Here is a 140,233-nt window from a genome sequence, read left to right on the forward strand (position 1 = left end):
TGCTAAAACCATATAATTAAAAAACTAATTAAACGAAAAAGACGAATATGGTCATGCGATCTCCCTGTTGCAACTTCAACATGAGGGGCAATTCAGGAAATACGTAAAATTTAGTGTATCTGTGTACGTATATATGGTCCCGTGTGAGTGACAGCCCACATGTTCACGTGTTCCCACCTGCGAGGAGAGCCATTAACATCGACATGCTATCCGTATGACTAATGCACAATTACCGTACGATTTTTTTTCCTATTTTTCTCTAATTCCTTTTCTTTGTGGACCATTTTTCACATTTTAGTTGAATTTTCTTTTTCTAATTTGTACTCTACTAGCTCACGTGGCATCATATGAACCTTGTATAATCAACATAAAATTATAAGTATATTGTTACTAAATTTTCTACTTTGATAATATTAGGGAAGGTTCTAAATTATTCTACCATCCATGTCTAACACCCAACCTAATTTATGCGAGACCATTGATCAAACGTCATTATCAATCCACCAAAAATATTTCCCCATTATCTTTTATTGGCTTTGTTTATGGTTTGAGATTGGAGCACATTATCTAATTTCAACTTGTATCAATTTAATTAATTATTGTTCAAGTAATTATTCATAAAAGATTAAGTTAAATATTAATATTCTCATATATAATTTATTTTTAAAAGAAATAATACTATGTCCTGTCGCGATTCCAAATTTTGATAGTAAAAATCGATTCAAGTTGAAAAGATTTGATAGAATTAGTAAATTGAAAAATTAAGTATAGTACTACAAATATAAAACTCACTCTATACTCGTTTCCTAATGGGATATTCGTTCTCGTCTATCCTCACAACAAATAGTCATTTTTTTTTAATCTTAAAGTTTTGAAAATTTCAGTTTTGGTAAGTTTATCTCTTTAACTAGTCACACATTTTTCATTAATAATCATCTAATTATTTATATATTTTTAATGAATTTAGTTTTATATTAAAATTTGTATAGCCTATTATTAAAATTAGTAGTAATAGTGGACACAGTGAATATATCAAAAAAGCATTATATATAATTTTACAACAATATTTCAATGTACAAGGTGGTCGCATTGTGCAATATCTAAAGTGCATTTATAGAGATCCCAAATTAATATCATTATCCTAAATTAGTTGAATTTTTGAGTATATATTATTGTGGAGGTTGCTCCATGATGGGGGCCAAGAAAAACTCAAATTATTGAATGCTAATAAATCTTTAAATTGGCTTATTACAGCTGGCAAACAAAGTGGGCCCCATTACAGAAGATCGGACTACTATCCGTACATAAATCAAATAGTCATAATATTGTTAATCTTTCAATTCAACCACAGTATAGCTAATAGTACCTCCAGAAGAAAAGTTTAGTTAGAATTTTTCATTAAATCAATCACTCACCAAAAGAATGAAACATAAATTTATGGATTTTAATTAAATTTTAAAGACAAAAGTTGAAAGTAATTTGATGTCAGATAGTAATATTGACGTGGATAGGAGAGTTTTGGTGATCCATGCCTAAATACAGTGGCCCATGCACTCCCCCATCCTATAGTGGGAGATTGTTATTTCAATTTCTCACTTTTTTTACATGAATAATTTTCAATCTTATCTGATGCTGATACTTCATCTAAATCTGCTCATTTATTTGTTGTCTGCTTTTATTGCACCCAATGCTGCTCCAGATAAACATGCCCCCACATCCACACTCTCTCTCTTGCAACTCTTTTCCCAATTCTTCATGTGAAAAATATTATATACCCTTTTTCTAATCAATTTCGTATATGGGTCGTGAATTATAGTGTGAAAGTCATTATAAAATTCATAAATAGTGATTGCTAAGGTGCTCCACCTATGTAAATGCCATTAGGAATCTATGTATGCCACAAAAGTGATTCCATTTTACATTTATAATAATACATCAAATGATCTAGTAATAAACTAGTAGTTTGTACTGCAATAATATATAGCTATATAAACATATTGACACATACAATGATAAAAATGGCGATGATAATGGGAGGATAAGATTTTGCGCAATAAAAAATGTCAATTTGTTATGTATATAGGCATAGAATGGGATGACCATGCTGATAGTCAGCTGGCTCAGGGGGGATGAACTTACTCATACACGGTCCACACTCATGTGAATCCCATCAACCTCTCTGCCCCACAACACACACATACTTTACTACTCCTACTATACATTTTTATATTATTCTCATTAATATAAACTTTTATTTTTCTTTTATAGTCTGTACTTGATTGCATTACATTACAAATACATATACAAGTTACAATTTCGTTTTTCTTGATTAAAATATCAGTTGTAAACATTAATTAAATAGGGTACCCACCTACCCATCATGAATCTTCCTATTCCTTACTATCTTAAGGGTTGACCCACATTACCCACATCTAGCATTTCCTCACCCTTTTTTCTATTTTTAAAAATATTATAATCCACTTTTATCATATGTTACTATTTAATCCAAATTTACAAATACTAGTACAAAATAATTGTATTTGCATCAACCAGTAAACAAAGCTGATTTGACAACACTGCATTGTTTTTGATACATACACAAACTTTATGATCATCACATTTGATGTGTTAATACCAAATCAACATAATTTAATATACTAAAAATGACGATGTAGTGGTATTATTTGAAACATATGCAAGTATACAAAAGATATTGATTTCCACAAACGTAAAACCTTGGGCTACTCCTATATATATACTAGCTACCTATTCCCTCATCTCAATAACTCATTTCATTTCCTTTCCTTTCATAAACCATATTTCACCCTCTCTCTCTCTAGAATTGTTCGAAAAAATGGACGTAAGCAGCATAGATGAAAGCACAACTAGTGAATCCATTTCGATCAGCCCGCCGGCGGCGGAGAAGCTCTGCCGCGTGGGCAGCGGGGCGAGCGTGATCATCGACGCGGCGGAGAGCGGCGTGGAGGCGGAGTCGCGGAAGCTGCCGTCGTCGCGGTTCAAGGGCGTGGTGCCGCAGCCGAACGGGCGGTGGGGCGCCCAAATCTACGAGAAGCACCAGCGCGTGTGGCTCGGCACCTTCAACGAGGAGGAGGAGGCCGCCCGCGCCTACGACACCGCCGCCCAGCGCTTCCGCGGCCGCGACGCCGTCACCAACTTCAAGCCCCTCTCCGAGCGCCACCACGACGAGGCCGCCTTCCTCAGCTCCCACTCCAAAGCCGAGATCGTCGACATGCTCCGCAAGCACACCTACGGCGACGAGCTCGAGCAGAGCCGCCGCCACCTGGGCGACCGGAGGGGCCGCGGCCCCTCCTGCTCGCGCCCGGACAAAGCCCCCGAGCAGCTCTTCGAGAAGGCCGTGACGCCCAGCGACGTCGGGAAGCTGAACCGCCTCGTCATCCCGAAGCAGCACGCGGAGAAGCATTTCCCATTGCAGAGCGGGAACAGCTCCAAAGGAGTTTTGCTCAACTTCGAAGACTCCGGCGGTAGCGTTTGGAGATTTCGGTATTCCTATTGGAATAGCAGCCAGAGCTACGTGCTGACCAAAGGGTGGAGCCGTTTCGTCAAGGAGAAGAATTTGCGGGCCGGCGACATTGTCACTTTCGGGCGATCCACCGCCCCGGATAGGCAGCTTTACATAGATTTTAAGGCCAGGAATAATAGCGGGCCGCCCCCCGCGATAGTGAGGCTGTTTGGTGTGAACATATCGGAGGTCCCGTGCGGTGGGAAGAGGATGATGGAGATGGACATGTTCGGATTGAAAAATGCTAACAAGAAACAAAGGATTATTGATGCTTTGTGACCAAGATTTACTATTTTTTTTACTAGTTAATTTCTAGGTGTATTTTGTTGTGTAATCACTATTGTAGATTGTTAATTATGTTGGTGCAAGTTGCAGGGAAAAAATGTTTGTAAATGTACAGTAGTCAGACACGAGAAAAAAGGACTGGTAGATGAAGAGAACTTAGGTGGATATGAAATTTGAAAACTTAGTAATATTACTATGAAAGAGATATGTTCTTTTCACATTTTTGAATTGTTGTTTTTATTTAGTTTTATTTTTCTTAAAATTCTGATATCTTTTTAGCTGCCATGCTTTAATTTCGGAATATCTTTTTTGCCTTTGTTGGAATATCAATTGGGAGTGGCGTGCTGTACTAATCCTTCTTATCACATTTGTTGCCCATATGCATGCATGATAATGAAATGGTAGCACAATTTCAAATTTTAAATGGACTTTTTCATGATGGGGAACTCAGAGATTATATTATATGATACTAGTATTTTTTAAAATATGAGTTTAGTTTTTAAAGTTGCATTATAACCGCAAATCAATGGGAAATTTAATCATCTACGTGTAATAGTATGTACATATAGATTATAAATGATCTGGTTGTAGATATTATGCGGAAAAAAATTTAAAAAATATAGATGCACACCTGTTTATTTATATATGCATATGCTAATAGTACATTCAATTGATCAAGTCGTACAAATGGATTCAATCATTCATGCCCAAAATACAGACAATAAATACAATTAAAAAAACATGCTTGTTCATTAAAAGTACTCCACTAGTACTAGTATAATTAATTTAGTAGTACCAATTTTTTAATTGTAGATACATTGTGGCAAGTCACGTGTTTCTGGTTGAGGGTTGGGCTTTCCTGAATTTGAAACCCAAAAGTATTTGCTAAATCCAGTAAATTTGGGCCTAATCTATCATCTTATTTAATGTTCAACCAATATCTCTCCTACATTGTCTCTTTGTTTCTTTGCAAAAGGAAACATAAATCTGTATTTTGTAATCAGTTAGTCTTAACATGATCATTTCCAAAGAAAATCAATGTTAGCAATAAACCCATTGGCTTTGGAGGAATCTTCGAAGTTCGAACAACATGTTCTTTTCTTTTCCTACTTGTTCAAGTAGTAGTAATATTTTTTTTTCAGCTGCGGGCTTAAGCATGTGTTCTCTCTCGTTAAAAAATGTTTTAAGCTTATTACTTTATTACAATGAAACTCAACATGTTATAAATACGCTTCAATTAAGCAAAGTAGCTAAATTCAAAGTCAAACCACATAATTATTTGTTTAATATTTTAGCGTTTTTTTACCACATGACTCTATCAAAATTTGCAGCATTAATATTCATGTACTACTAAAATTTCATTTCAAATAACAAAAATAATGGAGTATAAAAGTTGAATTGTACGCGTTCAAACTTATATTCTTTTGAGGCATAAATTAGTGGTTTATTTCTTTTAGTTGTACCCAATGTTAACATCAAAATGGAGCACAAAGTCATTCATCAGAATCAGAAACTCTATTTTAAATCCAATTTAATCAGTACCTATTACACAGAAATAAATCAAGCTATGAGAGATTGATTTCAGACGGCCAACATCTAGACTGATCCAAAATCATGTACACCTGTAGAATTGTATATATTGTTCGATTTAAAAAGGAAATAATAGAAGTTAGTAGATTTTTTTCAGCCATAAAATCTCATATAAAAATGGGATGGCTCAGAAAATTCTGAGAGTTGTCTGGTTGTTCATTCAAGAACCCTCTGAAGACTGACAAACTATAAACTTTGTAACTATAAATTATTCACCCATATAAATTCTATGTATTTATACATATCTTATCCTGCAATATTATATTTCTTGTCTTCATCTTTTATCTCTAATTTTGCAGATTCCCATCACATCTGATGGGACTTTGATTTTTTAATTTGACTTAAAATTTTTAATTTGTTTGGTTTTGTTTTGTCCAAATTTAGGTGGGAGAGAATGAATTCACAGGGAGTCTAAAATCTAGACCTTTTTTCTTGATGAATTATTGAATTGTAATTTAACATGGATGTGTCGTATGTGGGGGTATAGAACTCAAAGAAAATCCTAAAATCTAGGTCTAATCTACTTACAATTAGTATAATCTTGAATTGGAATATTCTTGATCGAAAAGTGTCTTGAATTTCCCATCTCACTAGTTTTCTTTTGAGTATAAACTCCAAAATGAAGACTTTAAAAAAATGGGTGGAAGAACTGTGGTATTTTTGAACTATCAATCCATAGATGTGCATATACATACTATTATAAACTTACAATTTTATCCTTTAATAAAGTAAAACTCATTCTCCATAATCATTCGTCCACTTCGAACTGCATTTAATTATTTCCGACCAATAAACCCACACTAGAAAAATATGTTATGTATCCATCACATTCAGTACATTCAATAGTAATCGACTTCACTTATATTAATCCATCAACAGAAATGTGTGCATTAATATGCGAATAATTATCACAGCATCTGTAAAATCTGTGTTGCAATTAAATTATTCTCATCAATATACGGTTGCATGTACTTCCATTTTGCAAAGAGTTTGAAAAATGGCGACAAATTCTTGACCAAATTCACCATAACTTGCCTCGATTTCTTGTTCATCATCTTTAGTTTCTGTGCAGAGTTTTGTTTCTCTATGTTTTCTTTCATAAAACATTATTTCCATTTTAACTATCATGAAAAATGATGTCTTGTACACATAAATTAGGTACTAAGGATAATAAAATTGTACTCCCTCCGTCCCAAGGAAGATGATAGGCTTTAATTGCCTATCTTGAAGAAAAGGGGTGATTAGCGTAAATTTGAGAGAGATTGAGGGAGATATCGGTTTTCTCCAAGAGGGAGAAACCGTGTTTGAGAGAATGATAAATATTAATTTAATTCATTCTGCTTGATAATAATGAAAGACTCCACGCATATTTATAATATGTGTGGTACAAAAAAATCTTCTACAAACTAGAAAAGCAAATCAAATCCTAACGACTATGGAAAGTAAATAAAATCATAATAACTAAATAATACTAAAACATAAATAAACTAAATAAATATACGGAGAGAATATCAGCTCCCTTCCGGAATAAAATAGAATATCAGGTCCCTATCAACTCCCCCACCGTTGAAAACCACCTTGCCCTCAAGGTGGAAGTCGGAAAAATAATCTTTCATCTTGTTGTCTTTGTTTAGATCTGCAAATAAAATTGTATCGCTTGTGACCTCAACGAATGATGGAGAAACGATCTTCAGACATGAGATCTCTTCAGCGATTTCAGTGACATAACCAATGATGACAACATTGATTTTTGGGCTATGAGATTGTGGAGGACATTTGGTTTCCACCAAAGCCATTGCCTCATCCAACGCTTGAGGCGATTCGTTGTCATCTTTTTCCGTCTCGTCGATGACGGGATCAGACTTGACATTTGTTGTTGACACATAGTCATTTTTTGCAATAGTCTCGACGACAGAATCAGATGTGGCCTCCTTTTTAGCCATGGCCTCCTTTTTTGCTAAATATGCAACTGCCTACGAAATTTTGTTGAGAAGTTTATTATTCTCGGCGAAGTAAATGGCATCCTCATCAAAGTTATGATAAACAGCATCCAGAAATCCTTTCCATGAGCAATTAGGATTCGAGCGTTGATACTCGTGGAGCCATACAGATGCTGGATGGTCAAAAAATAACCTCACAAAAAACAAACGATCAGTATCAGAAAACAAATGATAGTCAAAATACTCCTGAACATCCAAAATCCATCTCACGGGGTTAACACCAGAAAACCGAGGAGGAGAGTCTGGAGGAGAGTTTGACAGCAAGACGGACATGGTGGTAGAAATCAATAGGAGGATGAGAACCTAATGAAAGCACCAATTTCATAGGCTTTAATTGCCTATCTTGAAGAAAAGGGGTGATTAGCGTAAATTTGAGAGAGATTGAGGGAGATATCGGTTTTCTCCAAGAGGGAGAAACCGTGTTTGAGAGAATGATAAATATTAATTTAATTCATTCTGCTTGATAATAATAAAAGACTCCACACATATTTATAATATGTGTGGTACAAAAAGATCTTCTATAAACTAGGAAAGCAAATCAAATCCTAACCACTATGGAAAGTAAATAAAATCATAATAACTAAATAATACTAAAATATAAATAAACTAAATAAATATACGGAGAGAATATCAGCTCCCTTCCGGAATAAAATAGAATATGAGGTCCCTATCAGAAGATGACCCTTTCCTTGGGCGGCATGAGATTTTATGCAATTTTATTTTGTGTGTTAAGTGGTGAGAGTAAAGTAAGAGAGGAAGAATAAAGTAGAGATAAAGGGATTTCCATTTTAAGTAATCAGTCATCTTGATTTGGACAAACCAAAAAGGGAAGTGGGTCATCTTCGATGGGACGGAGTAAAATTTTAGAATGTGAGAAACATTATGTTATAAAATAAAGTAGAGTATAAAACTTAGATGTAAATACGTGAAAATTTGATGGCCGGTAGGGGAATCTAGGTAGGTATAGAGCGTTTAGATAAATGTAGAGGTGCAGTGAAACTATGAGGTCGTTGATTCGTCGGGAGCAATTGACGCTATGCATACGTCATTCATCCGATTAATTACTTAACAAACAGCAATTTCTGATTTGTCAGACTTTATTTTAGAGTAATTGACTGTCATTTTCCATATTTGTTTTTTTAGTAAATTCTAACTATGGTTTACCAACTGACTTAATAGAAAATAAAAAAAACGGCTCTTTTAATTTGAAGGAGGCAAGATAGGGATGGGTAGCCACAGCCTTGGCTTGGCTTGCTCGAGCAACTTTAAATCTCAACATATATCTCAATAAAAAAGGTAGATATCAAAAGATAATCAAAACTTTAACATTTTTGTGGAAGGGAAAATCTAATAAATTTTGTTTACTAAGATACGAGATGAGACAAGCATGGTCATTTGCTTGTTAAAATTTAGAGAGAACTTTATCTATTTCATTTGCTTGTTAGTACAATTTAGAGATAACTTTGTCTATTCCCTTCGTTAAATAAAATAAAACTAATAGTAGTAGTAGTTTCATGCATTTATTTGTTTACAACTTATACATATTGTGGTCTACAACTTTAACAACTTTTTATGGACCACTTTTTTTATTCCTTCTCATTATTTAACAATTGAGCATTAAAATCTATCTCGTCCATTATCATGTCTATTTTTTGTACTCGGATAAAGTATAATTCTTTCAAAATAGTAGGAGTAGTAAATAATTAGAAAAACCTTCCACCCAAAAAAACGAAGCAAATTAAAATGAGTAATTTTCCTAAACATGAAAAGGTTCAAATTAAATATTGATTTGCATAATTCCAAGTTAAACCCTATGATACCAAATCCCACTAAATTCTTCTATTGCTTGTAAAAATAAGCCACCAACATAAGTTACCCAATTGAAGAAATCTGATAGTGCCACAGATTTGGAGATATCTCCCCACCCATATTGGTATCATAAATGAAGAAAGTATGGGAAGCAAGACCATGGGTTGATGTGAGCGATAAATCAAGGAAGAAGGAAATGAAAAAGAGAGTGTTCCAAAAAAAAGAGATGGATGCATGCATGCCCAAATCAATCAATTTGGTGCACAGATATTAGGCAATTTACAAAGAGACATGAGCAAGAAAAAAATGATGACAAAAAAGCAAGCCAAAAGAGGGGCTTGATAGGATGTTGACACTGTAGAATGTGTAAGCCATGCACAATATGTATGTATAATGTTATTGTTGTTATTAAGGTTAAAGATGGTAAGAACAGTGTTTCTGCAACATGTTATGTAGTATCTGTTTGTTGTTGGTCTGAAAAGGTAAAAGGTAATCCTTTGGGTGAAACCCCAAAAACAGAAACTTCCAGTGGTCCATTGTTACCCACTGACATTTAGCCCCATCAAAGTGTTAGTAGTTTCTCTCCTCTCTCCCTCCCTCCCTCCCTGTCTTCTAGTGTGTGTTTTCCAGTGAAAGAAATCTATGGAGCATGTGTTTCAAGGTGATCAACAGTAGATCCTCACAGACCTGTACTCTTTTTACTAGTATATTTCTTTGAACACAATTATGTTTATTAATAAGATATATTCAATTTCATGTAACTGCCACTACCAACATTAATAAGTGAAGAAGCATGGCTTTCACTCTACTATTTGTCTTTTCTTCCTCTCTCTCCATTCTTTCACACTAAATGCCAAAGAGTCACTAATCAGTAATCTGATCAGGATGAATAGGAAATGAAAAAGAAGAAATTGGCACTGGCAGCAGCAAAGATTCACATGTTCCATCGAGTACAATTCACATACTACAATCTAATTAAAAAAATTCAACTAAACCCTAGCTTAATTAAGCTCGTCCTCGTCCTCATCCTCGTCGTCGTCGGGGTGTTCGAAGGCGTAGAGGCTCTCGTTGTGAGGGGCGTGGCCGTGGCCGAAGGCGCGGACGTGGTCCTTGAGGGAGCGCTTGTGCTTGAAGTCGGAGCCGCAGATGCAGAACCAGAGCTTCCCGCAGTTCTTCTCGTGCGTGCGCCAGTCTCCGCGGACGGCGAAGGGCTTCCCGCACTTGCGGCAGCCGAAGGGCTTGCTGCCGTGCTTCCGCTTGTAGTGCGTCTGCAGCGTGCGGAAGTCCTTGAGCGGCTTCGACCGCGGGTGCGAGATGTTGTTCTTGCACCCCTCCGCGCAGCAGTAGCACGGCACCCGCAGGATCGATGACGCCGCCTTCGTCCCCCGCAGCGACTCCGGCCCCTTCCGGTACTCCGATCCGTGCCCCCACATATGCATCTGCCACAAATTCAATTACAATTCAGAAATTGAAGATCATTTGCTATATATGGAATTTTAATTAATAGAAATTGGTGCCTGCATGTTGTTGTATCGGTTGAAGGTTTTGCTGCAGACGGAGCAGGAGAATTGGGTGGGGCCGACGAGGATTTGGGCGGGTGTGGGGATCCAGTACTGCCCTTCAGCAGCTGCCATGTCACTAGGGTTTACTGAGGAGGAAGGAATTGGGGGTGGGCCGATGTGGAGGGCCACGGTGACGCCGCCGTTCTCTGCGGGATTGCTAGGGTTTTGGATGTGCTGGTGCTGCTTGTACGCTGCGAAGCTGGGGTGGTACTTTTGGGGGTTGGGCTGGCCGGGGGGGCCGAGGGAGAGGAGGGTGGAGCAGTCGTCGTCTTCCTCATCGCCGTCCAAATTGTTGTACAAGCAAGACATGTGTGGGAAGAAATGTGTTTGCATGGTTTGCACTAATTTATTTTGGGGATGGGAGAAAAGGTTAGGGTTTTGAAGGAGACAGGGGTACAAACATATGTTCTATGGAGTTTTAATTGGGGAGTTATGGAGTATATATATTGTAGAGTGTTGTGTTGTGTATGTATATTGGGATAGAGAGGGTTTAGAGACAGTGTGTGTGATGTGTGTTTTGGACTGATTTGAAGAGGGGGAGACAAGGGATAGGCAAAGGGGAGAAAAATGCATAGAATGGTGCACCAAACACTAATACTAGATGGCTTGCCTCATAAATCACAATGCTCATTTTCCCAAACTTGGCTTTTCACAGCCCTTGTCATTTCAATTTCTGATCTCTCTCTCTCTGTCTCCCTTCCTCTCCAACCCCATTTATACACTATACATATACATACTCTTTCTCTCTCTCTAGATAAGAAGAAAAAGGTGGATTTGATGAGAAATGTGAACACTGTAGAAGAGAATGCCTTAAAATCTCTAATTTTCCACTTTTGTTCATGAAAAAGCGGTACATGATGGTGATAGCCTGAGGTTAATTATTGCAAACCATGAAGTCATCTCCATCACATGAAAGTTGAAACCCGCTCATTATCTTTTTAATTAGAGCTGCACTATTACCACTAATGTACATTTTTCATGTCACATTTTACACTATATATGTGCACTTATAACAGTATAGTAATACAAATTACAAATCATGAATTCCCATATACGGAGTATGTGTGGATGTGCATAGATTTTAAACTCTATGATTCAAAACCGGTATACAAACTCAATCAACAAATGATAAATTTCATTTTATTCTTCACAATTTAATTACTCAAACTATATTAGACAATGCCTATGTTGGAGTAGTAATATTTATAGTTGGACTTACTTTGTGAGTAATTGTGGATAAATTGGCCCGTAGTTTATTTATATGTATGTGCATTACTTTTAGTCTTTTAATGCATATACATGAATAAGGATCATGATATATACACGAAGCAACACCTTTTCTATGGTGTTAAATATTTGAATACCCTTACATGCACACTTTAATTACACGAATTTAAAATCTAACAAAATAGGAGTATATATAATCGTATAACATTGTAATTACATTAGTACAAATATTGAAATTTTCGCAAAATTCGTGTAAATATAGTAAATGGAGTAAGATTCGTTTATTAATGAAGCAAAAGGACAATTTGGCTAATATTTCTATTTAATATAGTATTTTTCCTTTTTTCTATTTGAGATAAGCTAGTTTGACTCATTAACTATATACTATGTGATTGTACGTTTATTAAATATATATTGTAATTTTCTATCAATTTCGAGTTGCAATGACAAAGAAAGTGACAAATAAGCTTATCCACAAGTCAATGTACAGATTACTGTGGATATATACATATGTCTAGCTCTACTAATTACTATTATAATATGTAAATATGTACTCCAGTACTAGTTATCTTCTTTTTCCTTTGGTAGATAACTAAGATAAGTCTTCCTTTTTTTTGCTTTACTGGTTACCTCCATCTCCATGTCCATAGCAGTTTTATTAATGTCAATCACTCATTACAATTTCCTTTTTTTTGACATTAAGTCATTTTGTTTAATTTTTTCTAGTGCAGTTAATTTCACTACAATAAAGTGATGACTTTATATATATGGTTATAATTAAACTAAAATTAAAAACATATAGCAAGCAAAATTCGACATAAATTATGGAGTAACCAGTAGCCACTGGTTTTAATTTTCTTTAGCTCGTGGGTGAACTAGAGTTATAGTACTACATACAAAGAGTAAAATCTACACAAATTACAAACACTAAAACGTAATTGCAGCAAAAGTTCGAGATAATTAAGGAATTCAAAGCTTCCATTTCAGCAAAAAGGGAATGGTCAGTGGTCACAATATCCCGCTGATTGTGACATAACATTCTTTGCTGATAATTAGTTCTCTGAATATTTGAATTTCTGTTTTTAGTATTTTAAATTATATTATGAATTACACTCCCAAGCAATTCATGCATGTCGATACTCAAATCAGAAAATAATGATGATATTTTGAGACGTAATTTTTATTGGATTAATTATGATATAGTCAAAAAATTGTACTAAAGTGGTTGGATTTTTAAAAAGTAAAAAGTACATATGTTATACATTCAAAATATACATATTTTATACAAACGGTATTGCATAAAGATACCAAAATCAGAAAATTAAAATAAAAGTGTACGGAAGAATGACTGTTTATCATAATTGACAGGGTTTATATTTTGTTGGCTTTGTTGCATATATATGCAGCATATCTTATAATTAAAGCTTAGCTGTTGGACCTTTGAGGCAATTTTCCCCAAATTTACAGTGTATCAAATTCGAATTAAGCTTAGCCTTGATATTCTAATATTCTATTATTGCCCAATATATACATCAAAATTACTATAAAATTACTGAACACGTATAATTTACTAAACTCTAAACTCTAAAAACAAAAAAAAAAATTGCTCCTTAATTCTTTTGGGTGCAAATAATATCAAAGAGGACTGCAAGAAAAGTTGGAAGGTAGTATTTCCCAGTTCCAATTTGTTTGAAGTATATTAAGATTATCTCAAATTTTTCGTATGAGCTAGGTCCAAAATTGATAATATTAAATTAAAGTGCAATTCACTATTTTATCAAATATTAGTATCAAAGCCTAGGTTTAGATTAGACCCGATATGACCTAGGTCAGGGTTAGACTCTCAGGTTCGAGTTGGGCCCAGAATGTCACAAGTTCGGGTGAGACCCAAAATGACCTGAAGTTGACCGAATTGCATGAAAAGTTCTTGATCTGCTCTCGGTTTGGGGGGAATTTCATTGGGCGCAAACTCATACCATACCACATCTGAGAACAATAGAAGTTGAAAATAATACTCCTAGCTAGTGTATAAGCGTTACGGAATCCCAGTTAGTTTGAAGCATTTGGAAAGTTACCCAAGAACAAATTTATCTTAATTTAGCCTAAAACGGATGATATTAAACTAATACGTAATCCATAATCCTAACACCTTCAAAATTTGTTGAACCCAATTAATTCTTTAAGTTCGTTTGGGTTCAATAATTTTCTAGTACATCGGATGCCATGATATAAAAAAAATGGAGAGAACTCATAGAATCACTATAAAAAAGTGCTCATTTGATCGTTTTACTGTATATTTTTATATATAGTCGTACTAGTGAATTGTTGTATAGTACTTTATTTGTCTCATTCAATATTATTCGGGATGTAATACTTAAATTTCTAAAAATAGAAAAATTATTATTTCTTCACTCACCACACTAAACTACATTCAGTACTAAAATATTTGATTGATGAATTATTAATTAATTTCTACTCCGTATCATATTCATATCTATACCTGGCCCATTTATCATTATTTCCAGTAAAAAACTTAGTTATCATAGTTTCATTAACGTCCACATGACATCCAATTTGAACTTACTTTATAAAAAAAATTTGTACAAAAAGCTCACTTTTGCAAAAAGTGGTTACATTCCAAAAATAACTTCCATTAAAGGTAGTTAAATCGCCTGAACAAGTGGTTACTCCATAGAGGAAGGTTTGAATACAAGTTCCTTTTATGTATAGAAATACTATAAAATAATGAATAATTGTCAAGTATTAATGGAGTGTTTGGCTAAGCTTATTTTAGGAACCTTGTAAAATGTTTCAAAGGTTAATAAAGTGTTATGTATATTTGCATAATGACTTTAGAAGGTATGGAGACTAGAGAGTGAATTACTATAAATTATAGAAAAAAATCCTATTTACAGAGAGAAAATAGGGGAGATTTGTGACTGAAAGTGCCTATATTGAAAATAAAATGTCATACAGAGTTATTTTTGTGTAAAGTTTGTTGCTCATAAGATTATAAAAAATTAATTAACTTGTTTTCTAGAAAGCTCATAAGCTGTTATAAAAACATTTTAGGAGTTTATTTTGTCATGCACTCTTCATAAGTTTCCAAACAACTTAAAAGTTTCATATTCGGACTTTGTGTACAATTAATTTTTAAATATCATTCCTAAAAATAAGAAGATTGAGAAATATTGGTTGGAAATTACAATTGTTGGGAATGTGGACTATGTGCGTCCAATGAAATCTCGTACACCCCTAAATTATTGTCTGAACATCTCAGAAATAGAGACCACGATCTTTACTGATTGTGTTTCACTTCATAAATCGAGTTTTAAATATTATTATCAAATAAAAAATGACGTTTTAATTTGATTCAACGAGTACCAGAATCACCTACTCTGTATCGATTTTCAAGACTGGTTATTACATTGTGTACGTTCCTCATTGTAAGAATAGAAGGCCCATCAATTTCAGCCCAGTTCTAGATAAATAATGATTAGCTCGGAAACTAACTTACTTCCCAGTCCATAAATCGATAGAACTAACCAGATTAACTAAGGAGATTCATATTCGAGAAATTAATGAAATCGTTTAACTAAGCTATAAAAAAACAAATTTTCTCAAAACATGTAATTTTCGAATGAATGGTTATATTCAGCCCATTCTAGTTATTACAGCCGCTTATTTATTTTTTAAAGGTAATAAAAAACATTAATTAAATTACTATGTTATCCTAAATTTATAAAGAAAGATATTCTCAAATCAACAGAATAGCCCCCCTCATCCACAGTCAATACTGGTGACCACTTCTGGAGGCTATACTCTCTCTCACACACATACATTTTCAATTTCCTAATTGTATAATATTAGAAATGAGTCATTCACCCCTTAAAAGATTTCATAGGGGGGAGGGTTATCCACACTTATATAGAGAAGCTAGGATGTGGGACAAGGATTTAGAAAATTTAACATATAATATTTGAATTTTCTTTTATAAACAAATAAATAAATAAATAAATTTAAATAATACTATTTGAATTCTCTTTTATAAATAAATAAATAAATATACTAAAGGCCATGTCAGTGACTGAGTTGTCGAACCCAGAATATTTAGTCTCGAGCAATTTCACTTGACGCACTTGAATGATTTATTTTAATTAGGTAGCAAAATTTCCGTACACAAATGGGCTTGCCACTGGATAATAGGAGTAATATATCTAGGATGTAGGCCCAATGAATTGGTACATAATCTATAGAGAAATTATGGTGCAAATTGCAATCGACCGTAGCAGATCCGTTCTGCGAAGCAACTTCAAATACACCGCCACAAAAAGAATATTCTAGTCCTCGACGAATTGTAGATGTCATGTGTAATATCATCATTCGTCCGTGTGACACACGCCAAACCAAGAGCGTGGGGCGTGCCTGCCCTTTCAACACGTCGAAAGGTCAATTTAGCTTTTCGAAAATGTCCATTAATTGCCATATCCCACGCGACATACCACGCGCGTGTTCAACCTCAACCCAAGATTCTTCCAAAGCAATATATGTTTTATTTTTTCAGTTAATTCTTGAGTTACATTTTTAAAAGAATGTAATTGCAAAATAGTAATTAGTAAAATTAAAAGTTTCATTATACTGTAACTTAATTTACTAATTATAATAAAAGATAAATAGAATATGTAATGAAGGGCCAACCGAAACTTATATATGTAACGCATGAATTTCGAATATTTTCAAGTTAATCATCAAATTATAAAAATTACATGCAACATTTGACGATATATTCAGGATAAATTCATGTAAATCTAGCAACATCCTCATCTCAAACTTTTTTGTGTTTTACACACATACATGTATATTTATATGATCTTCCTTTTTACCAATGTAGATTATAGTATTTCACTCTAATCCGTCCAACATTTGGATAAGGTTGGGATCGGAAAGAATTGCTGTACGTCTTATCTGTACATGCTTTTCTACAAAGAGATGTTATTTTGTCAATTAATGTAGATCATATTTAATTTGTATAGAATATTCTAGTATAGTTTCTAATTTCCATATATCTCGTATATGCATATCAGCATATGCCTTGGCTGGTTACAAAGTAAAGGAATGTTATTTTGTCAATTAATAAGAATATTCTAGCATTGTTTCTAATTTGTATAAATGTCGTATATACAGTTGGGTGGCGCTCTACCAAACCAGAAAAAATGAAGTCTTGTTCATGAAAAAGAGATGTTGATCTTATCTACAAAATCTGCAATGCCAATGCCCACACATAAATAAGCAGAATCAAGCTCGAATATTCAAACCTCCCCCACTTTCCCTCTCCACTTTCTCTCTCTAAGATTCGTCCATATGCGACGCCGCGACCTCGACTCTTCCCCTCCCCTCCCCACCCTTAATTATATTTGATGGAATCTCTTTCTTGCTTCTTACTCTAACCTTAATCCTTAAACAAATCTTATCACTTTCGCTTTGCTTATATATACGCCTAATCACTTATCCCTATCTATATCTTAGTATCTGCTAATGTAATAAAATGGTGATTAACGGCCATAATCACAGTGGTTTGTCGGAGAATATGCAGAGGTGCTGTGATTACATCAAGGCGTTGGAGGAAGAGCGCGCCAAGATTCAAGTTTTCCAACGCGAACTCCCTCTCTGTCTCGAGCTCGTCACACAAGGTATGGCATCATGTCTTCTCTCATGTTCAATTTTTGGTGTGATTTTGACAATGGCAAAAATTTTGCAGCGATTGAGACATGCAGACAGCAGCTGTCGGAAACGACGACCGATCACAATTTACATGGCCAATCGGATTGTTCGGAGCATACATCTAGTCATGTTTTTGAGGAGTTTATTCCGATGAAGAGGGCTTCTCCCGATAGCGACGGAGAAGAAGAAGAAGAAGAAGAGGATTCGAAGAATAATGAAAGCGTTAAGAAATCGGATTGGCTTAGATCCGTACAGCTGTGGAATCAAACTCCAGATCCATCTTCTAAAGAGGTCAGTTTTTTTCTTGGAATTAGTCCACTTTGTTACGTGGGATTTTGCGAATTTGGATAAAGATTTGATCTTTGATTGATTTTTTAGGATTCGGGTACTGTGAAACTTACTGGGTCGGAGGTGAAGAGAGATGGCGGCGGCGCATTCCATCCCTTTAAGAAAGTTGTCAGTGATGCATCTACCAGTTCCACGGCGGAGAACGGCGATAAGAAGGAGGCGCAGAGAAAGGCGAGGAGGTGTTGGTCGCCGGAATTGCATAGGAGATTCTTGCAAGCTCTTCAACAACTAGGAGGCTCACATGGTATGTTTAAATTTAAATGCTACGCCTTCGCTCTATTTTAATTGAGTCGTTTGTTTTGATAATAAATTTTTTTAAAATTGTGTTTTGTGATTTATTGTAGATAAATAAAGTCTTAAAAGATCAAAAGAATTAGAAAGTAGTCAAGAAAATAATGTAAGAAAAATTAAATGAGACTCAAAAGTAATTTGAGCAGTTCAATATTCAAGATGAAATATGAATCGAGTAGAATAGGATGAATAGAGATTTTTTTTTATTTAATTCGTGCTCGATGGTTAGTGTTGATTTTAATTTTGGATTTTGCAGTGGCCACACCGAAACAAATTAGGGAATTGATGAAGGTTGATGGACTCACAAATGATGAAGTTAAGAGTCATTTACAGGTTGGTGTTCATATTTTAATTATTGTTCTCTTTATAAGATGTATGTTTAGTCGAGGAGAAGTACAGTAGATACTCTATTGCAATCGGTTAATGGTACAGCAAATAGATACTGTATAAGCCATAGTAGTACTAGTAACATATTGTAATAAGTGCATAATATACCTATGGGCTATGATATTACAGTAGCTTTTAATTTTCTAAATTTCTTTCGCTTTTTTCATGTATAATTGGAATATAACATCTTATGCCTTTTTACAGATGCGCCAACCGAACTTTCCCTCTTGCCTTCCTATTTAAAACTTCAATTCACAACTATTTCAACATTTATTACAAAAAAGAATACTAGTATTAATTTGTCATAATTACATTGCCATCAGCATCAAACTTATATTCAATATTGAGAATATAAACTTTTCTTCGAAATTAAGATTTTTAAAGACCGCCCCACAACAATTACTACTTGATAGGAGGAATAAAGAATAAATCACTTCAAATTAATACTAGTATATTTCATAGGATTCATAATGATAACTGACCCAATTTTATCCTAATCTTTGTAGACCATATAACGCAAGATTTTCATGACCCTGTGACAATTGACAAGATATTAATATCTGCGATGATCATTCTCTAATTTTTGTAACTATTAAGTTTAGCTACTATGAATAGTATATATATGAATTAATTGATTATGTGCTACAGAAATATCGGTTGCACACGAGAAGGCCAAGCTCCTCAAGTCATAGCAACAATGCACAAACACCTCAATTCGTGGTGGTTGGAGGATTATGGATGCCGTCCGAATATACTTCCACCGCATCCGTGAAGGCGCCCAATGGCACCACCTTTGCTTCACCGCCACCACCCTTCCAAGAGCCACTACCGTCTCCTAAAAAAAGGCAACAAGTTAAGGCTTCATCACAGTCTACCGGTGGCGCTCAGTCTTGCTCTGCGGCCACCTCCTCCTCCGGTCACACGACCACCGCGGTCTCACCGGCTTGCTAGCTTTCTCTCGTGTAGAGATAGATACTCACAGTCGCTACTCGCGCATGTTACATTATAGAGTGATATTGAGTTCGGATATTTTGTACATTTTTTTTTGTGAAATTATAAATGTTTTGTAATGTTATGGGTAGAGCATTGCATTTTGACGGTGACAGTTATTTTGGACATTGAAGCCCATTTGTTGAAAATAATAGTGAAAAAAGAATCTTTTTTTCAAACATGAAAAAGTTGGGAAATTCACATATATTTGACTTACCAAACCATTAAAGTAATCAATTAAAAAAAATAATGAAATATGTTAGGTGAAATTCATGGTCAGTAGCCGTTAAGTGTTGATTCTATCGTGTGGAATAATCTATTCCTACGGAAGAAATTTCTTGGAAGCTACATAATATACGTTGTGGAGAAGGAAAAGGAAAATGGACAATTATATATTTCCAAGATAAGGAATTAATATACACATTTCCAACTAAATTTGCATTCTTCATCTATGATTAATAATTTTAAATTGCATGAGGCGGCTATGTTAAGTTCGGAATATCAGATGGAAAATAATTTTAAAAATAAAAAAGTATGTCGTGTGTTATGCAATATGTTGATTCTTGTATTTGAAAAGAAACAATTTAACAAAAAAGATGGAATTTGGTTTATTGCCAACAAAAACTAATGGCGCTTAGGAGTCGACTGTCAATGGCCCCAATGTAAGAATATTCTTGTGCACTATAAGCATATGCATTATTAATTGTACATTAATTGAGGATTAGTGGCATTATTAAGTTAATAACTATTCCTCATTGGAAATAATTAGCAATTACAAGTCGATGTGATTGGTTGGGTATATTCTTTATTTTATATTATCTTCTACACAGGAGATAGGCGCAGGATTTTCGGATCCCACGAGAATCTTGCCTCGTTTAAGATACGTACTAATGTTAACAACTAATTAGTACTACTAGTCCCTCCGTTCCATAGTAATAGAGGCGTTTTTTCATTTCCGTCCGTTCCATAGTAACAGAGTCATTTCCCTTTTTAGTAAAGTCAACACATTTTTCCACACTTACTTTACTCTCTCTTACTTTTTTCTCTCTTCATCTCTCTACCTTTTCATTTTTCACTTTATTCCCTCTTTACTTAACTCACCTAACACAATTTTTCTTAATCTCCGTACCGAAAATTTTTGCCTCCATTACTATGGAACGGAGGGAGTACAAAATAGTCAATTCAATACACATGTCGTTTGCCCCACTTGATGGGTGGTAAAAAATGATAGTCGATTTTGTCCCATTATAAAGTGCTCCACGAGGCATGTATTCACTTCTAAAAAGATAAATGATCAATTTTATCACATTACTTGTGTTTACTCGAAAATATCACATCACATGAATAATTACTAGTAGAATATAAGTATACAAAATATCATGCAATTACTGTCAAACAAAATTCATTTCCCCCTAACTTTAATGTATTATCAGATCCAAAGATTTCTAAGTCAGATTCACACACCTTATCCAATATAATCCCAATATATTAAATTATTACTTGTTTGATTAGAATAAGTATAATGTGGTGGGGTTTTTACCTTAAAACGACCCTTGGGTATAAATTTGGCCAACTGTCTCTTGCATTCCGTAAAGGTACATATAAAATTCCTAAAAGACATTAATAGCAATCAAGATCCAATTTAAGGATGTCTACACAAAGCCATTTTTGGACATTTCTTGTTGAAGTTTGGTTTGACCTAACTTCATGTATTAGTGGCTTATCTCTTCTAAGTCAACATTTTTTATACGCACTTTTCTTCATCATTGCGCTAACCATATCCCTGAGATTCTTCTTACACACACACACTTTTATTTAATTATGTATTCAACCACGCTAATTGGATCCAGCTTCATGGTTGTTGATTCGTAAAATTTTATTAGGATTAATGAATATGTCCTAAAGAATATCCTAGAATAATTATATGCTAAATGTGGGTGTTAATCTTGTTTTCTTCTTCGTTTAAGATAATGCACTTTATGCAATATGCATACACCTAAAGTTGGCTGTCAATGCATATGTCATGACTGAGTCAATTAATATAGTGCATATTATATAATGAAATCTTATGTTTTCTGCATCTTAATTACCCCAATCATTGAAGTAATCGTTATACTCATATTACTTAATAAATTATGCCAAGCATATCCATGGTGTGATTCTTATTCACGTTAATACACATTTAGTGTGCGTATGTGTGTTTTAATTTACCAAGTTTGGCCTTTTGTACCTCCTACAGCCAAATTGATGGTGAACTGTTCGCAAACTATGTGCCAACTCATTTTGGTATGTAACGCATATATATCCTCGTAAATGCTACTCCATATTTGTTATTGGAAGTCACAAGTTTTAATTTAAAATTGGAATAGTACTTATATGTGAAAGGTAGAGAATCAAATTAGTCGAAAGTATTATTCATAAAGAATAATATGACTCATTTAATTAGAAATGGAACAAAAAAGTAAAACGTGAATATTTTTTATGGAAGATTCAAAATTAAAAAATATGACTCTTTATTGTGAACATGATATTATTAATATTCCGTGTCTTTACATTTACAAGACTCCCTTAATATGAAAATTTTAAAACCAATACAAGGCCCAGTCATACATATATGAGATATAAAAGAAACAAATTACAATTGTTTAGTGGAAATAAGAAATAGTATTATTGTCGTTATTATTCAATATATTTTTTGAGTTTTTATATTCAATTTTGAGTACACTGTTGGACATATTGTACGGCAAAAATTAAAAATTTAGTCTCATGTACTAACATTATTTGAAATTTACCCCCAAAAAAACTTATCTTTTATAGACAAAAAAATTGAGATCCAATCACTTGTGTTGAAAAGTTTTAAAAAATAAAAAGAATTTAGAACGCAGAAAAAAGTGTCCCTAAATTAAAGACAAATTAACTTAATTTCTTATTTATTAGGACGTTTCCATTTGCGTCCTCTAATTTTAGTTGGGACCCCAGTAATAAGGACGTTTTTTGCAGGGTTGGTATATTTTAAAATACAAATTAACCTCTTTAATTGTATTAAAAGTGTCCTTAACAGTTTTCTTATTTATTTTAGTGTTATTTCCTTTTTCATTTTTCCTATCTTCTTTTTTGAATTACACCCACAGACACTTAGGAAGTGTTTTTCCCCCTTTTAGAGTTGAAGTTTAGGAATCATTTGCCTCTACTTCACGTAATTATTGTATTACTTATAGTTTGTTCAATTAGTATACAGTGATATGATCATAAAAATAAAAGTAAAGTATTCTGAGAAAAATTGTGCATCACTTACACTCTGTTTTGTAATGCTATCAAGAACAATTGGTAACAGTTTTCTAAGTATTTTAGGGGTGGTGCAATTTGAACTTAGAAGTGTTGTTGGTGGATGCTGATCAAATTTCCAGTGGTACTCCAGGTTTAGGCTCTAGTACCTTGGCATCTGGTAGCTCTTTCATAAGAAGTTCCTGCATTGATATACATGAAAGAGAATAAGATTGCCCCAAGAGAAGAATAAAGATTTTTTTGACAATATATTGACAACCTAGACAGTTCCATTAGTTAGTGTGAAGTGTGAACTACTACAACTTTTGATTCTGAACTAACATGATGCACTAGCAACAGTGTTTATAAAAAAAAAAAAGGAGTATCTATTTTATCTTCTTCATATTGGAGTGCTCAATGACATTTATCTATGTGCATTCATAATTATAGCACTTGTTTCAAAAGAAAAGGATTTTTTGTTTAAAAGGAAGGAGAAGATAACCTTGAATGATTGAATAGTCCCTTCAGCCTTGATGATACTAGCAAGAGCCCCTTTGCTGTCAAGTTCGCCGTTCCTCATTGGGACGATATACCTACAATATAGAGAAAGAGATATCAATATCCACATTATGACATATGCTGTGTATATCAGCACAAAGGTGCATACTTTGCCTGCAGCAGCTTTGCAAGGCGAACTGCGTCTTCCTGGCCAGAAACCAGCAAGAAATATGGCAGAAGCTGCTTTATAACAGGTGTGATGACTATGTCAGCTCTCTCCTTCCCCACTGACTCCTCGTTGTAGACGCAGTGTGGTTCATAATACAATGTCACCTTGCCGCTGGGAGAGGTCACAAGGTAGCTGCACGACGTGTTGTTTGTAAATAAACGTGTGCAATAAAAGAGATTCTAGTGCTAAAAATATACCCATTCTCAGGCCGCTGCCAAGGAGGGCCTAAAACTGGGCCTGCAGTAGCACGGACTTTCACTGATGATCCGTCCTTCCCTTGGATCTCCGAGCCCTCACCGGGCTCTAGATACGTTACCTACCATTTTTACATCCCCAAAAAATCAGCATATGACAGTATATAGTGGACATAGTTGATACCATACACTTCACATAAATAAGACAACATTTCTCCAACAGTGCTGAATATCCTAGAATTGCACCTTCAAGAACACTAAATACACATAATCTCTTCCCTAAAACACCATTTTAATCCACATTCCAACTAAACTCAGACAATTGATATTGAACAAAACTGAACTCACATTAGAGAACAGAGGATCCAAGAGTTCTTTAGCATTAGGAGTTGAAACAACTCTGAGATTTGGCAGCTTCTGAGATAGGGGCTTGAGAGTTTTCATATGGCAGTGATCATCAAGGCTTTGTGTGATTAGTAAGCAATCGATTTCAGGAAGATCGTCGAGCTGCACTGATTAGCAACACCATCATTTATCAACTCACAAGCACAAGAAGCATTACCAAACATAAATCCCAAATGTTAATACCTTGAAGTTCTTGATGAATTTCTTAGCAGCATCATATAACCAAGGGATTCCAAAATCCAAGTTCCCCACCAAGATTGGATCAACCAATATTTTTACACCTCCCACCTCCCATATCCAACTATTCCCCTGATCCAAACCACAAACCTCCATCAGCCAACCAGAGAGATAGAGAGAGCCAATATCAAGAAACTCGAATCTCACCTCCAAATAAGTGAGTTTGAAAACATCAGTCTCTGAATTGTTAGATTCCATCGCTTTTTCTTCTGAAACTACAGCGCAAACCTTCTTATTTAACCTGTAATGTAACCAAATGAGCACAAATTCCACTCAATTTCGAACTTAGAATACACACACACACACACACACAAACCTTGGGTTTGAGATCTTGAGTGAATCAGAGTTGATTAGAAATGGAGTTTCTTGATGGGAGGCGAAGTGGGCTGTTGCAGATGGGTGCAAGGGTTTTCTAAAACATGGTTTGCAGGTGAAATAGTGCAGAGAATTGCACTGAGCAGCCATTTTCGCACTTGGATTCAAAATGGGATCTTTTCTTTCTGACCAATATTCAATTGAGTCTTCCTAGGTTTCTAATTAACAAAGTGAGAGTGAGTTCTTGATTTAAGGTTGTTAATCAAAGTAAGAATGTGAGAGTCCAACGCAGTTAACGGTTTAAAATGCAAATTGATTGGTGGCCCAGATGTTCCCAAGTGGCAGATAATTCAACCCCAAAATCAAACAAAAGTATGGGATTTTTTGTTTTCCAACCAGAGATTTCCAAATCTTTAGGAAAGACAAGACAAGATAGATTCTTGGAAACTCATAACTACCTTGAAAGTTAAAACTGTTTCTGTTACAAAACACTCTCCACATTTCCCCCAGAAATGAGATATGCACTGATTTTGGGACTTATTTACAATTTGAAAACTAGTGCTCTTTCCCATTTCTGGGATTGATAAGGTTTGAGACTTAAAATATTTACACCTATTGGAGAGGGAAATCATTTTTGTGCTCATACTTCCTCAGTGTAGCATCCAAAATCATCCACAGCCTGTCTAACAAGGCTTGACAAACAACTCTGATTGCACTGCCTATTTTATCCTTGTTCATAAGGAACTCCGCGGTGTATTGGCGGGATTTTCACTCGTGCAGCGCCTTTCAGCTCGTACTGTACTCCTTTATAGACAACAAAGATCATCACCTTAGTTAAATAGCCATTATCAACAAGGTCCAGAGAGAGATACTATCAATAGTTTCTCTTCAAGTGTGTGTAGTTTACAATGTGAAATTGAAGCCAGTTAGATGTGGTAATATACCATAAGGCGCGACAAAACATCCTTGGATTCTCTGGTTGTGGCTTGTAGCACTCCTTCAGCTTCAACCAGAAACTCTTTATAAACCCATGGTTCAGTTTAACCTTCCTAGCAGCTACAGCATTTTTTTTTTTTTCAAATACAAGTTGTATCTTAACAAATCATATCTAGCAAAGTAAGAGGCTGACCTTCGCCTCTGCCAAGCAAACGAGGCTCATGACACCAGACACGTGCGGTTGAGCTTCAGGCGGCCTATCTTCAGCCCAGCTCGAAGGAACAAGAACTTCTTGAGTTAAGTAGTCATAAGCCATAACACCTGCGCTTGCTCAAGAATCTGATGTCATGATCAGAAACAATCAGGACTAATATTCAAGTTTATCACTCATCAAGAATTTGAGGTCTGAAATCCAACTTTTGATGATTCTTGAATTTTATATTGCAATGGCCTGTGTGACATTGCTGCTATTCTTCGATTTCTCTACGCTTTGTGCTTGAGCCCTTTCAGCTGTTCAAGTGCACCAGAATGGCTGAATCGTGTGCCAAAAGCACAATCTAGCATTTTCAAGCATGAAGAAATCTGTCATCTGACTACTCTACATAGCATTAGCACAACAACTTAACAAGATTGGTTTTCCTTCTCAGCTTCTCTTCGCATTTTCTGAAAATCATAGTATATAGGTCGCAGATAGAACAGGTTTTGGAAATGATCACCAATATTTGAAGATGAAATTAATATCGTTACTTACACATAACATGTCAAAGCAACTTTGCAGAGCTACAACTCGAGAAAAGAATGAAAAACACAAAACAAAAGCGTGTAAGATACGGTTTGTCTTCAACTTCGTAAGATCAGAAAAGTTATCATCTTTGCCAAATCGCATTCTCAAGATTCCTCAAAAAAAAAAACCAAAAGATCCACTAAAGATATACTCAGATATATCTCACATAAGGAACAATGTTGCTTTTCTCTTTCTCCCTCCCTCCTCTCTCCTCTCTCTCAAGTTTCAATGGCTTTACCTTTACTAGGTGATGACAAAATTTTCTGACAATAAAACCTAAAGTTTCCCTAAATCTACCGTCTATATGATGTTCAAGATTCCAAGCGCTTTTGAAGTAGTCTCGTATCAGTGATATCTTGATTTTGTGTTAACATTGTCATGTCTCAAGTTGGCCTTTTTATTCTCCCGTTTCTAGTCTTTCTAATAAATGATAAATTTAAGGATACGAGTCTCGGTGATTTTTCATAATTTGAGATCAATTTTCAAACCAAGAGTTTCTTAATTTTTTCTCTCTTTCTTATTATTTTTCTAACAAAATATGATTAAATCGAACTACCCAACGTAAGATTTGAAACCCTAATTCTGAAATTTCCACCATCGCAGCCTCCACCCTCCTTTCCCCACCCCTCGTCGTAGAATTTTCAAAATAAGAGTTTTTTTTTTCTCTTTCTTATTATTTCAATTACGAAATATATGGATGGACCAAACTATCCCACATAAGATTTGAAACCCTAATTCTGAAACTTCCACCTTCGCCGCCTCCACCCTCCTTTCCCTATCTCTCGTCACATAATTTTTTCTTTTTGATTTTTTTTCTCTTTTTGTTCTCTCTTTCTTATTTTGAAACCAAACTATATGAATGGACCAAACTACCCCACATAAGATTTGAAACCCTAATTCTGAAACTTCAACCTTCGCCGCCTCCACCCTCCTTTTCCCACCTCTCGTCGCAGAATTTTCAGAATAAGAGTTTTTTTTTAAATTTTTTTCTTTCAGTTTCTTATTATTTCTCTTACAAAATATATGAATGGTCCAAAATACCCCATGTAAAATTTGAAACCCTGATTCTGAAACTTCCACTCGCTGCCTATACCCTCCTTTCTCCACCCCTCGTCGCCTCCTCCCGCCTCTTCCTCTTACTCCACGTCCGTTTCCGCTGGCTCTTCCTCATTGCTCTATTTGTATTATGATTATATCTTTTTGGGTAGGAAACCTCCAATTTGTCATGTTTTAATTAATGTAGATTCAACGTGAAAATTTAAATTTATACTATAACGAACAAAATGCGTGGATTTAATTTCAGAATCAAGAATTGGAGTTTCAAATTTTATGCGGGTTAGTTTGGTCCGTTCATATATTTTATGAGGGAAATAATGAGGGAAAGAGGAGGAAAAATAAGAGAGAAGGCAAAAAAAAAATAAAAATTCTTACTCTCTTTCATCCAAAAAAATCATCAAATTGAGACCCTTAGAAATTTCTCGTAATAAACCGGTTTATCTAACATAGTTTGTTCGATATATAAATCTAGAGAAGAGCATTTGAGTTTCAGTTCGATTTTTAATCCAAATCGAATCGAATCTGAAAAATCGAAAATGGACATCAAAAAATGTAAGTAAAGCAGGGGAAAGAAACTTTCCACTTTTAGAAATGGCCAAATGAGACTATTTTTCGTGGACAGATGAAATATTTTTAAAATTGAACCTAGCCGAACTGAAAAACTGATAATTTGATTTTCTGTAGGTTTAATCAAATCAAAACCAACACTCGGATTAAACAACATTGAATATCAATTTTTAATTAATTGAATTCGTTAAGGATAAACTAGTCATTCACGTATGTAATCACACAAAGTAAGTGAATCACTTCTACTAATTTCATGTAAAAATATTAATTAGTTGTTGCATGATTAAGAGGCAATGCATAATAAAATTAATTTCCTTTCATTAATTAATTCCTTAGGGATTTAGAAATATACACTTGGAAAGGGTTCTTAAAACGGAAAGGGTGTAAAAAGTGTATTTTTCGAATCGCAAAATTGTTACTACTTCAAATTAAACCCTTATTAAAAACTTGAGAAATCTATTGAAGAGCGCCCAAATCAATCAATTTGCTTCTCAGACGAGGGAAGAGGAAACCAAGTATTCAATCTGCTGGAAAAGGCCGGCGATTGATTGGGGAATTCCGTCGAACACATGGTGGTGAAGCAGTTGATCATAGCCGTCGAAGGCACGGCCGCCATTGGGCCCTTCTGGATGACTATCGTGTCCGATTACTTGGACAAGATAATTCGGTAAATTCACGAACTCGAACTGCACTACGTGTTTTCTGTCCCTGTGTGTGTGCGTGCGTCGATTGATTATGATTTTGTGTCTTCGAATTGCTGGCTTGCTTAGTGAAAAGATTAGATTTTTAATAGAGTTATGTGATCCACTACCAGTAGTCTATATGATGGGCGAAATTTGATGTTATGCTTGGGCAACTTGGACCAAAGCAAAAAAAAAATCATAACCTTTTCAATTTTAATTGGGGAGAGAATTATAACTTCAGTCCGGTGTGTGCGAGTGTTTTCCCTCGTTTCTGCGATGCTGATCTAAACATTTCTTGAATGGACTGTTGAGATTGTATTTGCACTGTTATTTTTGTGAAAAAAATGATCTTTTTGCCGTATGTATTAGACTGAGCTTTTGCAGTTTTCCCCTTAAATCCTTTATGTTCTATTGGCTCATCTTCTAAAACTTTGCAGATGTTTCTGTGCGAACGATTCGGTGGGCCAGGTATGCATACACTACACATTTCATATTTTACTGAAGTAAATAAAAATTTGTATTAGGACAGGATTCGGTGTTTGCAGGGTTTTTTTTTTCATGTATGTACTTATATATATGTAGAACTCTTTGAATTTCCATCAGCTTTATTGTTGAATCTTATTGTTTTCAGAAGCCATCAACCCCCCAAGTGGAGCTATCACTGGTTGTGTTCAATGCGCATGGCCCATACAGTGGTGTGTATTTTGTGTTCGAATACCTTCTCCATTTTTTGTTAGACATATTTGAAAAGAAATTCTACTCCAATTCGATGTCTTAGTAAGATTAGCTTCTGGTATATATAGCTTATAGGCACTTCATCTTCTCTTACCATCATTGTTTGTCGTTCAGCTTGCCTCGTACAGCGGAGTGGTTGGACTAGAGACATGGACTTGTTGTTTCACTGGCTCTCGGCCATACCGTTTGCAGGTGGTGGTTTCAATGATGCTGCAATTGCTGAAGGGCTAGCTGAAGCTTTAATGGTATCTGGATGTGTAATTTAGAAGCATATTTTCTTCCAATTTTTTTACTGGGTATCTGCTGATTTTGGTGTTGGTAACACAAAGTATGCAAGTTATGATTGGTCGTGTTGTTTTGGTACAAAAGACCATGTTTGGCCTCATTTTTACCCCGGAATTTCCTCTAAAGTCTAAACTGCAAATCGATCATAATATGTTCCATTACGCTTGTTGATAATTGAGGGTTATATGCCATTACCATTACATTTTACAATAAGCCAAAATCTGACTAGTATGTTGTTAGTGTTACTAAGTTTCTGCATAATGGTCCGAGAATAATGTTTCTAATGTTGCCAAGTGTACTATACGGGAATATCAAAGGATTGCAGTCAACCATGTAGTTTGTATCTCTTAGCATTTGTACAATAACTTCAAGAAAATGGTTACTAAAATAATTAAGGTTATTTGGCTTTTGGAAGAAAAATTGAAGAATGAGTTCCAGACTACTTGAAAATTTTCACTTTTTTCCGTACATGGTAACTACTTTTGCTTCATTGTGTGGTATATTACTATTTTTTGTTGCATTCACCAGATGTTCTCAGCCTCAACTGGAAACCAAAATCAAAATACAGAGTCACAAAGACATTGTATTCTAGTTGCTGCTAGCAACCCTTACCCATTGCCAACACCTGTATATCGGCCACAATCCCAGCATAAAGAGCAGAGTGACAATGAAACACCAGCAGATAATCGTCTATCTGATGCAGAAGCAATAGCAAAATCATTTGCTCAGGTACTACCAAGAATTTCTTCTACCTCAAGAATAAATAACATTCCTTATTGCTAGGCATCTCATCAGCATTTGTCTCCTGCAGTGCGCTATCTCTCTGTCTGTTATCTGTCCAAAGAAGTTACCCAAACTTGGAGATATCTACAACGCGGTACATTTTCCTGCGTCCCTAAAGCTCATATTTTTCATTGTACTGCGTTATTTACAAACTTGTCTGGGCTCAAGTATATCATGCTCTGTGGTCTTACTCTAAATTCATTAGAGTTGCTTTTGCTTTGCTTTTGTAATGATTTAATGGTTGTGCAGTTTACTTGTTCCACCCGACCTTGAGTTGAACTTTGAGGAATCTTTCAGCTTTCATTTGATCTTTCACATTGCTGTTGACTATGCTTATTTCATTATCAATGTGTTAATCAGGGGAAGAGCAATCCACGAGCCACAGATCCACATCCAGATAGTGTTAAAAATCCTCATTTCCTTGTCCTCATCTCAGATAATTTTATGGAGGCCCGTGCTGCTTTAAGTAGATCCGGAATGTTAAATATGCCATCAAATCAAAACCCTGTGAAGATGGATGTGACGCCTGCTGGTCCTGCTCCTCCGATTTCCGGACAACCTCTGGCATCTGCTCCATTAGGTGGCCTTGCATACTGAACTTAGTTCTTTTCCTATTAAATCCATGCTTTGATTTTTAAGATAACATGATGCAAAGCCTTTGAGAAGTAAATATCAGGTCAAAAAAATTCTCTCCCTTGCTAGGTGGATAGGTTAATAATCACACTCTATGATCTATCTATTTATTTGATCTTGATCAACATATTATCTAAGATGCCTAGAGTAAGGTTATTTACTATCCACTTTTTATTTATGTTAGTCGTTAGATGAGTTCTACTGTGATGCTTAGTAAATATAAAATCTTTTTTGCTTATGCTGTACACTTTTGCTTCAGCAAACGGATCTGTCATGAGTCGCCAACCAATATCTACTGGTAAAAATATGCCTCCTGCAACTGTAAAAGTGGTAAGATTTGGGTTATATTTTTTTTTCCTGGAGTTATTGTTGAGATGCCTTATTGCTCCACACCTACCATCTATTTCATAATCTCGCCTCCTAATTTGTTAGGAACCCACCACTGTGCCCTCTGCAACCGGGCCTGCATTTCCACAAATTTCATCTGTCGCTAGGCCTGCTTCTCAAGCTGTTGCAAGCTTACAAACTTCTTCACCAATATCAACGTCACAGGAAATGATTCCGAACAATGAAAATGCTCAAGATATGAAACCTGTTGTGAACAATATGGCGCCCACCTTGCGTCCAGTTGGTGGTGCAGCAGCAAATGTGAGAATTTTGAATGACGTGGCACAAGCACGTCAAGTACTAGCTAGTGGAGCCTCTATTGGACTTTCTTCTATGGGCGGTACACCTATGCTGTCAAATATGATGTCCAGTGGAATGACCACTTCAGTGCCTCCTGCTCAAACTGTAATGTCGTCAGGTTCATCAGTTGTTGCAACAGTTACTGGATCATTGCCAATACCAGCAACTGCCCAGGTTGCTCCAAACTCAGGTTCTGCGCCATTTACTTCAACAGCTGCCACCGTGCCTGGAAATTCTAGCCTTGGCATGTCTCAACCTTTGAGTAATATCCAAGCAAGCGTTAGTATGGGTCAAACACTCCCTAGCATGAGCAGAGGAAATCTCCCCACCACACAAATGGTACAGACAGGAACGGGTATGAATCAGAACATGATGAGTGGTGGCGTTACATCTGGTATGTCTTCTGCAAATGGCAGCATGATGCCTACTCCAGGAATGTCCCAGCCGATGCAACCAGGAATGCAGCCCGTTGGTGTGAACGGTGCTGCGGTAAATATGCCCATGAATCAGCAGACTTCAAGTGCACTGCCGTCAGCACAATCAAAATATATTAAAGTCTGGGAGGTAACTGATTCTGTTCTCACTTTTGTTGGTATGTAGGCTTCAGTAACTAAACACACAAATTTACCAGTTTTTTATCCACATGTTACTCTGACTCGTTACTGAAATTTTCTGGGTTTTTTGCTTGAAATCTATGTATGATTTAGCTTGCGGAAAATAAAGAACAAACGGCATGCAGAATATATAATTGAGCCCCCTATTACAATAGTGTGATCATATTCATCCTCTAAAATTTTTCTTCATGGTTTACAGGGAAACTTATCAGGACAGCGTCAAGGCCAGCCTGTTTTCATTACTAGACTAGAGGTAAGCCCTTACAAGTCAAAATCTGTAGTACTTGATAATTATACTGAAATGTTGAGTCTATAAAACCTTCCATTCTACTATTTATATTATGTCTATTGCATATGGTTCTATTAATCTTTTATGTATTTTCTTCTCCATGCATATCATTTTACTTCTTCATGTTCTTATATTCAGTTTGTTGGTGTCAGGGATACAGGAATGCTTCAGCTTCTGAGACGTAAGACAAATTTCTTCAATGCTCTACTTGCATTTTTATGTTGCAGTTCTGATTGACTTATGAGAATGATTTCTCACTTAATCAGTGGCTATATGTGCTTGTCGTCAACTGATCCACATCTTATGGACTGTATTTATTTATTGGCATTTATTCTCCTTGCAGGCTTGCTTCAAATTGGCCTCCGACAATGCAGATAGTTCGCCTGATATCCCAGGACCATATGAATAACAAGTAATGTCCCCTTAGAAAGCACTCCTTTTGTTCACATGTCTGATGCATGCTATATTTGTAGTTGCTTACTTAAGTGTAAATTTATTGGTATTTATGCTAGGCAATACGTCGGAAAGGCCGATTTTCTTGTTTTTCGTGCAATGGATCAGCATGGATTTCTTGGTCAGCTTCAAGAAAAGAAACTTGTAAGTCATCAGTGTTACTAACCATGGACTTCGTTTAAACTACAGTTACTCATCATTGTCATTGGTCAAACTTTATTTGATCAAACTGCAAATTGCTGTTGTTTTGTTTTGTTTTGAATGCAATTCTCATTTCTCAGTTGCATGGAATTCTTAGTGTGCAGTAATACAGTTACCATCCCAGACACTGTTGCTTTCGGTTTCCGACAAAGCATACCGCCTGATTGGAATGCTTTTCCCTGGGGTAAGAAACATTGCTCTGTTTCCAGTTAATTAGCAGTTTATCCTCATATTTTCTCTCTCGACCTGACCATTATCCTGCCTCGTCTCTCCAGGATATGGTTGTCTTTAAACCTCAAATACCCAATCCTCAGCAACAACAGCAGCACCAGCATCTACAACAGCAGCAACCGCTCCAACAGATGCAGCAGCAGCAGCAGCAACAACCGCTCCAACAAATGCAACAGCAGCAGCAACCGCTCCAACAGATGCAACAGCAGCAGCAACCGCTCCAACAGATGCAACAGCAGCAGCAACCGCTCCAACAGATGCAGCAGCAGCAACCGCTCCAACAGATGCAGCAGCAGCCAGCACTTCAGCAGATGCAGCAGCAGCCAGTCCAGCAAATGCAGCAGCAGCCGGTCCAGCAAATGCAGCAGCAGCAACCACTCCAACAAATGCAGCAGCAACCGGTCCAGCAAATGCAGCAGCAGCAGCAGCAACCGGTCCAGCAAATGCAGCAGCAACAGCAACCAGTTCAGCAAATGCAGCAGCAATCGCTCCAGCAGATGCAGCAGCAGCAACCACAATTGCAGCAACAGCAGCCCCTCGGGCAGATGCAGCAGCAACGACCCCTCATGGCGCATCAGCAACAACAACAGCCTCCTATGCAGCCGCTTCAGCAACAGCAGCAGCCAATGTCCCAGCTGCAACAGCAGCAGATCCCTCAAATGCAACAACAGCCACAGCAACAGATGGTTGGTACTGGTATGAATCAAACGTATATGCAAGGTCCCGGGCGATCCCAGTTACTATCCCAAGGACAGGTTTCGTCACAAGGAGCTCCGAACATGCCTGGAGGAAACTTCATGAGTTGACAACGTTTTCATACTTGCTATTAACTTATGTCAGACTCGTGTCTTGGTAGCTCTTCATTTAGCTTCATCTGTTTATACAGAAATTACATATTTTACTGACTTACTGCAGCTGATGCTTTCAACTGGTAGGCAATCTGGCGTAGATGTTTTGTTTTGCATTTGTCTTCTTGATCTTATAAAATGATATTGGTTTGTGGTCAAGTCAACATTAAAGAATTGCTTTTGTAGTCTGTGGTTGGATGATATCAAACTGACAGAAAGTTCAGGTTTCAAATTGTTTGTTAAAATTAAACCGAGCTGAAATGTGTTCGATATGGTTTGGTGTTTTCTAAAAATAACAATAAGAAAGGACAGGGTATATATTTATTTGTCACCATAAACAACACAGGAACTATCTACATGAAATTTGACCAGCTTACTACATTCTATATCAACATTGCTGTAGTTGATCATATAAATTGGAGGTACAACAAATACATCATACATGCATTAATTTCTCATCTATTTTCCTTAGGAATGTGAGATCTTCAGTTTCAACAGCTGCAAGAGAGTTTACCAGAGAAAGCCTAAGTTGGGAGTAGTGTTATTTTTTTGAGAAAAAGAAGAGTAGAAATGAACCTTACGATGGTTGCAGTGTCACGACTCAACCGTGGAAAGGAAGGATTGCATACCAAAAATTATGAAAACAATACCTCCGGAGAGTGCAACCTGTATAATAAATTAATACAAACTAGGTCTGTCTTTGTCCTCGAAGAAATGGCAAAGGCAAAGGAATACACAGATGGGGAAGCTTACTATTTTCTCCGATATCTGAGTTGCTAGACTCTTCCCTCCGAAGACAGCAGCCATGGTACACAAAGCTTGTCCACTGAGACAAGAGAAAGCAGAAACATGATTTGATATATTGCTAAGTTTTACTTGGTCATGTATGCAATAACTTGCATCTGTAACAAAGGATGTGGAAAGCAGATACATTCGCATCTACTTGAAAATAAATTATCTTACAGGATTCCACCAAGAACTACACCAAGAGGATTCTCTTCAGCAGCCAAGCCAATTGTAGCAAGCTGCAAAATTTTGCTACTTGTTGCTAAATGAAAAAGAAGAAGCACTATAATGCTGACTGACGCAAAAAAGACGTAAATGTATATATATGTGCTTGCCTGACTCTTATCCCCCCATTCCCCAAAGAAAGTAATGGAGAAGGCCTGCATGGAAGGAAATTAAATAATTTGGCGAACAAATACGCGCTAGTTAGTTGCTCGATGAGAGATAGGGAGGGGGCACCTTCAGTAAAATAGGGGAGAAGAACTGAGTAAGGAAAGGCCGATGCTTCTTTTTCAGGCCATCATCATCATCAACCTGGACTAGCAAGAAAACGATGTTAGAAGTTAACTGCCGAATCCATAATTTGCAAGTCGAATTGTATGATGTGAAACTGCAGCAATGCACCATTTCATCAATCATAAAAGATTTCACTTGTTTTAACAGATTTATGGATCATGCAAAAGACTGATATTGAACATCACCTTGATACTCTCTTTGGCTTCTCTACTGTTACATGTTATATCAGCATTCTACACAAACACAAAAGGTGAAACAGCAATTTTTCAAAACAATTCAACACAAAGTCCCAAAACACTGAAAAAAGACAAACCAGTTCTTTTTCAACTGTAGCCAATTCTTCAGCCTCCCTATTTTGGAATGTGAGAGAGTATCAAACAGATTTACACTTACAAAAGAATTAGCCAAAAGAAGTGTTTTATGGCAAACATAAGAAATTAAAGGGATCATAAAAAGGACAACAGATTCACAACCCATCCTTAAAAGCATCCCGCAGCGACCACAGGCCAAAACTGAGAAATAGTATTGTTGTGATGTGATGAGTCCACTTGCGTGAAAGCTGCATATAATGAATGATCACACATGACTGTATGTAGAATGGTTGCGGAATACTCTAAACAAATGAAGAAATGGTTTATCCTTGCTACCGATTATATGCATTTGTGATTACTAATGGTCTGTTTATAACTTTATATACAGTCAGGCTCAGCATCCCTCGAGAGGAGGGTGATCGGAACTTACCAGATTAGGAGCAGCCCAGCCTACAACAGCTGACAGTATTGTCATGACCTGTAAATGACACATATTTGCTGAAGTCAGCTAAAGGGCATGGAAATCTGCAATCGAAGAAGAGACTAGAGATCTTACTATCAAAGCTCCAAGGCAACCTGACAGCACATGCCTTCTCGGATAACGCATTGCCAATATCTGAAATAGGTATATCCATAATGTAAGTGAATCCCCTTTTTTAATAGTACATCACGACTACAATTTAAATAATAACATCATTCAACAAGCAGCAGAAACGCGAAGGATTCAAGCTGGCTTTCATCCTCAGTAATCTTACTTGAAAATGGACTCGAATTATATTCAAAGTTCTCATAAACTTACTTCATATATGAACATGGGATAACATAGTTCCACTTCCATTAGCCATTAATCAACTAGGGAAAAAGAAAAAGTTACTGATACAATTTTTGTAACCAGAATTATTTCCATATCTTTAGTATGTCATCTTACTATACTTGGCTAGAATTTTCAAAGTTGGATAAAAGTTGATAGCTAGGGGATTACAAGAAAAAGAAGTTCAAATATTCAATATATATGTATATAACTCACAGCAGCTGCAAAAAAGGTCTTGTCACCAATTTCTGATAGCACTGTCATTGCCAACGACTTGGTAAAGCCCTGTTAGATGAAATAACACACACAAATCAGTCATAATCAAACTGAAAACACCATGAACAACAACTGATTCTGCGAGGAATATTACTTGAGAAACAGAAGGCCTCATTTCTTAGAGGGTGAAAGGAAACTCAGATATATATTCGGAGAGATCAATGAACTGTTTGTTTACTGCTGTTTTTGTTGCATAGTTATACTAGTATTAGATTACAGATTACACAGTGACAGTGAGAGATTGCATAGTGATTAGTGGATGAGGTATAATATGGTGATAATGCTCGAATATATGCCATTAGAGATGCTTTACTTCCCCACATCATCAATATTATTATTACCAAGGAATATATAACAGTGCTGTCAATTTTTTAAATTTTTTTATTCATGTACTGAAGTTATACATAGAAGTGCTAAGATTACATAGACATATATGTGTGTGTGTGCGTGCATGCAAAATTAAAATAATTCAAAAACACAAAAAATGGATAGTCCGAGATCATGCCCGGTTCATTTTACCGGGTCAAATCGGACTGCAAGGCTTATGGGCCTAAAAATACAAAATTTGATCAATGCTTGTTTTGGGCCTTAAGGAATTATCACCAACCCAATGAGTATTGTTTGCTTGCTAATTAATGTTGATTCATATTTGTTCCAATTTATATTCAATTTATGCGAGCACCATCCGTGTATCTTTCTCGTTTAGCCAGTGTCCGCATTAGTTTTTCATTTTATCTATTTAATTTCACAAATTACTTATAAGTTAAAAATCAAAACTAATTCGTTTGTACTAAACAAAAAACAGCACTCAAAGTTGGCGTTCACGTCAAAACATTTTTCTCATAGATATAACGTATCTAATGTATACATTTAACTCAAATCTCTAGAGAAACATGCGATCTTCTATAAAATCTCACTTTACACTTTTAATTCTTCATATGTGGTTGTACTAACCAAAAAATATTAATTGAATGGAGACAAATTAGTCTCGTGTATACAACAAAAATTTTACGATTGTATACGTCAGATAAGAGACAAAACTCTGTTGTAGATACATAAACGGTCATAAGATAAGATATCGACCTATTCATTTTTTTTCTCTATTCTTTTGTCTTTGATTTATTTATTTTTCATAACAAGCAATACGTGTGTGGGAATTAAATACGTTCCAAAAAAAAAAAAAAAGAATTAAATACGTTCCAACGACTATTGATTATATATTTATTGAACTTAATTGTATATTCCATTTACTTTCATTTGATCGAAATTTCAAAATTTCTTTTTTACGAATATTATAAAAATTTATCTAATCATAATAATTGTGAAAGTCAAATCGTATATAGGAACAGCACGCTTTTAAAGTCTCGTGAGCAAGGCATGTATCATAAATTTTGTCCCACCTAAACTTTTTAATGCTCCCATCAATTCCCTTGTATAATTTTAGAATATTAAATTTGGATAATCATGATTGTACATACCACGAAAATAAATGTAGCACCCCTTGATTTGAGAGTATAATATTGGTTGTGTACTTGTGCGGGTATTTTTTTTACACTAATTTTATACACACCTCAAAACATTGATATGCGAATTTCTCAATCATAAAATAATGTAAATCTTCAACAACGAGATCTACAAGTTTCCAAAGAAATGTGGTAGGTCAATTGTTTGACTAATCAACGATGATCAATTTCCTTGCAACAATGATAAGTGCAAACCCAAAAAGTTGATACAATTATGGGTAGTTCACCTATTTAAACTCATTTGGTCCACCATTTTGCCATCCCACGGCAAACCAAATCAAAGACATTGAAAAAGTGGTAGTGTGATTGAAAAAGTAAATTATGACCCCATATATGTACGGTGTGGACAAATTATTGTGTACTATAAGAAAAAATTAAAAAAATTATTCACTAGCTTTATATGGACTTATAGTCATTAGTCGATGCTTTTCAATTTTATTGAAGAGCAGTTCACGTTACAATGGATAAAACAAGTTTGTTTATGATTCGTAGATCCCAGTAAACGTAAATTAATGTCTATTAATACTAATGCATAAGTAAATATTACTCCGCCGCATCCTTGTAGCAAAAAGGTGATGCGGTCACCCTGGCCGCTCCCACACCCTGGCCCGACAGTTTGTGAGGGGGTTCAATCAGGGTACACAGCGGCCCGTTAGAGAGGAGGCCTTCAACCCACTGTCCTGACAGGAGCCCATCTCCCAGGGCCTCACACTTATTCCTGAGAGATGGAAGCTCCCACACGCCAGTAGTGGGATTCGAACCCAGCTCCTTGTAGCAATATCTGTTCCCCGGAATTAACTGCGCTAAGCCCCTGCGGACACTCCGCCGCATCCTAGTTTATGTGAGAGCGAAGTAGAGAAATTTTGCACATTTTGTATCGACATAAATTAGGTTAGTTGAATTATTTAAAGAAAAAAGGCTATTAAAAAAAGCAGAAAAGAAAAAGATAAAGCAGCCATCTCGTGATAATAAAAAAGAAAATTTATTTATAAAATCCCAATCTTTTGACCCACATGTAGGCCCCACCTCTCCCCCCTTCACCAATCCGCCTTAATGTGCTCATTAATCATAACACCGCTCCCACAATCACTGCTCAAATGCCTCTCTCTCACTCTCATCAAATTATTAAAACCGAATTATGATTTGGTTAATTACAATAATTCATAGTGAGTGTGAGTCTCTTTTCATGACATGACACTAATTAGAAATCAAAGCTCATGCAAAAGTAGTGAAATTTGTTTCTCCCAAAATCTAATTACACCTTATACTACCTAAACCTATTTTATATCCTCACATTCAAAGCTTCTCGCAGCTTTGTCTCCCCCAACAAATCCCGCGTGACTGTCTTTATCACTGTCTGTATAAATACAATTGATTCACATTCCTCCATTATCATCTTCTTCTTCCTCCACCTTCTCTAACAATGGAGAAACTCGCCGTCTTCTTCGCATTCTTCACCGTCCTCGCGGCCTCCAGAACACTCCCGCCCAACTCCGACCCCAATTTCCTCGATGTCTCCGCCTCGATTTCAAAGACCCAGGGCTTGTTCTCACGAAGCGTACTACCCTCAATGCACGAGGTACACCACCGGCGTACTAGGGTTTCTCCCCATTCCCCGCTTAGCTTCGACCTCCACCCGCGCCTGTCGGTCCGTGGAACGACGGAGGAGAGCTATAAGGCGCTCACGGTGGCGCGACTCGGTCGTGACTCGGCCCGAGTCAAGGCGATTCAGACTCGGCTAGATCTGGCGAGTTTGGGGATTTTGAAGGCAGATCTGACGCCTCTGGAGGCGGAGTTGGAGACGGAGAAGCTGGAGGGGCCGGTGATCTCCGGCACGAGCCAGGGGAGCGGCGAGTACTTCAGCCGAGTTGGAGTGGGGAAGCCGGCGACTCAGGCGTACATGGTGCTGGACACGGGGAGTGACGTCAACTGGGTGCAATGCGCACCCTGCGCAGACTGTTACCAGCAGGCCGACCCGATTTTCGACCCGCTTCTGTCCTCCTCCTTCACGCCGCTCACGTGCGATACTCAGCAATGCAGGTCGCTCGACGTCTCCGAGTGCCGCAACGACACCTGCCTCTACGAGGTCTCCTACGGCGACGGCTCCTACACCGTCGGCGATTTCGTCACGGAAACCGTCACATTCGGCGGATCTCAAGCCGTCGACAACATCGCAATCGGCTGCGGCCACAACAACGAAGGTCTATTCGTCGGCGCCGCCGGTTTAATCGGCCTCGGCGGCGGAAAGCTCTCGTTTCCCTCTCAAATCAACGCCACCTCCTTCTCCTACTGCCTCGTCGATCGCGATTCCGACTCCGCCTCCACTCTCGATTTCAATTCCCCGGCGCCCGCGGGAGCCGTGACGGCGCCGCTGGTCCGGAACCCTAAGCTGGACACGTTCTACTACGTGGATCTATCCGGAATCAGCGTGTCCGGCGAGATGCTGGCGATCTCGGCGTCGACGTTCAAGCTGAACGAGGAGAGCGGCAACGGCGGCGTGATAGTGGACTCCGGGACGGCGGTGACGAGGCTGCAGACGGAGGCGTACGAGGCGATGCGCGACGCGTTTAAGAAGGGGACGGGGCAGCTGCCGGCGGCGGAGGGAGTGGCGCTGTTCGACACGTGCTACGATCTGAGCTCGAAAAAGAGCGTGGAGGTGCCGACGGTGTCGTTTCACTTCTCGAACGGTAAAGAGCTGGCGTTGCCGGCGAAGAACTACATGATTCCGGTGGACTCGTCGGGGACGTTCTGCTTCGCCTTCGCGCCGACGTCGTCTGCGCTGGGGATTATAGGGAATGTTCAGCAGCAGGGGACACGTGTCAGTTACGACCTCGCTAATTCTCTGATTGGATTTTCTCCCAATAAATGCTAGGTTTTTATTTTTATTTTAATTATTACTATATCCCTGATCAGTTTTTTTTGCTCGCTTTTTTTCATCTGCTACTATGAATTAATCTAGATTTGTGAGTGTGGGCCTGGCCTTAATAACTGTAAGCCCATGGGCTGGGCCCACATGGTGGTTGTGTGTAATTAGTAGTGTGCGTTCTTGTATAGGAGTAACAGCTTCGGCGTGACGGTTATAAAAGAAAGCTGTGGAACGATTACTAGCACTAGTAGTTACCAATAGTTTTCAACTACATTGGTGTTTTCAAGATATTTTTTAATGAATTTTAAATGTACTAGTAGTTACTTTATGTGCATTTAAGTATATCATTATTTTATTTTAATTTTAATTCATCCAACATCATATACGTTAAAGGCTTTTGTTAACCAGTAAAAATTAAATACTTCAGAAATATGGCAGACCATCATATGTCAAGAGCATCCATAGTGGGACGTCCTAAGCGACGCCCTAAGTGACGTCTTATGCACCGCTACATCAACATTTTATTCTCCTCCTATTCCATCTGCAGTGGAGCGGACTATAGCCCGCCCTAAGCGACGCCCTAAGCATTTTATTATCTATTATTTGAATATTTAAATACTTCAAAAATTTTAAAAAAAAACTTCATTTCATTAAAATTAAAACATTACACTACGAATGTGAAAAAACTACAAATTCTCAACGGCGGTTGCGGTTCCAAACTTTTCAATCATGTCGGTCATGAGCTAAGTATAGTCTTGTTGGTTGTGCATTGAGGCCTGTCGCTGTAGAACCTCACCAAAGCCCATCGGTAATCCTCGAGTGACGGCGAGGTCGCCGTGCTGGAGCTAGATCCGGCTTCATCATCCACTCAATCGGTGACATGTCCAACTTCTTGTTCGATTAACATGTTATGCATGATGATGCACGCATACATGACGATGCACGCATACATGACGTCGGCGATGACTTCCTTGTACCAGAAACGCGCCGGACCTTTCACGATTGCCCACCGCAACCATCCGATGTACTCAAATCGTAGTCGTCGGGATTTATTTTTGAGATGATGGAGAGAGAATGACTGAAAAGAAATTGAAGAGATGTAAAATTGGAGTGTGAAATGGTAGAGAATTGTAGTGTTTAAATAAGAAAAAAATTTGGAAAAAAATCAAAAACAAAAAACACAAAACGCGTGAGCATCGTCCGCGCTTCATTCGCGGACGATATATCGAGCGCTGGCGAATCGTCCGCGGGTGATGATTAACTCATCGTCCGCCCCATTGTAGATGCCCTAAAGACTTTTGTTAACGAGTAAAAATTATGCTGTAGAAGAAAGGTGGACTATATCATCAACTTATTCCATTTGTCTAGGAAAGCTAGCCATGCTTTATGGTGAATACTGTCAGGTTTAAATGCTTTGAGATCGTAAAGACTGTAATATTCCTCAATAAGGAAGAATCGTCGTGATTTATGACTTCGGAAAGTATTTGATTTAAAGTAATCTAGCATCATGATAACATCTTTTCGACTTTGTATAGACCATTGATAGTAACCATTTTGACTACTATCAAAGTAGAGACTTCCTCCAAATATAATTTTTATACTGTTTCAATCTCAGTTTATATCTTAACAACGCCATTAAATATTATGCCGTAAAGTACAATGGGCCAGTACTATTAACCCATTAAGGCCCATAAAACTCAACATGTACTGCCCTAACATAAGCATGTTTGCCCTTTTCCATATCCATCACTGTGAATCATGTTTTTTCCTTTATTATTTTTTTGCTTTGTCCTCGTGGTTGATTGATACTATAGTACTGTCCACGAGGATGATCGTTCTCGTGTTCGTGACCGGGATTAGTAGGGAGTATGTTGTGAAGGGCTTGACATGAAAAATACTAACAGGATTATAATAAATATTCCCAATATGCTTAATTTTTTTATTTAACTCCATATAGGATCTCATTTGATCTATATATCGCCCAAACACAATTGGGCTGGTATAGCATATCTATGTAATTACATTTATGTATGTTGGTTTTACTTGTAGCTCAATAATGGAATAGGACAAATTGAAATTTTGAATGTTACTATAGCAGGACTTTATTGTCCCTTAGTTAATAAAATCTCAACTACTACTGATGGTGCTCCCTCTTTTCATATCTCTTGCAAGATAATCTGTCGGTGGGGGCGAGGCTGCACGTGATCAAAGTTATTTCATCTCAAAAATTGTTTAGTTTATCCAAAGATACTTATCTATTCATATTTCAAGGTATACTACTCCCTCCGTCCCATGCTACTCGCATTTTTCATTTTAGGCCATAAATTTGAGATTGATTTTTTTTTATAATTAAATTAGAATTTTAAGTGTAATGAGACGTCACTTAATAAAGGACCTCTTAACTTAAACTAACATATTAATTAAATGCATTAATTCTAACTTAAACTATAAATAATGTAAGGAGTTTGTGATGTGCCGAAAAGTAAAAGTGCAAACAACATGAGACGGAGGGAGTATTATAGATAAACCGAGAATTTTTTTAATTGAGCATACCTTTAGGCTTTGATTTCACGAATGAATGATGAAATATTAATTTTTTATTCTTAGGGACAGTTGGGTGGCGACTTTTAATTGAACATTAGTATTAAATTTGATTTGATGCACATGACGCAAAAATGGATTTAAAATTCACTTGGAGTCGTAAGCTGTGATGACATGCTCATTAATAACAAATTCTATGATTAAATAATAGAGCAAAATCCAATTCGGTTGGCAAATTACTTTCTTTGAATAAATGTCACGACGGGACTATAGCTACTCTTTTTGTTCACATTATAATTTGCAATAGTAATATGTTGGAGGTTACTAATCCGATCTTCAATTCAGTAATCGTAAGCATTTACGTGAGTTTTATGGAGTACTACTATTTGTATTTATAACCTTTTTTTTTGTTTTTTTTCCTTTTTTTCTGTTGGTTTCCATTAGTTTACGACTTTTTTGTGTTTTTCGTTTTGCATGCTACTAATTCAGCGAGTCGGTATGACAAAGCTCGATTGTAGACACCACTATGTAAATTGACTACATTTTTTAAAAAATTAAAAACAAATTCCAATTGTTTTCCATAAACATACCACACTCCCTTAAATTTATATGGAGTACCATTTTTACATAAATAATTTACATTTCCTCTTAAGGAACATGACATCTGTTTTGGGGCATAAAATTTTATACTGTATATTTTTATTTTATATGTAAAGTGGGGAGAGAATACAATAAATATAAAATTATTTTTACTTTAGTCATGAACCATTTTGATTGAAACAAATCAGAAATAAAAATGAGTTGTTTTTATTGGGACAGAGAAGTAGTATTAGGTAAATTAGATAATATTTATAAGTAAGGCTAGTAGTATAATATCATATTAATACTTTCTTCTTCAAATGATAGTCTTCTTTTGTCATTTTGTTTTCACCAAAATTATTTTCTCCTATTTTGAAAAATATTTCCAATGCACATTATTACACTTAATAATGTGAATCTAACTATACAATAACACTAGTACTATTATTTCAATAGTAATTTTTTCTGCTTCTCTTTCTTTTACTAATCAATTTTACATTAAAATTCATTATATCTCCAAAAAAAATCCATTTTTACGAGAGGAATATAAAATTGATAAATTATAAGGAAAATATTTGCATATTTAAAAGTGAATAAATAAAAAATGAGAGAAAAGAGTGAATAAATGAAAAATGAGAGAAAAAGAGCAGGGGAGGGCTGCTCCGGCGGTGGCGCGGCCGTATGATAAACAGTGACATATAAGGGCTGCGGTGTCAGAGAGGAGGAGGCTGAGCTGGGTCCCTTCCAATTTATCAAACACATGCAAACGTCGCTGCATCTTGCAGGGTCTTACTTCCAAGCAAAACCTCCACAATTAATTCCATTTATTTCTTCTCCTAACAAAATTCAATTTTATTTCTACTTTTCCCAATGCTCTTATCTTTCATTTTTAACTCACTTCCCCATGTATTTACGGCAAATTCCATGTTTTTTTTTAAAAAATTCTTATAAATTTTAAAAATCGAAGAAGAAATGCATGTGGGCAAGGCGAACTATATTAAATGTGTACTACTCCATAACATAACTTTGTTAATGAAAGAGAGAGATTAAATATGAAATCGAATGCTTGAAATGGTAAATGATGGGTATACTATTTACAGTGAAGTTGGCATGGCTGGAGCTGAAAGAAGGGGAAGGGGCCAGGGTGTAATAAAGGGTAAAGATTGTATTTGTATCCATCTTTTCTCATTGACTCAAAAAAAACCAACCTTGTTCTGCCAAAGATATGCTCAAGATTTTCTTTCTTTAACTTTTTCCTCTTTGTTTCGGTAGCCGTTTCTGCTTCTTCTCTCCCACTCCCTCATTCTTGTGCAACTTCTTAGAAACAATGCATAGCTTCAAGTCTTCTGTATCACAGGCTATTGCTCTCACCAGCTCTGATGTCTATTGCCACTCTCAGTCACCCTTTTACCTCAGGTTCTCAAAGATGCTTGCTTTTTTTAGTGTTTGCATGTCTTCATTTAAAATGGCTTTGTGCACTCTTTTCCCTGTGCTTTGTTCAATATGGCTGCATGTGTGGTTTGGTGAAACTTTTTGTGTTTGTAGGGGTGAAGAAGGTGGTAGAAATGGGGGACGCTTTTCGGACCTTGGGGAGCTCGAGCAGTCGGCTGGAAATGGGTTTCATCATGATGATACTATTAACTTAAGCAGAAGTGAGCTGATGTTTGAGTTTGTGTGTGTATGTGTGTGTGACAACTTGTTTCTAACTAACATAAACATAAACCTTCTGTTTCAAATAGCCTCAATGTACAATGATTTGAAGGCAAGCAATGTTTCTGTTGTGTCTAGTAACTTGCAGTTTGGTGGCCTCAACAACGTATGTCTCTTCTTCCACATCTCCAACACTCAAAGCTCTATACACAAATTCTCTCTCTCTATCTGTGTAGAAGATGTGTTGAATGTGTTGTGTTTTTACAGAGCTTGGGTTCAGCAGAGATGGTTTCATCAGCAACAGGGGTTGATTCAAGCCAGTTCATCTCACACAAGGGAACAATCATGGGTGTCTGCGGCGGCGGTGGTGGTGGTGGTGCTATGGGAAATGGTCAGTTTGAAAACTGGGGTGATTCAGGGGTGGTGGCAGATCATAGCCAGCAGACTGACACTTCTACAGACACTGATGATAAAAACCAGGTCCCTTTTCCCTCTTCATCTCACTACCTGTTTCTTGCTTCCATAATATGTGGGAAAGTTGATTCTTTCCTTACTTAGTTTTAGAAATTTTCACATGTTTGGTCAATTATTTGAAGCCAAAGTAAAAAACTGCAGATGGGTGTCAAATTTGTCTTCTTTCAAAAATATGTCTGACTTGTAGTAGTCATGTAATTCACAACTTTCTACTGAAACATTAGTATTATGTTGGAACTTGAAGTCATTCTTTTGCAGTAAAGATCTGGATTAACCATATACTACTATTTTCCAAATTTTTAATTTGATATTATGATTTTGAATGATATAGTTAGTTATGCTTTAATTTTGAGAAAATTTTTATTGGAAGTGACATTAATTCCAGCTGCCTGACTAGTTAATTTGGTTGTACAATTCAGTATCCTGGAGTGCACAATGAAAGATTGATGGGCATGGACTCATTGGACCAATCGAATGGAAAAATCGGAGACCAAAAGGTCGTTGTTTTGCTATTTCTGACTCGTTATATAGTCAGGTATAGTGTTTCTTTATGTGACAATAATTTGTTTACATTGCCTTTGGTCCAGGCACTGCGTAGGCTAGCTCAGAATCGTGAAGCAGCAAGGAAGAGCCGAATGAGAAAAAAAGTAAATTAAATCGTTTGAACATTTTATGATTATTCTTTAACCGGGAATTTTTATATGCATAACCCTTCCATGGTGTCTAATTGTTATGGTATCTAGTTATCCTGTAAGATGTCTTACCACTAAAACTAGTATGGAAACTATGTTTCTTGTTTTACCTCAAGACTTCTCCAAACAAATAGCTGATATTTGGCCTTTTCTCTTTCTCTATCCACACCATCTGATGATCTTAATTACAATCTCCTAACATCTAGTATTGGATTTTGGTTAAGGCCTATGTTCAACAGCTTGAGAGTAGTCGGCTGAAGCTCACGCAACTAGAGCAGGAGCTGAAAAAAGTGCGGCAACAGGTAAGGCAATATAAGAGTTCGAACGATGTCTTTTGGGAACTAATTTGTGTTGATCTTTATCCCAAATAAGATGTGTTGCTTCACTAAATACTAAATAATGCAGGGTGTGTTTGCTGCATCCGGATATCGTGCAGATCATTCTCTTGGTGGAAATGGTAAGTTGAAAAGTTATTGCTCTTCATTTAGACATTGATTGGCCAAAATATGAAAACTGTATCTGATCAAATTGCATGAATGTAGGTGCTTTGGCATTCGACCTAGATTATGCTAGATGGCTTGATGAACACCATCGGCTGGTCAACGATCTCAGAGCTGCTGTAAATTCTCATGTTGCTGACTGTGAACTCCGGCTTCTTGTTGAGGATGTGATGTCTCATTATGATGAGATATTCCGTCTTAAGAGCGTTGGTGCAAAAGCAGACGTCTTCCACTTACTCTCCGGCATGTGGAAGACTCCGGCTGAGAGGTGCTTCATGTGGTTGGGAGGATTCCGCTGCTCTGAGATTCTCAAGGTGTGATCTAATGCTCTTATTAGCATATTTTTCAACGGAATCTCATTCGTTTCCCAACGTTTGTTTGTGAAATTATAGATACTCGGAAATCAAATCGAGCCTTTAACAGAGCCACAGTTGGTGGGGATTTGCAACTTGCAGCAATCCTCCCAACAGGCTGAGGATGCCTTGTCTCAAGGGATGGAAGCTCTGCAACAGTCGCTCGTCGAGACACTTTCCACAAATGCCCTCGCCCCCCGTAACTCTGTAAACGTGGCCGACTACATGGGGCAGATGGCCATTGCCATGACCAAGCTTGCCACACTCGAGAATTTCCTTCATCAGGTAAGTTCCCTTTCCAATTACAGAAACTTTCCGTGTTCTAAAAAAATTCTAAACGCGCAACGAATTTACACGAACAGGCCGATCTCCTGAGACAGCAGACACTGCAACAACTGCAACGAATACTAACAACCCGCCAAGCTGCCCGTGCCCTTCTAGCCATCAGCGATTACAGATCAAGGCTCCGAGCCCTGAGCTCGCTGTGGCTAGCACGCCCTAAGGAATGATCTCTCGTATTCTCATGTTCGTCATGGCTGCTTTGCCTACTCGCCATGTAAGTAAAGCTTTTTCTAGTGAGGCTTGTTGATCAGTGGCTTAACTATAAAACCTTTTCTGTATCTAAGAATCATTTCTCCCACGCAATTTAATGATTTTTCTTCATGATCATTGTCATAATATGTCTAAATATATATACATTGATAAGTGTTACAAACGCATGATCTCAAACAATCATTTATTTAGAGAAGATTTTGGTATATATTTCCCAACACATGAGAGACTTTGATTCTATTTACATATCCTTAAATAAAAGAATCAAACAAATATTTTCCGATCATCAGTTTTGCTCCACGCGCTTGTATGTTCGTCCTCTTTCGTTCCTCTTCCTCCCTGCAGCCATACAAAACAACAAATTTGGTTATTACAGAACATGATGAATGTAATAAAGTACTACTGTAGAAAACATAAGTTTATATCATACATACTTGATCTGTTCTTTTTCTTTGACTGCACAATTTGTGGGATGAAAACACCAGTCCCGTTTCCGGTTCTCCACAAATTCATGATAAACGCAGGTGCAGCCATCTCGTGCCAGTCATAATAGCCACGGCTGTCGTTAAGGCCTTCTTTCCGGGCTGCCACCGTGTTCAAACTCTTGTTTCTGCAAACATGTTCTTCGATGTTGTCGTCTTCGTCTTCGGCTGTGAGTTGCATGACTTGTTTCCTTAGTTCACTATAGAAAACATCATCCTCGTATTCGAACTCGTCTAACTGAAAATCCATTGAGGAATCTTGGTAATGATTTTTGAGTGATTTGCTCTGTGTTTTGGTTTAACTTAGGCAAAAGTGTTGTCATATATATATATGAGTGTGAATGCGTGTAAAAGTTGGTTTGCTGAGTCAATATTGAATGGAGTCGTCTCCATCTAGTTGGATGCAATTTGCTAGGAAAATTCCAATATTTGTAATTTAGTAATTTATTTAATGTTTTTGATTTAAAGTGAATGTTAGTGCCGAATTTTCATTACCGGGTCTATTTTGGGTCTAAAACGCGTTGAACTATTAGTCACACTTGGAAAATTCCATATACAATAGTAGAAATAATAGTATCTTCGAAGTAATGATGATTTTTCCATATTACATCGTGTGATGTGGGTCATGAAAAAATTGAAAATTCCTTGCACTAAGAATGCTTGGTTAAAATCATAATCGTATCATCAGTTCTAAATTTGGAATCGTAATCGATTGTTACCAATTTTTGTCGAAGATAAGAAATAATCGAAAAAGCTAGAAAAACGTGAAAAACAGTGAATAACGCTAAAAAACTGATAAATGTCGATGAAAACTATCAAGTTTAGACCAAAACTCGAGCTGTCATTTGCTTTGTTGGGTCTTTATGGTTTCAAGTTTTTGGAAACAAAACCGACGTACTTGAACCGGTGGCATACGTTGCATAGTATGAGGTTTTGTATAATTTCAAATATACAAATGAGATAAAATCTACTAAAAGTATTACTCCATTATTACACAGTAAGAGGTTTCAATTGGAATAAAGATATGATTTTTTAGACATACAACTCAATTATCATCGTTTACCCCGAATTTTACGGTTGTGTACTCGAACCATACCTACTTAGTACCGAGTATTTTATTAATTCAGTTACATTTTTAATCTTTTTTTGTAAAAAAAATACAAAAAACATCGATTTAACGCTTGGAATTGGTTTATTTACTTTAATTATATTTTTATAAATCTATAAAGATAATTAAGAAAAAAGTTTCAGCTCAACAATGTTGGAAACATAAAAATAAATGAAATGTTGGAAGATTGGATTATGTTTGAGTGTTAAATGGGCAATTTCAGTGTCAAATATCCTGAATTAGTAATTTTCATCTTTTGATTCATAAAACTCTGGACCTAATCGATCATTGCCACATTTTACGTGTTGTATGCATCTGTATCACTTTTTGCGTTACTTTGTTTCTTGTTTCTTATTAATGATCATTATTTATTGGACTATGCTTATATTACTTTGAAAGTGGCGTGTATAATTTAAACAAGGAACCGTGGATTCGCCATTAAGTAGAAATTAATTACCGATGATGACGCATCGCGAATTGAAGTGCTAGAGATATTTCACAGAAAAGACAGATTAGGAGTATTGATTAATTGAAACGAAATGATAATCATAATGATTTAACAAATCAATATGAAAATGAGTTAGAGAGAGTATTTTGACGAAATCAGATTCTCCTAGTGATAATTTAATCTCGTATTTTGCCACACCTAATTTATACTAGTACTCTAGTATGCAAAAATAGTGGCTTCAATAATAATGTATTCAATTTAGATTTGAAAACAATTAATTAGACTACATATTATTATTGCTATAATATTCACATATGAAACAATTGTACGTACCAAGTAAATGTAGTCTAGTCTTCAGTCAGTCAAAGTCAAGTCAACACTTCATAATTGACTATTCTACGAATGTACTACTGGTAATTATTATGGAATTATCTAATACCTTCTGATTTCGCAATCAATGGTCTTGTTCGACTCTTCTTCGTGGCATATTCACTGAATGCTCAACCAATATTATGAATTTTGAAACTGAAATGTGATATAATAATTAAAAATTTCTCACAGTAAGACTCAAACTATAAGAACGTCGTTCAATTTGGTTATCACATTATTTGATTTTATTAATATATTAATTTTGATTTTGACCATTGTATGTAGGACAATTATATAAAAATGAAAATTTATGATTTTATATTTTAATTTTAAAAATTATGGGACAGATGGTTCAACCTAAAGTTGTGATGTAAACTAGTAGTACTAATATAATTATCTTCTTGATGATTACTAATGAAGAGCTGAAATGTTTGTTGTTTTTAATGTGGAGGCTATAAGAATTCAATAATCAGACAAAAAAAGATTCAAAATTAGCAATATGAATTCGGCATGGTTAGAACTTAGAAGTTGGAACAATGTTCAGCCAAATAAGCATATTTCATTATTTTTATCCAGCAAAAGCCTAAAGACAGCATAATATCAACATCTTATTTCTATTTGGAGTATATTTTTTTCCCTTTCTTTTTACAATTCCATTTGATACATATATAAGTGGTGGTCGGTTTCCTAAATAAAATCGAGTTGTGCTATTATTTTAGTTGGAGGGTTAGCTGTGACTAATTATTACATGATTATCCATTTTAGATTGAATCTCATGAACAAAACACACTACATATTTAATCACGAAATACAATATTGCAATCCAAACATCCCTGGTATAGTACAATTCATCTTAGAGCATCCGCAGCGGTGCTCTTAGCACCGTCCGTCCGTCCGTGCCGCTGAGCACCCGTCGTCCGTCCGCCGCTGCAGCTCGTCCGTCCGTGCCAGCGGCACGGACATGCTCTTAGCTAAGAGCACGTCCGTGCCGCTGAGCACCCATACGTGGCAACGTCTGATTGGCCAACGGCTAATTCGATTTTTTATTTTTATTTTTTTAAAATTCAAAATTTATTTAAAAAAATGTTTTTAAATAAAAAAAAATATTTTTCCACTTTCCAAAAAATTATATTCGTTTTCTACCCACTTTTAATTTATTTTTCAATTTTTTTCACCAAAATTCACATTTTCATCTATAAATACCTCCACTTCAACACAAAAAAAATCACATTCTCTCATCTTTTTTTTATCATCTACATTCTCTCATCTTTTTTCTCATATTCTCATCTTTGTAGGATTTTAATTATGTATTTTTTTTATTTTCTAGGATTTTAATTATGTAATTTTTATTTTTGAATGTATTTTTATAATGTAGAAATGTTTTTAATAATTAGAGTATTTAAATTGAATAATGGAATGGTGGGACCTTTGAGCTTGTCCTTAGCTAAGAGCACGGATGTGAGTGTTATGCTCTTAGTTAAGGACAAGGAGTAAAAGTGGGTCCGGGCCCACTTCCGTGCTCTTAGCTAAAAGCACGGATGGGGATGCTCATAAAGCTGTAAAATTCTTATTCCTTCTTTATCCATATTAATAACGAGCTTTTCTTTTTCTTGTAGAAAATTATACTACTCCATATTTTGAAAAATTGTGCACATATTTTGATATGATACAAGTTTTAACAAAAAGTTAGATAGTGTATTATGTGAGTAGAGTACACGCATCACTATTGTTTTTAAGTTAATGTTGATAATATGGTCAACGTTTGATTTTTTGTATATTTTGAAAAGTACACTGTATTTTGGGACATAGATGTGTTAATTAGAGTAGTACACTCCACGCAAATGAAACAACTACAATATAACACAAGTTTCGTAATACTAGTATTTGTACCACGCACAAATAATATAAATTCCTTGATATGTTTAACGACCGTTATAGGGCGCCCTTATCTTTGCCACTTAAATGACAGATTAACAGTTATATCTTTCATGTCGAAAGCCCATAACAATGTCATCTCTTCCCGAACAAAATTTCTTTTTAAATCAAAATTAAAAAAAAAATAGTTCAACCTTTATAAATTTAACAAATTCTTAAAAATTCCTATTTTTATTATAATTTGATGAGTTATTATTAAAACAAAGGGTAATGGAGTAACAATTCAAAAATGAGCTACTCATAGTATTAAAACTTTAGCATGTAACAAATTACTAACTCTCAAATTTAATTAATTAAATAATACTCATATATATTATTACAAATTTATAAATTTAATCTACAATTACTAAAATACCCTTTGAAAGTATTAGGGCCCTACGAGCCCACGCCAACGAGCTTTACATTCACTGAATAATTCATAAATAAAATTCAAATTCAAATACTAGATGTTTGAAGTATCCAGCACTATACAGTTATGTTATGCTAATAAGTCAATATTAAAAAAATTCTATATAAACCTCAAGATCCTTCAATGCACTAAATGCAGCATGAACGTTGCAGAAACATCAAATAGTTCAACTCTTGTACTAATTTGAAGCCACAAAATTGATATCATCAAATTCAATGTATCTATATTCCAAAATTCATCACATCTGTTCCACCTCTTGTAAATAGGATTCAATTCAAACCATCCACATTCTTAATCAGCAGTTTTACTTCGTCTCTATTTAAACATTTTCCCACCATAATCAATCATGCCCCACAATCTCTCCCAACCTCAACAATTTCAATAATCAAAGGAAAATAAAAAAGAAATGGAAGCGAAAGCCGAGAGCAGCAGAGCAAAGTACGAGGGTTATGAAAACGACACATTTTATCTAGAACTGGAACGGGAGATTGTTCGGCTGATCGACGACGTCAACGCCGATGAACTCAAGCCGCGTAAATCCAAGGATTCCAGTCTGATAACTGATGAGACTAGATTGCTGCTGAGCCGCAGAAGCTACTACGATTGGTCGGTGTGCCGGAAAGCCGTCAAACCGCCGCCGCCGACTTATTTTCCGGCGCCAAATGTGGGGACCGGAGTTTTCATACCGCAACATCAAGGCGCCAAGTTTGAATACCGCGATTGCAGGAAATAGTTTTCTTTTTTTATATTATTGCTTAATTGATGATGATGATGATGATTGATTTATTATTATACTCCTACTTAATAAATATCTAAAACGTTTCATGCTTGTACTCCATTTTCCATATCCCTCAACCTTACTTGAAATTTTAATATGAATTTTTGTTTTGGGACTATAACTTATAATATGATATGAAATCTCAATAAATAGGGTCTAAAAAAATGATGTTACCTCAGAAAAGGTGCTAATAGTAACCAGGGATTTGATGTGTAAAATATGGGGCACATTTATTGGTCAAAATTTTGGATTGTTCACAATTTTAGAATTAAATTGGAAAACTCACAAAATTAAAATTTATTCACTATTATTAACGTTTCCAGCTACTATTATAAAAAAAAGAATTGAATAGTTGCAAAGAAATCTAAATTTTTAATGAAATTTTAGGCTAATTTTCCAAGTTGCTAATATGCCATAGTTTTTGATTGAATTTACTCTTAAATGAAAGTAATTATAGAAAGAAGCGGTTAATTAAAGAACCGCCAAGTGCCATAAATCACGAACGGTTTCCTCCCTATAATATATTCCGACGCTATCTACCTCATCATCATAATAATAATAATAATAATTAAAAAGTCAAGATGAGGCCGCCGTCAGCTCCTCCGGCACCACCGCCAGCCACCGGTGTTCCTTTAAATCAGCCTCGTGCCGCTTCGAGTTTGAACCTTCACGCTCCTGTTCCGTGGTCGACTGGCCTCTGTGATTGTTGCCACAACTTTAGCATTTGTAACGTCCAATATATATTTTCTGATATAAATTGCCTGAAAAATCCATATTTGCTCTTCTTACATGCATAAACGTCATGAAGTATTAGTAATTTAATTTGATTTTGTTTGAATTACATCTCTAACTTGTCAATTTAATAAAGAATTGTTTGTACTCAATGTATTTTCTCTTTAATTGTTGGAAATGCATTTGAAGTTCTGTCTCCGTCACTGCACAGGTTGCCTAACATGTTTTTGTCCGTGCGTGGCATTCGGCCGGATTGCAGAAATTGTGGACAGAGGGTCAACATGTGAGCCAAACAATTGATCATTCTAGTTTTCTTGATCAAATTGATAAAAATGTAACTAATATGCTAAAATTAACAGCGTGTGGAGTGAGTGGGGCATTATACTCGATGATATTTTGCATGAGTGGATGCTCTTGCTTATACTCGTGTTTCTATCGATCAAAATTGAGGGGCCAATATTTTCTGGAAGAGCAGCCTTGCACGGATTGTTGTGTGCATTTGTGTTGTGAAACATGTTCATTATGCCAAGAGTATCGCGAACTCGAAAATCGAGGACTTGATTTATCTATCGGTACGTATATTTTTCCTTTCATTTGAATGATTAATTTTACATTTAATGTGTGTTTGAATTGGGAAAAAATGAATTTAATTTGTAGGATGGCATGCAAATTTGGAGAGGCAAAAACGAAAGGCTGCTGCTGATATCGCTCCACCAATTCAACAAGGCATGAAGCTTTAGATTTTATCCTAACTTTAACAGTGTTGATGCTCTAAATTTTTAGTATGTCCAATTTATGGTGGTTTTGATTAAATTCTAAAATACAATATATCTGGTGGAATAGAATTGGGCAATTCTTTCCTGTTATAGCAGGCAAAGTTTTTACCTAAAAAATTTGTGCAGGAGTGACTTAGTGCATGCTAAATTAAACATATAAATTAATTAGATGACCTGATAATAAAGAATACTCCTATTAATTAATAGTATGTAGGAGTGATAAACATGGGGAACCCAATAAAATGAGAGTAAAGGTGGTCGGAAGATTCCTGTCTTTTCATAATGTAAGAGAGGAGAGGATGAATTCACATGTCCATTTGATGTAGTAGTATATCTTATCCTATCCATCTATGGAAACAATCATGGTCAAAATTCCTAAAGAATGAAGAATAAAGATATACTCGCCCATTTGTTTGTGTACTTGGAAGATTTTGTTCTCAATTTCATATTCCATATTTGTAATCGTATAACAGTGATAACTGTATTAATATGACATTTCAAAATATTATATTTTCATTGTCTCATGGAGTATTATTTAAAGTCATTTTTTTGCATAAGAATAAAATTGAAGTGAAACTAAATTAAGCGAGATTGAATATGTTATTTTATTTTTAGAGAATTTCCATAAGTAGCTAGTAAGTGGAGTACTATAGAATAAGTTCGAAATAGAATAAAATTCAAATGTAACAAAATAATATATATAGGCAACATTTTCAGTATTCAGTAAAATATTTTACCATTCGTAAATATAAATTTATCAACTAGTATATCTTATTTTAACGATGGAAGATATTTATTCGAGAACAAAGTTTATTCCATAAAGTACTTCTTCTTTGGCAGATTCGAATAGAAGTCTCCCAAATTTAATGACCGAACTTAGAGATTAGAATCTTCTTGAAACTTCAATGGATCATGAGGTGGCTTTTGGGAAGTGGAAATGTATGTTATTGGCGATGGACCATGAAATACCAAGATGCAATTTTGACTTAAAAAATGGTGATATGAAATTTATTTTTGTGGGAGACAACCAGAAGTTAGGTCGGCTCTTTTTTGACTTGAGATGCATCTTTTTATTTTATATGCATTGCTTATTTCTCAAATAATGTTGGCCTATCTACATATGTCAAGCCACAACCAATAAATCATTTTGGCCCCCCACCTTATAGTAGTATTATATAATGTCTACTGCTACATACATCCAATTATATTCTTAATTGTCACGAATTTGATGATTGCACGTACACCATCATACATACCACATCTTACCCACTTCTCCTTGCCCACTTAAATAATTGGGTTCATTTTAAATTTAAAAATGTACTTATTATTTTGTTTGTCTCGTGAAAGGTTGATTATGGCTTGAATATCGTAGAATAAAATAATACATTTTCTATTTATTTCTGTACTTTTAATTGTATTCAATCATGTTAATATAGATAATTTAATTCAGCTGACTATGATAGAAATTTGTGATGCAAGCAATTTCTGGTGCTTTTTGGCTCTTAGCTATTTTTTTATTTCTTTATTATTAATTATACTGAATTGCAGTTTGGTACTGAAGTTGAAGTTGAAGTCGAAGTTGAAGTTGAAGTTTGAGTATAGTTGCATCAAAACATTAAACATAGGGGCAATTGTAAAACACGTTGCTAAAATTTAATTAATTAAAACCAACGCATTCTCACTAGATGAAAGAACGTGTGCTGGCCATTTCCACACTTAAATGCGTCACATTTTTCATATACTTCAAATGTACTCCATATTTTGTTCTAATGCCAAATCTCATTATATTAATACGCGTAGTACAATGGCGAATCCAGGATTTTTCGTTCGGAGGTACGAAACCGATCTTTTCATTTTCTTTAATATTTTTTCTCAGTCAAATTTATGATTTTATTATTATTAAAAACATCACAAAGATAAGAGAATTAAAAAGATAAAAACTAATTATATATTATACCGTAACAATATGAAATTAAAACACGTTAGAATATTTTCAAAAGGCTAAATTGATAAATGATATTAAAAAAATTGAAATAATAGAATAATAAATATATATGTGAATTGTGTAGCTACCGAATGCATTAGGATATTAAATAAACAGAAGAATGAAAATATAAAAATGCATAAGATATACTAATAAAACAAAAAAGAAAAAAGATGTGTGCATAGAAGGCCTATTTTGAAATCCATATTAGAATATTTATTAAAGATAAATATAGATTTTGAATAAGAAAAGAGCATAAAGAACGGCGGTGACAGGTCATGCGGGCTTCTGCTGTGTAAGAAGAGATGTTTACCACTGGACCAAGTATGATACTTAATGGGTATATCTAAATACATTATAATCACAAATTTTGGGGGTAAGTGGTACCCCTGTTCCCATGTGGCTCCGCCACTAGGATAGTATGTTAAATTTAGTTTGAAATACTATAAAATGAAATTTCATGCGATAATATAAGATTTACCGAAAGTAATACTACTACAATGAGATAACAAGACCAATAATTGTATCACGACTCACATATATGTCCCACTTCCATTCTTATCTCTTCTTCCATTGACTTGCCTCCCTATAAATACAACCTATTTCAACTCCGATTTTGCCCTAAACAAACAACACTTCAATTCCACATCTATCTCCATATATACTCCACAAAACACACACCCACAGATACACAACTGTACACATATTCCAATGGCTGCGATGACAATGGAGCCAAATCTGAGCAGCCACCAAATGAGAGGCAAAGCTTCCCAACACAAACTCCAAGTAGTTGAGGAAATTGAGGGCCTCATCAAGGTATACAACAACGGCCACGTGGAGCGCCCCGATATCGTGCCAAGTGTCGGGTGCTCATTGGCCCCTGACCTCGGGGTCACGTGCCGTGACGCAACCATCGACACGTACACCAATCTCTGGGCACGCATCTACGCCCCAACCGCCGCCAACAAACTGCCCTTGCTCCTCTACTTCCACGGCGGCGGATTCTGCGTCGGCGCCGCATCCTGGGCCTGCTACCACGACTTCCTCGCCAGCCTCGCCGCCAGAGCCTCCTGCGCCGTCGTCTCCGTCAACTACAGGCTGGCGCCGGAGCACCCCCTCCCCGCCGCCTACGACGACGGCGTCAAGGCGGCGATCTGGGCCAAGCAGCAGGAATTCTCCGGCGGGAGCGAGTGGTGGGCCGGGAAATGCGATTTCTCTCGAATCTTCCTCGCCGGCGACAGCGCCGGCGCGAACATCGCCTACAATGTGGGGCTGAGGGTGGCGAATTCGATCGGAGTCGGAGCGATCAAGGGCTTGGTGATGATACAGCCGTTTTTCGGGGGCGAGGCGAGGACGCGGTCGGAGGTGTGCGCGGCGCAGCCGCCGCGGTCGGCGCTGACGCTGGCGGCGTCGGACGCGTACTGGCGGATGGCGCTGCCGGCGGGGGCTGGCCGCGACCACCCGTGGTGCAATGCGGGATCGGCGGCGGAGCTGCGGCGGGCGGGGGCGGCGGTGATGGTGTGCGTGGCGGAGGCGGACATATTGAGGGATCGGAATCTGGAATTTTCCGGCGGGTTGGCGAGGGAAGGGGTGAGGGTGGAGCAAGTGGTGAGTAAAGGCGTTGGGCATGCGTTTCAGATTCTGGATAAGTCGCATTTGGCCAAAACGCGCCTTCACGAGTTGTTGTCTCATGTCCAACATTTTGTTGGTTGATGATGTTAAGTGGAATTTATCATCGGCCATGTCACTTTTTTTTTCTTTCTTTTTTTAAATGTTTTTTATTTTTGAGTTGTGTAATTACTAGTACTACTAATTAGTGTTCAACAAGATATGATGAAGTAGTTAGAATTTATTCCCGAGTTTAGTGTTGGCAAAGCTTTGTGTTTATGCACCCTCCATTTGGGGCATAGTGGAAGAAGCCTTTTAAGAAATGACAAATACTGTCACTCTACTCTCCTACACTATTAATCATATAATTCATGTGTCCCATCATGATTGTTCTTTATTCTTTCCTTCTAGGATTATATATGGATTTCGTATTAGTCTATGTTTATGATATTAACAAAATGTACTTTATAAAATACATATATAGACTGAGAATATGATAATGATAGCATATGTTTATGCATAATCTATTTTATAGATTCATGAAGAGAAATACGGGGGGTGCTGGCTCCATCTCTCATCAACAGCACAAAATATTTATCTCTCTTGCAATTTCAAGTCGCTGCCAAAATCTAGCTCCGACCACCGTTGTCCCATTTCTTCACTTGATAGATCATCCAATCTTCATGGAAGTAGAATATTAAGTAGAAGCTTGGAGATTATTCCGAGGTTGAGATCTTGCTCAATTAAGGTAAATCTTCGTTATAATCTGCATATTCTATCCGCTAGATTCGAAGTTGAAGGAATTTTCCCCTTCTTCATCACATTGATGAGTTTAGTTCTATTTTGCTTAACTCAAGATTAAAGTACATAATTTAAGGATGGAATTAGCATGGAGTACTTGTTTTGTATTTTGGAGATTCTTTAATTCTATGCACAAATTGGAAGTTCATGAAATTCCAAATCACCTTTTTATATAGGGGAAAATGTTAGTACTATTATTTTTGCTATAGAAATGTGTTTGAAACTGGAAACTATAAAAAGGAATTGATGAAAATAGAAAAGGCACCATGTTCTGTCAGCAGATTGCGATGCTCATTTGACTGACTAAGCGACCTCTGTTTTAGCATATTTTCTGATACAATATAGTTTTAGGTGTCTTCTGCCTCGTCACTAAAATTCATTTCAAACGAATTTATTAGTATGATTTTTCTATTACAATTGGTTCGTATATTTGATGGAGTATTATAAAGGTGTTAAAATCTAAGAAAATGGTGTATGATGTTATGACATCGAACTGATACGTGACATCACATGATGTGTATGTGGATATTGACTATGCATGTGGCTGGATTATGAACACTTATGTGAATGATTCATAGCATATATGTATAGCTGTTTGTTATGGGTGCTGAGTAGATGAATCGAGTTATTATGATAAATAGATGAAGAAACTTAGTATTTCTAATTTACATACTTTATGCTGCCAAAATTGTTCGGTTTGTCGTTGATCGGGCAAGGGATATTAAATCTGACAAAATACCTTTAAGGATATATCTACTTGAAAATTTTAACTTAGATTGATCACAGACAATTAAATAATTTTGATTATGAACTATACAAGTTTTAATATAAAATTAGTTAAATAAAAGATGTAGAGACTAATTAAGGTAGTTTTACTTTTGTCTTATTTTAAATGAAGTATTTCTTATTCGCCAGTGAGCTTTTATGTAATGCTATTATTTTGTGAATTAAATGAAAAGAAAATAAAACATAGAAAAATATTTTTTTTTTCATTTTAAAAAATATAATCAAATAGAATTAAATATTTAAGAATAAAAATGTGTCACCTGAATACTTACGGCAAATGGAGTCTGCTAAGTCATGATTTACTAAAAGGGAACTTTGGGTATCTCAAGATTTTGATAACCTCTATTGTTAATATTAATCTGCTTGATTCATATTTCACTGAAAGATTGTGATTCAGAAAATTATAATAATGAGTGTAAAATAAAAATATTCCAATAGCACAATTATTATTTTATTTTATTGATAAATATGATGTGTGCTTGAGCTTTGACTCGATGGCGAGCTAAGAGCCCAATAATACAAACGAAAAGTCAGCACAACTATTATTTCTTGACCAACCTTCACCACAAACATGATGAATATACCAAACACTTACCAAAAACCAACTATTGAGGTGTAGGAGAGATTTGGAGCAAATTAACGGCAGCATATGCGGACAACGCAAATACTTTCACATGTTGGTTACCTAGTATAATAGTTTTGTCTGTAATTACTTTTGAGGCCACAACTTCTTCGCAGTCACGAATATGGTCAGTCCCACCAAGAGCTAGATCATACGAGGCCGTTTCATACTCTTTTATTTCCACTTCGCCTAGGGCACTTTTGAATGACATTATGACCAAGTCATACGACGACTTACATTTTCCAAGTGCATTTTTCCCATTGGAATCTGTTTTGGTCTCCTTCAATAGAGTTTTGATATGGTCGAGCGTAGTGTTCGACTTTGTGATTCCTAATTTTATAATTTCGATGGAGAGTTCATATAAGTTTTTCGCGGATGCCACTCTTGGTTCGGCTTGAAGACCATTCTCGCACGCTGTGACGCTTATCAATTTTCCGCTAGCGCATACTTTCTTGATCAAGGGTGGTGGAGAGGCGGCTTGGGGTGTTGAGGAAAGGAGTAAAATGACGGATATGAAGATGATTGAAGCAATTGAAGAAGACATCGTTGTTGTTGATTTTTGTCTAAGGTGAGTTAGCTAGGTTATATAGTTTTGTTGGGAGTGATAATTTTGTAATAATGGGGTAAGTATTGATTGGTTCTTTCTCTTGTAAAAAGTTTGCATATGATTTATTTTAGGGAAATGAATTTTAGATATAATATCATATGCCTTAATACACTTATTTTTTTTCCCATATTCGAACCAATCATTAAATATAAAATTAATGGAAATCAAATTTTCTTTTTAAAATATCACTTAATGCAGAGTCATAATACTTAATTATTTTACATATTTAAAATAGCATTATATGGATTTGTAAGGTTGTAAATTCTGGGAATCTTAAATGATAGTAGTAGTACTTAAATGATTTTCATAATCAAAGAGTAATTATTTGATTTAGTTATCGAATAAATTAGATGGTAAAAAAATCTATACATATAATCTGATTATAATTTATTAATATACTACTAGTATATACTACTATAGTACCTATGTAGGATTAGGTAAGAAAAATCAAATAGCATACAAAATCACATTTCTAATTTATGTATCCATGATATAAATCTTGCACAATCACGTACGATATCGGTTTTACAATCCTTTATTCTTTTGTTATTTCAGGGTAATTTATAATTTTGTTTATGGCAAATTAGTTTCAATTGATATATACCAAAATTTCAATTTCTGATAAAAAAATTTACTGTGAGAAGTGAGAACCCTTGTTCATTGAAATGTACATCTGAATTTATATACCAGTGCCAACTATTGTTGCAATCATTTATAAATTTATTGAGTCACTAAAAGACCGACATGAATTCGGTCGTTAACCCTATTCCAAGCTTTTGATAATCTCTATTGTTAGCCTAAATTTTGTTTTAATTCATATCTCATTTGAAAGTCGTAATCTTGAGTATATACATTACGATTGGGAAAGTCATAATCTTGATTAATAAAATATAGTAGTAATTACTTCAATAGGGGAGTGATCAATTGCTAACTCATCATTTAATTGCTAACTATAACTAATTTAAGGCCACATGATTTCAAAAAACGTGTGGTCTACAATTTGCCACGTGTAATTTTCGTTTTTATTAATTAAATCGAATTTTTTTAAAAAAAACGCCAAATTAGGGTTTTGGATGAAAATGTCAATATAGTGTTTCGAAAATATCAACACAATGCTTTGAGAATGTCAACACAAATTTAGGATTGACATTGTATATGCTTTATATTGACATATTATCTTAGCTTCATTGACATTAACCTGTGTACAAAAAATACGAAAATTCTAGATTTTTTTTTTCAAATTTTGACGTCGGAACATATGCATGTAGTATATCGTTGGAATCCTTATAAAATTATCTTTAATTTGATATATGTTATATGAATTTAAAGTTTTGGGATTTCTTTTAAAAGTTAGTTATAACTAACTTGACATTAATACCCTTATTGATTTTTATTGGAATTAATCCTATAGCCTTATTGACGTTTTTTGTTGATCGTATTGACATTTTGTGGTTAATGATCTAGGCATTTAATTTGAATATCTAATGGCTATTATTGAGTTGTAGTTAGCAATTAAGCATTGAGTTAGCAATATAACACTCCCCTTACTTCATATATCTCTTAAAATCATAAAAGTAAAGAGTCTCTTAAAAATAGCTCAAAATCATAAATGCATTTCACCCATTCGTATTATTACATTGCAGTAATAATAATTACTCCTACTACTTCTTGCAACAAAATTGCTCAACTGGGCCTTTTGGGCTAGAATGATACTACAAATCAGTCCAAGGAAAGCCCGATTCAGTTAATGGGCTCTAAATTTTAATCAAGTGTTGGATTATCTTAATTACACGCAGATAAATCGTTTCCTAAATCGTCATTGCCTGGCCCACTACATAACTTTCCTAACGTCGATTGGGTTTGGGGCGTCACGTTATTAGGAGAATCAAATACTCCTACTTTTAGTTTTATGAGTATTAGTATTTGCTAGTACTAAAACTTTATAAATGCAAAGTAGGAATTGGTAAGTAAGAGGAATGATGTGCCATGTGAGCTTTTAATAAAACTAGTATCACGTCTGTGCTATGCATAGATTAATATATTTTTTAAATATTAATTTTTTATTTTAAATTAATTAAATAAAATTAGAATCAATATTAATAATGGACAATATGAGTAACAATTTTAGTTATATGAGAATAAAAAATCTATACAAATCAATATTGAAGCATAATAAATTTGAAACAAATCACAAAATATAATATTTAAACATTAAATCATGGAGTAGGAAGATAAAAATCTATCATAATAAAGAAACCATAATAGATAATTACTCATCATTTTAAAAACTTCTTTATGCACTACATTAACTTTAAAATTAAAATCAACCTCATTATTATAAACTAAAATCCTCAATTCTTCACAACTCGTAAAATAACTCAATTGTCATCTTTAAAGCCGACCGTCTCACCTAAAACTACAATAAAATAAGAAACAAAATCAATTTGCAATGCACAAAATCAATAATCAATATGTATAGATACTTTCGCCTAACAATTTGTATAGTTTTCAATAAAATCAAACACAAATTAAATTATACGTTAAATTTACCAACTGAATAATCCTTCCATATAACTCAAGCTACTTATATATATGTAAATAAAAAAAATTAGCCATTTTAATTTCAACATAATTTTTTTTAACATGGATCAACTACGTTTGCTTGTTAAAGATATGAGATGAGAAAATAAAGTGTTTTTAGAAAAGCATTTTTGAAATTTGTATTGCAATGCAATGCAAGGTGATAAAGAAATTCCACAACTTTTGGAGGGAAAATCAAGATAATCAATTTCATCGACACACGTTTCAAAAGAAAAACAACAATAATTAAGAACTACAGAGAAAAAAACAACTCAAAATTATCATCCATCACACAACAAAGATTTCACAACACACAAAAATCTCAAAGAAAAAGAAACCAAAGTTTGTTATGTACCATAATCTTGTTCTATCGTCATTGGGAATATGATTAAATGCATCCTCCATGGCAAATTTAAGCTCGGCCACTGTAGCGTTTCTCGCCACATGAAGACCTGCAAGATTAGAATTTTATGTTGTTTAACCCCACGAAAAAATAGAATCAAAAAAGGGTCAATTTTTTCATAATTACTGAATGAAGAGCCGTCCAAACAGAGAGATTGAGAAACTGCTGCACCGGAAGCCTTCGGTAGGTGGGAGACCAGTTGTAAAGGGGAAAAGGGATACAAATGCTTTTTAAAATATTTTCATTTGTAACTGTCCCACTATCTTCATTTGTAGCTGCCCCACTCATTCCACACAGGCTTTTATAAATCACACGATTTTAGCTACCCTTTAATTATATATTTTTAATTTAATACTCCCTCCGTTCCACAGTAATAGAGTCATTTCGTTTTCTGCACTCGTTTTGGAAAAATAATAGTATTAAATAGTTAAAGCGGAGAGAAAGTAATGTAAGACAGAGAATAATGTAGGGAAGAGTCTTAGCAACAATATTCTCTCTCTTACTTTACTTTTTCCTAATTTTAAATATTTATAGTTATTTTTTCAAAATAAGTACGCAAAATGAAATGATTCTACTACTATGGAACGATGAGAGTATAATTTTTTAAATTAAATGACATTTTTGTAAATTTTTTCAAAACTCCCTTTATATATATTGTATAGATAACAAATTAAGTTTTGATTTTTATGAATTTTATGAAATTAAAATTTTCAATATTTTAATGTGTTAAAATCAAACTAAATAATAAATTGAAATGAATAATACTAAACATACGTTAAACAAAGTGGTGCTCACATTCGTCACGTAATATATCATACGTTAAACAAAGTGGTGCTCACATTCGTCACGTAATATATCATTCGTCTAGTAAGATACTATATGCAATGTAGGAATAATTATGGCGCATGTGCAATGAGGGGAGAAATCGGGAAATGAGTCATGACAGATACTATATCATTGGAGTAAAATAGTTAATTTATTTATTTTTAGTTTACTATACAACCAATTGTCTACTCATATATAGTACTAGTATATAATTACGTTTCTAATTTATGTAACCATGATAGATAGCTCCTCACTCAGTCACGCAGAATTTACAAAATCCTTCCAACCATTTTTATGGCAAGTTAGTTTCAATCGATTTACCAATTTTAAATATTTGACAAAAAAAAGTTTTACTGCGAAGCCCTTGTTTAGAGTAAACTATTGTTGGTTGTTGCAATCAAATAAGAAGATGATATATTTGGATTATTTATTATCCGCCTCAATTATTCTTAAATCAAATACTCTATGAAATTAAATATTCCACTTCGAGTCTAGAGTAGTGGATTTTCAAAAACACAAAAAATAGATAAAATAGTTAACATTAAGATTATTTTTATATAGTAATATTAAGTTTTTAATGAAATATTAGTATAATGGGATAGTAGAATGTCATTGTCAAGTACTGTATATTTACCAAAATAGAATAAAAAACGAATTTTAATGATGAACACTACAAAATTCTAATTTAAGACCTATAATAGTGAGTAGAGAAAGTGTATCAGTGTATCCGTCAGAAAATCTTTTAGGATATAGAGGAGAGATCAGAGAAGGGTCCAATATCATATTGCACCCTTCACAAACTTAGATATATAGAAATGATATTGCACCCTTCACAAATACTATCTGATCTCTCCTCTCCAATTAATAGTCACTCTTTGACCGGACACGGGTTTTAAGAAATGTAAAAAAAAGTTGGTTGACAAAGTTAATGGAATGTGAGACCAGGGACGGAACCAGAAATACAAATTAGCCGGTGCTGAAATTTAATAAAATAATTATTAATATTTAATATTATATATATTATAGTTGTTTAATTTTATTTATTATTCTGATGGATTTGTAAATAATATGCAATCAAATTTAGAAGAAAATGATACCCCTATTTTGTTTGAAATATTAAAACAAGCAACCATAAATGTTGAGAAATGAAAAATTAATTTGAATGAGGTATTAGATCGAAATACATTTATAAAAAGAGGTATTAGAATAAAAACTAATTTATCTGTTGTAATTTTGTTATTTGGTTTTTAATTTGATGTTATGTATTTCAAATAGTAAGTTATTCGAATAACTGTTTTTAATTTTGATGTTAGTATAATTTAGGTGAATCCAATTAAATATAATAAGGCATTAATTAAATAAAGCCATTTAATTATTTTAGTAAAATAAAGTAATTAATCTTAAAACCAATTTGGTTCATTAACTTTTCAAATCATTTGATATTGGGGTCATTTGACTAAATTAATCAAAATTCAAAACCCATTTAAAAGCCCAATTGATCAAAACCTAAAAAAACGAGCGCCGCCGCATCTTCTTGTTCCTCCCTCTGGTAAGAGCTACTCCCATCTGGATTCCCCTCCACTCCGCATCTGCATATTTTTCTTTCTTCTACGCTGATGCAGTTGTGGAGGTCTTTCTCTAATCTCATAATACAAATAAAAAATTAAATCTTTCATAAACATAAATGGGTCCGGCTCCAGCCAAGGCCCCCCTGGAGCGGTGGCTTGGCCAACGCTGTCTTCGTCCTTGTGTGAGACCCACATTTTATATTGGTTTTAAAATAAAATATGAATTAAGTGAGTTAGTAGAATGTGAGACTTACTTACTATTTATGGTAAAAATAAAGTGTGACAATTATTGAGGGATAGACCGAAATGGAAAAGAGTTACAATTAATTGGGGACGGAGGGAGTATTAGTTTTGATTATGGATGATACAAGTTTTAATACAAAATTTGTTAAATGGAAGAGACGTAGACTAATTAGGCTAGTATTACTTTCATCCCATTCTAAATGAAGTATTTCTTGTTCATTGATGAGTTTTTATGTAATATTTTTTTTTATTTAAGTGAAAAGAAAATTAAATATAAAAAAATATATTTTCACTTTAGAGCATAAATATAGCAATTAGAATGATATATTAAAAAGAAAAATATGTCACTCGTAATTGGGATAAATGGAGTATATGTTAATTCACCATTTACAAAAAGGGAAATTTGGGTATCTCGAGATTTTAATAAGCTCTATTGTTAATAAATTAATTATGTTTAATTCATATTTCAATAATTGTGATTGTAAAAAATTGTAAATACTCAAAATAATTATTATTTTACTTTTGTAATAAATATGAAGTGCGTTGAAGCCATTATTCGATGTCGGGCTAAGTGCCCAAACGTACAAACGAACCAGATTCATACAATTATTATTTCTTGACCAATCTTCACCACAAAGATGATGAATATACTAATACTAATACCAAAAACCAACTATTGAGGTGAAGGAGAAGCAGGATCTTAATCGTTAGTGAGCAAATCATGTTAGAATAATTAAGTGAACAATTACATAAAACTCTCTATGATGATTAACCGAGAACAACGGAGAAGAAGCATAAATGGTAGAGCGGAAGCGTACCTTGATCCATAACGAATTTAACGGCGGAATTGTTTTGAATCGGCTATGGATCTTCCAAACGATCATAGACATTCTTTGCAATAGTCAGGCGAGAAAATACAGAGATATCGAATGTTTTTCTGACGTCTGGGGACCATAACCGTAACTTATATTTATAGAAAATATAAGTTCCTTTATTTTCTAATTGGTCCCTCAACAAATAAAAAATCTCAAATTGGTATCTACACTTATTTCCATAACAAATAAATACACTTTAGTCCAAACTTTAATATTTCTTGGATCACTTTATATTGGACAACTGAAAGTTAGCAATACACATTAAATTAGTCATGTGGAAGCCCAAATTTCTAACAATCTCCCACTTGGGCAACACATGACACCGAATAAATGTGTACAAACCGAATGAGCATTCAAATATGCTATCACATAGTGTATTCCCAAACAATCTTATTATCAACCATATCAACATAGGACTAAAGAGGTAGTCACCATATTTTTTCATGATTAAACCCATCAGTAATCACATATGCAAATATAATCAACAACAGATCAATTATGGAGTGTAGCATGGAAATTTCATGCAATGTGATCATACATGCATATTTTCAACTAGTCCTCCCAAATCCTAAGTGAGATCAAACCAAAACCAAATTAAAAAAGTAATGGACAAAACACAATACTTTATTTCTGAGAGAATAACATGAGTTTATAACTCCATGTTCAAAACAAAATATAGAGTAATAACCAAAACTACTCCCACTGAACGGAAGTTCCCTTAAACAACATAACACACATTTGAGCTTCATGCCCATAAAAGACCTTGGGTGATAGTCCCTTAATGAACGGATTTGTCATCATCAAATCCGTTCCCTTATGCTCTATATGTATTTGTCCATTCCAAACCCTTTATTTAACAACCAGGAAGCTCCTGTTGTTTTAGAATATAATACTGCAGAGTTATTGTCACAACATAACTTAAGTGGTCTTTCAATACTTTAACAATACGCAGCCTCGTGACAAAAATTTTTGCAGTCATATTCAATTACTAGATGCCCCAAAATAAGTTACGAATTTTGTTGTCACAGTAGAAGTAGCTACAAGTGTTTGCTCAGCACTTCTCCACGAAATGGCTCTACAGCCAACAGACATACGTAACTTAAAAATGGATCTTTTACTATATTGGCATCTAACAAAATCAGAATCAGTGAATGCCTAATGATCTCTCCAAATGATCTTATTTTTCTTTACATGAGCATGTAATGTTTAGTTCTGTGTAAATATCTCATATAAGCCGTTTTGCTGCTTCCTAATGATCCATACCGGATTACTGAGATATCTGTCCAACATATTAACAATATAAACCAAATTGGGTCTAATACTTACTTGAGTACACATTAGGCTCCAAATCGCCGAAGCATATGGAACCTTGTGCATTTTCTATATCTCAAGATTTATCTTAGGGCATTGAATGAGATTAGGTTTATCTCCCTTAGCCATAGAGGTATTTCTTTACTTGCAATTATGCATCTCAAATACTTTAGACACTTTCTATATCTCTTTTGTGACAATCGAAAATTATTTCTTTCGATTCCAAATACAAAAGAGGCTTCCCCAAGATCTTTCATCTCAAATTTCTTCGAGAGAAAATTCTTGGTGTTGTGCACCATTTCCTTATTATTAATGACAATCAATATAAGATGCATTTGCTCCCACTGAACTTATGATACGCACAACCATTAATGACATTCTTTCTTAATCCAAATGAAAGAACTACTTCATAAAATCTGTGGTACCATTGACGAGAGTCTTGGTTGAGGTTGATTTGACGAGAGTCTTGGTTGAGGTTGTTGAGGTTGATTTCAGATGATCTCATCAACATGAGATTGAATGTTTACAACATTACCATATTGAGGTTCTTGATCTGCTTCTTCTTCAATGGTATGAATTGATCCATGAACATTGTCAGAAGCAGTATTAGGTGTCAAAGCAGACTCATTCTCAAAAGTAATGTCCCTTATTACATTCTTCCCACCAAACTCAACAATCTCAAGGGATACTATATTTCTCGTCCCCAAATTAGTTCCTTTTGTGGGATCATAAAATTTAAAGAACCCCTAAATTCATCTGGATGACCAAAGTGCGAATATATGCTACAGTCTTTAATGTCTCTCCCTAAAGCGAATGCGACAAGGAAGAATGATAAATCATACTCTTTCACATATCTTTAAAAGTTCTATTTCGTCTTTCAGCTACACCACTCATGCTAGAAGATCCCGGCATGGTGTACTAAAGGACGATCCTACACTTTTCCAAATAGAAGACAAAAGGTCTTTGGCATTGTTCACCTGAGCAGTCATTTCTGTCATAGTATTCGCCACCACGGCCAGATTTGACTTTCTTAATGCCTTTGTTGAGTTGGAGCTCAACATCAGCCCTAAATATTTTGAATTTGTCTAAAGCCCCAGACTTTTTATAGATTAAATGTAGGTGCCCAAAACAAGAATATCCGCCTATGAATGATATAAAATATTGTTGATCATTCCAAGAAACCAAAGGGAATGAACCAAAAAGTCCGTATATATCAATTCTAAAATGTATAACTTTATTGGCACCTAATTTCTTATGTTTGGCATGCTTTCGTTGAACATACAAATCAAGTTCTAAAAGATAAGTGTATTCAATATAACATCTGACACAAGTCTCACAATCCTTTATTTGGAAATATAACTAAAACACTTGTGTCATAAATTAACCAAAATTTTATTATTTAATTTGCTTAGTCTCTTTTAATTCAACATGTAAAGCTTCTGAATATGAAGTAATTGAGCATACAAAGATTGTTATATGCACTTAAGCAAAACAGTGCTCACAATACTAGAATTATTTGAAGGAATAACATTACTATTTCTGAATGAACAAAATAAACCAAATTTGTCCAAAGCAGAAATAGAAACCAAATTATGTCTAAAGACAGTACAATGAAGTATCCTTCAAAACCAGAATAATTCCAGTCTTTAATAACAATCTACAATGCCCAATAGTCTCTACTTCCACCGATTTGTCATATTACACTTAGATGTATCTTTCACCAGCAATTGACTTTCGGCAGCTCAGACAGCATTGCATTGATAACCTTATATGAGTAGTAACACCAGAATCTACCCACTAAATAACATTAGGTACTAAAGCCAAATTAACTTCAGAACATACCAAAACAAGAATTGTAACTTCCTTTGCACGTCATGCATGACATTTGTCAAAATTCTTCCTTTTATATCCATGTCTACCACAAAGAAACAACTATCATTATCCTTATGTTGTTTCTTTTGTGATGAACCCTTATTCATAGCAGCATTCTCAATACACTTATTCTTAATGCCCTTTAGATTATATCTTGAGATAATGACCAAATGTGCAACACCAAATGCACAAACAAGTCTTTAGAATTCAAGTTTAAGTGAAGCAACGTGAGACATTTGCATAATGTGCTCCCTTATGTTGCCTTTACCCTTATATACTTTATTGAGATCAAGCATGCTTGCCTCAACCTTATCGTTTTTCGCAGACGTTCCTTAATTTTGTCAAGGTATTCACTGGCCTTAGTGATATACTCAAATGCAGTGCCTCGAAAGGCTTCTGGGATGCTAAACCCGATGATCAGTAGACTTACACAATTCGAGTATTCATACTTCTCATAGTTTCTCCTTTGATAAGAAGTACTATTTTCCGTAGGAGAAGTAGGTTGCTCAATCCTTAGCGCGTAATCCAGATCCATGCAACCCAGAGCAATCAAAATATAATCTTTGCAATCCTTAAAATATAAAGAAGTCTAGACAAGAGAGGTTACTTTTTCAACGTCTTGCTACGACTAATCTACTTTGAACATTAGTATAACATAAAGGAACATGAGATGCACCATAATTATTGAATTTAAAACTTTAATTAAATCTCAAAAGAATTTTTAAATCCCAATTAATTAGTCAATTAATTGAGAGACTTTATGTGAATTAATTATTCAAAATCCTTCTTTAATGACGTTTAAAAAAACGTACATAAAACACAATAAATTGAATCATTAATTCAATTCAATTGTACTTAAAAAGCATTAAATTGAATCATTAATCACAATTAATCATCCAAATAAATACTGTATATACGCATATAATAATAAGAATTGAATTATCAATTCCTAAACCAAATAAATGAGAATTATAAACATGAATTTAAAATTAAATTCCTGAACCAGAAGCGTGAATTATGCGTACGTAAACATAAAGAAGAATGACAATTCGATCAATAACCAAAGTTAGAATCTAAAGGCGTACAAATTATATACGCACACTTAATTTTGCAGCAGCTAAAAAAATGAATTCATCCATAATCATATACCTCATGGATTCTTAATAATCAAAATCAAATTGAAAAACGTGTGACGCACTATTTTTTAATACTAAATAAACATGCAAGTATATAGAGTGTATATAGTATAGCTAAAGGTCAGGACCGGATATCGAACATGGGGAAGGCAAACACGGACTGTCTATCTTCTATTAAGACTCAATTACTATTTGGAAAAAACGGAAGGTTTTGAAAACTAAAAACAATTGAAAACAAATAACTACTAAATGCAATTAAGACACAGAGATAAATGATAGAGATAAGGGAATTCCAGGGATGTGCGTTCACAGTTATGATTATACAAATTCCAAACTACAATACCCTAGCACAGTTATTACTTTGATAGGACGAGTCACCTAGCTTATGCTCATGCGATGCAAACGTTGATTACAAGATTAGGGTTGTCAATCCTAACACGTAACTCCAAAAAGCTCCTAAGACCTTTGAAAAATCCTCACTCTCAATTAACAGTGTCGTTTTAAGGGAACCTAACTTGTAGCGTCTACTAAGTGGACCTAACTCGCTAGAACTCTTTCACAAGTTATGAAGCAAGCTATATTAAATCATACACGATTGTGTCACTCAATCATGAAACATCAAGATTAACTTAGAGAAGAAACAAAGTAAAAACAAAACGGATATCAAATAGAAAATTGAAAATGTATAACAAAAGTCGTTACTAACACATCCCTAGAATCCTATGAGTTTAGTTACACATAATATAATAAGCTAAACACATAGATTGAAGGTAAGCCAATTTGAACATAAAACTAAAGCAAATAGAACCCGTAGGTTGAAACTTTGTCGTTTTTGATGTTCTTGGAATCCTTCTTCAACTCCTTGCACAATGACGTACTCTAGCTTTTGATCTCTATGAATTATTTTGCAAGTAGAAGCTCTCTAGGATTAGGGTTGGAGCAGGAGTCTTGGAGACTCCCCTTTTGGGGGCTATGGAAGGGTTGAATTCTATGAATGAGGTTATGGAATTCTATCATTTGCATAATTATTTATTTCACTTATCATTCGTATTATATATAGACATATTAATTGAATAATTTTAAATTTAATATGACTTCATTATCTTAACATAATTTAGATATGTATAATTAATTATCCAAGTTATTAGTTATAATATTAGAGATATATATAAGTGGTTAGTTAAAAGATTTGTGCACGAAAATATGTGTATACACGTGTATGCTGAATACACTTCTTTTGTAAATTTGATGACATTTGGTAGATGTTTACGAATGCATATTTATTAATTAGTGTGCAATACAAACTAATAATTTAATAGATAATCTTAAAGAAAAGAAATAAAACAAAATATATTAAACTATTCCTACTAAGTCGGTCTTATATTTTATAAAAGGGCAATCCCACTTTATAAGATATATATACTCTTAGTTTTCAATAGGAAAAAGGGGCAGAGGAAATAAAATCGAGAGTTAGAGGGAGAAAGAAAAGAAAGGAAAGAGAAGGAAGAGCGTAGAGAAAATAGTGGAGAAAGATGAAGAGGACTCTTGTACAATTATTTAGTGAGTCTTAGAGGATCAAGGCTATGAGTGAGACACCCGAACGAGTACTCAATCAAATTATCTATCTTAATCAGGTATGTATAAATCATACTTTTAATTTTACATATATTATGTGATGGATTGCTATGTGTTAAATTGGAATAAATATTTGAATTATATGATGTGAGCCTGAAATGGTTATGTGTGGAGTATTTGATATTGATGTTGTGAATGATGGATGTGTGATTTGTGCAATGAATATGTTTATCTATAGTATTGAAGTTATTGATGGATTATATGGATATGTAATTGGTGCAATGGATATGTTTGATGTATGTTATTGGAATTATTCGAGTCATGAGATTAAAGAGGATATGTGACTGTCTTGCTCTGGATCTGATATACAATGGAAAAAGACCTATGGGTCATATACAATGATAATGGACCTACGGGTTAAAGAAAATATGCGAAGAGGGGCCTTCGTGGAAAGGTCAAATCAAAGAGGGGCCTTCGTGGAAATGTCAAATAATTAAAAAGGAACCTGCAGGTCGTATACAATGGAAATCCCGGGCAGATACCAGGCTTGCTCAGTCACAGAATATTAAAAGGATCATAGAGGCATATGCATATGAATATTAAATTATTTATGATATTTATTACTTCCGGTGATATATATTGGTGAATAATTGTGTTTGATATTTGTATGTGGAATTAAAGGTAAGGTTTATATACACTGAGTTGTGGCTCATATAAACCACTAATATTTTTCAGGAATAAGATATCAGTGAAATTATTCGTTGACGTGGGTCGTAGAAACTCCACATGTTATCAGGGTCGGCGGCTGACGTATTTTGGCAACCTTCTCCTCCTCATTATTTTTTGCATGTAGATAATTGTGTAGTATATAGAGTGGTGAGAGGGTCCCACTGCAGTTTAGAATGGTTTGAAATATGTAATTGATAAGTGTTGGGTTTTGAAATTGTATAATATGTGCATTTTATGTACTTGAGTGTGGATTGATTATTTTAATTTTGAATTTACTTATAGTAAGTGTATAAGTCATAAGGGTTGAGGTGTGACAGTTTAGGTGGTATCAGAGCGGGGATAGAATCCTGTTGGGACATAGTATTCATGTATATCATATGATACATAAGCTTTATTTGCATTTGTATTATCATGAACATGCGTCACCGAGGAGAGAAGGGTCAGCCGCCATGCATCATCAATTAATTGAAACATTTCATATACATGTTGCATCATATTGGGATTTTTGGTACATGGACCAATGATGAGGTAAAGAGGTAGAAGTTTTGAAGTGCTCGTAAAAGTAGAAGTGTTGATTTTATGGGACTAATCAGAAAGGCTGGGATATAGTTAGAGTGATAGAACCGGTGTTCAATCAAATGAGTTATATGTAAGAAGAAGGTTTTGATTATAGGGTATCTCTTCTTTGAAGAAATACTTACTCTTGGTGGGATACAGTCCCACAAGCTATGATACAGCCTTTGGTATTCTGGTATTCAGTTCAGACGATTTTTCTAGAGAACTCAATGCTAAATATATGCAAAGAAGTGTATTGTGATAAGAAGCAGATAAGGTTTTGTCTTTAATCAAGGAACTACGTTTGTTGATTATGAGCTGACATTATTTCAATATACACGGTTTTCTAGAGAACGTGTTGCGAGTTAAGTCAATTGAGCTGCCAGCGGATATTGATTCTCTTGTTCATACACAAGTTTTGATATTATTATGGGTATAGATTGGTTTTCACTTCATCGAATCAATGTAGCTTGTCAAGTAAAAGAAATGGTAATATAATCATCGAGACAAGATCAAGTGATATTTTGCGGTAATCAATATATTGTTCCAGGTAATCAATTTGAAGGTATGCAACTGTTTTCGAGTACTGATTTTCGATCAAGATGTCATCAGTTGAAGATAGCTAAAGAGAATATTGCAGAGACACTATTTTGAACTCAGTACGACCATTATGAGTTTTGGTTATGCCTTTCGAATAAACTATTGCACCTACAATTATTTATGGCATTGATGAACAAATTCTCTCAACTATTCCTGGATCCGCTAGTGATTATTTCTATTGACTTACTATTATATTCATGAAGTACAGATGAACATGTTAATCACTTGCAGTCAGTATTACAAGTTCTGCGAGATAAACAGATTATTGCTAGGTTGAGTAAATGTGAGTTTTTGCTAGAACATGTGGTATTGTTGGGACACGTGGTGTCAGGTCATGGAATAGAATTGGATCTACAAAAGATTGAACTGGTTTTCAACTGGAAATGTTTCCCGATTATTATTCAATTGATAATAAAGTTAGTATGACAAAATTATTCTTTTATATGGAGTGAAGCATATCAAAAGAGTTTTAATGAGTGGAAGCATCGTTTGAATATGTCACCTATTTTGGTTATCTCCGCAGGTACAAGATATTATGTTATTTATAGTGATGCGCTGAAACATGGATTTGATTATCTTTTGACTTAATGGAAAGTTTATTGCTTATGCGTCGTAACAATCGCAAGTACAAGAAGTTTCTTATTCTGTTCAAAATCTTTTATTAGTGACATTATTTTGCTTTGAAGATTTGACATCATTATCTGCAGGAACGCGTATATGGTATTCTAGTATCTTATATATTGACAAAGATCCGCGATTTACTATCTCAGTCTTGATAAAGTTTTTTTGTGAGTTTCACCTCAGAAAGGAGTCATGCGATTCGAGCAAAAAGGTAAGTTGAGTCCTCATTATATTGAACCGTGAGATATTGTTGAAAGAGTTGGACCATTGGCGTATAGGTTAACATTACCTCCAGAGTTGGCACAGATTCATAATATTTTTTACGTCAGTAGGATTCAGCTTTATCGATCTGATCCTTCGCATGTTCTGAAAGATTCTGATATACAGATTTCTGAAAATTTGAGTTATATAGAAGAACATGTCATTATAGTGGACTGCCAGATAAAACAATTGCGAAGAAAAGATATTCCTATGGTAATAGTTATTTGACAAAATTACGGAGTCGAAGAGGCGATTTGGGAAACAGGGGAAAAGATGAGAAAGAACTATCCACATCTGTTTACGAGTTAGCAATTTCATTGAGTACGTCAAATTAGAATGATGAATTTTGCAGACAAAATTCTTAAAGAGGGGAAAAATTGTGACATCCCTAACCCAGAATTCTATCATTTGCATAATTATTTATTTCACTTATCATTCGTATTATATATAGACATATTAATTGAATAATTTTAAATTTAATATGACTTCATTATCTTAACATAATTTAGATATGTATAATTAATTATCCAAGTTATTAGTTATAATATTATAGATATATATAAGTGGTTAGTTAAAAGATTTGTGCATGAAAATATGTGTATACACGTGTATGCTGAATACACTTCTTTTGTAAATTTGATGACATTTGGTAGATGTTTACGTATTCATATTTATTAATTAGTGTGCAATACAAACTGATAATTTAATAGATAATCTTAAAGAAAAGAAATAAAACAAAATATATTAAACTATTCCTACTAAGTTGGTCTTATATATTATAAAAGGCCAATCCCACTTGAAAAGATATATATACTCTTAGTTTTCAATAGGAAAAAGGGGCAGAGGAAATAAAATCGAGAGTTAGAGGTAGAAAGAAAAGAAAAGAAAGAGAAGGAAGAGCGTAGAGAAAATAGTCGAGAAAGTTGAAGAGAGCTCTTGTACAATTATTTAGTGAGTCTTAGAGGATCAATGCTATGAGTGAGACACCCGAACGAGTACTCAATCAAATTATCTATCTTAATCATGTATGTATAAATCATACTTTTAATTTTACATATATTATGTGATGGATTGCTATGTGTTAAATTGAAATAAATATTTGAATTATATGATGTGAGCCTGAAATGGTTATGTGTGGAGTATTTGATATTGATGTTGTGAATGATGGATGTGTGATTTGTGCAATGAATATGTTTATCTATAGTATTGAAGTTATTGATGGATTATATGGATATGTAATTGGTGCAATGGATATGTTTGATGTATGTTATTGGAATTATTCGAATAATGAGATTAAAGAGGATATGTGACTGTCTTGCTCTGGATCTGATATACAATGGCAAAAGACCTACGGGTCATATACAATGATAATGGACCTACGGGTCAAAGAAAATATGCAAAGAGGGGCCTTCGTGGAAAGGTCAAATAATTAAAAAGGAACCTGCAGGTCGTATACAATGGAAATCCCGGGCAGATACCAGGCTTGCTCAGTCACAAAATATTAAAATGATCATAGAGGCATATGCATATGAATATTAAATTATTTATGATATTTATTACTTCTGTTGATATATATTGGTGAATAATTGTGTTTGATATTTGTATATGAAATTAAAGGTAAGGTTTATATACACTGAGTTGTGGCTCATATAAACCACTAATATTTTTCAGGAATAAGATATCAATGAAATTATTCGTTGACGTGGGTCGTAGGAACACCACATGTTATCAGGGTCGGCGGCTGACGCATTTTGGCAACCTTCTCCTCCTCATCATTTTTTGCATGTAGATAAATGTGTAGTATATAGAGTGGTGAGAGGGTCCCACTGCAGTTTAGAATGGTTTGAAATATGTAATTGATAAGTGTTGGGTTTTGAAATTATATAATATGTGCATTTTATGTACTTGAGTGTGGATTGATTATTTTAAAATTTGAATTTATTTATAGTAAGTGTATAAGTCATAAGGGTTGAGGTGTGACACCGGCGGTCGCCGGGCGTGTCTTTGTCTCCGCTAAGCGCCGACGGTCGCCGGACGCCACCTGAAGCTCTCCAGATTTCCTACTTCGCGTTTTAACTCCCTTTTTAGGCTTAAATATGCACATTTATGGCAAGACATGTCAAAATACCAAAATAGATAAAATATGAAAATAATGGGCATGTAATGCAACTTTGACATTAAAAACGGACGTCTTAAAACAGTGCAAAATCCGAGCGTATCAACTCCCCCAAACTTACAATTTTGTTTGTCCTAGAACAAAACAATAAAGACACAAGAATAGACGCACGAAATGCACAAGGACTAGACGTCGTCATTGCCTCAAAAGATGAAAGAATAGATTAAGCATGTATTAACGCAATCAAATCAAGCAAGGCTTATTAGTGCATTTTCATTACTAACTCGTGGAACACCTTGAATTCATGCACTCACATGTGGCAAACTTCCAAAGATGGGAAGTGTTCTCTCACTCTCAAAGTGTATAAAGGTAATGTGTATAAGCATTCAAATCATGCATCATGCAAAGTTTACCATAGGCTTGCTCAAAGTCTAATCCCTCCTCTACTAGATGTGATTAAGCATCAAAAGTCTGAAAGGTCTTTATCTTTGGTTGTAATGTAGGCTCTTTAGCAGGTGATGAATATTTGGCTAAAAAGTGACTAAAAATAAGATATCCCAAGTAGAGTTAAAGTAACTCCACTTTACTAAAACCCAAGACACTTTCAACACTTTATTTTTCCTTCAACTTACTTTCTCAGAGAATCATCTGTAGAATGGCTCTGATACCACTTGTTAGAATAATTGAGTGAACAATTACATAAAGCTCTCTATGATGATTAACCGAGAACAACGGAGAAGGAGCATAAACTGTAGAGCGGAAGCGTACCTTGATCCATAACGAATTTAACGACGGAATTGCTTTGTAGGGGCTATGGATCTTCCAAACGATCAGAGACATTCTTTGCAATAGTCTGCCGAGAGAATACAGAGATATTGAATGTTCTTCTGACGTCTGGGGACCATAACCATAACTTATATTTATAGTAGAAAATATAAGTTCCTTTATTTTCTAATTGGTCCCTCAACAAATAGAAAACCATAAATTGGTATCTACACTTATTTTCATAACAAATAAATACACTTTAGTCTAAACTTTAATCTTTATTGGATCACTTTATGTTGGACAACTGAAAGATAGCCATACACATTACATTAGTCATGTAGAACCCCACTTTCTAACAAATCAACGGCCGCATATGCGGACAACGCAAATACTTTCACAAGTTGGTTACCTAGTATAATAGTTTTGTCTGTGATTATTTTTGAGGCCACAACTTCGTCGCAGTCACGAATATAGTCCGTCCCACCAAGAGCTAGATCATACGACGCCGTTTGATACTCTTTTATTTCTACTTCGCGTAGGGCACTGTTGAACGACAATAGGACCAAGTCATACGACGCCTTACATTTTCCAAGTGTATTTTTCCCATTGGAATCCATTTTGTTCTCCTTCAGTAGGGTTTTGATGTGGTCGAGCGTAGTGTTCGACTTTGTGAATCCTGATTTTATGATTTCGATGGAGAGTTCGTATAAGTTTTTCGCGGATGCCACTCTTGGTTCGGCTTGAAGATCATTCTCGCACGTTGGGACGTCAGTTATCAATTTTCCTCCAGCGCATACTTTCTTGATCAAGGGTGGTGGAGAGGCGGCTTGGGGTGTTGAGGATAGGAGTAAAATGGCGGATATAAAGATGATTGAAGCAATTGAAGAAGACATTGTTGTTGATTTTTGTCTAAGGTGAGTTAGCTAGGTTATATAGTTTTGTTGGGAGTGATAGTTTTGTAATAAGGGGGCAAGTATTGATTGGTTCTTTCTCTTGTAAAAAGTTTTCATATGACTTATTATAGGGAAATGAAATTAGATATAATATCCATTTGCCTTAATACACTTATTTTTTTCCCCCTGATTATATTCGATCCAATCATTAAATATGGAATTAATGGAAATCAAATTTTCTTTTTAAAATATCACTTAATGCAGAGTCATAGTAATACTTAATTATTTTATATATTTAAAATTGCATTAAATGGATTTGTACAGTTTACAATTCTGGTAATCTTAAATGATACTCCCTCCGTCCACGAATAGGAGTCTCATTTCTATTCGGTACGGGTTTTAAGAAATGTTAAGAAAAGTGGATAAAAGAAAGTTAATGGAATAGGAGTCCCACTTGGATATATGAGTGGAATGAGTTAGTAGAATGTAGGGTCTCTTTATCATTTATGGTAATTATGAACCGGGACTCCTATTCGTGGACGAACCAAAATAGAAAAACGGGACTCCTATTCGTGGACGGAGAGAGTACTAGCTAGTAGTACTTAAATGATTTTCATAATCAAAGAGTAATTATTTGATTTAGTTATAGAATAATTTATGTTGGAAGAAAATCACGGAAATATTGGAAGATCACGGCAGAATAGGGAGATGATATGCGATTATTATCTTTACCAAGAATAGGAGATATGGAATTAATGTAAATAGGTATACCTTATATAGATATTACTAGTCCTATATAATAATGTACTAGCATGTACTCCCTCTGTCCCACTAGAAATGAAACGTTTTCCTTTTTGGGTTGTCCTATTAAAAATGAAACGTTTCTTAAAATAGAAATAACTTTATCTCTACTTTTCCCTCTCTCTTACTTTACTCTCTCTTCTTTAACTCACAAAACAACACTACATAAAATCCTGTGCCGAAAAGCAAACGTTTCATATTTATTGGAACGGAGGGAGTATATTTTTGAATGAGAAATACAATGAAACCTTTCCCCAACCTTTAAACATGGCATCAAGAGCAACAATGTTTTTTGGCTCAGAGAATACTTCATCATAGCCTGATACCGATTCTCGACCTTTTCTAAGCCAAGATCAAACCAGAAACCAGATCCTACACATCAGAAACCATGTCAGACGATAACCAAGATACCAAAACCAATCCAGAACCATCACCAAATCTGAAAAATAGGAAGAATATCACCATAGCATTCAAACTTAACGGGAAGAATTATCCGTTATGGTCCAGATTAATGAAAGTCAAGATAGGAGGCCGAGGGACCTACTCTTATATCCGAAACGACCACCGGTACATGGGAGTAAGGGATACGAAGATTGGGAGGAGAACGACCTGGTTGTCTTCTCGTGGATCGTCGATAATATCGAGAATGATATCATCGCCGACTTTAACCACCATCAAACATCGAAGGCTTTGTGGGAAAGCCTTTCCATAACCTATGAGAGCAAGGCAGACCCATACTTGAGATATGACCAGGAAGACAAAGTAATCAACATCAAACAAGGGGATCTCGATCTAGAGACGTATTACCGGAGGATCCACGGATTGTGGATCAATGTTGATCGCTGCCAGAAACAACCGGTCAATTGTTGTGACAAATGAGTCGATCAGTTCAGAACTTTTTCAAACAACAAGCGGCTAATCAAATTTCTAACCGGCCTGAATCAGGAGTATGATTCTATCCGGCGAGACATAATGAAGAACGATCCTTTCCCATCAGTAGAGGCGGCCTACGGATGGGTGAAGACGGAGGCGGCTCGACATCGCATCATGCCACGAACGTCCGCCTCACCCACCGTGGAAGCCCTCGGTGGAAACGCCGAAGATTCATCATCTGGGGAGATTGGGGCTGGATTCGCAGCCCCAAGCCAACGACCGCCGCATCGGAATGGGCCACCACGCACCACCGCTACCAACCGGCCAGGAAACAGGATTGACAAATCCTCCCTTTGGTGTACCCACTGCCAGAGATCGAAACACACTTACGAGACCTGCTTCAAACGATTGGTATATCCCGATTAGTGGGAAGAGAGGCAGAAATCGAAAGGGACTCAATCCTAGGCAAAATTAGTGGTGGGTGTTACCGGAGATGGACAGCCACGGACCGGAAATAATGGAGGACAAGGAGGGCCGGTGGTAAATCAGGGGAACTCGTCCGGCGGCGGCAGCGGCGGCAGCGTTAAGGAGATCGGGAATTTCGTCGAGAGGATGGAGGCGGCACCGACAGGAGGAGGTAAAGGGTTTGGGTTTAAACCAAACCCTAGAATGTTTAATAAATTAGAAAAAAGACCCTATCCTATTAAGACTGAACCCCCAGATTGCCCAAAATTGCATATTAACCCCTAGCATGTTCGAAAATATGATTTGTGCCCCCAGAATATGCAATTATGTGATTATGTGTCGAAAAATTCATTTGCACCCCTAGAAAATTTATCCGCTGCATTCCATGTTCAAAAAGGGGTAGAAACAACGAATGGTTGGATTTTTGATTGTGGGGCAACTGATACTATGACTCCAGATAAGAATGATTTTAGTAGCCTGAATGAAGTTACTAAAACATACATTAAAACTGCAAATGGGGAGTTGATTACTGTCGTTGGTTCTGGAACTATTGAAATTTCCCCCACTCTCCGGCTCAGAAATTGCTTATATGTGCCCACTCTATCTCAGAGATTGATGTCTATAAGTCATGTTACGAAGGAGTTAAATTGCACACTGCTAATGCACCCAAAATTTTGTATCTTACAGGATATTCAGACGAAGAGGATTCTTGGGCGTGGCACTAAGAAACAAGGGCTCTACTACGTGGACGAGATAGCTCAACATGGCAGTGCAATGCTGGCTCACGGATCCACGAAACAAGAAATTTGGCTGTGGCACCGAAGACTAGGACACCCTTCTCCTGGTTTTTTAAACTTCTTTTTCCGAATTTTTCAATTCGTTCAAATTTTTCATGTGAGACTTGTGTTTTGGCCAAAAGCCGCAGACAATCTTTTAAGATTTCCAATACTCGAATGAATTCCATTTTTTCCTTAGTGCATGCTGATGTTTGGGGCCCTGCACCAATTGTTGGTGGAGGTGGTGTTCGACATTTTGTGATATTTGTTGATGATTGCACTAGAATGACTTGGATTTATTTCTTGAAACATAAGTCGGAAGTCATTGATAAATTTATCTTATTTTTTCAAATGGTCCAAACACAATTTCACACTGCCATCAAAACCCTTAGGTCAGATAATGGGAGGGAATTCGTGAATATCCCTACGGCCCAATTCTGTAAAGAAAAAGGCATGATCCATCAAACGTATTGTGCCTACACTCCGGAACAAAATGGGGTAGTCAGGGGGAGAGTAATCCAGGTAGTTATGAATCTACAGACTATCTAAGTTGGGTCGTGCCATTGCCAAACTCTTCGATTAAGGAACCAACAGATCCAGTCGTCACTGCCGCCGAGCAGGTCTTGCCACAAGAGTCATCTCATCCACTACCTTCTGATCCACCTCAACCGATATCCGAGGTAACCTCTGAACCGAGTCTCGATGAGAATATAGTTCCCATTAATCATGATGATACAGAACCCCAAGAAGAAGACAATACTATTGATGGTGATACTAGAAGATATGCACATCCTTACCGAAGTACGAGAGGAGTCCCACCGAAGAGATACTCTCCTGAAAAGATTGGGAAGAAAAACCAATATGGGGTGGCAAATTTTGTGCAAGCAAATTTGACTAAGATGGCACGAGCCTTCAAAACTGCAATTTATGAAGAAGAAGAAATTCCATAGTCCGCAGAAGTGGCAATGAGACACAAGCACTGGAGAGAAGCTATGTTCACAGAAATGAAGGCACTAATGAAGAACAAGACTTGGGTAAAGGGAAAGCTGCCTGAAGGAGTAAAAACAGTCGGATGCAGATGGGTGTTCACGATAAAGCGAAGGCCTAATGGCTCGATCGAAAGTTATAAGGCTCGGCTTTTGGCGAAAGGGTACACCCAGACCTATGGTGTAGATTATGCTGAGTGATACGCTTAGATTTTGCACTATTTTAAGGCCATTATTTGGTCCGTTTTTTATATCAAAGTCACTCTACACGTCCATTATTTATATATTTTATCTATTTTGGTGTTTTGACGTGTTTTATGAGAAATGTGCATAATTGAGCCGAAAAAGGCAGCCAAAACGCAAAGTCTGGAAATCTGGAGTCGAGACGACGACCGGCGACCGCCGCGGATGTGTGCGGTGACCGCCGGCCCCCGGCGGGCAGAACAATGCAACGGTCTACCTCGGAAAAATACGCTTGGAAGAGAAGTCTCGTCCGGCGACCGCCGGAATCGTGCGCGGTCCGCCGCCGAGGAACAGACTCTCTGGACTCCAACGCGGCGACCGCCGGCCAAGGTGCGGGGCCCGTCGAAGAAAGGCGGTGAATCCGAAGCCCTAGATTTGCTCCAAGATTTACCATATTTTCGAGATTTTTTCCTTCTACAACAAGGATTGGCTTTCCCCTATAAATAAGACCTCAAGCTTTAACAAAAGAGAGAGCTTCTACTTGCAAAATAATTCATAGAGATCAAGAGCTAGAGTACTTCACTTGTGCAAGGAGTTGGAGAATGATTTCAAGAACATCAAGAACGACAAGGATTCAACCTACGGGTTTTATTTGCTTTAGTTTTATGTTCAAATTGTCTTCCCTTCAATCTATGTGTTAAGCTTATTTCACCATGTGTAACTGAACTCATAGGATTCAAGGGATGTGTTAGTAACGACTTTGGTTATACAATTCTTTTTTTTCTATTTAATATCCGTTTTGTTTTTACTTTGTTTCTTCCCTAAGTACTCTTGATGCTTCATGATTGAGTGACACAATCGTGTATGATTTAATATAGCTTGCTTTATAACTGTGACAGAGTTCTAGCGAGTTAGATCTACTTAGTAGACGCTACAGTTAGCTTCCTTTAAAACGACATTGTTAATTGAGAGTGAGGACTTTTCAAGGGTCTTATGAGCTTTATGGAGTTACGTGTTAGGATTGACAACCCTAATCTTGTAATCAACGTTTGCATCGCATGAGAATAAGCTAGGTGACTCGTTCTATCAATGTAAAAACTGTGCTAAGGTATTGTAGTATGGAATTTGTATAACCATAACCGTGAACGCACATCCCTGGGATTCCCTTATCTCTATCGCTTATCTCCGTGTTTTATCTGCATTTAGTTGTTATATGTTTTTATTTGTTTTCAGTTTTCAAAAGTCTTCCAAAACCCTTTGTTTTTCCAGATAGTAATTGAGTCTTAGTAGAGGATAGACACTTTGTGTTTGCCTTCCCCGTGTTCGATATCCGGTACTGACCTTTAGCTATACTAGATCTACTCTGTATACTTGCAGGTATTTATAGTGCTAATTAAAAGTGCATCAAGTTTTTGGCGCCGTTGCCGGGGAGGACAATTCACTTTGGAGTGATATCTTCAAACGGATAATTTTACTACTTTGGAATTTAATTGCTTCCAGTTTTTAATTTTAGTTTTTAATTCGTTTTTGTTTTTTATTCTTGCTGGTTTTGTATGCGAACGCGCTCTGGGAAAGACAGCCTTGAACCGCTTGATTCAGAACTTGAAAAAATTCGTAGGAAAATAAGAAGTGAAAAAGGATCAGGAACAATGGGTGACCGAACAGACATCGAGAAATTGCAAGAAATGGTGAAGCTACTGATGGACGAGAGAGATGCGGAGAGGGCAGCCCGCGAGGCTTTGGAAAAGAAGAATAAGGAAATACAGCCCGTGATGAATATGTTCAATCATGGGAATATGTTTACTTTTCCGGAAGGACCTCGTATTGATGCTAACAATTTCGAGTTACGCATGCCCCTTATTCAAAGGGTCGAGCAAACTCCTTTTGCAGGTAGGGCTACAGAAGACGCCAATCGCCATCTCTCGAAATATGTGGAGATCTCAAACACTCTCAAGTTAAACTGATTATGCTAAAGAGTGGTTTGAATGCATGCCTATAGAAAAGGTCTCCACATGGAAGGACATTGTAGCTGCCTTCCTCGACAAGTATTATCCACCAGGCACAATCTTGAAGCTTAAAAGTGAGATATTCCAGTTCATCCAAGGCCACGACGAGCCCCTATACGAGGCGTTTGCTCGTTTCAAAGCTCTTCTCCGAAAGTGCCCTAACCATGGTTTCACCGTGGATCATCAGGTAGGAATCCTCTTTAATGGATTTAACGAGAAGATTTGTGCTATGCTAGATTCAGGTGCAAACGGAGGATTCTTGAGGAAGTCAGGTGAAGAGGCCATGGCGGTAATAGAGGAATTCGCCACCAACAGTAGGGGGTGGTCGAAAGAAAGGCATAGCATGAAGATGATAGCTGCAGTTGAAGAGGCCGAGGAGAGCTCTTTTGCGAAGGAATTGGCCGAGCTCAGAGTTAGGGTGGACCAAATGGATACATCAAGGAAGGAGGATCCGATTCCACCGACCTCCATCATAGCGGTCTCCAAACTCGAAACTCCTGCCCCGTTAGTGAAGGAAATCAACTACATGCAAGGAGACGGTTCCAACAGAAATTACAACAACAATTATCACCCTAATCAGGGGGGCCGTAATTTCAATAATTATAATGGAAACCGACCTCATCCTAATCTCTCTTATTCTAACAATAATTACTTGCAACCCCCCGCAGGATTTAGCGTTGGCAAGGGAGGAGTAGTTGAAACAACTAAGAAGGAGGAAAAGTATGACCAAGGGATCACAAGGATCTTGGAAGTAATCACACAAGACAGGAAGGTTAATGACACCAAGATCGGAGTGGTCGAAGCTAGAATAAACAACCTCGAGCAGGGGATGAACACGATCTCGACTGCCATAGCCAACATCAACACTCAAATGGAAAAAATCCAGAAGAAGTTAGATGAAGACAGGGCAAAGGCAGCCGAACGAGTGGATGACATCAACAAAAAGTGGGAGGCAAAGCAGAAAACTGGGGACTGCCCAGTCGCCGGCGGACCGCCGCAAACACCGCAGCGGGTCACCGCTGAAGCCTCGAATGGCGTCTGCCCAGCCGCCAGCGGACCGCCACACACCACGCGACGGGCTGCCACAGAGAAGGCAGAAGCACCCGCTCTGCAGGGACTTGTGCGGCACAATAGGATTGTGCTACCTTTCCAGCCGAAGAGGAAGTTTAAGCTCGAAGAGCAGTTCAAACATTTTTTGAACATGTTTTGTAAAGTCCATACTAACATTCCTCTAGTTGAATCATTGCAGGAAATACCGAAGTATGCAAAGCTACTAAGGGAGGCAGTGATGAGGAAGAGAAGGTCAACAAAAGCCGACCTTAAGCTACTGCATCATTGCAGCGAGATCATCCAAAAAGAAAAGGAAGTGAAGCAGAGAGATCCGGGTCAATTCATTATCCGATGCCGGATTGGAGAGGGAAAGGTTGACAAGGCCCTATGCGATCTAGGATCTTCAATCAATCTCATGCCACTGAATTACTATGAAAAGCTCAACATCGGGCCACTCAAAACTTCAGATGTAACACTCAGATTGGCCGATAACTCGTCCATAAAAACTGTAGGTATGATTGAGGATGTCTTAGTAAAAGTCGATGATTTCATTTTCCCCGCCGATTTTATTGTGCTTGACATGAAAGTAGACAAGAACGTACCTCTAATCTTAGGGAGAGATTTTCTTGCTACTTGCAAAGCCCTGATTGATGTAGGTCATGGCGAGATCACAATTAGCGATAACTATGGCCATTCCACCTATAAGATCGAGAGCGAGATGCTCAAGTTTGAGGAAGCAAAGCGAGCGAAGATGGAACGGCAGTGTAGGGCAGTCATGGTCACGGATTTGACTAAACCACAAGACCCCGTTGAAGTGGAGGATCCTACTACCTCTACTATATACATTGTCAATGAGGTACGACGTTCCCCTAAAAAGGACAATACTAATCCCTCTACCACTATCTCGCAGAAAAAGAAGCAAAAGAGAAAGAAAGCACCTAATGAGGCCCTCGAGATTTATGTTATCAAGACTAATAAGGGAAAGTACAAGTGGTGGAAGAAGCTAGGGACCAAGTTGCTCCCTATGCCCATTTTCAACACTCGGGTCGTTGATCCGCCCAATTAGTGGGCCACTTCAAGTCGAGCTAACGACTTAAAACAAAAGCGCTTGTTGGGAGGCAACCCAATCTCTTTAATTTTGTTCTTTCCTTTATTTTCGTTTTAAAAAAAAAATAAAAAATAAAATAACATGTGGCGGTCGCTGCACTGAACACGGCGGTCGCCACATGCGTAATCACATGTGCAGGATAGGTCGGGCTTAGTGCAGGCTTAGGGCGGGCCGGAGAAACTGCTGAACGGGCTGTGGCGGCCCGCCAGGAATCGCTGTTTTAAACGCCCGTGCAGCAGCCCGCCGCGCGCAGTCCAGAGACGGGAAACCAGTTATAAAAGGTATGTTTTCCATTCCTTTTCCCATTCCTTCTCAAATTCCTTCCTTGCACACTACCCCCACCTTTATAAATCACCAATTTCACACACCCACACTATCATTCTCTCAATTCTCTCCAAGTTTAGAGTTCTTCTCCAATTCTCAATCAACACAAGGTATGAATCCTAATTCAATTTCTGAGCATTGTTCTACTTCTTTCATGGTTTTGGGGGAATTTTGGATGAATTGTTTGGTGGAAACTCTTAGTTTACGATGGGGGATGATTGTGTATGCTTGTTTTTGGACTTCCGTGGTGATATTGTGTTTTGGTGATATTTTGAAGCTTTGTGAATAATGATTCCTTCTTATCTATACTTGTTCTTATGTTGCAATCATGTTCATAGCATTGTGAGGCTATTATTACTTCCATGGATTGCAATACTTGAGTAGTTCATAGAGATTGTTGATATGTATTGATTTATTGTTGATACGTCTCTGCATGGGGGATGAATTCACGTTGGGGGATGGATTTTTGTTTCCTAGTTTGGATGTTTTTGTTCTACATGTTTCCATGCCACCATCTAGGAAGTTTTGAACACCTAGCTTGCACCTATGTTAATTCTTTGATATTATTTGAAAGAGTGCAAGTTTGGGGGAGCTTTGATTTCCCATTGTGTGGTATACTTTTTAAGTATTGTACTTTTCTTTGTAGGAATATGGGATCAAAGGGAAAGCCCGAAAGTGCGAAGAACTATGGCGTTAGCCTTGCCTCGGACGAGCAAAAGGCCATGTGGAAGAATTTGTCGGCGCGAGAGACGGCGCCCTCGAGGTACCCCCATGATTTCCCTCTTCAAACTTTGGGGATAGCGCAGAACTTTTGGGCGTTGTGTGACATAGGTGACGGGAACGACCTTCGATACATGTTCGAGAGAAAGTGGCCATCCTTTAGGAAGTATACTCTTGAGTTCCTAAGCTCGTTGAAGGTCACCAAGGACCGCCGACAAAACATCCCGCTTAGCATGGATTTTCGCCTAGGCAACCGATGGCTCTCGCTCACCATGGAGGATCTTTGCGGAATCTTCCATTGCTTCGACCCAACCCCGAGACCGATAATGATTATGATTTTGACGAGGTTTGGGGTGCGATGACGAATGAGCACGAGCAACCCGGTTTTGCGGTACCTCCACCGAGCTATGACCCAACTTATGTTTGCTAGGGTCGATGGGGGAAGTGTCTCCCAAACGGAGTTGAATGTGATTTGGTGCCTCCGCAACAAGAAGGGATTCGATTATGGAACTCTTTTCACTATCTATGTGGACCGGATCACGAAGAAGGATGGAGGCATTATATGTTTGTGGGGGTTTGATCACGGCGATCACCGAGCATTTGGATGTGTCTTTCGTTTGTTTGACGGGAGATGGCGAGGAGCGCTTTATCACGTATGAGGTGCTCTTTTCGGTGGGGCTTTTGAAGACCGACTATTGGGTCAAGGATTTTTCTTACAAGTGGCGGGGGATCACTTCCTCGTTCCCATTCCGCAGTTGACTAAGGTCGGTGTTTGGGCAAACCAAGTCAATTGGAAGCTCAACACCCTGGCGCACCGTAGAGCCATCGAGGCTAACCCCATCAATGGGGTGTTTAGGAAGATGAATATGCCGGCTCGCATCCCCATCTTTGAGGCCGATGATGACTCCACCTTCGATACTATTGATCACTACACCGAAGAAGGGGAGCACTCGCACGCCCAAGAGACTCAAGTGTCGCCGCCACCGCCGCCCCAACATCGCCAAGAAGAAGGAGAGGAGGAAGAAGTAGCCCGAACCCGGATGAGGAGTTTCAGGCGAACACCTCCGCCCAACTAGGAGATATCTACTCCTACATGCAAAACGTGTCCAACACTTGGGACACCCGTTGGGCGGAGCAACAAAGGGAGAACGCCTACAACCGTCAAGGATGGACGGCTCAAGGTGATTGGCGCACGACGGAGCAACAATTTTGGGAGCAACAAAGGCTTGAAGACGTGCATCGCCGTCGTGAGATTGAAGAGCTCCAAAGGATGGCCGCCGAGGCTCGACAAGAGCGCCAAACCATGAGTGGCGATATCTCCTATCTTATTGGCGCGTTCGACGACCTCAACACCCGTTTTCCTCCTCCTCCTCAAGATTGAAAAAGTCAAGCTCAATGACTTTAAATGAGCATTTGTACCATGTTTTTGGATGTTTTTAAGACAATTTGTTTTATGTTTTTGACAATTTTTGCTTTAAGTTTAAGTATTTTTGGTTTTAGTTTAATTTTTGTGCGTTGGAAATTTTTCGCAGGTTCTGACCTCTACGTGGCGACCGTCGCATGTGCTGCGGCGGTCGGCCACCTGCTCGCTGGAACAATCTGTTGTGGCGCGGCGACCGCCGGACATGCCGCGGCGGGTCACCGCCTGGGCGTAATTTCCAGCGCGATTTTTCAGAATTTCTCGATTTTCGCCCGGTCAAGCCTCGATGCGAGAGTTTTCAAGGTACTTTTTTTTTCAGTAGTTCACTCACGTCCCTACCGACTCTACAAACTTATTTTACACTTTGTTGTAAATAAGTTTGGGGGGATGAAGTGGTGGACCGTGAGTTTAAGTTTTTGTTTTAAAGTTTTTGTTTTTTGTTTTTCAAAACCCCGTAGGTGAATTTTGTTGTTTAAAATGTTTTCTTGAATCCATATCGTGGACTTAACATGAAGAACTTAGAAACACGCATGCTTAGGGACACACTTTAGATCGAGTTGCCAATGATATTACATTTCATATATGTTTAAGTGTGGCTTAACGTTTTGATTTGATGCTTTGGTAAAAAGGTGCATAATTAGTGAATTGCTTGTTCGCCTTGAATCATGCTTATACCTTGTGAGGATTTGAGCCTTAAATTCATTCTTGTGTGATTTATCTGCATGCATGTATATGTTTCTAGAACTTGCTCCTCGTCTTGCCTAAGTTTACATAGTGTTTAAGTTGACTTAGGAGGATGATTGGCCATCTTTTCTTAGCCTACTTTTATCCAAATTTTTGACCCTCTCAAAATTTCAAAAATTTTCCCCTTGGAGCCAATTTTGAGCCTTTAAGCATTTTCTTTGGAAGCCAACATAATAGGGACAATTCCTTGGGTTAGTTAGTTTTTGCTATCTTATTTTGTAAAGGAATTGGAGAGATAAGGGGGAAATATAAAAGTAGTGTGCTTAATGTAAAGAAAGTACAAGTTGTGAAATCGAGAAAAGTTCCAAATATGTGCTTGATCTTAGAAAAGAAAAGAAAGGATGTGTAAGAAAGAAAGAAAAAAAAAGAAAAAAAAAAGAAGAAGAAAAGAAAAAGTATGAAAGGTTGTGAAAAGAGAAAAAAAAATAATCAGAGGTTTGGAAAGTACTTGGATTTTGCTTGGTTTTAGAGAGTAATCTTGCATGGTTTTGATCACATTTCGTCTATTATCGGATATGATTATGATTACTTCTCTATTATTTTGGTATTTGACCATTTTGTTAAGAATGTGTAGAAAAAGGTACAAAATATATGGATGTGCAGCAGCCTTGGTTTGAGACAATATTAACTGGAGATTTTGAAGTCCAATCAGCCCCTAATGCATATCAATCTCTTCGTCTTCGAAAGAGCTTCGCGTTGGTATCTCGCACGCCTCAATCGGAGTTCGGTAGAAGAAGTTATGGCCGTTATAAGAACACTGCGCGTTCCAGAAAATTCCACGCGGCCGGGTGAATTAACCACCCGGCCGGGTACGGTGTTCTGCGCGGAAACAGTCAGAAAGTGGTCCAAAATGACCACCCGGCCGGGTGAATTTTACTCTTTATAATTCCACCCGGCCGGGTACGCTATTTTGGCGTATTTTTATGCCAAAAACGCGATTTTTGATGGGGGATTAAAAGGAAGAACGCCTAGGTTTCATAATTCAACATTCCACCGCCTACCACACATTCCACACTTCCCCAAGAACACTTTGAAGAGAGATTTGAAGATTGAAGACTACAAATCGAGAGATTGGAGTCTCTAATCCATAGAATCATTCCACAGGAGTATTTATTTGCTTTCTTTGATGTATTTGATTGAATCCATTGTTTTGGTTTTCATGAAGAACATGAGTAGCTAATTTTATTGTGGAGTTTTGGTGAAGACTACAATGGATGTTTGTGATTAATTCAAGGACTTCTTTTGATTGCTTAGCTCTTGTGATTCCTTTGTTCATTCTTGTGCCTTTTCAATTCAATTGCTTAGCTACCAATTGAGTTTGTTTACCTTTATAGTTGTAATCGAGAGATACCTATCTAGGTTTGATAAAAGAGTGAGCATCACTTTGATAATCTACACTCGAGAGAGGGGAACCTTAGTGAGGGCTTGGGTCTTTTGTTCTATGGAGTTAATCTAAACATATTAGAAGGAGACTTCAATATTAAGGGTTAATCAACGGGGTGAGTACACTCGCGAGGGGGCTCAACCTAGACTAGCGACTTTCCTAGTAATCCTAGAGACATAAAATGGGTAATCGAAGTTGTTGAATCAATCACAAGACAATTCCATTGTAGTTGGATCCAAAACTCTACTCTCATCTTTGTGGTATCTTTTCACTTGTGTTTATTTCCTCTTGTTCTTTTAATTTCTTTTCATTGTTATATGCTTATAGTAGTGTTAGAACAAAACCTTTTCTCTTGGATTGTCTAGATAGTAATTGAAATTTGTTCGTGGTACTTGAGTTGATACAATCTTGTCTCTGTGGGATACGATACTCTTGCTTGCTAATTGCTACACTAGCCCCGTACACTTGCGGATATTATTTGTGTTAAAATAAGTTAAATCAAAGCCTATGGTAAACTTTGCATGATGCATGATTTGAGTGATTATATACACATTACCCATATACACTTTGAGAGTGAGAGAACACTTCCCATCTTTGGAAGCTTGCCACATGTGAGTGTGTGAATTCAAGGTGTTCCGCGAGTTAGTAATGAAAGTGCGCTAATAAGCCTTGCTTGATTTGATTGCGTTAATACATGCTTAATCTGTTCTTTCATCTTTTGAGGCAATTATGACGTCTAGTCCTTGTGCATTCCGTGCGTCTATTTTTGTGTCTTTATTGTTTTGTTCGAGGACAAACAAAAATGTAAGTTTGGGGGAGTTGATACGCTCGGATTTTGCACTATTTTAAGGCCATTATTTGGTCCATTTTTTATATAGTCACTCTACACGTCCATTATTTATATATTTTGTCTATTTTGGTGTTTTGACGTGTTTTGTGAGAAATGTGCATAATTGAGCCGAAAAAGGAAGCCAAAACGCAAAGTTTGGAAATCTGGAGTCAGACGGCGACCGCCGGCGCCCGGCGGGCGGGAACAATGCAGCGGTCCGCCTCGGAAAAATACGCTTGGAAGAGAAGTCTCGTCCGGCGACCGCCGGAAGTCGTGCGGCGGTCCGCCGCCGAGGGAACAGACTCTCTAGACTCCAACGCGGCGACCGGCCGGCCAAGGTGCGGCGGCCCGCCGGAGAAAGACGGCGAATCCGAGAAGCCCTAGATTTGCTCCAAGATTTACCATATTTTCGAGATTTTTTCCTTCTACAACAAGGATTGGCTTTCCCCTATAAATAAGACCTCAAGCTTCATCAAAAGAGAGAGCTTCTACTTGCAAAATAATTCATAGAGATCAAGAGCTAGAGTACTTCACTTGTGCAAGGAGTTGGAGAATGATTTCAAGAACATCAAGAACGACAAGGATTCAACCTACGGGTTTTATTTGCTTTAGTTTTATGTTCAAATTGTCTTCCCTTCAATCTATGTGTTTAGCTTATTTCACCATGTGTAACTGAACTCATAGGATTCAATGGATGTGTTAGTAACGACTTTGGTTATACAATTCTTTTTTTTTTTCTATTTAATATTCGTTTTGTTTTTACTTTGTTTCTTCCCTAAGTACTCTTGATGCTTCATGATTGAGTGACACAATCGTGTATGATTTAATATAGCTTGCTTCATAACTGTGACAGAGTTCTAGCGAGTTAGATCCACTTAGTAGACGCTACAGTTAGCTTCCTTTAAAACGACACTGTTAATTGAGAGTGAGGACTTTTCAAGGGTCTTAGGAGCTTTATGGAGTTACGTGTTAGGATTGACAACCCTAATCTTGTAATCAACGTTTGCATCGCATGAGCATAAGCTAGGTGACTCGTTCTATCAAAGTAAAAATTGTGCTAGGGTATTGTAGTTTGAAATTTGTATAACCATAACTGTGAACGCACATCTTTGGGATTCCCTTATCTCTATCGCTTATCTCCGTGTTTTATCTGCATTTAGTTGTTATATGTTTTTATTTGTTTTCAGTTTTCAAAAGTCTTCCAAATCCCTTTGTTTTTCCAGATAGTAATTGAGTCTTAGTAGAGGATAGACACTTTGTGTTTGCCTTCCCCGTGTTCGATATTCCGGTACTGACCTTTAGCTATACTAGATCTACTCTGTATACTTGCAGGTATTTATAGTGCTAATAAAATTGCATCACTGAGACCTTCTCACCTGTGGCCATGATTAACACCGTATTCTCAATTGCGGCCAACAAATACTGGTCACTTCATCAGTTTGATGTGACTAATGCCTTTTTGCATGGAGAATTGCCAAAACCTGGTTACATGGAACCTCCTCCCGGGTTCACTTCAGAATTTCAAGATGGGGAAGTGTGTCAGTTGAAGAAGACATTATATGGGTTGAAACAGTCTCCAAGGGCATGGTTTTGAAGGTTCACAGAAGTAATGAAGAAATACGGGTATAGACAGAGTAATTCCGACCATACTTTGTTCCTCAAGAAGAAGAATGGAAAAATCATGTGCTTGATTATATATGTGGATGATATGATTATCACTGGGGATGACGAAGAAGAAATGACCGAACTAAGACGAAATTTGTTTAGTGAATTTGAGATTTGGGACTTTGGACTTCTCAAATATTTTTTGGGAATAGAGGTGTTGAGATTGAAGAAGGGGATCTTTATAAATCAGAAGAAGTATATACTAGACCTCCTCGCTGAAGTTGGGATGCTAGATTGCAAACCAGCCGACACTCCAATGGTTCAAAATCATGGATTACAGATAAAATAAGAAGGAAAGCCGGCAGACAGAGAAAAATATTAGAGATTAGTCGGGAAGTTGATTTATCTAGCTAATATCAGACCAGACATTGCCTATGATGTAGGAGTTGTGAATCAGTTTATGCATGCTCCTCAAGAGGAACATTGGGAGGCTGCTTTGAGGATTGTTCGATATTTGAAAGGGATACATGGATACACACTGATGCTGACTGGGCGGGAAATCTGAATGACAGGAAATCGACTGCAGGGTATTTTACCTTTGTAGGAGGTAATCTCGTGACTTGGAGAAGCAAGAAACAAAAGGTGGTGGCACTCTCTAGTGCAGAAGCAGAGTTCCGTGGGATTAAGAGTGGATTGATGGAGTTGTTATGGCGAAGGAAGCTTATGAGGGAATTAGACCTTTGTGCATCTCGATCGTGCAGACTCTTTTGTGATAACAAGGCAACTATTAGTATATCAGAAAACCCGGTCCAACATGATCGAACCAAACATGTGGAGGTAGATCGACATTTTATCAAGGAGAACATTGAAGCCAAGATAATTGAAGTGTCGTTTGTCAAGTCCGAAGATCAATTGGCTGATATCTTGATGAAGGCGGTGAACTCAAAATCCTTTCGAGAAGTGTTATGCAAGTTGAGTATTGGCAACCCCGTTACTTAACTTGAGGGGGAGTGTTAGAAGAAAATCACGGAAATATTGGAAGATCACGGTAGAATAGGGAGATGATATGCTATTATTATCTTTACTAAGAATAGGAGATATGAAATTAATGTAAATGGGTTTACTTATATAGATATTACTAGTCCTATATAATAATGTACTAGCATGTATATTTTTGAATAGAAATACAATGAAACCTTTCCCCCAACCTTTAAATAATTTACATGGTAAAAAAATCTGCACATATAATCTGATGATAATTTTAAATATTATACTGGTATCTATTTGTAACGTAGGATTAGGTAAGAAAAATCAAATAGCATATAAAATCACATTTCTAAGTTATGTATCCATGATATAAGTATTGCACAATCACGTACGATATCGGTTTTACAATCCTTTATTCTCTTGTTATTTCAGGGTAATTTATAGTTTTATTTATGGCAAATTAGTTTCAATTGATATATACCAAAATTTCAATTTCTGATAAAAAAAATTTAATATGAGAGCCCTTTTCAATGAAATGTACATCTGAATTTATATACCCGTGAATTATTGTTGCAATCATTTATAAATTTATTAAATCACTAAAAGACCGGGATGAATTCAATCGTTAACCATATTCCAAGCTTTTGATAATCTCTATTATTAGCCTTAATTTTGTTTTAATTCATATCTCACTTGAAACATACATTACGATTGGGAAATCCGTAACCTTGAGTAATAAAATATAATTACTTCATACATCTCTTAAAATCATAAAAGTAAATAGTCTCTTAAAAATAGCTTAAAATCATAAATGCATTTCACCAATTCGTATAATGTCAAAGGTCAAAACTCTTATACTCCCTCCGTCCACGATTAAGAGTCACATTTCTAAATGGCACGGATTTTAAGAAATGTTAAGAAAAGTGGGTGGGAGAAAGTTAGTGGAATAGGGGTTCACTTGTATATATTAATTTTAAATGATACGTGAGTGGAATGAGTTAGTAGAATGTTGAGTCTCTTTACTATTTATGGTAATTATGAACCGGGACTCTTATTCGTAGACGGACCAAAATGAAAAACGGGACTCTTATTCATGGACGGAGGGAATATATGCAAAGTAAGAATTGGAAAGTAAGAAGAATGATATGATATATATCTTATATCTTATGCGAGCTCCTAATAAAATGGAGTACTCCATAAGTCCATCTAATTTATGTAACCATGATAGATAGCTTTTCTTCACTCAGTCACGCAGAATTTAAAGTATCCTTCCAACCATTTTTATGGCAAGGTAGTTTCAATCGATTTACCAATTTTCAATATTTGACAAAAAAAAATTACTACGAAGCCCTTGTTGAGAGTAAACTAATGTTGGTTGTTGCAATCACGTAAGATTGTGATATATCTGGATTATTTATTATCCGCCTCAATTATTCTTACAATCAAATACTCTAAGAAATTAAACATTCCACTTTGAGCCTAGAGTAGTGGATTTTCAGAAACATAATAAATAGATTAAAAAAATTTACTAGAACATTAGTATTATTTTTATATAGTAATATTAAGTTTATAATAAAATATTAGTAAAATGAGGTAGTAGAATGTCAAATATATTTATCAACATAAAAAAGAAATAAACGAATTTTAATGATTAACATTACAAAATTGTAATTTAAGACATTTAATAGTGAACAGAGAAAGCATATTATTGTATCCTGTCATAAAATCTTTTAGGATATATCTACTTTAAAAATTGAACTAAGATATATATAAAAATAATATTGCACCCTTCACAATATTAGTTTTGATTATGGATGATACATTTTAAGACAAAATTAGTTAAATGGAGGCGATGTAGTCTAATTAGGATAGTTTTACTTATGCCCCATTCTAAATGAAGTATTTCTTGTTCGTTAATGAGTTTTTATGTAATGTTATTTTATTAGTTAAGTGAAGAGAAAATTAAATATAAAAAAATATATTTTCACTTTAGAAAATAAATAAAGCAATTAGAATGAGATATTAGAAAAGAAAAATATGTCACTTGACTAATTGGGATAAATGGAGTATATGTTAATTCACCATTTACAAAAAGGAAAATTTGGGTATCTCAAGATTTTAATAAGCTCTATAATAAATTAATTTTGTTTGATTCATATTTTATTGAAAGATTGTGATTATAAAAATTATAATAATGAGTGTAAAATAAAAATACTCAATCACCAACAGAATTATTATTTTACTTTTATGATAAATATGAGTGCTGAAGCCATGACTCGATGGCGGGCTAAGTGCCCAATAGTACAAATGAACCACAAGTATTATTTCTTGACCAATCTTCACCACAAAGATGATGAATATACTAATATTATTTCTAATACCAAAAACCAACTATTGAGGTGAAGGAGAAGCAGGAGCGTTTGGGAGCAAGTCAATGGCCGCATATGCGGATAACCCAAATACTTTCACAAGTTGGTTACCTTGTACAATAATTTTGTCTTTAATTACTCTCGAGGCCACCACTTCTTCGCAAATGCGAATGTTGTCCGACCCAACCAGAAGTAGATCATACGTTGCCGTTTGATACTCTTTTATTTCTACTTCGCCTAGGGCACTGTTGAGCGACACTATGACCGAGTCATACGACGCCTTGCATTTTCCAAGTGCAACTTTCAAATTGGGATTCACGCCGTTCTCCTTGAGTAGGGTTTTGATGTGGTTGAGCGTTGTTTTTGACTTTGTGATCCCCGATTTTATGATTTCGATGGAGAGTTCGTATAAGTTTTTCGCGGAGGCCAATCTTGGTTCGGATTGAAGAGCTTTCTCACACGTTGTGACGCTTATCAATTTTCCGCTAGCGCATACTTTCTTGATCAAAGGTGGTGGAGAGGCGGCTTGGGGTGTTGAGGATAGGAGGAAAATGGCGGATATAAAGACGATTGAAGCAATTGAAGAAGACATTGTTGTTGTTGATTTTTGTCTAAGGTGAGTTAGCTAGGTTATATAGTTTTGTTGCGAGTGATAATTTTGTAATAAGGGGGCAAGTAGTGATTGGTTCTTTCTCTCGTGAAAAGTTTGCATATGATTAATTATAGAGAAATGAATTTTAGATATAATATCCCTATACCATAATGAACTTATTTTTTTCCCCATAGTTATATTCGAACTAATCATTAGATGTAGAATTAATGGAAATCAAATTTGTTATAAAATTTGAAAAATATCACTTAATGCAGAGTCATAATACTGTTTTTTATATTTAAAATTACACTATATGGATTTGAATTGTTGAAAACTCTGAGAATTTTAAATGATACTTAGTACTTAAATGATTTTCATAATCAAAGAGTAAGTATTTGGTTAGTAATAGAATAAATTAGATGGTAAAAAAATCTACACATATAATCTGATGATAATTTATTAATACTACTTAGTATCTATTTGTAACGTAGGATTAGGTAAGAAATAAATACTAGCATATAAAATCACATTTCTAATTTATGTATCCATGATACGGGTCTTGCACAATCACGTAATACAATATCGATTTTACAATCCTTTTATTTCAAGGTAAATTTTAATTTTATTTATGGCAAGTTAGTTTCAATTGATATATACCAAATTTCCAATTTTTGACAAAAAAAAAATTAATGTGAGAGAGAGCCCTTGTTCAGATAAATTATATGTAGTCCTTTGATAGGCTTGATTCATGAAGATGATACATCTATTGACTATTATTATTGCGATCAATTATGAATTTATAAAATCACTAAACGACCGGGATGAATTTGATCACTAACCCTAATTCCAAGCTTTTGATCATCACAATTATTAGCCTTAATTTTGTTTAATTCATAATCTCCTTATCTTTTGAAACATTACGATTGGAAAAGTCGTAATCTTGAGTAATAGAAAAAAAAATTACGTCATATATCTCTTAAAATCATAGAAGTAAATAGTCTCTTAAAAATTGTTTAAAATCATAAATGCATTTCACTAACTCGTATAAATACTCCCTCCGTCCCCCATTAGCAGTCACAGTTTGACCGGACACGGGTTTTAAGAAATGTAAAAAAAAGTTGGTTGAAAAAGTTAGTGGAATGTGAGACCCATTTTTTTATATTGGTTTTATAATAAAATGTGAGTGAAGTGAGTTAGTGGAATGTGGGACCTACTACTATTTATGGTAAAAATAAAGTGTGAATCTTAATTGGGGACGGACCGAAATGGAAAAGTGTTACTCTTAATCGGGGACGGAGGGAGTAGAAGAATAGGAGAAAAGGAAGTATTCTTGCAGCAAAATTGCTCTTCTGGGCCTTTTGGGCTAGATGGATACAAATCAGTCCAAGAGAAGCCCGATTCAGTTAATGGGCTCTAATCAAGTCGATTTTCTTTAATTCATACAGATAAATGCGACGTCACGTTAGTAGGAGAATTAATTATTTTTAGTGTTCGCATTTAAATTAATATTCATTATTTTGGTATCATTGGTTTTTTTAGTTCAAAGAATACATCAAACTATAAAATTTAAAGAAATTGCATTAACTTTTGTTTTTCTGTATTGACAAATTACATTAGTGGGAGAATGGACAAGAATAAGTATGTATACGTATTATACTCAAGCTAACAGGTGTCAAATTTTGATTGGTCGTGAGTGTGGAGGCCCATCTGTCACCCACTACAATGAACAACCAATCAGCTTTCGTCTTCTCCATTGACAAGAAACCTTATCTATTTAACAATAATGCGTACAAAGGCAACTATACTACAATAATTAATACTCCCTCATTTTTATAAAAAAAATTAAATAAATTACAAAGGTCGCATTGCATTCTAGATTCTAGAAGCTTCAGAGTTGCACAACAAAAGCCTATATCCTCATCTGGTTGTCCTTCTCCTTCCTTTGGCCAGTCATTCTAGGGAAAAAAAAACTTCAAAATGGCTAGCAGCCGCTGGATCAGACCTGAGGTATTCAAGATCCGTCCTTTTTTTTGCTGATTTGAGTTGATTTACTGTAAACTTCTATTCAGGTGTAAAAATTAAGGGGGATTTGCATGTGTAGGTGTACCCACTGTTTGCAGCTATGGGAGTTGCTGTTGGCATCTGCGGCTTCCAGCTGATCCGCAACATCACCATCAACCCTGAAGTCCGGTACTTTCTCTCTCTACAAATTATGTATTCTGATGAACATGTTTGATGAGGAAAAGGTTAATCGCAAATTAGATCTAACTTATCACCGGTTTTTCAAATTGAATCCTAACTTTAAAGCGTTGCAATTGTCAAAACCGTTCGATCCGTGCCAAATTCTAGTATTTTGATTTTCGATGTTTTCTATGTGTTTAAATCTCAGATTGGATGCTATTGCCATGTTTCAAAATTAGGGTTTAATTTGTTAAAATACTGAATGATTGAGATTGTATTTGCAAACTTCTTGGGCTTGGTAGTGATTCAAAGATTGGGATTGCTTTCTTCACTTAGTTTCGACTTAAGAACACAGATTCAGCCTTGAGGGTAAATTAATTGTTCAAGATGTTAGTATTCTTGCTTGAGTTGCTTCTGTCTTTTGATTGCTCTGTTATGTTATCATTGGTGTGTTTATTTGAATGGTGTTCTTCGGATTTTATCAAGAATGGTTGTATCAGTTTCTTGATTGGCATCTACATCTATAAACTGTAGTGATAAATAAAGGGCATACGATTATATCTCCGGTGCTCCAACTTCAATAGCTGAGAATTCTAATTGTGTATGTAGTGTAACTGAATTAACACAAATGTGTTGAGGGAGACATCTTGTTCATTGTTTTTTCTTATTCAAATAGATCAATCATCGTAGAAATGGGGTTATCCTGGTTGAGTTTTGTTGCCTAAAATCTTTGGTGATTGTAAATAGGGTGAACAAGCAAAACAGGGCTGCCGGAGTGTTGGAGAATTTTGAGGAGGGGCAGAAGTACTCTGAGAATTTTCTCAGAAAATTCGTTCGCAACAAGAAGCCTGAGATCATGCCGGACCTCAACAGCTTCTTTTCTGACCCACAGAAGAACTAAATGCCTTGCTCGGCTGATCGGAACGTGAAGGTTTCTATGTTCCATAGATGTGGTCGCTCATTCGTCTGTCAGAGATTTGTATGTCTTTTCTTGGCTTTGAGTGAGGATTAATGGTGTACCCTAATAAACTCATGGATCTTACTACCTTTTAACACATGTTGTGATATTTCAGATTTTAATGCTATCATTGAAATTTCATCTTTTGGTGAAGAACAATTCCAGCATTTAATAACTTTTGATATAAAGAAAGATGAAGATTTCATTTATTCCAACCTTAAAATGCACCTTCCAATAAGATCTCAATGATCAGATGAATAATTGATAAGAAGAGGATACAAGCATCTAAAAGTCGAAGATGTGTCAATAGATCACCACAACTTGTTGAAGATCTCACAGTATAATTTCTTCTTGAACACTGACATTCATAGTCTTGTTTGGAAGAACAATACTGTTGATCACCACAACTTCATCTTCCACTGTCACCGATTCACCTGGTTCAACAACTTGTTCGTAAGCTATATATGGAAAAGGAGAGGACAAAAGCCCGTTCAATGAAGAAATATGAAAGGTTGAAGTACCTAGAATGGTGACCCCAAGCTTTGCGTTATGGTCACCTGAGGCCTGCAAAATATAAGATGAACGTTATAAACATGCTGCACGGAGCAAGAGACATGTGAAGGGCCTCTTTCAATGTGGCCAGCGCAAATGAAATGAAAAAAAAGGTAGAACTTGGAAGTAGCAGCAGAGTTAGGCTGCATATTGCTGAGAAAAAATGTTGAATAAATAGGCATACCTGGACTCTAGACCACCTTCCGATGGACGATTTCCATCCAATAATCGCATGAATCACCACCGCATTTTCCTTATAGTCAATAGGATAAATGAGTTTAAATACTCAGAGATACAGATTTCATCACGAAATTTGAGTGATGAGTAGTACCTTGATTTCGACATCATCAAGAATAATGCAGTTGACAAGCCTCACACCAGCTCCGATCCTAGCATTAGCTGAGATTGAAGCGTTGGGACCGATCTGTTTCACATCAAATAACACTGAATCAGAAACGAGGGAGTATGCGTAAGTTTCACAGATAACACTATTGATTGCAGCCTACCTTAGCAGTTGGATGGACTTTTGCTGATGGATGGATGTATACGTTGCCAGAAATTGCAGCATTCTTCGTGCCGTCCCCACTAGCCATGAGATGTGGTGAGGTGCGCCTGAACTGGGCGAGGTACAAACCTGAGCATCTCAGGGACATTCTGCACGACACCATACCACGTAAGATAGGATCCAAAGGCACAAGACTCATGATAGAAGAAGAAATAATAAATACGGAGTACTATCTTTAGCTCACCCTGGAGTTTTGATTTGTTCCCAGTAATCTGTCGTTTCATACACATAAAACTGCTTTTTTCCAGCAAGTGGTGATAGAATGTCCTGATCTAGTCTTACAAAATCTGATGGGAGACTCCTGTTTATGAATCGGCCATCAGAAACGAAGATCAACTGATTTTCTAGCCAAACAATGCAAGCATTTTTCCATGAAAAAGATTCACAATACTAGATATTCTACCTGTTTGCTGGTTGAAGTGCTTCAAAACTGGATATGCGCCTAAGGGTAGCTATAAATACGAAGAACGGCCTAATTAATAAAATGAGGAACATACACCTCGTTACAATAGTTTTAATGCTACATGCAAGAAGATGAAAATAAGATTTCAAGAATCAAGAGTGCAGTGATCTACATTGTAAATCAGTAGTAAATAAGTCTAGAAGATAAAAAACACACAGATTTCAGATATTTCAAGCTTCTCATTCTATAATTAACGTGTATGTTTACATGGAGTATAAAACATTTAGAGAAAAGCGAAATTAAATAAGCCAAAATCACAACTGTCGCTAGTAAATAGCATCTGATTTTAAGGTGATACAGCATAACTAATGAAACCAAAGTAGAATGTGTACAATCCCATCCATTATAACAAAGAAGGCAGGGTATGACTCACCTCGGTCTTTTCTTTGGGATGACACGCCTTGAATGGCCGTGAATATATCAGGGGTAAATATATACACACCACAGTTGATCCGGTCGCTCACCTGTTTAATAGAGAGTTGGGTAAGTTAAGAAGTGACGAAGCACACATCAAAGGGATTAGCAAAATGTGAGCAGACACCAAGTCGATCTTAGAAATTTTACGCACAAAAGTTTCAGGCTTCTCCGTGTAATGCAACAATTCATTTGTAACGGGATCAGCTACAAGCTCCCCAAACTGGCTTGCAGACTCTGGAGAAACCTGCAGAAGACAAAAATGGAAAGCATCAGCCTCAATTGTATAGTGAATATGTAGTCAAGAATGATGAAGATTTGTTAACTATTGGCTGGACGGAAATTAGAGGTACCGACCTTGATCACCAAAATGGTCCCCATCCCACCATAGCTTGTATGGGCCTCTGTACAATCAACCAAAAATTCAATACACAACCAAAAAACATCATCAAATGTAGACTAAATACATAAGTGATTCAGGCCTTGTGATGCACCGGATAAATAGCTAATTTAAACAAGCGAAAGAGTGAGAATTACCTAGCATCTCTGCAAGAGGAAAACTGCAGCAAACATCACAATTCAACAAAAAGATATGAGACTGCAAGGTTTAAATACACGTATATCAACAATATTGCCAAGAAAGATTTAATATCAAAAATCAAGCAACACGAGAATGGAGTTAGAATAGCAACCGGGCTCTCTTCCATGATTTGATCCCTGAAGTTATAAAGTCCGCCTGCTGAACCATGTGGCTTGTCCTCTTTCAAGTATCTATGAATTCAACACAACAACAGAAAGGTCACAATCTAACCTTCGCAAAAGAGAAAAGAGGCGATCTCATATAGCAATGGAAGTACCGGACAGGAACTCTGAGCTCATTGGATATTGATGACACAAACAATGCAAATTCACGCTCCTCATAGAAACCAATGAGGTAGATTTGAGCTAAATTCGGTATCTAACGCGAGCAACATACAATAAAAGGAATTAGTCAACCTCTTACCTTCACAATCATGAAGAAGGCAACACAATTCTTGTGCTTCCTTTCATTTTTACATGCTCTCAACTTCATTAATACCACAAATCAAAAGCAACTATAAAATGATGAAATGAATAATACGCCAACGCGCATTTGAGCATACCCTTTTACAAGCAGATATAGGATGATTAACCATTGGCTGTCCAGCCAATGGGAATAGGGGCTTTGGAGTATTAAGTGATAATGGCCTAAATCTGGTCCCTGCATTTGCAAAACCATCACCAAACAATCAAGAAAGAGGACTAAAGTTGTCATTATTGCCCAAGTTTCTCTCCTAACAAACTCACAGAATCTATAACATGGACATCAAAAGCATAAGCAATTCACAATTATACAAGACGCAAACATTGCTGATCAATCATCATTAGCCAAAGCTACCAGCATTAAGCAAGAAAGAAAAGCTGAAGATGATACCTTTAGTTGGGCCACCCACCATGATCACAGCAACAACTCTCTCTTCTGAACCCCCCATTTTCCCAAACACCAGCAAAAGAAGACAAGAATGAAAAAGGCCCTAAACAACCAGATCTCTAAACTCACTCCCAGATTAGTTCAACAACGGAACTTAGTATTTATTAAATGAAATAATCAATTTGCAATAAAACACTGCAACAGGACAAGAAATCCTTGAACCAATCTGTGAGCTGAAAAGGGTAAGAAGTGAACAATGAAAGAATGCTTCGAGATTGACTGAACAAATAAAAATCTAAACACAATTGAAGATAAAATCTGTCAGTCAGGTAATTTTCAACTGGGGTGTGGGGTGGGGTGGCATTGGCAAGCTTCCACCTTAAATTTCAAGAAAGAGAGAGAAATATGGGGTGGCACGTTGGTTGCATGTGGGGCAGAATGCATTGCCAATGACAGCTTAATACAAAGAACACATTTTTTGATAGTGAGTGAATGCTTCAGAGACAAGGGTATAATTCAGTTGGATTAAAGGCAAATCAAATTCAATTGATGGGATTTTGGGTTGCTGAATCTTGAATTATTGAAGGTAAATCTACGTCAACAATTATTGAAATTTGACGAAATTAAGAATTGGATTTAGAATTAAAAAGTGATGGATTAAAAAAATTGGAATTTGATTTGATTTGATGTGTGTATGTATTTAATTTTAATCTGTTATGAAATAGACTTTTTGTCTTTTTTTTGTTTTTCTTCTAAACAAACTTAATTTCGTTATGTCAAGAAACAGCCCTACTTAATGCTTAATTACTCTAAAATGTTCAATTGGATTTTTTTTTTGGTTAATTAGCTGTAACACCGTTTAAGGATTCATTCGGACTAATTTTCAATAGTTGTTGACGTGATTACAAATTTACAATCATGATTTTTAAATAACAATAGTTATAAGTTGCTCTTGCTTTGTAAATCATTTCTACTTTTTTTGAAAGCAACTCATATATCCACTTTTTGACATTACGAATTCACTAATCAATTGTCTTAATTGAGAGTAGTTAATATCAGGAATGAATCATGGAGTAGTAAAGATTTTGACGTTTTGTTTTGCATTTCAATTTTCAACTCTTTGTTGGTCTACCTATAATGTCCTGCTACAGTGACGAGCTTAATGAAATCATTTAATTCTGAAAAAGTGGCCACATTTCATAATTGAACAAAAATCTTGTGTATAGTTAATTAAGTGTTACATAATTTAGAAATTTGTTTTGAATTTATAAGTTCATAAAATTAAATAAGAAATTTAGAACGGATACATTGTACATTCCGTTACACATTATTTACAGCAACGTTTTATTGGTTTCTACTAATTTATTTTAATTTGACTAGTATTAGAGAAAATATAATGATTCCGTTACAATTATTACGACTAGGGCTGGGGAAAAATACCGAAATACCGGCCTTATCGTACCGAAAAATTACAGAAAATACCGAATTTTCAGTATACCGTGACTTTCGGTACGGTATGATACCTTACCGAAAGATTCCGGTAAGGTAACGGTATGAATTTTCAAATACCGCGGTATACCGCTGCATACCGAAATTCGGTATATACCGTAAATTAAGGTATATACCGTAAACTAAGGTATATACCACAAAAATATAAACACAATTATATATAAAATATATTTTATATATTTTTAAATTATAAAATCTATCATAAAATATAAATATAATTATGAATACATTATATTTAATTTATTTTTAAAATTATAAAATATAAATAATATTCTAGAAACTTTAATTTTTTATTTTAATTGATGTTGAAAGTCAGGTATACTGTAAAAGTAAGGTATACCGAACTTCGGTACGGTATATCGAAAATGAGATACGGTATTGGTATGGAAATTCGTCATACCGAAAATAAGGTATATCGAAGTTCGGTATACCGAAAACTTTGGTAAGGTAAAGGTATGACTTTTTCGCATACCGTATTTACGGTAAGGTATACGGTATGGTGGTTTCAGTAAGGTATACCGTACCTACCCACCCCTAATTACGACTATAGTCTATAATATGCGTGTGTTTGTATTTTAAACCAAAAAAAATAGCTTTGAAACCGATAATTTTGATCAATTTGTTAAATTAAAAAATGAAATTAAGGCTGGTCCAATTTATATTTAGATAAATATTTGATTTTATCCTATCATTTTAGTATTTCACGAAAATATCTTAACGGCTAGTTGCAACACCTACCTAGCATTTTAATTTTCGTATAAAAATGTCCTAAAAAAATTTTGGTCCACCCAAATTTGAGGTGTGAACCGAATTAAAATGTGCTTGGCTGAAATGGTGTTGATGGAAACACACACATCATTTAGAAAAGAAAAAGAAAAAGAAAAACTCATGTCTAACTAAATGTATAATCATATTTAATTAATCTCATTATAATTGATTGAACATGTATTATATTTGATTGATTAAATTAATTTCAAACTTAATTTTAAATGAATAATTATATAATAACGAGTCATAGTCACCATCTCCGACTAAAATAATCTCACAACTTAATCCTAAATAGATAATTATATTATCCTATAATGATGAATAATAACAATTGAATCATAACAACCGAACGATACCTAAATAGTCCTTTATCAACTTATTAATCATCGAAAGAGGCCCCAAATCCCTAGCACGGGCACTGTAACGCGACATTAGATCTAAACTCAAACATACAAATTCAAATGATGGTTGCAACAGACAAATAAAAGACAAAATAGAGAAGTTTTTTATTTTTTTTAAAATGATGAGAGATTCGACTTCAAACATTAGTTCTATAGACGAATTAAGGTAGTGGAACCTCTATAGAGCAATAAGGCTATAGCCGTATAGGAATCTTGCCATTTTGGAAGCTTCATTCTCCACTTTAAAGAAGCAATCACTCTTCAATCTGGGGGAAAATGCAGAAGCTTCTTCATAGCTTGGAAGGAGACTTGTACCAACCCCATGGCTCGTCCGAGATGTACTGCGTCACCTGCTTCACATTCAAGTAGTTGTCCAGTCCCCTATTACAGAAACAGATATTCAGTCATGCTAAATCAATGGGAGAATGAACGAAACGAAACGAGACGTGAGACGATAAGGATATTATGAATACCATTCCCCAAGTTCCCGGCCAAAACCGCTGCGTTTCCTGCCTCCCCAAGGTGCTTGGGAGAAGCATGGCTGTGAGCAGTTCACCCAGACAATGCCAGATTGAATTGCCTGTAAAAAAAATAATGACATTCAATATAATGCGTGGCGATCGTCGTTGTTTCTAGAGGTCCGTGTGAAGATACTCACCTTAGTCAGACGCTCACATCTTTCCAGATCTTTGGATAATACAGCAGAACCTAAGCCATATCTGAAAAGATAAATTCACACATGACAAATTTCAGATACAACAACCGAAAGAGGAAAAGTTAGTGGGTATTAGTTGCAGAGTGTGAGAGATGGCTCACTGGGTGTCATTTGCAAGTTCAATGGCTTCCTCTTCGGTTGCAAATGTTTTAACGCAAAGAACAGGTCCGAATACTTCCTCTCTCCAGATATGCATCGATGTCTTTACATCTGTTATTATAGTTGGAAGGACGAAATAGCCTTTCTTTAGATGCTGCAAGTTAACAATAAGGCTTAGTTAATTCCATTGCATGATGTTCCACAGGCACCCAAATGTTAAGGGAGTCTTGTACCTGAGGTCGTGAACCTCCATACAATATTGTGGCACCTTCCTCCTTAGCTATCGAGATGCACTTGAGCACTTTCTCATACTGTAAAATTACAAGATTTGAATACCAGAGTTATGTACTCTTTTTTCTCATGAGCACTTGAATACCAGAGGCAAGAGGGACAGACGGAGTTTTAATCCTAGACCTCATGATTCACACAATTACACAAGAGAGGTCCGCTATCGGTGACTGAAATAATTGGTCTCATGACATTACCCAATACACAAGAAATATGGATGGTTACTCACCTGTCCAGCACTAACAACAGGACCAAGCCTGCAGCCTTCCTCTAAGGGGTTAGATACTTTAATGTTCTCACACCATTTCACAAGCTTTTCCAGGAATGCTGCAGCAATGCTTTCCTGAAATATTTCCACAAAGTCGGACAAAAAGTTTATAACAAGAGCTAATTCGATATTTCGGGGGTCTTTTTGTTGAGTGGGTGGGGTGGAGTTTGGGTTAATCAATATCATCTCCAAGCTTACATGCACTATGAGTCGAGAAGTAGCGCTGCATATCTGACCATTTGTCCAAAAGCAACCAAAGGCAGTCCACTCGGCAGCTGATTGAATAGCAAACATGGAAGAAAGAAAGTGAGCATCCTTTCTTGAAAAATCAGTGTATTAGGCCAGTTCTACTTCAAATAATATTTTTCATATAATTAAAAGGCTCAAACCTTTATCAAGATCAACATCCTCAAAGACCACAATTGGACTTTTTCCGCCAAGCTCAAGTGTTACTGGCTGAAATCAGGAATGGTTTCCATTTTCTTAGAATTCTGAGAAGAAAATCACACAATCAAAGATAAAATACTGCAATGAACATACTTTCACAAGCTGTGCTGCAGCTGTCATAATTTTGCTTCCTGTGGCAGTGCTCCCCGTGAATGCTATCTGTTATATCAAATATGAAAGCATGATCACCACATCATTGGTATTGAAACCCATGCAAACAAGTACTTAAATTCCATTATATTAACCTTGTCAACATGAGGATGAGAAGCCAAAGGAGCACCGGCTTCTGGCCCCAAACCAGTCAAGACGTTGAGAACACCAGGTGGAAGACCAACCTCCCTGCACACGTCGGCCAACTCCAAACACGTGCTGCAGTTGAAATAGTAGAGATTAATTTAGAGACGTCCAGCAACTAGTTGCTACTAGAAGAGTCTAACACTCTGCCTCAAATGTGGATCAAGAAATACAGCTACCTCGTTTAAATGTAAAAAACTTATGGTTATGGCAAAGTATATATAAAGTCATTTCCAAATAAGACTTTAAATATGTAAATACTACTGTATTACATATAGTGAAGGTATATATGTATATAGTTTAATAAATAAAGCATTGTAAATATTTTAAGTACATTCACCAGGATTACTGGAACTTATCATATCTAGATTTGGTTATTAAAATACAATAGATTCATTTTCAATACCTAAAGTGAACAGGTATGCTATATATCAACGAAGAAGGCGTACATGGATGCTAATTCGGACGGTTTGAGTATTGCAGCACATCCAGCTGCCAGGGCAGGGGCCACTTTCCATGTTGCCATCAGCATAGGGTAGTTCCTAAATGACAAAGCAGTGGTTCCAGAACAATGAGTACTATTGCTCCTCCATGTAGTATGAAATAGCCAATATAATTGGTCAAATTTAAACAATCAACACAACTGAAGAGTATTTAAAAAATTCAGAAAGTGACCTAAATGCATCTGTAGCAGTAAGAAACATAAAATTCACATTAAAAAATCATCAACACAAAGTTTATATCATTTATACAGTAAATAACATAAGTATAAATGTCAAAGTCTAAGACAAGGATTTGTACTACTTTAGAGATGAGTTTCTAAATTACTCAAATAGCTTGAATAAAATTCCATTCTGAAAACTATTGATCAAAATTCATGCTCACATAATTCACCGAGATCTTTACTTATCATCAAAACAATGATTTTTCCAGCTCTTTACCTGTCTAACCAGACAGCAATGATAATTTATATACTCATCCAGAAACATAAAAGGGGAACTTGCATGTATAAACTATCCCCTCAGCCAACTCAAAACTAAGCTAAACAACTAGTATATCTTAATCATTCAAGTGTGACCAGGAGAAGCCAAAAGATACTAAATGCTTGAAAATCATTCATAGGTCTCTCTCAAAGGGAAAATAATATAACATGAAACCAGTATTCCTTCTCTTTGTAATTTTGGAGAAATATAGCAAAATTCAACATACCATGGCGTGATCAAACCAACCACCCCAATAGGTTCTCTTATAACGTGACATTTAAATGTATCCATGGGCAAGGCAACAGGACTCTTCTGCTTTTTGTCCAAGGCCTCAGCGATGTCAGCATAGTATTCGAAACATCCAGCAACATCATCCTGAGTATGACTTTATATCAGCATATGCAGTGATACAGAAAAAACAAAGGCATTAGAAGTATACGATATCCCAAGCTGCTTCGTCAAGCGGCTTCCCAGAGTCGAGTGATTCAAGTTTTGCAAGCTCTGATTTCCTCTCCGTAACCTACATGTGACAAGATAAAGGTAAGCATCCAAACGCCTAGGGAACTTCCACAACTACCCAGAATATTGGTAAATATGTTAATTTTGAATTATAAACATCTAATACAAATCAGCAATCAGATAAAAACTCAAGGACCTTCGCAGCAATTGCTCGTAAATACTTGGCACGATGAGCACCAGTTGCAGAAGCCCAATCCTTCCCCCCATTTCGACTAAGTGCTCTGCGGGCTGCTTCCACAGCAATATTTACATCCTCCGATGTAGCTGCCGGAATATCCCCTGAAACACACAAACACCAGAGCAGAAAACATCTAAAGAATCAGACTTCAGCAGCACTACTAGACATCGATATACTGTTTGTATTCTTATTGGATCTACAGTGAATTACAAGATTTAAACTTAATTCACGCAGAAATTGTCCATCTAATGAAGCAGTAATTCACGAGATTTAAAGTTAACCGCGCAGTAAATAACCATTTGGCCGACTTCTACTGCTTCCGACTAACAAGCATATCGCTATTTCATTAAAACCGATCGGGGGTTTTAGTTTTCTGCTTAGCGCAATGCGAAAAAACCCAAAAAAAATATGCAATCTTGAACACAAATTGAGTTTAAAACAAAGAAAGAAAAGGAAGTAGAAGTAGAACTAGGAATATCAGAGCCAAAAATAGTTAGGGAAACATACCGATAATTTCTTCGGTGGCGGGATTGGTGACGGAGAGGCGTTTTCTGTTGACGGGCTCTCTCCATTCACCGTCGATGAAGAGCTGGCGGCGAGGAATTGGGATTGACATAGTTGAGCAGAGCTGTTGGATGATCACTGTAGCTGATTTTTTTAACATTGGTGTATATACTTTTATAATTTAATTTCTAAAGATAGCGACAAACAAAACATGGGAAATTGGGCAATTCGACACGTATCTCGTATTCTCAAATCTCAATCACTCCCTTAATTTTTTTAATCATATTGAAGCAGTATAATTTTTTAATTCATTTCTTACTTAAAAAATACTAACTCTGTCCCATTAAATATGCAATATCTAGAAATCAGCACAGCACGAATTTTTATGTAGAGTTATTTCATGAGTTAATGAAAAAAGAGGAAAATAAGAGAAATAAAAAAGTAGGGATAGAGATGTTTCCATTTGAAAAAATATTTTATTTTCAATGGAATAAACTAAAAAGGAAATCGTTTCATTTCTAATAGGACAGAGGAAGTAATATTGAAGCAGTATAAGTTTTTAATTCATTTCTTACTTAAAAAATAACGGATAGTACGGTTCAATCTACTCCATTACCCTTCCTTTTTAAGTATTTATAAATCTCATTATTATTTACTCTTTTCGTCTCATAATAAATGTTAAATTTGGGTGATGATACAAAATTTTAAGAAGATGTTAATTTATGTTAAATGATAAAAAAAAATAGTATATTTTATATATTGATTTGAGAATAAATTTCTTCTAAAAATAAAATATGACCTAAACTAAAAAGAACATGTTAGGAGACCGACGAAGTACTTATGCTACTCCCTCCGTATTTAAAGAATACGTAATTTGGATTCGACACGAGTTTAACGTAAAATTAGTAAATTAAGAGAAGTATGGAGAGAAAAAGTAATTAAAGTATTGTTAGTGAAGAATGAGTCCCCCTTCATTAGAGAGAAAAAAGTTTATGAAATTAGATAGTGTATATTTTTGTGGAAAAAAAAAAGATAGGAGTATATGTTTGTGTGGAATGGAGAGAGAATATTCTAACTGAACTAATTTCCTTTTAATGAAATTATGATATTCATTAACATAAATTATTGCTATAATTAGAGCCCCAATTGTGCGGTTTGGCCCTGACTTCGGTGGTGAGTCTGAATCTTTTTTGTCATTGTTGTAGCCGAGTCTGACCTGGCCCACGACCTTGTACCCCAGCCAACACATCTCGCTAGTGTCATCTGACATGGCATCCACATTGCGAATACTATTGTCTATTTAGATAAGGACCGACAAATTTTTAAATAGCTACTCTATCAGTCTACCAATAGTCCAATTGTCCAATATTACGTTAATTTGATCGGGTATGAATTTTAAGAAATATAGTAAAAAATAAATGGAAAAGATTAGTGGAAAGTGGACCCTACTTTTATATACTTCCCTCAGTCGCACAATAGGAGTCACTTTTATTGTGGGAACGGATTTTAAGAAATGTAAATAATAGTGGAATATGAGACTCATTTTTTATTATACTAGTTTTATAATAAATGTGAGTGAAGTGAGTTAGTGAAATGTGAGACATATTTACTATTTATAGTAAAAATGAAGTATGACTCTTATTGTGGAATGACCAAAATGGTAAAGTGTGAGTCTTATTGTGGGACGGAGAGAGTATTAGTTGTAGTGAAATGTAATTAGAATAAAATTAGTAGAATATGGAATCTATTACTAAAATTAGTAAAAAAATAAATGAAATACTTTGTTATGGATGGATGAAAATAATAAAATGAAACATTTATTAATGGGAAAGGAATTGTTTAGAATTATAGAAACGTGTAATGTGTAGCTGTGTAGGCGGGTAGCGGGCCGTTGTGAGTTAATAGATTTTGACAACACAAGCCGACTTATAGAAACGTGTAATTGATGCTACATCAGTTATGTCTAAAACATCAATTATTCAATTTTTTCAAACTTAACTTTAGGATTTTCGGCACTAGTGTCATCGTCAATTTGCAGAAAATGGAAATAAATGAACTTGTTAATGGAGAATTTATTAGTAAGTACCACGTGATAAAATAAAAAACGAAATCCAGAATCAAACATTAAAAATTGGAAGGTTGTTACTCAATTATGCTAATATCCAATTCTCTTTGCTTCCATTTCCCATGTAATAAAAAATACTAGTAATAAAAATTTCATTCTGTATTCAAACTTTGAACTAATTAATTTATTTTCAAACAAATACAAATTGAGTTCTGCATGAAAGCAACATCGACATATATACGCGGCACAATCTCCCCCAATAAACACACCCACACCCACACCCACACCCACACGGCACGCCAACTTTGTTTTAGAAAAATGGCCTTGCTTTTTTACGTACTTACTAGTATAATACTAGTAGTCCGTTCCAGGGAAGATAGACCCATTTATTGGGTGACATAGGAATTCATGCAACTTTATTTTATATGTAAATAAGAGAGAATAAAGTAAAATAAAGAAAATAAAAGTGTTTCCATTTTTAATAATAGATCATCTTTGATGGAATGGAGGGAATACTACAAACCATTCTCTTTCCTTCCCATCAAAATATTAGGAGTTGTTTTCTTTTTTTTTATTTTGTTCTCCCTCAAAATAATCACATCTATTCTTTCAACTTTTTAATACTAGTAGTAGTTTTCTTTTTTTATTTTGTTCTATCCCATAAAATAATCTCATCTATTAAGTCTTCTTTTTTTCTTATAAAATGATATTTATTTTTCACTAATAATTTTTCAACCATTTCTTCTTTCTATATATTTTCTATTTTACCATATTAAAATTTATGTCATTCCCAAAATTCTTATTTGTATCGGATAAAGGGAGTATTATTTGTATAAAAAAAATGATGATGCATAGTAAAGGATTGCCCAACAAGATCAAATCGTATCGATTTCGATTTTCCACCAAGATTCAGAGTGAGGTGGCCGTATGTCATCAAGATTACACAAGATCACTTTGAGCTGGCTGTAAATATTTAATACTACTAGTATATATGGAATTTATAAGAATAAAATAAACGCACTGCATAAAACTATCCTTCAGTTTTAAATCAAATCGCACCGATTTATTGTCAACATAGGTTGAAATTATTGTTGAAAAAAATGTTTTATTATCAACCGCTAACGCATGATTATCATCTATGGATTAACAAAAGGCACGTGCCATTCATTTTTAAGGAAGTATCAAGGGCATCCTATTGTTCAAAGGGGCAGACACTACCGGGCTTGGAAAATTCAAAATTGTTTTAATGGGTACATGTTGAAGGGAATTTTGATAGCTCTCGAATTAAATTGATAAGAATTTATAATAGCAAATCCAACTATCGATAAACAAATTTAAATTTAAACCTTTTAATATTTATTTCAGTAAGTGTTAAATAAAAGTTAAACTGAAATTGGGGTGGGTTTTGGGAGGCCCGCCTGAGCGAGTTCTGCAAAAGAGGCAGCGTCTACGCCTCGGCCAGCCTATAACCCCTCCATAAATTCATGCACCATTATTGGAGATGCGGCGGCCGGTTCTCACCTTCCGCTTTGTTTTCCTTACTCATTAGTTTAAGGCAATTTTCTTCCTTCTCCTTCCCTCTTTATTTATACCTCACTCACTCTTACAACACTCCTCTCCACTTTCGATGTGGGACTTAAACAACTTCTACTAATATTGTTCCTTCAAATACTTTTCATATAGCCACCTCGATATGTTGAGGGCGTCGCCGCTGCTACTGGTGGAGAACACGCCGCCGCCACTCTGCCACTCGTTTGTTAGCTTGATCCACTCCTTCCTCCACTCTCTCATCTCGAAACCCTCCCCTCTCTCCAGGCTCTGTATCATGAACTTGAAGTAGATAGCTGCTCGTGGGCCGTAGTAGCCGTGCAACATCCCGCTCCAGTACTTGTTCCCGTAGTCGCGGAGCAGGCTAGCTTCGTCGTCTGTGTTGTCGAACCACATTGTGATCTGAGTCCTTGCGTTCCACTCAAACTGCACGTTTTCGCAAGTTAAACGGACTGACTAGTTCAGGATGTTGGGGGGAGGATTCTTACCTGTTTCCTCTGTTGGTCGTCTTGTGCGAGATTCTTCGCGCTCTCCAGCCACGGCCCAAGGAGGAATCCGTCGTGGGAGGCCAAGAGAGTGTCCATGTCATCCACGAGTCCGAGGAACTTCCGGCTGAGACGCCTCACGCTGCGAAGATCACCTACCTGATAGGCTCCCACGACCTCTACGAAGAGGTGGTTTGCGTATTTGGCCAAAGCTTGTCTCGTTAGGTCCACAACGTCGTATCTGAAGTAACCGGATAAACGAGCTCACGGCCTGAAAACATTAGGAGGGTTAGGAAAGTGGAGCTACCTGTAAGTGCTGCTTTCCGAGAGCTGGTCCCCGCCCACGATGAACATTTGCAGCGCACGGATTACTTCTGAAGTTGGATACCATAGATGAGGGTGAGTATAGTCGTAGCTATTTTGTTCATTGACAACTCGGCTGAGACTTAGGCGACGCGCCACGTGTAATGACAATAGGGATGAAGTAAAGATTGAATTAGGATCAACGTCTGGAAATGACACAATTACATCTCTGTTCTTGTCCTGTTACATAAATGAAAAAACACAAACAGTTGTTTCAGAATCATCACTCTAACAAACTCTATATTTGTGATTATGAATTGTTTATACTTACCATTAAGCCATCTGTGCAGTTATATAATGTTTGATGTAAGATTTTCCAGGCATCTTGAATCGATGGAACCAGCTTCCCATACCGTCGTTGGACATACGTGGCAATCCATGTCTGGAGGCAAGAAAAAGAAGCTGCAGTTACATTTCAATGCAAAGAGCTAATGATCTGCACCAAACAGATTAAAGTACCTTCACGTCAACTCTGTCCCATCGAAACGCCATTTCAGACATGAGATCATAAACAACGGGATTCTGCTCTATGCCTTCCATTGACATCCCAACACCAACCTAAAAGGTATGAACAAGGAAGAATCATGCTATGAAAGTGAGATTGGAAATAGGTAAGAAGAAAGAGAGGAAGCCCCAGAACAAAAGAAAACACTAGTTTGATTCGATGGACTTGCCATGGTTGAATTTTCACTAAGACGAGCATCTATAGGTCCGGATCCTACTGAGTCGACCAAACCATACATTTCAATGTTCCCAGCAAAGTTGTGCAGCATACACCTGAACACATCAACATTCAAAGATATAGCCTCACATAACAAACGGAACATACACAAAATCATGAGGAAAGAACGTACCAGATGTAAGGTACGCCATAGAACTGTTCTGAAGTAGCCCAGACTGGTTTCACTTCCGCGAATAGATCAAGAACAACCAACTTTCCAAGAGGAACAGAATGCAAGAGTGCCTGTAAATGATAATGTTAATTGAAGGGAAAAAAAAGAACATATTATGGCGAAACCGCGAAGACAAAGCTGCTGCATTCTATATTTTTTATTTAAGTCCTCACAGTACATGTTAAGGATTCCCACGTTTGTCCATATTACGTAATAGTGTATGTGCATGTTTTTCTGGGAAGTTAAATCAAAAGAAAAAATCTAATTAGTGAAGAATTAGATTCTACCTTCATCTGTGGAGGCTTCCAAAATGGATCGTCAGTAAAAAGCCAACCCTACATAACACAAGTAAAACTTCTAGTCACGATGTATTCACTGTGGGCTCAAGGCATCGGAGTTACTTCCATCATTTTTGCTGCATTATAAAAAAGTGATAATGAGGCTTTTGTATCATACCTGCATCAGCCAAACAGCATCATCATCGCCACTTTCCATGCCCTTATAAATGGCAGCAGCTAATGAAGAGATGTATTCCGGGTCATCTACCGGAGGCGTATTCTCATCAAAGGTGTCGCTGCAATAGATATTATTGAAATTCAAGTAACCATAAAACTAGAATAGACAGGCTTATAGGAAAACACAACAAACAACAAACAACAATATAGAATCTAATGGAACTTATGTGGAGAGAATGCAGACTTCTGCTAATTTTATAACAATGAGAAACAAAAGATTAAGGGAAATAAAAAGTGAGAGCGGAAAAAATAGCCTTGGCAAGTGCATGCAAACTTAAGCCTAATTTGGAGTTTACCAGTTATATATGTGACTGGTCCTTCCATATTCTGAAACAGATAAATATCCGAATAATCAGTAAGCCAGTTGATGTTACCTTTAGTTCATTTCATTTCAGACATAAATGCCCAACACAAGCTCAGATATGTAAGTAACTAGCTTGAATACCTGCCAATTGTTGTGTGATAAAAGCCCTCCCTATTTCGACAAACAAAGGATCTGTTGCATCCAGGAGATAGGTGCAGCACCATCTGGGGTCACTCCTAACAGTAAACCTGAAGAAGGTCAAGAAAAGGAACAACTGAGTTACATATAGTTCATTATTTTTGTTCAGTGTCAGGTTTCAAGAGTCATGTTGCAGGAAAATGCATTGCATGAAAATTTTCTGATCTTTTCACTTCCAGGAGAAATAAACATGAATGACTCTAGTCTATCTATTTCGAAACTAATAGTGGTGGTTTTGCTCAATATAATATGCTTTTGTTCAAATATATTACAGCAGCGTGCATTGAGATAAAAAAAAAATACTCCGTATAAATAAAACATCCTAACAATGTACACACCAGTTCCCTAGACGAGTTATTTCTGCAGATGGATATACTCTTGTAAGAGCTGCTGGAACATTACCGGAGAAGGCTGGGAGAACTGCAATGCAACTCATATTTTCAGTTCAAAAAAGAAAAATCGTATGAAAAGTTATAACATGAATATTAATATTCCAAATTTTTTGCAAGCATAAAAGGGGGTTGTGGTTCAGATCCTTATTGCGTAATTTCACAAGTACTCTACCATAGGTGACATATGTAGTTTGCTTGTCTACCGTATTAACATATTATTTGGGGATGGAGAGAGTATGAAATTGCATTTTGCATTCAACATTGAATGTCAACAGTAAGCATGGCTCACTCAATCACTGAAGCACCTGGATTCATTCCGAACTCGTACATTCTGTCAAGAATTCTCTTCTGCATCTCCAGTTGCTGATCCAACCAAGTTTGAGGCAATGGACCACCCCACCTGCAATTAAAGGCCAGTGAGACTAAAGTAAGATAAGTTGGCAAAAATGTCCAGAACATAAGCTCTTCTTTTAGTCAGACTACCCATGTAGATATACAAGTTAGTTTAGGGCTGTAAGCTTACCCGTGGAGATTTCCCATACGTGACCACGCTAGAAAAGCTGGACCTCCGAAGAAATCATCCAAATCTTGAGCACTTATATTAAATTTCTGCTGAAGAGATCAAAGAGTTAGTAGTAATACTAACAGAAGTCATATTTTGACTTGGCAGAAATGTTTTAAAACAGAAGACATGACTTGTAATTCAATTTTTTTAAGTGTGGATTCATTATATTCTTTTTTACCAGTTTTTACTTTCCCCTATATGTTTTATTTGCAATGTGACAGGATGCTTCATCTTGTTGGATTCATTCTATTCCTTACTACAGTGAACTTACAAGTTCATATCTCTCGTTAATTTAGTTTGTTTAGTTCTTTGTCTTTTACCTTTGCCACTCTACAAGAGTGAATTCCAGAACAAAAAAAACATTGAATTAAATAACATCATTTTAAAGAAAAAGTCGATATAACCTGGAAGACTTTCTGCCAGATGGCTTCTTGACCAGTAAACGCCAAAGGCAAATTGATACCTTGGAGTGCCATCCAATCAATTTCCTTCTCCCATCTTTCCCAGTCCCACCATGCAAACGAATCTGTAGCAGCAAATAACTGAATATGAGCATTGACTCGTCTAAGAGCATATGCAAGAACACGAAGATGAAACTATCACTTACAGCTAGATGAAACAGCATTCTGATAATAACTCCACGGAGTAGGTCTCGTTATAGTTATCTCAGAATCTTGAATACGGGGCAAAGATCCGGGTTCTGGTACTGAAGAAAGCTGTGATCCGCCAGTTTTGCTCCACGATATATGTGCACCACAGTAATACTTCAGGTACCAATGTAGACCAGACAATATCTCCACTCCAGTAGTTCCACTTATTCTGCGGGAAACAAAGCGTGCAACAGAAAATTAAAAAGATCGTTTCGCTACTTGATTTAAACACAAACTCATGTATGTGTGTATATACTGTAACAAGGGTCACAAGGCAGAAAAAAGGTAATCAATTTCAATATGATCAATTGACTATGTGTTTACTGGCATGTGAAGACTGAAGACAGACATTTATATAATGAAAAGAGGAATTCTACATACAAAATTTCAGGAGAACCACCATAACTGATAGCAGCATAATTGCTCAACTTAAAGCAATATTCTCCACCACAGATATCCTGCAAAATAACAAAAGGGAGGACTCAAAAAACATAGCCATATGCCAGAAGGGAAGAGAAGTTCCATAGTGAGAAATGGACACACAGAAACATCCCTTGACTAAATAAGCCTTTCTAAGTCATCATTTACACTTGCCTAAACCAGGAAGATAACTGATAAGTAAACAAGGAACTTGCCAAAATGGTCTAGTCATTTCAGTTTCACATGCACAAAGAACTTTTAGAAGGCTTTAACCCAAAATATAGTCAGCCAAATAGCCAATCCAAATTAATCTATTTAACAGAAAGGGATAAAAAAAATGCAATTTTTTGGCAAGACTTGCTAATTTTGCATTAATTGCAGTAAGGGGACAAAAAGGGAAATCACCAGTCAATACCAGAATTAACTCAAAATCAGCAAAAACACATAACATAAAGAAAGATAGTGAGTGAAGTGATTTAGCTATAAAGCAAGAAAAAGAGAGGGAGGAGAGTAGAAGGTTGCCTTAGAGATGATGCGGAACTGAAAACTGGAAGAATGGGAGGGAATGAGACGGTTGAGGGCAGTGTGAGCGGCGGCGACTTGGACAGACGGCGGCGCTCTCTCGCGGTCTTGAATCTCCAGCAACCGTGAAATATACCCCACCCCGAGAGTGGAGGACTCGGCCAATGGCACGCCGTTGATAGAAACAAACAGAAAAATCAAGAGACTTATCATCATCATCGCGTTCAAATATGAAAAGGTAGTCATTGACTATTTGAGCTGCAAGGGGTTTGCGTATATATAGAAAAAGGGTGAGATTAGGCATCTTTTAGTGTGTGTAATGTGTGTATGAGTAGAGATGGAACGGGGTGAAGACAAAGTTGCCGGCCGGAGAGTGTGTGTGTGTGTTTTTCAGTGTCAATATTCAACTGCCTTTATTTGTCTGTTTCTTTTTAGAAGGGAAATAATTTATTTTTCTTTTTTAAAAATTGTTGACTTAGTTTCTGTCCTGTGAACCGTGAAATATACCCCACCCCGAGAGTGGAGGACTCGGCCAATGGCACGCCGTTGATAGAAACAAACAGAAAAATCAAGAGACTTATCATCATCATCGCGTTCAAATATGAAAAGGTAGTCATTGACTATTTGAGCTGCAAGGGGTTTGCGTATATATAGAAAAAGGGTGAGATTAGGCATCTTTTAGTGTGTGTAATGTGTGTATGAGTAGAGATGGAACGGGGTGAAGACAAAGTTGCCGGCCGGAGAGTGTGTGTGTGTGTTTTTCAGTGTCAATATTCAACTGCCTTTATTTGTCTGTTTCTTTTTAGAAGGGAAATAATTTATTTTTCTTTTTTAAAAATTGTTGACTTAGTTTCTGTCCTGTGTATGTGTCTGGTTGTTTTATTCAGTCATCTCTTAATTGTCCTAGAATCTTATATAAGAAAAAACTATGGCATAGTGTATTAGTGTTGGAAAACTAATAACTTCATTGACAGAGAAAGAAAAATACAGCAGCAGCCACTTTCCATTCTAATACATTCAAATCCTCAAGAAAAATACTATACAAAATTCAATTTTTTCTCTTCTTGATTGATTAGTTGTAGCTTAGAACCGAAATTTTGGCTTGGGCTCCACCTTGAATGTAGACGAAAGAGCACTCCGAATTAGGCTGTAGTGTTTGAAGCCATTGTGGAAGCTCATAAGTATTCTTAGCCTGTGTTGGATTGAGTCCCCACAGTGATCCTGTCAGCCCCTCAAGCTGCAGCTTCAGCCCCACTATAGGCTTCTCTGAGATGTTCTTCACCACCACTTTGTGACGGTAATACTTCTCCGTCCCAACCATCCACGAATTCGTTATGGAGTGGAGAAACTCAACTGGGACAGCTGGAGCTGATGATCCATGACGTAATTATGTTAGGATCATAATAAACTATAATATGAAATCATGTTATAGTAGTTCATGTTTGTTGATGTTACTTTACCTGCTTTGGGTTGGGGAACTGGTGCATGGTGTTGAGATGGAGAGCCTTGTGGTTTGTGGTAAGGACTAGAAGAGAGAGTGTGCAGTCTTGTGAAAACTCCAACAAGAGGGGCAGTTCCAGACAATGTAGGCTCAGTCTGGTCGTAAACAGATCTGTCATCCGTGAACTCATCGTTGGCATTAGGGCCACCCACAAGGGCCCCATGGATGACATTGGGGTTGGCCTCGTTGCGCTTGTACCAAGTCTCAAACCCCTCCACACATCCAACAGATGCGTGTAGGTAAGAGACAGGAGCGATGGAGGCGCCCCTGTGGTGGACATGGATTGGATAGCTCTGGCCATATCCCACCAAGTAGCTCAAGGACTTGGGGTTCTTGCCAAGAATGTAGTCAGCCTGCATTTGCAATGTTAGGGTTAATACAAGACAACAACCAATGATAGAAAACAGGGAAGTGGGAAAGACAGTAGTACTTGTGACTTGGCAAAGTTGAGGATTTGTTGAGGCTGGATTAGGCCATCTGGGCATTGCACGGACTTCTTGGCTGTGGTGAGGTAGTCGGAGTAGACGGTGAGGAGGAAAGAAGCTGAGGAAGAGTACTGCAAGTTGTTCCACTCACGTACATAGATAAGGCCACCTAATTAGCAATAACAACCAGTCAGTCAATAAATGCAGGAATTTTTTTAAATGGATTACGCATATAGAAGAATGAGGGCTAACCAGGAGTCAACTTCACGTTGTATCCATCGTTCTTTTGCATGCACGCGCAGGTGAAGTAGTCGGCCTTCGCCTGATACTGCTGCAGCGTGGAGGCGTAGCTTCCAGCACGGCCTTCCAGAAGGATCTGCAGGTGGATATCATAATTGTTGAATTAGTACATCGTTTTTTCGTATGTGTTTGATGATCTTGGTTTACCTTTGTGAGAAGGATTTGAACTCCAGCGTACTTGTTGTCCCACGAGAATTCTTTGACGGCCCAGCCGGTTCCTCCAAAGGCAGCACAGTTGTCAACAACATATTTCAGGTAATATTCATCGTTTGTAGCTCTGTGTAGCCATGTTGCACCCCATAACAGTTCATCCTAAGAGATAGAATGTTATTAACTAATATTTTTAGAAAGTAAATGAAATACTATGTAAAAGAAATGGAAAAAAAAACTTACATAGTAACCAGATGATGTATAGAATTGCTTGGAGTTTCCAATTGAATCACTAAACAAGCCTCTGAATCTGTCTGCAAATGAGAAAATCTAGAGAGAAAAAAAGACACTCACTTGTCAAATATTGTATAGTTGAGTATATTTAAGTGTAGAAATTAAATAAGTACTACTACTAACTAACCTGTTTTGCATGTACTAAAAGAAGATTAGAATATGTAGAATCATAAGGCTTGAAAGCTAGAGAAGCGGCAGCCAAGGCGGCCGCGGTTTCTCCGGCTAGGTCAGACCCTGGATGCTCAGCGTCCAGCTTGTATGCGGTCCGAGACGTTGTCATGTCCTCCGCCCGTTGCCAGCAATAGTGATCCGACGCTCCATCTCCAACCTAATTAATCACATTAGTTTTACCATTGTTACACTAGCATTGTAGGCCTGCTAATAGTAGTATGTGTTTTGTTGAATGATATATATACCTGTCCCCATAGCACATTTTGTTGAGGGTGGCATTTGATGAAATAATCAGTTCCCCATTTGATTGCCTCCAAAACATGTCCCATTTGATTTAATTTAATGAAATCTTCCTTAAAATCAATAGCTGCCCATGACAACATTGTCACACTAAACGCCATTGGTAGACCAAATTTTACGTGGTCTCCTGCATCATAGTATCCTCCAACCAAATTCACCTAAAGTAAAAATATAAGTTAACACTTAACATCATCATATAATACACTATAAACCTATGAAATTAATTAATGTAGGTGAATATTAATTATTACCCCTTGCGAATAACCGTCGCCAAGGCCTGAATTACCGCGCCATTTTACGCGTTGGGTTGGAGGTAATTTACCGGATCTTTGCGCCTCCAAGAAGAGCAAGGTTTTATCGAGGGCGGCACTGTAATCGAAGGACTCGACTGCAGTGGCGCCCGTGGCAACGAGGCCGAGTAAGAGGACTAAAATGGCGTGTGCGGTTGCTGCCATTTCTTGGTTTTGGGTTTGGAAGATGTGATCATGTTTTTGTATGTCACGTCTATTTATATAATTTTAGAGGAGGGTAGGTAGAGTGACTTGTATAAATGTTTTGTGTGGAATATGAATGAGTGGGAGGAGAACATAGGATGGTAGCCTCCACGTTCTTGTAAATTGATGCAATTAAAGATTGAGCTTCCCACGTTGGGTTTGACGATTTTAAATGATATTAATTCAATGAATTTTTTCTGTTGAATGGTTCTGAGGGGACAGGAGAATAATCTTTGTTTTGGATTTGATAGAATTATGTGTGTTATTTTACACAAGTTAGGAAACTATGGGGATATATAACGTTGGTGATTTGGTGTTTGAGTGTATTTATGGTTTTATTCAGTGATTGTCATCCTTTTTTTGCTATGGTCCTATATATATCATGGAAGATGTATCAAACTCCATTTGAATTTTGATAGTACTAAAATTTAATTTTGATTATCGTGTTACAAACGAAAATAAATCACTCCGGCTCATATTTAGTATTTCTATATGCTTTCGCATTGAATGCATCAATAAACAATAATTGTCATAATTGTGGGTAATAAATAACGTCTCCATTTATTTGACACATTAAAACTCAAATGGGATATAACATGTACTCCCTCCGTCTCACATTTGGAGTCACTTATTGTTATGGCTCCGGTTTTAAGAAAGAGTTGAAGTGTGTAATAAATGAAGTGAGATGGTGGAGTGTGTAATAAATGAAGTGAGATGGTAGAGTTGGTTGAAGGTGGATCCCTTTTGACTTTTGATTTTTGTTTTAGTTTATTTTAATGTAGATAATGACATTTTGATGTAATTTTGATGAAGAAGGGGGTAAAATTGTATGGCCAAATATGGAAAATTCTAAAAGTGACTCTTAAACTAGGACGGACTTTTATGGCAAAAAGTGACTCTTAGTCTGGGACGGAGGGAGTAGTAACAAAAAGTCACTAGTCAATTAGAACATTTCGTATAACTAGGCCTGTCAAAATGGATATTGGGTATTGGATACCCGATATCCAAACCCGAAAAAGTCGGATAATTGGATACCCAAAACCCGATTTTTCGGGTATCGGATCAGGATCGGGTAGTGAGAATTTTGGATTATCGGGTATTGGGTTACCCGATATCCGATCGGGTATACCCGAATTATCCGATTTATCCGATCTATTTTCTAAAATTAATAAATTATTTTTTATTATAATTAAATGTAATTTAATTTCTTAACTACAATTTAATTAATACTTAATAGTTAGTGTATAAGATATGTAATTTAATTTTTTTAATTATATTTTAATTTCATTGAATTGTGATATTTTGAATTTTTGATAATATTATTGTTAGATCTTGATTCTTATGAATTATTAAATTGTGAATTTATAAAGGTTGAATGTTTGAACTTATGAATTTTGATGGTTATTGACTTATTGTGGATGGATAAAAGATGTTAATATGTATAACTTACGAATTTTGTATTTTTCAAAGTTTGTAGTTATTTTCTTTTAAATTCGAACTATTACAAGAATTTTGTATTCCTATAAATTTATATAGTTATTTTCTCTTAAATTCGAACTACAATAAAATTTTGTATTTCTAAACGTTTGTAGTTATGTTTACTTGAATACTAGTACTTCAACTTTGTATTGAATTTGAATTAAATAATATTAAATAAATTCTAAAAGTTTGTAGTTAATTTTCAAAAATTAAAATCAAAATCAAAATCACAATTGGGACTGAATACCTGATTTTTTAGGATTGGATACCCGAAATCAAATTCGGGTCGGATATCGGGTATTAGATTTTGGGAATTTCGGGATCGGATACCCGAAAATTTCGAATCGAGTATCCGCGGATCTCCAATTTGACGGGCCTACGTATAACCATAAACTTGTTTTAGAAAAAGAGAACCCCTCATAAAAAAGGACTATATTTAGTTTTATGGGCAATTATCAATCAAAAAATATCCGTCTAAAACACACTAATCAATGCAATAATAAAGTGCAAAATGAGAAAAGATATAAAAAAAAGGAAGAAAACACCCATTTAAGAACATCTTTTACTTATGTGGAGTACTATTAAATTTAGAATTAAAAAAAATAAAAATAATGCAAAATCACTATTTAAATCCTATTATAAGAGACATTATTATGTCTCAAAATTATTTGAATAAATTATATAAATATTATCAATAAATTAATGGAAGGGTAAGTAAGATGTACTACTATTATATTGTTAACTCAGAAGTGCGTTAAAATTACAACACCTTTTAAAGTGACACTGTGACACCATGTTAGACTGTAATATTATAAATGCTAGACTGCAAATCTGCAATAGTATAAACGCTACACTGCAATCTATATATTGCAGTCTAGCGTATTGGATATTGCAGACGAGAAAAATTGCAGTCTAGTGTATTGGATATTACAGGCCTTGAAAATTTACACTTGGGCATTTTTTATGATTGTCACATGGCAGCTGATTATTCGTCCACATGTACAAATGATTGGTTAGGAATGGTGGTATGTTGTTATTTTAAGAGGTGTTGTCATTTTAACACAAACCGTTAACTCATCCTTAAATTGTTAACTACAACTAAATGATAGGCATTAGATCTTCAAATCAAATGCTAAGATCATTCAATTCCGAGTATCAATACATTTAATAAAAAATATTCATTAAGGTATTTATGTCAACTAACAACAAAATAATTTTAACTAACTTTTAAATCACAAAAATTTAAATTCATATAACTATCTCAATTTAAATTATTTTTCCACACAACATATATCAAATTAAAGATTTTTTTCATTTGGATTCTAACAGAATCCCAATTGCATATGTTTGGATGTCAAAATTTAAAATATTTTAATGAATTTTTGGAATTTTTCAACAAACAGCTAAATATCAACATAACTGTCATAACACGTCAACATAATCTGTGTAGAATGTCAATATTAAATTGTGTTCACGTACACAAGACATTGTGTTAATATGTTTAATATACTCTACTTACATCAGATTCAAAACCCTATCTTTTGTAGTTATTCTTTTTTATTAATATTAAAAAATAAAAAATAAAATTACATATAAGACAATTTATAAACCATTAGATCTTTGAAATTTTATGTTCTTAAATTAGTTATATCTAGCAATTCATCGAATCTCATAAGTATATAATGAATAAAACTACTAGTACTTTTTCTTTTAAATCCATGAGCCCGTAATTGACATTCCTCCCCACTAAAATTTTCTTACCAACGTGAATGAAGTTAGAAAGGGAATCCGTAGACAAGACTCAAGAGTGAATGAATGAAGAAACATCATTTTCATCTTGGATATATGAATTAAGTCCTCCCCAAATCCCAACTAAGTTGTGGCAAAATTTTTGAGTATGAAAATTAAAAAGTTATATTAAATGAATTAAAATAAAATATGTATAATCACTTAATACGTAGTACTTCTCCTGTTCTATAATAGTCGAGTCATTTTATTATTTTGGGACGTTTTATAGTAGTTGAGTTAAGTGTCAAAAAAAACCGAGTCCACTACCTCATATTGAGGGATATATGATAAGAATAGAAATTCGTCGACGAAATTTTTTTAAGGAGATTAGAGTTTTAACTCCCAAAAAATAAAAATCAATAGATATAAATAGAAATAAGGTTAGACCAAAATTTCTATTTCGATAAAATCGTCAAATTGTGATTTATTAGTAATATATGAATTGATCATGGTAATATTGAATCTAGATGAATAGTAATATTAATATTTAGATAATATAACGTTTAATTGTTTGAATAAAAAGCTATAAAATTGAATTAGTAAAGAAGGAAGTTAGTATTTTAATTTGAGAAAATCACTCCACTAATAAAAGTTGTTGTATACTGCTCTCTCACTTTCTAGATTCTACTCTCTCCTCGCAGCTTTCTCTCTCTCTCTCTCTCTCTCTCTCTCTCTCACACACACACACACACACACACACACACACACACAAAAAAAAAACAAACACATTAGAGCAACTCTCCTATACTGTGAATCAGCCCCTCCCCTGACTGTCGAACAGCCGACGTCCTCTGCAATCCCAGCAGCTTCGTGGAAATCAGCCGCCCCTGCATCTCGGTACACCTTCTTTCTCTCATCTCAATACTCTCCCTGTGCGTGAGTATTCAACCCCATTTCTCTCAAATGCTACATTTAATTTTCTGTGAATGGCCACAAATCTAGATTTGATGTTAATTAATTTAGAAGATAGCAGTAGTTATATTAGGGCATACTTGTCTATTCTCTAGATTTTAATTGGTATAGATAAAAGATGAAAAATTGTAGATGATGGCTGATTGCTTAGTGTATATGTATACATATCAGATTTGCATAATGGGTTTGGGAATTGTTGCTCGGGTACCTACATAATGAAATTAAATTCAAGGATATAATTTGATCTTTGAAATAAGCCTAAAGGTCTAAAACTGTAGACCTTGAAATTTAGATCAAGGACCCCAGACTTAGAATGTTAAGTACCGTGAATAAGATTGAAGGCTCTAGAAAAGTTAACAGTCTAATTATTCCTTAATGTATGATTTGATACTATTATCCTTATATGATTAAGGAAAAAGCTCATTGAGCGGTTCTCACAAGAATAAAGGGAAACCGAAGGAACAAAGGTCGACGAGCTTAGAAAGACGCATTTGAGGTAGTTTACTCTTTACGTTGAAGATTAATTTTATAATAATTCTCTTAGTTAAATTATGTGTTCTTATATGCTCTTGTGTGCTAAAATGTCAATGAAAGATAAATGTTAAAACATGAAAATATACAAGAATGTTAATATATACCCATAAATTGGTAATAGGAGACTGATAATGCATATGATTATGAATACGAGTTTGATTTCATATGTGATGCCCCTAGCTTGGTCTCAACGTGACGTGACTTACCGTTTCGAGCACTTTGGTGTTCACCATTGACTAGCACTCTAATGCTTATCGTACATGTCATTGTCATGAAGTACTTACCATCTAACAGCACTAGTGCTTACCGTTTATCAGCACATCCGTAGAGATGCCCAAGGTTTACGGTTCCGCCGGTTAATGTGAAACCGAAACCGAAACCGTTGATTTTAGAACTGTAGTTGTAGTTCGGTTCAGGTTCGAAAATTTCCGAATCGAAATCGCGACCAAACTAGCAGTTCCAGACCGGAACCGCGAAAAACCGTGAAACCGAGCTGGAACCGCAAAAAGCCACCGAAAACCGGCGGTTCAGAATTGTGAAAAATCATAAAAATCGCTAGAAATCCGCCGGCAATTTTGGAACCGTAACCGTAACCGTGAAACACCCTCGTGGTTTGGTTCCGATTTGGCAATTTCCAAAATTGAAACCGGCGGTTCCGAACCGTAGATTCCGGAACCATGGGCATCTACACACATCGGTGCTTACCATTATAAGCACATCTATGCTTACCATTTACTTGCACATCAGTTCTTACCGTTATCAACACACTAGTACTTACCGTTTACCAGCACATTAGTGCTTACCGTTTATTAGCACGTTTGTGCTTACCGTATATTCGTCTATGTATCCATGTCTTGATACCGAGTTTACCATTGGGGCTTATATATGTACAAGGTTTATGTAACTTGTGTGATGCTGTGATACTAAACTGAAACACAGTATTATATGAACTAGATGGTGGTATCAGATTTACAAGAAGTGTATCTAAATGTTGACTATGTGCATAAGTTTTTTTTATTGATTTTATGCTGCCATAAAATGTTACAGGAAATTACTTGTTTGTACATGATGTTACATGAGAATATATACTGTATGTATGTAAGAATTTAGAATGACACGTTTTGCATGAAATTGTATGTATACAGAGATATAGCAATAAGAGACTTATAGACTCTATTAGTGGACTTGTGCAGAGGTACGGAAAAAACATAGAAAAGATGATGATAATAAGAATTCTGAACTAATAAATATAGTAAGATATATGAAAAGTATTAATGTAATACCATGATTAAGTGGAATAATTGAAAGTGTTTTAAATTTTATATTGGACAAATTAAATATTGAGAAGTATCATCATAAAATGATTGACATGTAGAATTTTGTACTTGCTATCTTAATTTCGGAATTAGTACTAAATGTTTAATATACTAAAGGGTCACAGGTTTATCAAATTGGAAATTCTAGTCGTCTTTCTCTATCGATCACGCTTTCTGCTACTTCCTAGTCGATCACTAATTCCAACTTTTGGCATGCGTACTGTGTTTTGTCAATGTGTAGCAGGTATAGAATTTAAACTTTTGAGATCCGAATTATGCCGTGTTGGAAATTATCCAAACTCCATAGTTTTGTTGATGTGTAAATATATAACTAATATACTTTCATATGTAAGCTTGAGTTTATTTTGTAAAAATAACAGATTTGATTTTAACATAGCTGTGATTACAAAACTTTTTGTCATATCTTATTCGGTTGGTCGTTCGATCAGATAAGGGATGATACATTTGCAATGGAGCTCTTTAGTCGAGTTTATGGGACAAGGATGTAACAAAAAGACCGTTGGAAAGTCGTAAAGTAGACGATATAATAATAGTACCCGCCCCTCGGACTAGTGCTAAATCACCACTGGCTGTTTGGACATAGTTTTTTTTGATTGGGCAATGGTTAAAAAATCAGAGGCGTCGAAGGACATGTTATCGGTTGCCCCACAATCGAAAATCCAGTGATTATCTTTCTTTCCTACGACGGAGGTCGAGGAATTGGCTAAAGCTTCAAAAGAGTTTTTACATTCGATTGTGGGTTCAACGACTATGCTTTCATACTTGGGGTCATTAGGAATGGGGATATTGGATTTTGAGGGACTAAAATAGACATGGGTCGATTTTGAGGGCCCTGTTTGGTATATGTAGTGTGACTAGGGGTCTGTCTAGTTGGGCATTTGGGTAAGATTTGGGGTCTATTTCGAAATTGGGATAAGCTGGAGGGTGAATGGTGTGATCTTCGATATTTGGGGTTGGTTTGGGATTTATCAAAAACCAGGGGAGGGAAAAGATCTCTCCCCCCAAACCCTAGCGTTTTTGGCCGCCTCGCTTTCCACCCAAACCCTAGCTTTCTTTGCCGCCTCTCCTATCGTCGTCGTCGGCTTACCATCATTCCAAACTCGTGCTACTGAGACTGAGGCCACGGCTCTCTCCTCCTCACCATGATTTCTGGCAGGGGGCTAAGAGCTGCTTGAGACGCTGCTGCCCGTTGATTTTTCGGCAAAGGTGGTGAGGTCGCCCACCGCTACTGCCACCGCTGCTCTTCCTCCACCGCCACGATTCCGATTTTGTCTTCCCTTCTTCATTTTTTCCCACCAATCGGGATACCCGTGAATGTGGAAGCACGTTTCCTTGGTGTGTTTTCTCCCTCCACAGTGAATGCAAGAGAGACGACTTTTATCTTCCTCCCCTCTCTGTTCGGTGGTCGTGTTTCTGAATGGGATGTGTGGTCTAGGGTTGTTCCGGTTGATGGCCGCGAGACCAGTTCCGATGCACCTCATCTAGGGCATAGAGATATTGATATGTTCTGTGTCTCTGGGTTCGCTTGTACTTCTCGATTGATTTTGGATGAGTTATGTCGTTCGGATCTCTGGAGTCTTTGGAGATCCATAGGTCTTGAAATTTTTGCCTGAGTGCTTCGAGCGTCATGCTCCCTTGCTTCATTCTGCTGGCTTGTCGGTGCAGATCGAACACCTGGAGCGGGTCTCCTCCACTAGCGTATGTAATGGCTAGGCCTTCCCATAGGGCCTTGGTTGTCTCGTATTGTGAGACTTCATTCACGAGTTCTATCTCGATGTTATTGATTATCCAATTGAAACAACAGTGATCTCTTTGTTGTCATTTGTAATAATCGGGATCGGTTGTGGACAAGGGGTCCGAACCTCCAGAAATGTGAGACGTCAGACCCTTCCCTCCTATGGCTCGGTTCATGAGTTTCACTTTCGCCCAAAGGGGATTATGTTCCCCTTTAGGTTTGGCTTTGAGGTGGATTTCATCAAGGGATTCAAGTTGATTTTGGGTAGTTTTTGAGGTATTAGGTTTGGCTGATGAATTGATTTGTTTCACGAAATCAGCAAATTGAGTTGCCATTTTGATGGGGATACTGATGGAGGTTTGAGTAGTATTTGTGGTGGTTTCCGAGTCAGATTCTGACATTGCAAAAAGGGCCGAGAAAGGTATATGGGACGGTGATGAACTCTTTGCTGAGACCCCCACCTCTATATCATGCTCTGAAACCATCTTGATGATGGTTATCAAGAGAAGCTAGGTTTAGGTGGCTAGGCATATTGAAGCTAAAGGAATAGAAAGGATGTTATATTATTTTCTGATGTATTAGAATGATTTACAGCTCCTCTATATATAGGGAGAGATATTCTGTGTACATATGGAAACAAGATCATTCCTATTTTAAGAAATATCAACTAATCAATTACTGCTTCAATCATTGCTCCTCTGATTTGGGTGATTTATTTGTTTCCTTTCATTGTTTGACAGGTTCCGTCCCAACCATCCATGAGTTCGTTATGGAGTGGAGAAACTCAACTGGGACAGCTGAAACAGATGATCATTGACCCATGATGCACCAACTTCTATTAGGATCATAATAAAATATAATATGGAATCATGTTACAGTACAAGTTTGTTGATGTTACTTTACCTGCTTTGGGTTGGGGAACTGGTGCATAGTGTTGAGATGGAGGGCCTTGTGGTTTGTGGTAAGGACTGGAAGAGAGAGTGTGCAGTCTTGTGAAAACTCCAACAAGAGGGGCAGTTCCAGACAATGTAGGCTCAGTCTGTTTGTAAACAGATCTATCATCTGTGAACTCATCATTGGCATTAGGGCCTCCCACAAGGGCTCCATGGATGACATTAGGGTTGGTCTCGTTGCGCTTGTACCAAGTCTTGAACCCCTCCACACATCCAACAGATGCGTGAAGGAGAGAGACAGGAGCAATGGAGGCGCTCCTATGGTGGACATGGACTGGATAGCTCTGTCCATAGCCCACCAAGTAGCTCAAGGACTTGGGGTTCTTGCCAAGAATGTAGTCAGCCTGCATTTGCAATTTTAGGGTTAAGACAAGACAACCACCAATGTTAGAAAACAGGGAAGTGGGAAAAACAGTAGTACTTGTGATTTGGCGAAGTTGAGGATTTGTTGAGGCTGGATTAGGCCATCTGGGCATTGCACGGACTTCTTGGCTTTGGTGAGGTAGTCAGAGTAGACGGTGAGGAGGAAAGAAGCCGAGGAAGAGTACTGCAAGTTGTTCCACTCACGTACATAGATAAGGCCACCTAATTAGCAACAATAACCAATCAGTCAAAAAATGCAGCAATCTTGGAAATGGATTACATATATAGAAGAATGTGGGCTAACCAGGAGTCAACTTCACGTTGTATCCATCGTTCTTTTGCATGCACGCACAGGTGAAGTAGTCGGCTTTCGCCTGATACTTCTGCAGCGTGGAGGCATAGCTTCCAGCACGACCTTCCAGAAGCATCTGAGGTGGATATCATAATAGTTGAATAAGTACATTGTTTGTGTTCATGTGTTTGATGATCTTGGTTTACCTTTGTGAGAAGGATTTGAACTCCAGCGTACTTGTTGTCCCACGAGAATTCTTTGACAGCCCAGCCGGTTCCTCCAAAGGCGGCGCAGTTGTCAACAACATATTTCAAGTAATATTCATCGTTTGTAGCTCTGTGTAGCCATGTTGCACCCCATAACAGTTCATCCTAAGAGATAGAATGTGATTAACTAATATTTTTAGAAAATAAATGAAATACTATGTAAAAGAAATGGAATAAAAAAACTCACATAGAAACCAGATGATGTATAGAATTGCTTGGAGTTTCCAATTGAATCACTAAACAAGCCTCTGAATTTGTCTGCAAATGAGAAAATCTAGAGAGAAAAAAAGAAACTCACTTGTCAAATATTGTATATTTGAGTGTAGAAATTGAATTAGTACTAACTAACCTGTTTTGCATGTACTAAAAGAAGATTAGAATATGCAGAATCATAAGGCTTGAAAGCCAGAGAGGTGGCAGCCAAGGCGGCCGCAGTTTCTCCTGCTAGGTCGGACCCAGGATGCTCAGCGTCCAGCTTGTATGCGGTCCGGGACGTCGTCATGTCCTCCGCCCGTTGCCAGCAATAGTGATCCGACACTCCATCTCCAACCTAATTAATCACATTAGTTTCACCATGGTCACAATTAATTAACATTTTAGTATGTGTGTTAACATTAGTTTCACCATTGTTGACCTAGTATGTGTGTTTATTGCATGGCATATATACCTGTCCCCATAGCACATTTTGTTGAGGGTGGCATCTGATGAAATAATCAGTTCCCCATTTGATAGCCTCCAAAACATGTCCCATTTGATTTAATTTAATGAAATCTTCCTTAAAATCAATAGCTGCCCATGACAACATTGTCACACTAAACGCCATTGGTAGACCAAATTTTACGTGGTCTCCTGCATCATAGTATCCTCCCAGCAAATTCACCTAAAATTAAAAATATAAGTTAGGTGCACATTGATTCATATGAAATAATATATAAACCTATGAAATTAATTAATGCAGGTGAATATTAGTTATTACCCCTTGCGAATAACCATCGCCAAGGCCGGAATTACCGCGCCATTTTACGCGTTGGGTTGGAGGTAATTTACCGGATCGTTGCGCCTCCAAGAAGAGCAAGGTTTTATCGAGGGCGGCGCTGTAGTCGATGGACTCGACTGCAGTGGCGCCCGTGGCAACGAGGCCGAGTAAGAGGACTAAAATGGCGTGTGTGGTTGCTGCCATTTCTTGGTTTTGGGTTTAGAAGATGTGATCATATTTTTGTATGTCACGTTTATTTGTATAATTTTGGAGGAGGGTAGGTAGGGTGACTATGTATAGATGTTTTATGAGGAATATGAATGAGTGGGAGGAGAGCATAGGATAGTGGCCTCCACATTCTTGTATATTAATGCAATTAAAGATTTAGCTTTCCACGTTGGGTTTTTAAATGATATTAAATATTAATTCAATGAAATTTTATGTTGTATGGTTCTGAGGGGACAGGAGAATAATCTTTGATTTGGACTATAGATAGAATGATTATTATTGTGATCAAACTCTATGGTCCTATATAGTAGTAAGTACTATATAATATAATGATTATTATTGTGATCAAACTCTATGGTCCTATATAGTAGTAAGTACTATATAATACTACATCCTTGTATCACAACTCTATTTAAATTTCGAAAGAATATTCAATTTTGATTTATCGTGTTACAATGACAGACTCCACTGCTGGTCCGTGAATACCTCCGAGAACTTCCTAAAATCAGTCGTCAACCCAGTGCTACACTGGCTCCGACCCCACACTATGGCTGCTTTGTCTCAATGGTAGAGAAATGAGGAAGAGAAATAGAAGAAAACATATTAGGGGATTGATGAAATAGTTTCACCGGAGAGAAAAAGCTTCATGAGAAAATTGAAAAGAAGAAAAATTGCATGAGTTTGGAAAAGACGATAACGGAGAAGAAGCGGCGCAGAGCTGTAATTTGTTTTAGTAAACCTAGGAATTTTATTTAATGAGTGTAGCATTATTTTATTTCTTTTTTTTTAAGTGTAAACGTAAATACTAATAGTAGTATCATGATTTAATATGTTTTATTAATAGTCCAAGTAAATTCTAAATGTGTATATATTTAAAACAATTGTTATTAGTATGATTCATAAATTTGATTTGATTTGACTCTTATTTTTATTTACAATTAAATAACAATAATATTTGTAAAATTACAAATAAATGTGTTTTTTTTTTTTTTCATATTTTTAAAAATATGGATACTGGCATTAATAAATTATTGTGCTTAACAAAAAAAATGCAATATTTAACTTTTATTAATATATATTAATTATGTAAATATTATATTATGTTATTATTAATTATTTTTCGACCCATGAGTTTAATTTTCTGGATCTGTCATTAATATCATCGCCCACGTATCAATTCAGATCCAATTATCCACACTAAATACGATCTAGCATGAAAATAAAAATAAATACAATACCAAAATGAAACAAAATATAAATCACTCACCGCCTTCTCGCGAATCCCTGGCTCCACATGAAATCCACGCCTTGAGAGTGCCAGCGAATCATTTGATTTCTGTACAAATTGTCATACCAAACCCATCAAATTTTACAGCTTGATTATTTCCACATTTGAACACCACGATTAAAGTGGGGGAGAAAAAACCCAATTGAACCGGAGTGCGGAGAGAGCGGTTTTGTTGAGCAAAAGCGCCATGTTTTTCACTTCTTTTCCTCAAGGGTTCAGATTGAAGAGGCAGTTTGCTGAGATTTGTGCACAGTATATTGATGTGGGAGTTTTCTTCTCTCTATTTGCGAAATAGCCTCAATTGTTTCTGTATTATCACTTTTGACCCTTTTTAATTTGAAGTTGGGCCCGACCCGAATTCAGCGTCGCCCGCGAATCATTTGAATGAAGACGGTGGCGCCACGTAAGCACAAAACAGTTGGTAGCAACAGAAAACTCACAAGCGCACAAATATGGAAATTGAAAGCGCATTTCTCTATACGAAAGCAAGAATAATCGTTGATGGCGTTACGAGGAGCAATCTCTGTTGGAAGACGTTCAAACACCCGCCTCTTCTCCGTCCCTCGTTATTTCCCAACATCACACCATGTCTCTGCTTCAATCCCTTTGCTCAAGCCATCCCCAATTCCCCGCTATAAATTGGGTATGGACATATCATACATGTTTTCGATTTAATATTCTGTGCGGCTTTAATTTTTTGTCGATGTTGTTTTTTGGGTAAAATCTTCAATGATATGTGATAGTATGATTTTTCCTTTCTGATGACCAAGTTTGGAGTGTAAATTTGGAGAGTAGAGTTCGACAATGTTTGAATTTGAATTTTCTTTTCATTTCCAGGAGTGAAATTGTCAATTCGAGCAGTAAATGGATCAGCTATGGATAGTAAGCCTCTGGGATCATCTGAGAATTGGAAGGTTAAGATGCTTTATGATGGGGAGTGTCCTTTATGCATGAGGGAGGTAATCACAAAGTTGAAACGATATTTTTCTTGATCGTTGGATCGAATCATGATATATTATCTGATTTATTAGTGTTTTGAAAAGGAATTTTACCTGGAATCATGTTGTTATCAGGTTAATATGCTGAGAGAGAGGAATGAAGGATACAGAACTATTAAATTCGTGGACATAAGCTCGGATGAGTACAGTCCAGAGGATAATCAAGGCCTTGATTACGAAACTGTACGTTCTCCATCCTTTTTAGTTATTACTATATTGATTGGTTTTGTCAATCTTGCAAAAAGAATCTTTAGAGTTATCTGTTTTTGG

At 36.2% G+C, this 140,233-nt stretch overlaps 18 protein-coding genes, 3 long non-coding RNA genes and 1 other non-coding gene across 29 annotated transcripts in view; 11 read left to right on the forward strand and 11 right to left on the reverse strand.

Moving 5' to 3' along the window:
- The first annotated feature begins 2,780 nt into the window (after positions 1-2,780).
- LOC125205837 (AP2/ERF and B3 domain-containing transcription repressor RAV2-like) lies at positions 2,781-4,046 on the forward strand. The gene has a single exon (XM_048104989.1). The coding sequence runs from the start codon at positions 2,855-2,857 to the stop codon at positions 3,818-3,820; it is 966 nt and encodes a 321-aa protein (XP_047960946.1). The 5' UTR covers positions 2,781-2,854; the 3' UTR covers positions 3,821-4,046.
- Positions 4,047-10,122: 6,076 nt separating this feature from the next.
- On the reverse strand, positions 10,123-11,261 carry LOC125205835 (zinc finger protein WIP6). Its single transcript, XM_048104985.1, has 2 exons — positions 10,743-11,261; positions 10,123-10,664 (listed from the first exon to the last, which is right to left on the reverse strand). Exons 1-2 carry the CDS (start codon positions 11,118-11,120, stop codon positions 10,227-10,229), a joined length of 816 nt encoding a protein of 271 aa, XP_047960942.1. The 5' UTR covers positions 11,121-11,261; the 3' UTR covers positions 10,123-10,226.
- Positions 11,262-17,302: 6,041 nt separating this feature from the next.
- On the forward strand, positions 17,303-19,842 carry LOC125205833 (transcription factor HHO3-like). Its single transcript, XM_048104984.1, has 5 exons — positions 17,303-17,704; positions 17,773-18,026; positions 18,114-18,327; positions 18,631-18,707; positions 19,410-19,842. Exons 1-5 carry the CDS (start codon positions 17,560-17,562, stop codon positions 19,710-19,712), a joined length of 993 nt encoding a protein of 330 aa, XP_047960941.1. The 5' UTR covers positions 17,303-17,559; the 3' UTR covers positions 19,713-19,842.
- Positions 19,843-22,994: 3,152 nt separating this feature from the next.
- Positions 22,995-25,151, reverse strand: LOC125205831. Its single transcript, XM_048104982.1, has 8 exons — positions 24,895-25,151; positions 24,726-24,819; positions 24,525-24,650; positions 24,285-24,443; positions 23,940-24,058; positions 23,683-23,874; positions 23,518-23,608; positions 22,995-23,218 (listed from the first exon to the last, which is right to left on the reverse strand). Exons 1-8 carry the CDS (start codon positions 25,041-25,043, stop codon positions 23,147-23,149), a joined length of 1,002 nt encoding a protein of 333 aa, XP_047960939.1. The 5' UTR covers positions 25,044-25,151; the 3' UTR covers positions 22,995-23,146.
- Positions 25,152-28,631: 3,480 nt separating this feature from the next.
- LOC125205828 (mediator of RNA polymerase II transcription subunit 25) lies at positions 28,632-34,866 on the forward strand. The gene is made up of 15 exons (XM_048104978.1): positions 28,632-28,903; positions 29,357-29,387; positions 29,551-29,614; positions 29,769-29,899; positions 30,468-30,668; positions 30,751-30,816; positions 31,083-31,302; positions 31,615-31,685; positions 31,788-32,606; positions 32,856-32,909; positions 33,098-33,126; positions 33,289-33,357; positions 33,458-33,542; positions 33,697-33,783; positions 33,875-34,866. The coding sequence occupies exons 1-15, from the start codon at positions 28,806-28,808 to the stop codon at positions 34,634-34,636; spliced, it is 2,787 nt and encodes a 928-aa protein (XP_047960935.1). The 5' UTR covers positions 28,632-28,805; the 3' UTR covers positions 34,637-34,866.
- Positions 34,867-34,971: 105 nt separating this feature from the next.
- Positions 34,972-37,611, reverse strand: LOC125205836 (GDT1-like protein 4). Of its 2 annotated transcripts, none has more exons than XM_048104987.1 (13): positions 37,473-37,611; positions 37,319-37,387; positions 36,848-36,907; positions 36,722-36,769; positions 36,454-36,539; positions 36,294-36,330; positions 36,166-36,213; positions 35,924-35,998; positions 35,800-35,844; positions 35,642-35,703; positions 35,432-35,504; positions 35,260-35,344; positions 34,972-35,176 (listed from the first exon to the last, which is right to left on the reverse strand). In XM_048104987.1, exons 1-12 carry the CDS (start codon positions 37,491-37,493, stop codon positions 35,273-35,275), a joined length of 696 nt encoding a protein of 231 aa, XP_047960944.1. In that variant the 5' UTR covers positions 37,494-37,611; the 3' UTR covers positions 34,972-35,176; positions 35,260-35,272. The 2 variants fall into 2 exon arrangements, with proteins under 2 accessions (XP_047960944.1, XP_047960943.1); XM_048104986.1 differs by having other exon boundaries at positions 35,255-35,344.
- A 2,469-nt stretch (positions 37,612-40,080) lies between these two features.
- LOC125205830 (protein ASPARTIC PROTEASE IN GUARD CELL 1) lies at positions 40,081-42,101 on the forward strand. The gene has a single exon (XM_048104981.1). It carries the CDS (start codon positions 40,325-40,327, stop codon positions 41,771-41,773), a length of 1,449 nt encoding a protein of 482 aa, XP_047960938.1. The 5' UTR covers positions 40,081-40,324; the 3' UTR covers positions 41,774-42,101.
- Positions 42,102-46,057: 3,956 nt separating this feature from the next.
- Positions 46,058-49,219, forward strand: LOC125205411 (transcription factor HBP-1b(c38)-like). Its single transcript, XM_048104318.1, has 11 exons — positions 46,058-46,303; positions 46,433-46,539; positions 46,627-46,703; positions 46,805-47,017; positions 47,431-47,508; positions 47,599-47,658; positions 47,928-48,005; positions 48,109-48,160; positions 48,246-48,517; positions 48,596-48,841; positions 48,919-49,219. The coding sequence occupies exons 1-11, from the start codon at positions 46,215-46,217 to the stop codon at positions 49,063-49,065; spliced, it is 1,419 nt and encodes a 472-aa protein (XP_047960275.1). The 5' UTR covers positions 46,058-46,214; the 3' UTR covers positions 49,066-49,219.
- A 56-nt stretch (positions 49,220-49,275) lies between these two features.
- Positions 49,276-49,898, reverse strand: LOC125205413. The gene is made up of 2 exons (XM_048104321.1): positions 49,543-49,898; positions 49,276-49,447 (listed from the first exon to the last, which is right to left on the reverse strand). The coding sequence occupies exons 1-2, from the start codon at positions 49,838-49,840 to the stop codon at positions 49,395-49,397; spliced, it is 351 nt and encodes a 116-aa protein (XP_047960278.1). The 5' UTR covers positions 49,841-49,898; the 3' UTR covers positions 49,276-49,394.
- A 5,320-nt stretch (positions 49,899-55,218) lies between these two features.
- Positions 55,219-56,109, forward strand: LOC125206440 (cell number regulator 2-like). Its single transcript, XM_048105694.1, has 4 exons — positions 55,219-55,363; positions 55,581-55,652; positions 55,729-55,941; positions 56,027-56,109. The coding sequence occupies exons 1-4, from the start codon at positions 55,219-55,221 to the stop codon at positions 56,107-56,109; spliced, it is 513 nt and encodes a 170-aa protein (XP_047961651.1).
- Positions 56,110-58,688: 2,579 nt separating this feature from the next.
- Positions 58,689-60,134, forward strand: LOC125205412 (probable carboxylesterase 17). The gene has a single exon (XM_048104319.1). It carries the CDS (start codon positions 58,841-58,843, stop codon positions 59,840-59,842), a length of 1,002 nt encoding a protein of 333 aa, XP_047960276.1. The 5' UTR covers positions 58,689-58,840; the 3' UTR covers positions 59,843-60,134.
- Positions 60,135-64,785: 4,651 nt separating this feature from the next.
- Positions 64,786-65,803, reverse strand: LOC125204449. Its single transcript, XR_007173573.1, has 3 exons — positions 65,663-65,803; positions 65,489-65,585; positions 64,786-64,969 (listed from the first exon to the last, which is right to left on the reverse strand). It is a non-coding gene; the product is annotated as an uncharacterized LOC125204449 (long non-coding RNA).
- Positions 65,804-74,829: 9,026 nt separating this feature from the next.
- On the forward strand, positions 74,830-76,680 carry LOC125207845. Its single transcript, XR_007174028.1, has 2 exons — positions 74,830-75,000; positions 75,677-76,680. It is a non-coding gene; the product is annotated as an uncharacterized LOC125207845 (long non-coding RNA).
- Positions 76,681-102,531: 25,851 nt separating this feature from the next.
- On the forward strand, positions 102,532-103,995 carry LOC125205848. The gene is made up of 3 exons (XM_048105004.1): positions 102,532-102,710; positions 102,805-102,893; positions 103,632-103,995. Exons 1-3 carry the CDS (start codon positions 102,681-102,683, stop codon positions 103,783-103,785), a joined length of 273 nt encoding a protein of 90 aa, XP_047960961.1. The 5' UTR covers positions 102,532-102,680; the 3' UTR covers positions 103,786-103,995.
- Positions 103,996-104,026: 31 nt separating this feature from the next.
- On the reverse strand, positions 104,027-107,815 carry LOC125205847 (mannose-1-phosphate guanyltransferase alpha-like). The gene is made up of 15 exons (XM_048105003.1): positions 107,290-107,815; positions 106,979-107,076; positions 106,694-106,794; positions 106,529-106,607; positions 106,374-106,434; positions 106,194-106,240; positions 105,991-106,083; positions 105,796-105,886; positions 105,363-105,411; positions 105,144-105,260; positions 104,901-105,048; positions 104,726-104,818; positions 104,579-104,647; positions 104,364-104,406; positions 104,027-104,276 (listed from the first exon to the last, which is right to left on the reverse strand). Exons 1-15 carry the CDS (start codon positions 107,345-107,347, stop codon positions 104,176-104,178), a joined length of 1,248 nt encoding a protein of 415 aa, XP_047960960.1. The 5' UTR covers positions 107,348-107,815; the 3' UTR covers positions 104,027-104,175.
- A 2,230-nt stretch (positions 107,816-110,045) lies between these two features.
- On the reverse strand, positions 110,046-114,419 carry LOC125207327 (aminoaldehyde dehydrogenase 2, peroxisomal). Its single transcript, XM_048106619.1, has 15 exons — positions 114,263-114,419; positions 113,714-113,856; positions 113,498-113,578; positions 113,285-113,433; positions 112,525-112,617; positions 112,027-112,150; positions 111,875-111,940; positions 111,724-111,790; positions 111,533-111,609; positions 111,296-111,409; positions 111,012-111,089; positions 110,781-110,932; positions 110,623-110,683; positions 110,438-110,544; positions 110,046-110,345 (listed from the first exon to the last, which is right to left on the reverse strand). The coding sequence occupies exons 1-15, from the start codon at positions 114,417-114,419 to the stop codon at positions 110,255-110,257; spliced, it is 1,560 nt and encodes a 519-aa protein (XP_047962576.1). The 3' UTR covers positions 110,046-110,254.
- Positions 114,420-117,727: 3,308 nt separating this feature from the next.
- LOC125204611 (alpha-N-acetylglucosaminidase-like) lies at positions 117,728-123,568 on the reverse strand. Of its 2 annotated transcripts, none has more exons than XM_048103319.1 (18): positions 123,180-123,568; positions 122,619-122,695; positions 122,195-122,406; positions 121,992-122,113; positions 121,546-121,631; positions 121,328-121,422; positions 120,969-121,050; positions 120,574-120,680; positions 120,425-120,455; positions 120,070-120,187; positions 119,901-119,948; positions 119,575-119,684; positions 119,395-119,497; positions 119,180-119,278; positions 118,992-119,102; positions 118,665-118,900; positions 118,361-118,598; positions 117,728-118,298 (listed from the first exon to the last, which is right to left on the reverse strand). In XM_048103319.1, exons 1-18 carry the CDS (start codon positions 123,423-123,425, stop codon positions 117,975-117,977), a joined length of 2,445 nt encoding a protein of 814 aa, XP_047959276.1. In that variant the 5' UTR covers positions 123,426-123,568; the 3' UTR covers positions 117,728-117,974. The 2 variants fall into 2 exon arrangements, with proteins under 2 accessions (XP_047959276.1, XP_047959274.1); XM_048103317.1 differs by having other exon boundaries at positions 121,546-121,634.
- Positions 117,731-117,883, reverse strand: LOC125208700. The gene has a single exon (XR_007174182.1). It is a non-coding gene; the product is annotated as a U12 minor spliceosomal RNA (small nuclear RNA).
- Positions 123,569-124,120: 552 nt separating the features above from the next.
- Positions 124,121-126,781, reverse strand: LOC125204892 (endoglucanase 5-like). The gene is made up of 9 exons (XM_048103657.1): positions 126,572-126,781; positions 126,266-126,478; positions 125,977-126,177; positions 125,799-125,885; positions 125,553-125,717; positions 125,358-125,481; positions 125,111-125,274; positions 124,640-125,033; positions 124,121-124,547 (listed from the first exon to the last, which is right to left on the reverse strand). Exons 1-9 carry the CDS (start codon positions 126,773-126,775, stop codon positions 124,252-124,254), a joined length of 1,848 nt encoding a protein of 615 aa, XP_047959614.1. The 5' UTR covers positions 126,776-126,781; the 3' UTR covers positions 124,121-124,251.
- Positions 126,782-130,747: 3,966 nt separating this feature from the next.
- On the forward strand, positions 130,748-137,895 carry LOC125205014. 4 transcript variants are annotated; one of them, XR_007173692.1, is made up of 4 exons: positions 130,748-130,918; positions 131,406-131,489; positions 135,340-136,521; positions 136,844-137,895. It is a non-coding gene; the product is annotated as an uncharacterized LOC125205014 (long non-coding RNA). The 4 variants fall into 4 exon arrangements; XR_007173691.1 differs by having other exon boundaries at positions 136,861-137,895; XR_007173693.1 differs by lacking the exon at positions 131,406-131,489 and having other exon boundaries at positions 136,861-137,895.
- On the reverse strand, positions 135,132-139,262 carry LOC125205012 (endoglucanase 5-like). 2 transcript variants are annotated; one of them, XM_048103800.1, is made up of 10 exons: positions 139,104-139,262; positions 138,945-139,013; positions 137,141-137,353; positions 136,823-137,023; positions 136,661-136,747; positions 136,414-136,578; positions 136,220-136,343; positions 135,974-136,137; positions 135,503-135,896; positions 135,132-135,396 (listed from the first exon to the last, which is right to left on the reverse strand). In XM_048103800.1, exons 1-10 carry the CDS (start codon positions 139,152-139,154, stop codon positions 135,326-135,328), a joined length of 1,539 nt encoding a protein of 512 aa, XP_047959757.1. In that variant the 5' UTR covers positions 139,155-139,262; the 3' UTR covers positions 135,132-135,325. The 2 variants fall into 2 exon arrangements, with proteins under 2 accessions (XP_047959757.1, XP_047959756.1); XM_048103799.1 differs by lacking the exons at positions 138,945-139,013; positions 139,104-139,262 and adding an exon at positions 137,450-137,653.
- Positions 139,263-139,336: 74 nt separating this feature from the next.
- Positions 139,337-140,233, forward strand: part of LOC125205013 (uncharacterized protein At5g50100, chloroplastic-like) — a 2,303-nt gene continuing 1,406 nt past the window's right edge. For both annotated transcript variants that reach the window (XM_048103801.1, XM_048103802.1), the window contains exons 1-3: positions 139,337-139,608; positions 139,803-139,924; positions 140,039-140,146. In XM_048103801.1, the coding sequence (XP_047959758.1) occupies positions 139,467-139,608; positions 139,803-139,924; positions 140,039-140,146 (372 nt within the window). In that variant the 5' untranslated portion in view covers positions 139,337-139,466. The remainder of the gene's footprint in view (positions 139,609-139,802; positions 139,925-140,038; positions 140,147-140,233) is intronic.

The sequence above is a fragment of the Salvia hispanica genome, chromosome 2 (genome assembly GCF_023119035.1).
Source record: "Salvia hispanica cultivar TCC Black 2014 chromosome 2, UniMelb_Shisp_WGS_1.0, whole genome shotgun sequence".
In the NCBI taxonomy this organism is placed as follows: Eukaryota; Viridiplantae; Streptophyta; class Magnoliopsida; order Lamiales; family Lamiaceae; genus Salvia; species Salvia hispanica.

Coding starts and splice junctions, on each gene's coding strand:
- LOC125205828 (XM_048104978.1), top strand. CDS start 28,806: ATGGTGGTGAAGCAGTTGATCATAGCCGTCGAAGGCACGGCCGCCATT. Junction 28,904..29,356: donor TACTTGGACAAGATAATTCG/GTAAATTCACGA, acceptor AAAACTTTGCAG/ATGTTTCTGTGCGAACGATT. Junction 32,607..32,855: donor AATATATTAAAGTCTGGGAG/GTAACTGATTCT, acceptor CATGGTTTACAG/GGAAACTTATCAGGACAGCG.
- LOC125204892 (XM_048103657.1), bottom strand. CDS start 126,775: ATGGCAGCAACCGCACACGCCATTTTAGTCCTCTTACTCGGCCTCGTT. Junction 125,718..125,798: donor ATACATCATCTGGTTACTAT/GTAAGTTTTTTT, acceptor TCTATCTCTTAG/GATGAACTGTTATGGGGTGC. Junction 125,034..125,110: donor TCAACTTTGCCAAGTCACAA/GTACTACTGTCT, acceptor TTGCAAATGCAG/GCTGACTACATTCTTGGCAA.
- LOC125207327 (XM_048106619.1), bottom strand. CDS start 114,419: ATGTTAAAAAAATCAGCTACAGTGATCATCCAACAGCTCTGCTCAACT. Junction 113,857..114,262: donor CGCCACCGAAGAAATTATCG/GTATGTTTCCCT, acceptor TGTGTGTTTCAG/GGGATATTCCGGCAGCTACA. Junction 111,610..111,723: donor GGATGTTGATCTTGATAAAG/GTTTGAGCCTTT, acceptor CTATTCAATCAG/CTGCCGAGTGGACTGCCTTT.
- LOC125205835 (XM_048104985.1), bottom strand. CDS start 11,120: ATGCAAACACATTTCTTCCCACACATGTCTTGCTTGTACAACAATTTG. Junction 10,665..10,742: donor ACCGATACAACAACATGCAG/GCACCAATTTCT, acceptor AATTTGTGGCAG/ATGCATATGTGGGGGCACGG.
- LOC125205411 (XM_048104318.1), top strand. CDS start 46,215: ATGCATAGCTTCAAGTCTTCTGTATCACAGGCTATTGCTCTCACCAGC. Junction 46,540..46,626: donor TACTATTAACTTAAGCAGAA/GTGAGCTGATGT, acceptor TGTTTCAAATAG/CCTCAATGTACAATGATTTG. Junction 48,006..48,108: donor TGAAAAAAGTGCGGCAACAG/GTAAGGCAATAT, acceptor TAAATAATGCAG/GGTGTGTTTGCTGCATCCGG.
- LOC125205413 (XM_048104321.1), bottom strand. CDS start 49,840: ATGGATTTTCAGTTAGACGAGTTCGAATACGAGGATGATGTTTTCTAT. Junction 49,448..49,542: donor AAAGAAAAAGAACAGATCAA/GTATGTATGATA, acceptor GTATGGCTGCAG/GGAGGAAGAGGAACGAAAGA.
- LOC125205012 (XM_048103799.1), bottom strand. CDS start 137,653: ATGGCAGCAACCACACACGCCATTTTAGTCCTCTTACTCGGCCTCGTT. Junction 137,024..137,140: donor AAAATGTGCTATGGGGACAG/GTATATATGCCA, acceptor GTGATTAATTAG/GTTGGAGATGGAGTGTCGGA. Junction 136,344..136,413: donor TTCAAATCCTTCTCACAAAG/GTAAACCAAGAT, acceptor TATCCACCTCAG/ATGCTTCTGGAAGGTCGTGC.
- LOC125206440 (XM_048105694.1), top strand. CDS start 55,219: ATGAGGCCGCCGTCAGCTCCTCCGGCACCACCGCCAGCCACCGGTGTT. Junction 55,364..55,580: donor TTGCCACAACTTTAGCATTT/GTAACGTCCAAT, acceptor GTCACTGCACAG/GTTGCCTAACATGTTTTTGT. Junction 55,653..55,728: donor TGTGGACAGAGGGTCAACAT/GTGAGCCAAACA, acceptor TAAAATTAACAG/CGTGTGGAGTGAGTGGGGCA.
- LOC125205830 (XM_048104981.1), top strand. CDS start 40,325: ATGGAGAAACTCGCCGTCTTCTTCGCATTCTTCACCGTCCTCGCGGCC.
- LOC125205848 (XM_048105004.1), top strand. CDS start 102,681: ATGGCTAGCAGCCGCTGGATCAGACCTGAG. Junction 102,711..102,804: donor GCCGCTGGATCAGACCTGAG/GTATTCAAGATC, acceptor TTGCATGTGTAG/GTGTACCCACTGTTTGCAGC. Junction 102,894..103,631: donor ACCATCAACCCTGAAGTCCG/GTACTTTCTCTC, acceptor GATTGTAAATAG/GGTGAACAAGCAAAACAGGG.
- LOC125204611 (XM_048103317.1), bottom strand. CDS start 123,425: ATGACTACCTTTTCATATTTGAACGCGATGATGATGATAAGTCTCTTG. Junction 119,279..119,394: donor TTAGTGAAAATTCAACCATG/GCAAGTCCATCG, acceptor CATACCTTTTAG/GTTGGTGTTGGGATGTCAAT. Junction 118,901..118,991: donor ACTGCACAGATGGCTTAATG/GTAAGTATAAAC, acceptor TTTATGTAACAG/GACAAGAACAGAGATGTAAT.
- LOC125205836 (XM_048104987.1), bottom strand. CDS start 37,493: ATGAGGCCTTCTGTTTCTCAA. Junction 36,214..36,293: donor CTACAGTTGAAAAAGAACTG/GTTTGTCTTTTT, acceptor GTGTTTGTGTAG/AATGCTGATATAACATGTAA. Junction 35,345..35,431: donor CTCAGATATCGGAGAAAATA/GTAAGCTTCCCC, acceptor TTTATTATACAG/GTTGCACTCTCCGGAGGTAT.
- LOC125205847 (XM_048105003.1), bottom strand. CDS start 107,347: ATGGGGGGTTCAGAAGAGAGAGTTGTTGCTGTGATCATGGTGGGTGGC. Junction 105,261..105,362: donor GCACTTCAACCAGCAAACAG/GTAGAATATCTA, acceptor ATTCATAAACAG/GAGTCTCCCATCAGATTTTG. Junction 105,049..105,143: donor GAACAAATCAAAACTCCAGG/GTGAGCTAAAGA, acceptor GGTGTCGTGCAG/AATGTCCCTGAGATGCTCAG.
- LOC125205837 (XM_048104989.1), top strand. CDS start 2,855: ATGGACGTAAGCAGCATAGATGAAAGCACAACTAGTGAATCCATTTCG.
- LOC125205833 (XM_048104984.1), top strand. CDS start 17,560: ATGGTGATTAACGGCCATAATCACAGTGGTTTGTCGGAGAATATGCAG. Junction 17,705..17,772: donor TCTCGAGCTCGTCACACAAG/GTATGGCATCAT, acceptor AAAATTTTGCAG/CGATTGAGACATGCAGACAG. Junction 18,027..18,113: donor CAGATCCATCTTCTAAAGAG/GTCAGTTTTTTT, acceptor TTGATTTTTTAG/GATTCGGGTACTGTGAAACT.
- LOC125205831 (XM_048104982.1), bottom strand. CDS start 25,043: ATGGCTGCTCAGTGCAATTCTCTGCACTATTTCACCTGCAAACCATGT. Junction 24,651..24,725: donor TCAAACTCACTTATTTGGAG/GTGAGATTCGAG, acceptor GGTTTGGATCAG/GGGAATAGTTGGATATGGGA. Junction 23,219..23,517: donor GGACTATTCAATCATTCAAG/GTTATCTTCTCC, acceptor ATATCAATGCAG/GAACTTCTTATGAAAGAGCT.
- LOC125205412 (XM_048104319.1), top strand. CDS start 58,841: ATGGCTGCGATGACAATGGAGCCAAATCTGAGCAGCCACCAAATGAGA.